The following is a 118,702-nucleotide window of genomic DNA, read 5'->3' on the forward strand; positions in this document are numbered from 1 at the left end:
CCACTTGAATGATATGTTACCAAGATCATTTTAATGAGCACAATAACCGTTGGAAGTGCTATTAGACTACTAAGAACATGTTTTTTTTTTTGTGCATGAATGTTTCAGCATAGATCTTTCAAACCCCCCCTTTAGTTTATGGGCACCTTAACCAAGTAAGCAGTGAAATATACAGTTTCACAAACAGTTTCGCACATTGTTTACAAAACTACAACTTGCAAACCACCCCCACATATAGCAACGGACGCCATTTTGCAATGAAAACGCACATTCAGCTGTGGCAGATCGTTTGGAATAATGATGCGCAAAATTATTACACCCACATTGAACCAACATCCATGACCGGGGTGGAATGATATACTCACCAATACTTCATCATCGTGAGAAAGTGCAGCGGGAAAAGTGTGCGGCAAGCAGAAAAAAAGTATGATACCACCGCAAATGATTTCAGCCAAGGGATCCAAAAATATCTGATCGAGATATAGCTTTGGTCGGGAGGGAAAAGACTCACCAAGACCGTGCTAGTGTGCGTTGGGAGTGTCGGAAAAATTAATAATCGCAAAATGCGTAAAAGAAAAATTCTTAGCATTCGGGAGGAGATATTGCGGTAACGATACACTATGGGTATTGCTAAATCCGTAGAAGTTCAGTGATAGCGATGGCGTTGGTATGCTTTCGGCATAATCTGTACTATTCAAACTTGGACCATGTTCTTTGCTCAGAACAAAGAGAGACGCCGAAGCCGCTTTAAGAGTTTTCCGACATCAAACGCACAGTGTACATGGAAGTAACCGAGTTCAATTGTTTGTCGACGTTTATCGAAAAGTAAATACGCTTCATTTCGGTAATTAAATCCAGTAAACTAGATGCGTCTTGTTATCATTGAACAATGCTTTGCTGGAATGAGGCAATTTCTTTGGATAACTGGTTGGAGAGCAAAGAACAGATTTTGGACTCATCTGCATTGTACGCGATCGTGTGGACCCCCCAAGGCGAATGCGTGTCAATGAGACGGTTCAATTAAACGATGCTTTGTTTTTCTTCGCTCCGATCCAATTGGCAAGATGAGCGAGTAGACACACGGCAGCTGCACCAAACGCTACTACCCTTCTGTGCAGCTATAAATATCGACCGTCTGTGTTCGTCAGCGATCGTGTCTGCAACTGCTGGCGGGAGATTTTTTGAGCTCAGTGTCAGCCTCACCAGTATCATTGGCCGGTGGGACGGTCAAACTTCGGTTCCCACCCTTACCCACCCGGCAGCTGTGGGGGCTTTGCGTTGTTGTTTTTCCCCGTGGTGAGCGGAAGATGTGCGAAGAAAGGGACGGAAAATTCAGTATTTCCGTCTAGCACGTTTTCGGCTCAGGACAGGCGGAAGTCGGCTCTAGACGATTGATGCTGCTGAATGTTGGTGTTTGGGAAGAGTTAGTTTGAAAACACTTCGGAACGAGTTAGAGCGGCACTAGCGCTGATCGATTGGCTACGGTCTCTGCGTTGAGCGTGCGTGTGCTTCACGCGGACGAAGTGGAATCATCATCCAAACATTCGATTTATCATTAACACCAACGGTGAGCACGCGGAGCACACCGGGAATTGGATTACCGGAGGATGGTTTATGCTTTTCGTAAGTGGAATTTAACACAGCATAAACAGTCGCCTAATGTTTCTTGCCCCAATTTATGATTGAAACATAATAAGCAGAATATGGAAATAATTTTAGCACATTATCCCAACACCTCCACATTCACAACTCATTGACGCAAAGCGAGCTGTTCCGAGCTCAATCAGCCAGCTCCCAAATGATGTTGAATATTAATCATCAGCGTTGGAAGGATGTGTGTTCCCTTTATTTCGGGTAGCTCATTGATGGTTGACATCATGCAAATCCTCACCAAAAAAAAACATCTAAACGGGTGTCTTTTCCGGGCACGGTACCGTCGTATGGCCGCACCTAGTTTTCACAAATCCTTCCATGGCAGCTCACGGGTGTTCATGTCCAAATGACATCATGTCCAAAATTTATAACAGCCACGTTTGTTGGAATGAAGCGAACGGAAATCCGAAGGGTTTTGTTATACTTTACTGGTTAGCAGCGTGGTAGTATAAATCAGAGCAGGACTTGTTGAATGAAAGCGTTGGTTGTTGACTAGTTTCAACAGCTTATGAGCGTGTGTCTGCGATAGTTGAATAGGTATATTGATTCGGAATTTGCAAAACCAAGCTTTTAATAAAATTTAACTATTATTTCAAATACAAATAATACAATATTAAAGATAAACTATTTATAATTCAATTTGATTGATTATAATGTTTAAGTTTATTGATGAATTCTAATTTCTGCAAATGAGCAAATTTTTCTATGATTCTATGATCTTAGGCTATCTCAACTATGTAAACATCCTTGAAAGTTACCTTCCTTGTTAGCATGATAAGGATATTTTGTTTCAATATTGACGCTACTACATGGCACACTAAAGGGCACTGTACCTCTATATCAAACTCCTTCACACGTAGTTCATGTGTGATGGCCAAACTACCCTTTCGTTCGTCTATTCTCACCGTGATAGTGGGTTTTTGTTTATTTCATTAATGATGATGTATTCATTGTTGTTTTTTCTACATTCTCTTGTTCCAGTTTACTTCCAACCACACCCAACAGGACCTGGACCGGGGCAAAAAACTAGGATCGATTTATTCCCGGGCACGGCACCCGGAAAGCCCAACACCCTCAGCACGGCACGTTGAACCAACAGTGCGGTAGGAATAAATCCACCACGTATCGGACAACAACACGACAAGTCATCGTCATCCTGTTTGGTCCTACGGCGCGAAATCAATGTGACGAAGCCCCCCAGTGCAACAGTGCACGAAACATTGAAACTAAAGGTTATTAAAGTGACAACGGAGAGTGTCCCAAAACGCACCTCCAGTGTGCGGAAGTTAGTGTTAAAATTAAAATTTAAATGTACTGCCTACGTGGAAAGCATCAGCATACGCATCAGCAAGAGCCACAGCAGCGGCGCCGGGACGTTTAAGAGATTAGTAATTTACAGTGCAAATACATCAAAACCAACCACGCAACAATGGCGAATAAAGAACAGCAATTTAACGCTTCAACCGGTTCGGTGAAGGCGATCCTCAATAGTGCAACCCCAGCAGAACAACATTTGCGTGATGAAGATAATGCAAGATCCTATAGAGATGTGGTGAAGAATGCATCCTTAAAGTGTGACGTACAGCACACGGAACATGTTGATAATCCGAAGGAAACAAACGTTAGACAAAAACGTAAGAAGGCGTCAGAAAAGCAAGGCGCTAATGTCATTGTGGATGGAAAACCATCGCTAGACCATCAATTATTAGGAAAAGAATCAACTGCATCCTCGCAACCGGCACCATCTTCGGAAGCCTTGGGCAATCTTGCCAAAGCGAACGGGAAACGGTTGAAGTTGGATCTTAAGACCCACCAGGAACATCAGACAAGTGATGCAACATCACCATTGGGGCTGTTGCACGAGGAGAAAGTGATCGTACGAAGCAAACCGCCGATTCCACCGAAACCGGACGTCCGGACGATACAGGCATCGTCCCAAGGGCAACAAAAGACCACCGTTTCGCCCGCGACGCCACCCACCAAGGGCAAGAAGCAGCAGGTGACCGAAGCCCACAATGCACACACCGTCCAGAAGCTGCTGGCCCAGAATGAACAGATGCGGCTAGAACTGAGCGAACTCCGAAGTAGCTTGACTGCGGAGCGGAATGCAGTCAGAGTGTTACGGTAGGTTGTTAAATGAACCGTTTCTTCTTTTGGTACCTTAATTTACTCGCTTTCTTCTTCTCCCACAGGGCCCAAAATGAGTCCGATCTGCGAAAGACGAAATCCGAATGTAAGAAACTGCAGGAAGCTCTGCAGCATCAGAAACGTCATACGACGGGCCAGTGTCCGGGCGTGTCCGTGGGAGGTGGAACGCCGGCCAAGCGGGCACACCGGGGCTCGTCGGAACACCAAGAACCCCACGTCGGTTGGGCTTCGGAGACACGCGGTCCGCACCATCAGCAGCAGTGCTGTTTGGAAGTTCTGAAGCTGAATCAGGAGATTTCTGCCCTGCGGGAAACGAACAAGTTCTTAGAGGAAAAATATCAAGTAAGTGTTGTCTACTCTTTTCCACGGAAGAAGAGTAGCAATGGAGGAAGAAAAAACGGTTGAACAGTTTAATTTTCGATCGTTTTAAAATTCCAATTGTGTACAAGCTATGAACGATGGAAAAGGTTGCATGCTTTGCTTGTGTGCAATATGGCTGCGTCTGCGAATGAGTTGGCTGCGTACTCGATACTAGAGATGGAAAATTTAATTCCTTTCATGGATTGAAATCCGCGGTAAAGAGTTAGGATAAAGATTGAACTGATCATGATTTAAATCGTGAGATAAAAGTCGCCATGAAAAGTTGAATCTCGAGTTAACTCACTCAATAGTTTACTCATGATTTAAATCGTGCGTTGAAGGTCGTTGTGAAGAGTTAAATCTTAATTGTTTTTAATTGATTTAATTCTCTACGAATGGTCTTCTTGGAGATTTGAATTAACTCACTCTTTAGAAAGATTTAAATCATTCATTCATTCTGAATCATTGTGCACGTCACTATTCCTTGCTTTAGTACTGCTTCTGTCGTTATAATGCCCCTTTTTTCCACTGTACACCATCAACAGCTCATTAGTTAACATTGTACGTACAAAGTACTTATCAGGGTCAGAATGAGGTAATCAATAAGTTTATGAGTGGATAGCGATCGACAGCTGTATGTCCTGCTTTCAATTACATGTTGATTAATTTGTTGCCAAAAAGAATGATACGTGTGGTGGTGGCGTATTCCACCAGCAACGTCAAAATTCCATTCTTACACAAATGTCATGGCTGTTCAATTTGTTTCCTGCACGTTGAATTGCTTGGCCCCGCGTCACGCTGACTGCGCTGCCAATGTCAACGTATTCGAATTGGTTAATATGAACATAAGCTCCCTGTACTGCACATCGATACGACGTCAGCTACCGATCAATTGCGTTTCTTTTTGGATGGCAAAAAGAGAGAATTAAACGTTCCATTGCCGTACGCCGTGCACTACACCCAGGAGGTACGAATACCAGGAGGTTGCGTGAATGTGGCGGGGCTAGATAGCAATCAATTCGAGCCGGTCAATATCTTCATCATCTGAGGATCGGTGTCAGTCCGACGGTATGCAAAATTTTTACGCTTAAAATTACGAAACATTTCTCAATGCGCCCCTGTAGCAGATGAAGAGGCCTGCCGGAGGGGTATGAACCTGAAAGTATTGGTAGCCTCGGGAAGTTCCCATCCAAAAAAGGAAATAAATTGATTTGATTGTCATTTCAAGTATTCAAACTCGGGTTTTGTGCCTGAGTGGGGAACATGCTCCAACCCCAAACCCCGCTGGTTCCATCACATTCCCTTTCATACGTCAACATTTAACCTTAAAAAGGCATCATCTTCTCGTGTGGGGCAAGAACACGCGACAACGCGGGTAATAGGCGATATCGCTGTTTTTGCCGTAGAAAGTTCGATCTCCCTTTCGTTGTGTGTACTGCCTGTAGCCGTGCCGGATTGAGCTTTATTTATCGTGTTGCATAAATAATGCCAATTTATGGAAGGTCTCTTCCCGGTTCGGAACATGGGCGACGGGAGGAGTTGGGGACTAGTGACACATTAATCACATGCACACCTCTTCCAAAGCATCGCAGTACTCCGCACGAAAGGGACATGCAAATCTGTTCGATTAATTGTGATTCGGCAGCGACCTTCGCCGGTAGTCGCGGATCGTCACTCGTGTGAGCCTTCACCCGTACTCGGACGAGGGTGTCCTGAATGGAGGGCACTGAATGGCTGAATGGACGGGTGGAGGTTTCGCGGGTCCGTCAGAATTACTTAATGATCTGCGAACAATTATTATGCGTGTGCGCCTAAAAGAATGCAAACAAACCATCCAAGGATGATGTACGGATGGTGGTGGGACTTGCAGTGTCGCTGAGTTGATGTGATGTCCTTCGTCGGTGCGATATACCATACCGAACTCGGGTGATCCTAGTACAGTACGGCACGTGTAGCGAAAAACCTCGTAAAGCTTCCCTGCTGTTTGCAGCGCTTACCATATACGCTTACCGTACGATATGATTATGTGGCAAACAATTTATTGCATACATTCCGATGCGAGCCGACGGGACTGAATGGATTGTTCTGTTGGTTTTTGACCGTCGCTTGATTATGCAGCCGGTAAACTGACACGCTGAAGGATTTGATGACATTTTAATTGAAATGAAATGATTTTGAAATCGCTTGTATCGCAGATGTGCAGGAGTGGATGAGTTTATGGTCGGTAGTCGATACGAATGTCACTTCGCATTAATTTGCGTTTTGTAACGCCTGAAGGATGGAAATTATCTTCTTGGATGGAGTGTTCTTGAGTATTAAGGAAAACATTGTGTGGTGATTTTTAACGTCCTTCCACATTTTGAGAAGTGTGGATAATGTTTGCGGGCTTAAAGAATAGTTATTAACAGTAGTATATATTAATGAGTATTAGTTTGTAGCAAAAACGATAGAAAAGTGGTTGAAAATGTCTTCCTATGTCGTATTGACCATGAGCTTTTTATTGTTGTTAATGTTTTCTTTCGTCTGAAATGTTAGATGATCAAAGAGCGATCTTTCGGTGATTACAACAGTCCGCTAAAGTAGTGTTTCTTGGGTAATACATCAAACCCAAGACGAAGTTATAAACACAAGAATAAGTACATAGGACAAAGAGTTCCTAATCTGTGGAATATTGAAGATTATATCATAATTAATTGTTTTTAATGTGCTTTTGCTCATGACCTGCCATTATTAGGCCTATTTATAAAAACCACTGGCCTATTCTAACATGGAGCAGTGTCCCGATACTAGAACGTAGTGCACGACCAGCACTGAGCTCAACATTCACGTTGTATACTAAAATTGTTGAACTAAATCCAATGTATTCATATTTAACTAATGTCACATTGTTTCAATGCTTAATTGTTGTATAACTATAAAGCACAAGTCAGAATTAGCTCTTCATGTTTACAAATAGAACTGCATTATTGATACTGCTCGGTCTAAAAATAATTCTTGAAGAACACTGTGCTAAACACTTCCTGGCAAAGATTTAACTTCGAAAGCTATTTTTCCATTCACCAACTGCGGTTGCAACTGGTGCGAGATGGAATAAATCACCATCATAATTAGTCAATCAGCGATCGAGCAGCTAGATCTCTGTGCAACCGGAATGCAATGGGATCAGTTTTCCCTTTCTACACGAGGCCTATAGCTCAGCGCTCCCGTGTGGTAGATGTAGTGGGGCCTTTGAGAGACTCCATCACCCTTACCCTTGTGAGCTTCACAACGCTTCTGACTGACTTATGGTTCGATTGTGTTCGGTGCTGCACTACGCAGAGTGAGAGCATTCTGGAGCATTCAAAGAATGCATACAGCAAGGCATTTGCGAAGGCATTCGCTTTCCGACCAGCTTAACATCACCAAGCGCCAGTTAGCGTCAGGGCGCGTTGGTCGATATGAGTAACACGACTTCTAGCGCACAGAATAATGGAAGGAAACCGTCCGTTCGGATCGCGTCAGGAAACCGTTTCGTTGTTGCTTCCGTGTTATGCAAATTCCAGACCAGACACACCGGCAAGATCGGCAAAGTTGAACGTTCGATTGTTCAACCATTTCGGAACCCGTTCGCTGCATTGTGCATTGTTTTCACTTTCGATCCGAATCGATCATCTTACCGCGCCGGGATGGTAAGTACCTGCGGGCGAAACACTGACAGTGGCACAAATATTCGAAACCTTGACAGCAATCGTCTGTTACGGTCTGTCTTAATTCCCATGTTTACTCATGTTCCGCGGTTCAACTACAACTGCATACTTACACGGCGGTTTTGTTCCTTCACGTTACTTCACAGATTTCCTCCGAGGCTGAACGGCAGAAAGCTTCCGATATTCGCGTACAGCGGGATTTGCACGAACTACGATTGACTCAACTTTCCAAGTCAGCTAGAAACGAAATCCAGCGTATGGTAAGTATGGTTCTGATCCGTCCGGATGCGGCCACGAAACGTTCCGGGTGGCATTTGCATACCTGCGAACGTCTTTTGTGGTCCGTCTCGTCCGCTTTGAAGATCCGCCCAAATAAGCTGTTTGTGGTTGAGCGGTTTCCAGGGGTTTAGATTAGATTGTCTTGACGCAATATTTATGATACGGACATTTTAAAAGCATCGTTTGTGCTTCATTGTCATCCATTGCGCACAACATAGTCACGTGCAGCCGCTGGGCAGCATCCTTGTGTATTCCATACTGGACATTGAAACGGTGGATAGTATCTAGTTTTCTAGACATCCCAGCTTGTGAATTTTAATAAATGGTATTATGGCCTTTTTTGCACCCGTAACATATTCTATCCAAGGCAGGCCCAGCCAGTTCCACGAATAAGCTTCTTCGGTTGGCATTGATCCGTTGAATTCCGGTACCACAGCGGGTGGTTTATACTAAACCCTTTTTTACACCCATTTCCCAGTCCTGCTCCGGGTCAAATGCGCACAAATAGCATGGGATGAGTCATGGTGGACGAATAAGAAAAAAAAGCGTTCATCAACACCACAAACCCCATAGATGCCGGTATCTTAAGCTAACGATCGTAAAACATTTGTTTCGTTCGGACGCGTTGCGTCCGATCGCTCTTTACGCTGCATTTTCGGTTTCTCGCAGCGTCGCCAAACGTTCGGACGAGATTCTTTCCCGGATCCGAACGTTATAGTTATGGCCGTACGGATTCCGTGCGGAATCCTCTTACTCGTAGTCCGGTTCGTCGTCATTTTCGTGCTTCCTCGCTTTGTTGTGTCGTTTCAGGTGGAGGGCTTTTGCCACCCAAAAATCGTGCCGTGTTGAATTTGTTTCACTCTGGCAGAGATAACCTTCAGATCCTGGGTAGCTTTCGTCAGGGGCAAAAAAAAAACATAATAAAGCGGCACACGGCGCATGAACGATCGGAAATGGCAGTGCGATCGCTTCGAGGCAACGTGAGAACCGGGTGCGACTTATCAGTCTGCAAGGCTTATCCGAATTGACGACCGGGTAATTACTTGGTGGGCAATTTACGATCGCACCGAAATTCCTCCGGTAACGCCCGAAGCTGCAAAACAATTTTAGTGGCTAGGATGCTGCATTGCAATCAAATTATGTTTTTTTTCCATTCATGCACTCGGCGTGGAAAGCCTCGCCGAAGTGAAGATGGTTAGACGATTATTGCAGGTTGTTCCTTTATTTGCCGTACCGTATCGGAAGGAAGGCGTATGGAAAGGTCGGCAGAAGAAAAGTATGGTTTCGTTAAGCATTTGAATGAATTTCAAACCCCCACAGCCCCGTCCTGTGGGTCTGGACGACGGGACGTTCGGGAGAGCAGCAAGAACGCTGTAAACGATCCTTCGGGGCGTTCCCATGGATTTTAGCAGAACTGTCAGACACTCTGCAGTTTCTTTACAGATTGCGGCCATTAAAATGCTACCTTCACCGGGTCAGTACTTTCGATTCCAACCGAAATGGATGATGATGAATCATGAGAAGTAAATTGCAGGTTGTGTTGGGCTTTGTCTTCGCTGTGAATATTAAAAATATAAGTCGATGTTTTCAGAATTCCAGTGCGATGATTTGTTTCTACCAACTAGACGTCTTCAATGCGCGTAGTATAACGCGTTTGGATAACAATTGAGAAATGAAGCCTCAAACGATTTGTTTGATTTTTGTTGCGGTTGCGTATAAGAGATCGTAATCACCATCAAACTGTATTCAATCCATTGGCCGTTGCTGTTCCAGTTTGCGAAAACTAATGAATCAAGCCGGGTTTATTACTTCATCGCCCGCGAGTTGTATGATATTGCAGCGCAAGACACAATTCTAAAGCTTGCCTTCTCGCAGACAATGGGATCAGTGGAGCGAAGGTCTAATTAATCTACCTTTCGTTTGGTAACTGGGAATTTGGTCAACCGTCTACAGACTAAAGGTAGATGTTTGGAAATTTGAAAAATGACGTACCGTTTTTTTTTTGCCCCGCCGTGCGAATCGCTGTAAAACTCGCTACTTCTGGGAAGAACAAATCGAGTGGCTGTCCGTTCGTAAAAACAGCGTTGACCCAAATCTTAAATTCTTACCGTTGTTTCATGTATTTTTGTTTCGCTGTTTCTTCCATCGCGACCCGCAATTCTAGCTGGAGGAGCTGAAATCGAAGGATCGCAGCATAGCGCAGCTCAAGAAGGAGCTCCAGGCTGCGCTAGCTGCCCAGGTAGGAGCCGGTGGTGGATGTCGCAAGGAGAGAAAAGCTGCTAAAAATTCCGCTCAGCAATCGCACGAGGTGAGTGACTTGTGGTGACCGTTTCTGGCCGTCCAAATGTTTGTTTCAATCGGTGATTTGTTATTTTGGACACACAAAAAAACAAAAAACAAAGATCACACACAATCTTATGGGTTCACATTATGGGCCGCACTGGCGACATGCAGATCACGAAAAGTTAGTTACAAAAAAAGGCGCTCGCGAATGTGTTCGTGCCGGTGCGCCGTTCAGCACCGGCGGATGCGCTGATAGGGCCTGATGTCGTTGTCACGATTTCATCCAAACGGTAAATCATTTCCATGTGCCGGCAGTTGACAGCGAGCCTTGGGATGCACTCGATCTGCCGCACGATCTGTTCCTCCTACATGCGATACGTGTAACTGTCGCTTGATGCGCAGTGCAGCAACTTGTCCCCACATTCTGGAACCGGGTGTACGCACAAGATCGCATTAGAAGACCGCCGGGTAACGGTGTGTCGCGGAATGGCCATACGGTGAAGCGATCGTAATTTTCATACAGGAAGTGATCTCACGCACGCGAAAGATGATGACTTTATATGAGTTTGAGATGAAGAATTTTCCCACTGTCACTCGCGACTGGTAATTCCCAAGAGGAACGTACAGGTACATCACAATTGTGGCTAGACATGGTAAGTTCCGGTTGTAGTTAAGGAGTAATCAAGCAATTCGAGAATGGACGGCATAAGAATTTGAAATCGCAAAACGGAGACAATTGCAGGCCAATTGGGAAAAACATAAAAAATATTTAGTAATGCTTACTCCACAGTTTAAGAGTAATGCGCCTAAAGTTAGGCAAGTTTTATTGCAACATGGTTTTTTTTAATCACAAACGAAGCTTAATACGATTTATTAATTTAATTGAGCGATACAAATGATTGCTGATGAAAGTTGATAATGTTTCATTGCTTACTTTTTTAGTGTTAATGTAAAACATCAGACGAAAAGCTTCCTGATACTGATCTGTACCCGATTACACCATGTTGCCCTGCCTGTCCAATTACAAACCATAATAACTCAACTTGGTGTGTGGGCTTTCAGCTTTCCTTTTAATGCTGACATTTACTTTACATCCTCTCATATGGTACGAATTAGCTCTAGCATGTGAAACACTGTTTTGTTCCCAGCCGCAAACAGCACCACCAGCAGTGCGATCGACGACGAACCGTTTTGTATCTTGTATCGGCGCATGTCGCCAATCATTTCGAAGTGAGATACCCTTCATTTACCGATTGGTCACACGTTTGGTCGCACTAATTGAGCCATGGTAGCCATGGTGGCGGTGGTTCGTTCGGATTCGTCTCCATCGCACGATGCAACTTCCTTCCGGTTGGGGTGCCTGGGCCCTTGTAGTAGGGCCACCCGTTTCGCCAGTGTCTTCCGTAATAATGCGCGTGCCTATCGAGTCGATAGCCGACCAGTCAATCGATGATGATTGTGTTTAATCTCCGGTGAAATATGGTACGGTAATGAAAAAGCGAGCCAGTTTCATTTTTCCAACCATTTTCGACTGGTGTCGGTAGTCTCCCACAGCCCGAAGCACACGACGGCGGTTGCGGCCAGGGTGTAGTAAAACACTTTCGATGAAGGTGCACTTTCGGGCGGTCGATTATTGGGATCTTTCGCAACACTTTCCTGCGGGCCTTACCGGAGACACTTAGATACGGGTGATGAGCGAACGGAAGTGCTCGTTGAGAGCGCCAAGTACCTGCGCGAATGCGATGAACTGCCTTCGTTTCCCCTTGTAGGGCTGGTGGCTTCCCCGGAGGGCAGTGAAACCACGGGAACGGTTGTTGTTTCGTTTCCCCGCTTCCCGGAGCGCTGATGATAATGTGTTGTGGTACACTTTTTTCTCTCCTTTCCTCCCTTTCTTTACTACCACTTTTTGGGGTGGAGGGCCTAACAATTTCACTTTCGTTTGGTTTACGGTTTCAATGACCGTTTGGTGGACACTTCCTGTGGCACTGCTTATGACATTGTGCAGTTAGTTGTGTACCGATGGGCCCTTTTTTGTTGTAAAAGTGCATAAGTATAAGCGCAAACAAAGTGGTATCCTAAACAGCACGATGTAGCACTTCGTGGACACCGTATTGAAGTATTGTGGAATTTAAAGGTTCATCTGCCGATAAGCATCTTCGAATCTGGTGAACACCGCTTTCACTAGTTAGCTCGATAGTGGGAGCAGTGTTAGAAATGACACAGGTCATGTTGAAATACACCCCGGTGGACCATAAAATCGACAAATACAAGCCATTCCGATGTTTCCAGTCCGAAAACCGGGGCGCTACCTTATCGTCCACTTCATTAGTTCCGGCGATGAGTTCGCTTGGGGTGAGTCTGCACACGCCTTTCCCTCTCGGCCCGGGCGACGACTGATGTGGTCTTTGACATTAATGCGAAATGGTTGTCATTTGCCTAGAGCTACCAGCTATTTGTTCCCGCAGTGAGGCGTGCTTGAGAATCGTACAAACAGAAGCGTAGATGAGAAGATGAACAATTATCCCTCGAACTGGTGAGCCTGATGGACACGTCGTCGCGCCAAATGGACGTGTTTTTTTTAGTAATGTGTCATCCCGAAAGATCACACCGCATGTTTGGAAGATGTTTTCATCGGAGCAGTAAAACAATACCAAAACAAAAAGGAACAGAACCAAGCGATCATGCTTTTGTCGCCGAAACCAAAAGAAAAAAAAAAACCTGGCCATCGGTGAGCGTCGGTGTGAAAGTAGTAAAATTTGAATAGCTCAAATGTGTGTTTGTTGGGTTTGTTTTCTTTTCTTTTTGTCGATTTGTCTGACTTTTACCTCATTTGTTGGTGTTGTTGTGCGAAACGGGTATGGTTTCGATCGATGTCGCCATCAATCTAGCGCATCAGTAATGGGTGACATCGGTAGTAATGAGCTATGCAAATGAATTAGAAATTTCCATTTATCGGACCGGGAAGGTTCGCTGGTCGAATGGTTCCGATGCTGGGATGATTCGTTCAAACTCCGACGCTGAAGAAATTGCTTTCTTTCGCTAGCAGATTAGTAAAAAAACGTAGTATGTTTGCTATAAAAAAGTATTTGAATGGAGTTTTGAAATATATTAAAGTAAGTCAATTTTTTAATGAAAATTTAGTAAAATCAGTGGCAGTGGTCTTTAGTAATGTATTTTAGACATAGCAAGACAATTGTTAAAATAGGACATACAAATACAATTTAAGCTCCTATAACATTTTAGTAATGACCAGTGTTGATAGTATTTTATAGCATCAATTAGAGAAGTATGCGATGGATTACTACTTCTCGTAATCGCGGGGAATGTAATACAGACAGCCCCCGATATATGCTATTATAGCGGTCCCATATAACCTGTGAAAAAAAACGCGTATCTCGAATTTCCACGTAAGTCGAATCCGAGAGTAAAATCGTTTATACTTCAAAATTCAAAGTTCAAGGATAGTTGACTTCCTTCTCTGCACTTAATTTATTTCGCAAAGCAGGCTACTTTTTCTTAGAATACATTGAACTAAAAATGTTTAAAATGTGTTTTAATGTTTTATATGATAAAGGAAGCTATATTAGACCAATTTTAAACTTTTTTGCTTAGATTTTGTGCTATAAACTAACTCAGCTGTCCAATTTCCAAAAACTGCGAATGAGGAACCGTGTCTGTACATGCACACCTGCAAAATTATACTTCTGCTATAATTTATGTTCAATGTGAACTTCAAATGATGTCAAATAAGCATAAAAAACAGGAGAAACGCTGCGCCGGTTGGGAACATGGAACGGATCTCAATTCATCACCGTCCAGCGTTCAACGACCCGAACGAAATCGAAATCGGAATTCGAAATGATATAATTTATCACTGCACTGAAACGATTGTCCTCTGTCCCGGTATCGTACGTGTGTTGCGAAAAAAAGCGCATATTGTCGCCGTTTGGTAGTCCGGGTTGTATTTCAACCATTTGCTGTATTCGCGGTTCGTGACCAGTAAACGATTACGATGGCGGACGCATTTCTCCTGCAGTCGAAGCAATCGGACGTGCCGGTTGCTTGGATACCGCCATACAGTTGCTCTTCTTCAGCCAGGTGCAAACCTGAGTGACAGTCGGGTGCATTCCCGAGTGATTATGACAAAAAAAAACGCTCTTTCTCCTGCACGTTTCGTCATCACCCTGTATCGGTAGTGCACGTCGGTCGGTATTGGCGAGTGACGGAGATGCATGGTAGCAGTGGAGTGATTGAGTAACGTTCTGGAAGCATGAACGCACGGCCGTCCCAAGGGTTACAGCCTCAAAGCGGGCCGTCAAACGAAGCTTCCCACCCAGACATCGAACCGACCGAATGCGTTAGCGTTCACACTGTCAGGCTGAGAAAGAGATCACATTCTTCAACGTTTGATTGAAAGACAAAAGATCATGTCATAAAAAAATAACATTATGTGTATCGTAGGGAGAAGAAAGACCGCAGGAAAAAAAGTAAAGCTTCCATCCTTTTGTTCCACCCGCTTTGCCGATGGTGGATTATGCCACAGTTTCCAGCACACAACCGCACACCGGGCTTAGCTGCAGACGTTCGTTGCACATATGGGAAGGAAGTGTTGTCGCGCGCGCCCCGTCTTACAGGGCGAACGATTTTTTTCTTCTCTCGAATAGCTGCTTTACGACAGCAAATACGGTAGGTAGGCGGGTTAATTTGCATCGATCTCGATGAAAACCGAATGCACCGTACGGCCACCCTTAGCATCATAATGCTCCCCTTTTTTGGACCGGTTCAAAGCGATCCGATCGGATCGTGGATTGTTGGTGAGCGATCCGTCAGTGATCGGTACACCGTGGTGGGGTGGCAGTAATCTTGCGGAAAATGTGTACGCTGGGAACGGTATAACTATCGAAGACGTACGTACGCGTGGCGTAATCATGGTGCTGGTGCGATCGTAATCGTGAACCAATAGAACCAGTGCGATGTGATTGTAAGGCAAAGCGTCACCGACGGGATGGCCGCGTAACCGTATCGTCGGGCTCTGGTGCATAGTGCATGAACCTGCCAGCTGTCAAAAGGGCGAACGTTGGTATGCGTGTACTTGAGCGTAAAGATGCGTTAGGTTTTCTCACACAATTCTTAAGCGAAAGCTTCTCAGGGTATTGAAGCACTAGGTGGTAGACTGGCATGCGGAGACTGGGACTTTCTTTTTACGATTTTTTGGGCATCGTCACATAACGTTACGTTGGGCTCTACATCTTCCCAGCATCACTGGTTTGTATGGTTTTGTAGGTCATTTCGTAAAATAACAGTGATGCGTTGTAAGACAATCGTTTTTCGATGGTTCTCATTACATGGATGGCAATTTAGCTATTTGCTTGATCTTAAGTGAGATTAAGCTCAATGTGAAATACTTCATAAGGGAGGTTGAATTATGTACTCAAGCGTCGTAGCTGCAACTAGCTTATAAAATATAATGACACTTTTAATATCTGAGGATTTTTGAGGAATACTGCGACTTCCAAATTCTCAGGAACTGTGACGGATATGTAGACCTCCATGTTTCAAGGATCATTAAGGATTTTGTGAGGATATTAAGACAAAATTTATGATAAGATGTGGTAGTACACTCAGCTCAAATGAACTTGTGAATTCATCTCAAACATAGCTTGTGGATCGAAACAAATCTTACTTCTTCAAATAGGTTCTTACTCGAAATGAAATACAGGATTATTGCATATTCGAAGATTATTGCATTGATTAAGCAAAAAAAAATGGAGTAACAGAAATCCAACACATAATATGCTTCCAGCTGCATCCCTAACCCTCATCATCATTAGGATAGACCACCTTGAATAAAATAACGCCTCCGACGGTAGGTGTACGGTGTGTGAGTTATGTACACGAACGTTTTGGTAGCAATGGTAATTAATTATATTCACATTAGCACCCCTCCCGCACTAGATAATATCTTTCCCAATTTCTGTACTATCAACGATTACATCAGCGCGCGTTAGGATGGCAGGAATTTGCGGGACAGCAGCCGTATAACATTTTTGCATCATTAACAACACGAACCAACGGACATTGGTTGGGGCCGGTTTTAATCGCGCTCAAACGATGCAACATATGATCGCGTATGCGAACCGAATCAATCTGGTGACTGTTTATGTTTTATTCCCCCGGTACACCGGTTTGCCTATAGACCAACGCGACTTTTGTGCCACGGTCTAGTCGTAAGAGTTTAATCATCTGTGCCTCGAAAAGGGAATGGTTAAGCGGTGCATAAACACACCTACTATTAATCGATTGCATACGCAGGCAATTATGTTGCTCATAACCGTTCGTATGGCGCTAAGTTTGACCGTACACGTCATGGTGTTTTGTTGGAGAAGTAAGGGAATAATCAAAATAATCTACTGCTATAAAACGCTTTGATCGAAAATAGTGCGACTAAATAACCAGAAAATCCAGCTTTTTCTGCAGAACAATTTTTATTATACGTCGTAATTAGATGGAGACAAATGCGTTGCATCGTGGATCGTTAGTGCAATATATAGTGCGTGGTAAATAGAATTCTTAGCAATCGTACACGCAACTTTGTGCAACTTGTACAACATATTCTACACGCTTGGTCACATTTTAATTGGAAAACATTTTTAATTGCATTCCGACAACATTTTATTTTCATGCACATCACAACCATTAAAAAGAGTTCTTAATATTAGCATCCGTGCAAACATTGGCAAAATGAAATGTTTCACCTGAAGTTTCTCACGCAAAAGAACGAAAGCATGCAGGAATGTTGGTGCTCCCTGTCGTACCCAACATTATTACTGCTGCTTTTATAATTGCAATCCCACTTTATATTCGCAAGCTGCAACGGATTACATCGATCGCATACTTATGAACCACTGGCGTCGGGTAAAAAGGTTCTTAACGCTTCCAAAACGGCACAACTTACAGCATAGTTACCCCCTTTTGTTGGCCGTTGCACGCCCAATTTCACTCGAATTTTTGATGTTGCACGAGGAATTCGCTAGAAAAAGTTAAACGGTTTTACAATGTGCCAGGGTCAGTTTCTTAAGCTGCCCAGCTTTCCGTAATTAATTGTTGATGAACTATTCGTTTTTTTTTAAGTTTTCATTGCACTGGGTGGTGAATATTCAATGTGCGAGAAATAGAAAGAGAGAGAGAGAGAAACGAAATGCGTGAAAACGCTCTGCAACATACCATAAACTGAGCATCGCGTTTCTCTCATGCCGTTCCCACTAGCGAAACGATCGTATCACCGCCGTTGCATGGTGCTTGCGTGACTCTCCTGGCGAGCGAGTCTGATGCAGCGAGATGAAAAGGGTTAGTTCGAATCGGTTCGCGATCGCGTGTGGACGTAGGAGCTCTCGAGCATTTGTCAACGGCACTGGTATTGAATCGCTTCCAAGTGCAGCAAGGTGCACCGAGACAGTGTGCATGTGGAGTAGTATTGTTTCGTAAAATAAAATGTGCAAAACAGGTGTAAATTGAGTCGTTCAAGGTAGTGAAAACGTTGGGAAGTACAAGGAAAAACTTCCCCAAAAAAACAAGGGAGAAAATTTGGAGAAAGAGCCAGAAGTTGGATTAAAAAGTGTTGGTTGAAATTGGCGGAGCAAATAAATCGGCAGGTCGAAATTGATCGTGCATCGTAGGAGGAAATAATGCTGAAGTCGATATTAATAATGCATGGATAGTTGGTGAAGCTTGACAAACCGGCAGTGTGTGTATCGTGCGCGTGTAGTGCAGAAGTATTTCGTGACCAGTGAAATGTTGGCTAGTTGCGGCTTTATGATAAGTTAAAAAATAGCCACAAAACGCTTCCTCGCGATGGTACAGCTTTCGTTCCCTGTCGAGTGTGTGCTGGTTGGTCGCAAAAGCTCGTAAAGTTAAACGTTACGTGTAAGTGTGGAAGGGTAACGAATGTTCCCGCTTGCATCCAGGTGCATTCTGCGGTGCAAGGTGCCATTAGTTGATTGATCGTGTTTTTTATGTGTGTACTGCTGGCCATAAACTCCCCATTCCGAAGGGTTGCGGCAGTCTCCGTTATACCCTTCGTTTTGCTAGAGGGTAAGGGTTAACACGTCTTTTCTCTGCCCTGCACACTCAGCATCACAGCAAACCACAGGCTCGCCGGGTGTAATAGCGGCATGCAAAACAACTCCCATTCTTTGGCAATTGGATAAAACAAAACAAAACGGCAAAAAAAACATCAGAAAGAAAAGCAGAAAGAGAAGCTGCAAAAAACATCATACTGTGTGAATAAAATTAAAACAAAACAACCGAAAGGGCGCAAAAACAGGCCCCTGGAGTCGTGCCTCGCCCATTAGGAGGTGTACGCGTCTAATTAATTGGATTAATGATCGGTTCGTGGAAGCGGTGGGAAGGTGCATCAGGCCGTGCGTGAAGTGAAGTTGAGCCCCCGTGACAACATGAACGCCGGCCCGGTCCCGTTGTGCAGGGAAAACGCCGAAACGCTATCATCAGCCGGGCTGCAGTAAGCGAAGAAAAACAAAATCCCCCCGTGCGGAAAGGCAGACAGGGCAACAGCGAAAACCGCCACATTTCCCGCCGTGTAGAAAGGTAATCGTTCACATCATAACTGTGTGTTTGTGTATATGTGAAAGGGTGGCAAAAAAGGAGGAAGCAAACAAACACCCACGTAGCTTTAATGCCAAAGTGTATAATGTTTCATCGATCTTAGAGCGAGCAACGGTGACGGTGCAACACACAATTGGTTCTTTTCTGAGGATGTTTTGGGAAAATATCGAGCGAAGTTCACTTGTGGAATGATATTTTAAATAAGGAGCCACCCATTACAGCTCACTCTGCGTCAGAGCTGGGACGAGCGAAAAGAAAAGGCTTCCAGCAAGCGAAACAGTGTAGGAAATGGGCAAAGGAAACGAAGCAAATGACGGGAAATGGCAAATGAACAGCCAGCAAGGAATCGTTTTACAGTCCGCCAGAGGAGTAAAGTGGTTGCAACGCGTTTGGAGAAAGATGCATTTCTCTCGCCTCAAAACGCATCGCTGCACATGCATCCAATAGTGCACGGCCGCACACGATACACGCCGGCTTACATGGGGCGAATTGAAAACACAGCACTGTAGGCGCATAATGTTGCCAACATAGCTCAGTCGGCAGGGCCCCTCCCCCCCGCACGCGATCGATGACCATGGCGACTGGTCAGGCGGACTGTGGTAGTCGATTGAATTGCTTTTGCTTTCGAAGCTTCCAATTGCACGGCCACTTTCAAAGTCACAGCCGTGATGTGTTTTTCGGTGTCTTCTTTCCGCTGCCGAGACCACTTTTGGGGGTTTGCTTGTTTAGCTTTCGGAAGACATACCCACCGCGCTGAAGGAGAAGTACATTTCCGACAAGGTTTTGTCGAAGTAATGTTTTTGTTTGTGAGTGTGTACGAACGAATGATGCGCATGTATCGAACGGTTTCAAATGTGCAATGGAAAATGCATAATTGAAAAATGTAACTGTCGTTCGTTTGTGTTTGAGAAGGCAATTGTTTGTTTTCGATTCGTCTTGTTTTAAGAGGGGAGATATGCTCTGAAATTTTAAAAACGTTGATTTTTTGGACTTTTGAAAATGGAAAAACAATCTCTTATATTGATGTAGTAGTTTTGTGTCAGTACCCCCACTAGTTCTTCGTTTAAAAAAACATCGGAATTAACAAATTTAAGAAAATACACAAAATTTCGGTTGTTGAATGAAACACTGCTTGAAGAAACTTTTCAATATTTCAATATTTAACGAATTCGCTTACGTTTAAAGTTGGAAAAATGATTTTAGCCTGGAAATCGCCACTACTTTGCCTACAAAACAAGAGTTTAAAGCTAAAAACCAATGACAAAGTACTAAAAAATGGTGTGAAGAATAGCTGATGAAAATTTCAAGCTAATCGGTTCACAAATCTCCCAAAAATTGTGGGTTATTTCGAGTATTACTCGTATTAACATTAACGCATGGCCATGCGTTAACTTCTTCGACGGTGATTTAATTGTTTGTGGGTATATTCTTTGGTAATTTCTATCAGATATTCCAGAAACCTTTTACAATGCAGCCGGAATATGTAATACTTGCGGTGTCGAACATGTTAAGTGCACATCTTCCTTTAATAAATAAATTCTATTTTATATTTCTCATTATCATTTTCTTCCCAATATGATATAATCAATTGCTAATTATTCAGAGTTTATTCAAATAATCAATAAATCCATAAATCAATCCACTACATAATTAATAAGCTCGGTAGTAACGTAATCAATGAAATAAAATACTGCTAAATCAGCATTATGTTTCAATTAAACTATCGCAATATGTTTCAAACCATAAGAAACCATTGGATATTGAAACAATCGCAACGGAACCTCAAGTTGTATCCTCAAAACCAGTACCAAATCCACTGATTGCTTACCTGGAGCTGGCAAGTTATGTGCTGTCTTTATGGCTGGAGACTGCTATCGATCAGCATGTGCAATTCGGTGCAATGTTTCCTCTTCTCGTTTCGCGCAAGTTTTTGTTTGTCATGAAAGTGTTTTATATGTTACGTGTTAGGCCGAGGGTGCGGTCAGTGTTGAGTAAGAAATTGATGGCGATATCCTCCGTTGGTCAGTATAATGGGTTGCCGTACCCATCGCATCCTAACTACGTTCCGCGTACATCCCACTTCCGCCCTGATAGGCCTCACCAGTCGCACATGTCCGTGTAATGCTCGGTGTGACCACTAATGGCCACACGGTAGCACACGAGCGGGGTGAGCCATCCGTACCGAGCCCCACCAGCTCCGTTCCACGTACACGGTGCTGGGGGACTGGTTTTCCACCTTACAGCGCGCCGTTCCACAGCACCCGCGGGGGGGAGTTGAATTCTTTCGAGCGTGTCAAAAATATGTATTCGCAAATCGCATCGATCGGCCCGATGCGAAACCTGCCGCCTGCCGGGGAGAAAGTTTCTCTTTCCCATTTGGCAAAAGCAATACCCCGTGCCCCGTCCAACTCCCCTCGCTGCACGCTGCAGCGTGTTGTTAATACACCGCGACAAGGATGAGGAAGAAAGGCAACCGGGCAAAACAAAAAACCACTGGGCCAGTCTTCCACTCCTTGTCTCCGGGGTCCCACGCTCACCTACACCAGCTTTACCGATCGCCCTCGAAAGTCAACCTTCCCCTTTGCACACTGCTCCTCTTTCGGGTGGTGTCGATCGAGCCGTATTTCTTCCTCTTATGGACATAGACATTAGTAGCAGCAACTAGCATGCGAAACACGGACACTAGCGTTCGGTTTCGCAAGCAAAGCAAAACAAATAACAAGTGAAACAAAAAAAGGCAATACCAACACACACACACACACACCTAGTCAAAAATGGTGAGTGCACATGGCTGGGGTCCGTCACATGTGCAAAACAAAGCGCAAAATAAAAACGTGCAAACACGAATGAACTTCACTTTTCAGCAAAACCCCCCAAAGGATCTCATACATTTTAATTGCCTTTTCTGCCATGTACGGCGCATTTTGGCTTGTTTTGTTTGTCCGGGACGCGTTGAGTTGGGCGAGATGCTGGACAGGTACTGACCGGCCAATAACAAAAGCATGTAAAACCCCTTTTGATGGGAGAAAATTGCTTTGTTCGGTTCGGTATCACTGAAGGGGTGTCGTTCAAAAGATTTGAGCGTTAAGGCAGACGACGAACCTTGTCCAAGGGGGAGGTCGTTTTATTGGCTGATGTTTACAGGCCCTGTCTTTACTTCACCCGTTTTGCCAGTCAAGCGAAGAGGTAATAATAATTCACTTTCTTCGTGTTTGTATTCCCCGCAGTTGGGAGAATATCCGTAAAAAAGTGAAAATCCATAAACCATCTAGGCATGTCGGAAATCAATTGCCTCGAGTGCTTCTAGAACTATTATTAGATCCACAGGGTCAAGGGATTAAAGGTAAGCGTAAGCTGCCTTCCGTGATCTTCCGCGCATCGCCCGGTCCGATCCGATAGGCCCCCGAAGCGGTGGGGGAAACCATAAATCATTAACCCTGAAATTTCACCGTGGTCCGTGGTCTCGAATCTGAACAGGTTAACATCGATGGTGATGATGATGGTGCTTGCTGCTGCTTGCTGATGTTGACGTACGCTTCTCGCTCTCACCCTCAAGCGCTCGTACCCCGCAGAAAGAGTAAATGCTTTTTCTCGATCTTTTCGTTGTTGAAATGCGTTTTTTGTCCTACTCGTTTGGTGTAATGCTGCCCGGGTGATCGTTACCACTCGCAGCATACTCGAGAGTGGTGGTGGTAGTGTGTAGCGCATGCAGAATTGCACCAGGCAAACCAGAACCGGTTTTCCACCGCAAGCACCGGTGACCTGCCGCCTTTTCGTTGGCCAGTTTTGGTCGTACCGAATCGAAAGCGAAAATCTTTCCCAAAAGCATACAGTTCGCCCGCTTGGCAATCGAAACCGGTGGAGGGTAGGTTTTGGTGATCGTTCAACGTTCACATCAATCACGGACTCGGACACGCGGGCCCCCGAAAGAGCGTACCGTGCGGACTACTTGCGCCAGGCTGCAGCGTTCCTTTTTGCGTGGTGTGCGAGTGCAAGTGCACTTGAATCGTGTGTGCACGTGAAGCATGTGGTGTTGTTGTGCTGTCGAGCGGGCTCTGCAATGCGCTGTTTACATTGCAGGTTACCGAAAGGGAGGGAATGATGTTTGTGTGGTTGGCAATTCCAACGCCGGCACTCCGCACTTTTGTCGACCAATTTTACCGAGTGGCGAAGTGAGCCGTGATGTTTAAACGGTTGTGTTGCTACAAAAGGGGTATCATTCGAAGTCGATGGGGTGCGTTGTTGAATGCGCACTCCGTTAGCCTTAGCCTGTTTAACCCTAGCTGGTATTGCGCACCACTGCTGCTGAGATGTGATCGGAAATGCAACGGATAACTGTTTGTGCTGTGGAGCTTATGTTGGGGGCTTTTTTATATAGAAATTTTCCATCCTTAATACTCTTTAGTTTTTACAAAAATCGATAATTATGATATAATTTTGCTATAATAATACGTTATTCGGATATCTCAATTGTGCCTCAATTATTCTCGCAGTTCGAAATGATCGGGAAGACAACGTCCAATACGAGCTGGGTCATTGTAACATTGAATCATTCTTTTCTTTCCCGCCCCCAAAACAAGCGGAAACGTACAATTCTCAGCTATTGACCGTTTTCCGATTGGTTCTATTCTGTTTGCTATTCTACAAAAAAAAAACCCTCCTTCGCAAACGGGGGCTGATCTATCTCGTAGGAAATGATCAAATCAAACGAAATGACTTTGAATCAGCGAGCCCCAAAATCATCAGGTTCCGCGCAAGGCTTGTCTCGGATGAATTTACAGAAAATTTAGCATGCCCACCGGTCGGTCAGCTTTGACTTTTTACCGCAAGAGAGCGAAAAAAAAGCACCAACATCGGAAGAACGTCGGCCCCGTTAAGGTAAAAATTGAAATTTCCTTGGACCGACGCGGTGGCGTACCCAATCATTAGATCAGGCTCGTTCGATTCCAATCTTTCCTGGTTGGGTTGTTTTTTTTGGTGCTGGTTACGGAGCACACTAGAGAGCAATTACTGTGAAAGGGAGGGTTGACGTTGGTTCTAGAGACTAGAGGTTCATTAAATTTGCTGATGAATTTCGTGGAATGTGTGTTGGGCGGATCGAAACTGGACCCGTGCGCACCAGAATGGGTCAGGGTATAATTGTATTTGAAGGCATTTTACATTGTAGGGTTTGATTTGGTGTGTTGTTTTTTTTTTGTTTTCTTTCAAAGTTGTTTTATTAAAAAGGTGGCCATTGCTAGTGCGCCCTTCGCAACATTCAATGATCGTGTTTGTTTTAATTTTATTTCCGTTTTGACTATTTTCTTACTTTTAAGCAAAAGTTCTTGCTATAAAAATTTTAAGAAAGATTTTTTTCTATAAATTGTACCTCATTGAAATGTAGGGTTCTCTGTTGCCATTTACTAATACTTCTTTCTAATTTATTTTCGTTTTAGGTAAGTGATGTCGAAAGTTCTCATCTCGAAAGCAACAACAGTGAGTAGCATAAATCATCTAGTCAGATGTTACTTTGATGTCAAATTGATTTTATAATCGATTGAATAACGTATCGCCAATAAAAATCCAATCGTACATTGTGCCCATTCTCACCAATACCCGGTAGCAATTCGGGCCGCATCGGCAGCGTTTGGGAGCCACACGTTGTCTTAATTAAAATTATGTCTTCATTGCTTAGTTCGCCACTATTTTTTTCGTCTCATCCACAAATTAAACTGCCACTAATGAAGTCGCAAACCATTTTAAGAAGCATCTGTGGAAGGCGTGCTTCACAGTGGGTTTGTGGTTGAGCATCAAGCATGTGGCAGCTTTATTAGCTGTTGGGCGATATGCAACAGGTGGGAAATGATCTCCTGATGGTATTATGGACGTTTACGTTTTATGTCCGGTTGTATCAATCGCTGTTATGGTGTGTCGGTTTGGGAAATTTCTCTTAAAGTAGGATGTTTTAAATATCCCCCCCTTCGGTTATCATCGTAAAATATTTACCGTAACTTTATTTTAGTCAAAGAAAGCCATTGGCTCATATTACGTTGAACGTTATGTTTCTCGTCGAATGACATCACTTGTCACACGAGCACCGCACATATACGAACAGATGAATCATACCGTAATACTTTGCACATTCCATTCGCGCCTCCCAATGGACCGTCATTCCGCCCGACCATTGTTTGTTCCGTTTCGTGGGGGAATAATTGATGACAGCTTGTTTCGTTCGCGAATAGCCACCGGGACGAGGATCTTTCTTCAGATGGGGATTGCTTATCCTACGTTTTGACTGTACCCTAGGCGTATTGTCGAAGTCTTTTCTCAGTGCTTTTGTTGATACGAAATTAATGTCAAAACGTTTGCCGTTTGTCGTGCTGCTTCAAGATTCGCCTGTGTTTGATGGAGTGGGCTATTTCAATGCAATAATAACGAAAAAAGAAACAACCCCATTCATACGGTTTCAGTCGTAGCAAACGATTGAGCTGGGCTTAAACACCTTTTTCCACTCCGTTGACGCATTACAGCTAGATTAGGCGTGAAATCTAGCACCGTGACTGGTAGATTATGTTCTAATGTCGCGACAATTAGTTTTCCAACGACATCCGTTCAGCACGACGGAAAGCAATTTGTTTAGATTTTCTTAGACGACGACTCGAGAAGAAAGGGCAAGCAATCCAAACAAAAATAAGGAATGATGCCAGAAACGAAATACCGTTTGGAGCCCCTTTTTATTCTGATTGAAAATCTTCGCTCGAAAGCTGCGCTATCACGTGCAAAGCTGATTTGTTTACTTTAACTTTTCACCACAGTCAAACAATCGGTTAGGTAATGAGTTACCGTACCGAACGCCGTTTGGCAGTTATTTCCCGTTTGGCCACCCCATTCACAAGGTGCCGCTAAAACAACAAAGCAACGATCTGCTAAATGTCAATCTGCCCCTATCTGTGCCGTGAGTCCGTTTTGCCACTTTGCCACGATCACGATGTCTTGCGGCAATCGCAATAAAATCGAAGCTTTTGGCACTTAGTCACATGCGCGCGTTAGATTGGTTACGATGGGAAGATTTTCCCGGTGCTTCTTAGACAACGCAGCAGGGAAAGGTTGGCAGTATTAGATTTTTGGTTTTGCTCTCACTTGTGCTTTTTTCCAGCTTCCATTGGGGTTTTGTTACCGATTAAGTTTGAGTGTGAAAAACAAACCGAAATCAATTACCGAGCGATGCTTTCTTTATCCAATCCGAAGCCAAAAAAAGAAAACAAACCCTTTACTACATGAGGAAGTACAAAACACTTCTGTCTTAGTTGGATTTTTTGTGGGCTCTCGCGAGTGGAGATAAAATGCTTAACGCACGGGGGAATTAATTAGTTCCGACTGCTGGTTGTTGATGTTTGGATTCGATTGATGAAGTGTATCGTACAGTTGCAAGTGTTTGCTTTCAAACAAAAAAAACCCCGCTGTTGAGTGTGTTAGGAGGATGTGTGTAGGTAATGTTCGACAGTGTTCGAAAGTGTTATGACAAGCGTCACAAAGTAAACCCTTTTTTTGCTGCTTTTTGTTTGTAACCTTTTTTTTTTATTTTGAAGTATTACTTTGCAGTTCTTAATGGACGGTAATGTACGAACGCTTAACTTTCTCTTGCTTTAAAGCGTTTCATTTTCTGGAAGGGAATGTTAGTGCAATGTGTACGATTCTTAAAGCAATTCGATTCGTTTTGTTCCCATCGTTCACGCCCCACACTTCTTCATTCTCATGATTAGGCGAATACACACACACATCCTGCCATTCTCGTAATTCGATCCGTTCAATTGTATCCGTACGCAGGAGGATTGATCGGATACCTCATACAGAAAACCGGTTGCAATCGAGCTGTGTCGGTTCGGCACTGTGAGATTCTACGCTCTGCCATGGTCTCATATTCAATTCCAACTCAATCAAAGCCCGACCAGACATGATATCCTTTCGGGTGTTTGAGTAAGATCCCACGGGAAGTCGTTCACAGGAAGTGCGGCAGAATATATGCATACTGATGATGCACTGTTGCAGCTGCACCGCAAAGAGTTAGGCGAAGGCAGAAACACTCGAGACTTTGGGCAGGTTGGGTCGTCCGGATATTAAGAACCGTTCTTGTTGTAAAGGTAAAGATGCCCCGATGGGTGTTAGATCGTCTTCCACTGTCTCTTTTTTGTTTGCCGTTAATGAACATGGGACACACTTGCTGAAGAGCCACAGTATCAGGTTCGCTCTCAGACACCGTTGCGATGCCGATAATTAGCGCACGTGGTTCGAGCGAATTCGAGCTGTTTTTATTCATCCCGTACTGCAGCAGCAGAAAAACGCGCAGCACCATTTCTCCATGACGATGTCATAATTGATGACATCCTTCCGATCCAACATAGTCATTAGTGGCCGGACGTAACGCTCGTGTAGCGGTGCGGAAGAATTTAGCTCTCCCATTCGCGCGAGCTGTTAAACGATCGTACGGATCGTGGAAGGGGATGCAATGAAGACAGCTGCAAATGGATTTGATCCTCGTAGGATCTGACGTGTTTTGTTTTCATGCGGATGTTCTCCTTATGCGCTTGATTACCGGTTTCTCCCGTTTTTTTTTTGCATCGATTCTGATGCAAAAACTGTAAAAAATTTCCTGCCATCCGTAATTGTGACGTTCTGCGCAATAGGGCAGCTGCAAGACATTTTGTGTCCCTCGAGCGTTTGGTTAAAAAAAAATGGTAGGTTGCGTTGTTGTGGCACGAGTCAACTGTATATTGGAGGAAGAAACAGTCCGAGAAGACCTGTAGAAATATGGTTTTATCAAATGGGAAATCTGATGGTCGAGGATGTAAAATAATTAAATAATTTAAGCGGTGTATTACACCATGTTAACGTAGCATACAACGAGTAGAACAAGAAAAAATTAATAACTTTAAAGTCCTTTGGTTCACCTGGTTCATTGTAGTCACGGGTTCTTGCTGTGTATCTTAGAATTCTTTTCGAATTGCGTTTGATAGATCCCCAAATTGCATGTTCAATATCATCTTTTAATGTTATATCTTTACTATTTGTACTTGGTCTAAATATTTGTGGTTTAAGCTTCTTCGATGTTGCTAAACAATGTCTTAAATACATTAATATTAAACCGTTGTTATTACGGATCATTGAACTGCAAGCCTATTGATAATACGTTTGTTCAAACTTTCGATTCACCTACCATTTTCATTTTCATTCTTTTCACTTCCATTAATAAGAAACATTCACTAGTTGTCAGTTTTCCTGTTTTCTCTGTGTGTTGTACAAAAAAAAAAGCACCGATTCCTCATCACAGACAGTATATTTCAAATTTCACCCCCGTCTCTTGCTTAGCTTGGTATGCTCCATTGTGTCGTGCAGATGAAAACGAGGAGATGTGCCAGACGGTGTATGCTCGTGCGCCCTTTCGGTAGTGAAGTACCGAGCGTTGCGTTGTGCACCGGTGGCCAAGTAGGTGACAATATGCGAAAGTGACACCGTGCTTGGTCGTAGCGGGAAAAGCTAACCTCAACGAGCGCAGCTACCGTGTTCGTGACCGTGGCAAACCACCGGAAGATGGTTCACATTCCCCTCGAAGCCGTGAAGGGTCGTGTGCCACTCGAAACGAAACGATGCACTTGAACATTGCCGGTTTTTCTCATTTCCCTGTTACCTTACCATGGTTGCGGGCCGGAGTTGCGCTGGGATGCTGTTTATTTATGCATTCCATTAGATGTTTATGGGTGTGTTTTTTTTTCGTTGGTTATTTTTCTTGCGCGCAGTTTTGTATTACTTTGCGTCTAAAAAGGTCTTCCCCGTTTCAAGCGGCTTTTGGACGGGGTTGGGATGTGTAAGGGAAATGAAACTTTCTTCTTCCCTTTGCGCATGCTTTTTCGAGAGAGAATGTCGTTTGCCAGGTGAATTCGGCACATGAGTTTAAGCATGGTGTCGTCTGTGTTTTGTGTGGAAAGATGTTGGTGAACTTGAATCGGGCTTGTGGTGGTGTTTGGGTTTTCATTTGTTACTTACACACGGGAATGTTTGGAGTTAAGATGCACGGTCAGCTGTGCATACACACAGCAGCTACCTCCAACCAGGAGGAAGCAATAGTGGATAAGATATTAGAAAACCTTCCAGATGTTGGACTATTGGCCGCCGTTTTGGAGAGTTGAAGTGATCATAGTTTGACTGTTTTAGTAGGCAAACAGGAATAGAAATGAGATTTTCTTGAAACCGAAATCGCAAATACGAAAAGAGGCGGGTATTTGCTATCAGAAAGTGAATTCAATTTTGTGTATTCTTATTCCGATTGATCAAATTGAGAAATTATTGCCTATTTACTATACGATCGCGACGCTTCCCCTTTCCCCATCCGATATCATTAGCTGTGATGCACTAAAGTTTCAGAAGTACAATGTAGCGTCATCTTTTTGGAAACGTTAAAAAAGTAGTCTCATTTTATCGTATAACGAACAGGCATGTGCTTCCGATGCCATTAACGAGTGCACACACGTGCCATTTTCCATTCCATTAACCGAGCTGGAGGAAGTCAACAAAGCCTCAAGGTGTTAGACGTTGGCTGGTGGATGCGGCAAAGAAAGTGGTACGACAGGCATCAAACAGTGTACCTTGAGGAAGTCATCCTCACCAGTAATCGGGCCACATGTTTGAGTGTTTAACCTTAGCAAAAAAAAGAACACCAAGCTCTCCAAGACTTTTGAAGATCACGCATCGGTTTTGGAGATGAGGCGGTAGATGTGACGAGGAGTTAATGATTAATCATGAGCATGAAAGGGAAGAGAGAAAGGTGCGCGGGTCACATTTTCGGGCACAAACCTTTCGGTGGGTCGAGCGCGATTGATTGGAAAGTGTTCGGACCGAGGCCGGTACACCCGGCGGCTGATTGATCGGTGAAATGTGATCACGATTCTCACATCCCTGGACGCATACGAACCAAAACCCCACGATTGAGCTCGAGATTGGATCTGATCGATCCGAAGATCCACAGCCTTATTCAGAGCTGGACGGATGCGTTAGTGTGTCTCCGTGCCGGCTACCTTAGCTGCACCCTGGAAGAGATCTCATTGATCGACAGACACACGGTGTGGAGGAAGATTAACCAAGGTGTGTCGTCGTTGTGCAAAGTGCCTCCAGCACTTTCGGACAAACTCGAAGGCGTTAAACTGAAAAGAGCGAGAGAGAGAAAACGGAATGATGTGAACTGGGACACCCCGACTGGGAAACGATGCCGCTAGATGGTGTTGGAAAGCAACGCATAAGAAGATGGCGTTTGTTTTTTTTTCCCTTAAGTTCTGTCTGTTACCGGCATGAATGAAGCACTACGGACGGTGTGCCATTTTGTTGTGACCATAAACTTGAGCTCTAAAAAAAAAACAAACCACGAAAAATGGCAAGTGCAACATCGAAACGCGAAACGTTCGACAGGATAATAGTCGAACCACCGACGTCGTCTCCCTCTTCACCCTTTGCCTAGTGAAGATGTTGAGTCATGAGAACCACCTGGATCTGGATGGCATTTTTTGTGTTTCGGTCTGGGAAACACATTTCAGCACATGGGAAAGGTCCACAGCGGGCATAAAGGGGACCGGCACCGGAAATACCGTCCCGCACATCGGGCGTGCTAAGTGTGGCTGCGCCAAGTAAAGTGTTCAAGTCCATAATTCATGCACTGCTCCTTTTGACCTTCTTGTACGGGAAGAACCGTACCGAACCGTTCGCATAGACCGGCCAAACATCGACTGAATGGATGGTGCCTAGACGCGATCTACAGCGCCGTCTGACATCTTGGCTGAGTGGTACGCCGCATCGTTTGTGACACCGATAGTGAATCATGTGCGCCACCGCCATACAAGCGTAAGAGTGAGAGTGCTCATTTGCGAACAAATGGTCCAGCGTGGCAGCGAGTTGGTGGAGATAGTTTTCGCCGTGTCGCCCTTTACGTTTCCAACTCCAAGGGTCACCGTCAATTAGTGCGGTCCCTAGCGGCAGCTTCAGGCCTGGAGTTTATTTATGTGCGGTGTAGCATTTTGCCGGGTTATGGGAAGAATTGCACCGTGAAAAATATGTTGCGGCATTGCATCAGTGGTTAAAGATGAAGGAAGAAAGATTTGTCCGTAGTACACTGGTGTGCTATCGGACGATCCCTAGGAAACCCTTGACATTGAGTGGAAGGCACCGTTTGGCTAGCGAGACCTTTGATGGATCATAAATCTAAAGGCTCTTAACGTGATGGGTGTGTTGCAAATTATGCTGAACATTATTTCAAGAGCACACCTTTGTTTTTTAATGAGATGAACCCTCGGGCTTACTGCTAACGGGCGGTTAGCAAGTTAACTGAATAGTCTAATTATTAACAAGTTGATTTCCTTCCCTAAACCAGCTGCTGATATGCTCCATATTGGAATCGTTTCAAAACATGTTATCCAAGCGCCAGGTCGTTTAGATAACAGTTGTTAAAACAAACATATTGTTCCAATCGTTTTCTCATCAAACATCGATCATCGGTGTGTTGCGTTAGGTTTTATGGGTAATGATTGGTATTAGTTACAACACGAATAGGAATTGGATTGTCTCCACGACAGAAGCCAACAACGAAAAGAAGGAACACCGCAAACAGTGCTGTGTTGTGTCAATTTGTTATGAAAAAGATACATACAATCAGTAATAAAAACACACACACACAGGATGGACAGCCGAAAAACACGGCAACGGTTTAAGGGTTGCAGAGCGCCATACTGAAACACGCTATTGTTTTGTTGGACGATTTATGAGTGCACCAATAAAATGGTTGTACATTCCGTGTCATCATTGCAGCCTATTCATCTTCCCTTCCGCGCGAGGTTTGAAGATGTTTATCCAGCCATCGTGCACGCCGCTATGCAGAAGTCGCCTGCACGATAAACACGGCCAGTTAGATAAATGTAAACTGTCGCATCACTCACGGTTCGCGATCTGGGGCACGCTTCATTACACCTTTTATCGTGCCCGCGCAGCCAACTCGCCAACTGATGCTGTAGCGCGGAAAAGATCACTCGTTAAGATTTGATGATCAAACGATCGAGCGATAAAATGACACACGTCAGAAGCATGTGTGTGGATTGTTTTTGTATCGTTGCATTGGCGGCTGCGAAATGGTGGCATATCCGTGTGCACCGTAAATGTCATCCGTGCGGTAGTTTCACAATTTTCTTTCCCTACCGTTTTGCGGTATCGGTGTGAGCGTATTTCAGCAGGATTTCCTGGCCCAGCCCTGGGTGTTGATGACCTCCGGCGCTCGGTGTGGATGGTTCAGCAGCATGAATGGGCGAACCATTTGTGGAGCGGGCGTAATGAGACTTCGTGCGGCTGGAGGGAGAGGGCTCTGTTTATGGGAAGACGAAATGGAGAAGTTGTTAATACCGATTTGGTTGGGAGAAAACTGGACACTCACAGCGCATTTCCAAAACGGGTGAAGGTGTAGATTATGAGGCGGTAGATGGCGACCACTATCCACACTGGGAGGCGCATTTGTTTCATTGATAAGTGCGTGTGACTAGAAACGTGTTTTCATGAATGAGAAACATTAGATATGTTGGAAAATGTTTCTCTAAAACAATTTTAAAATTAAAGGGATTTCAATTAGTTTTCAGTCCGTAGTAGGCGTAGTTCATTGTGGTCATGTGGTTGAAGTTATAGGTGTAAAGTGAGTTGTCATTTACAGAGTTTTTGAATTCAGGTTGAGATCTCTTGAGTGAAACTGTCAACGAAGGGCGTTACAGGTCGAAGACTACTGATCTTTTCAAGTGCACACTGGACGATGAAGATGTGGATGATATGTGACACCAAGGAGTGTCTATTTCAAGGAGTCTTTTAAGGAGTGTGTATTTTTAAGTCGCAGATTTGTGCAAATAAGCCAAAAACCGTCGGTGAACACCAAGATGTCTCAGACCCCCTAGGACGTTCAAATGGATTTGGGCGCTAGAGTCCTAAACTTAGAACTTCTTGGTTACAATTCGGAGACTTTCAATATCCCGCTCACAGGTTGCTTATTGATCTTAAAATTTAGGGGTCACCTCATGGAAAACCCTTTACTAGCTAATAGGATATGTCTTTAAGACAATCGTCTAGGTATTATACAAAATTGTATTCGAAACATACAATTTGAGCCACATTCTGTAAAATTTTAATTTCACATGGCCCCCTGTAATTGTTTAGTGTTTTCGCAGTACAGTATTTGCTTTCCTTCCTTTGCGCTGATCTCGGCCAAATCCCCGGCTCAATGTTTGTGCACATCTCACGAATTTGAACCCAAAAACCGAAAGCACATAAGCGCTGGAACACGAACCAACCAAGACGGTTTCGCGCCAATGCAGATAGCGGACGGTGCTGTTGCACAGGAAATTGGACCGAGGGCCGGAGACCGTCCATGGCCGCCGGCAGTGGCCACTCTCTGGTTTTGTTATTTATAACTTTAACCTAGTTCGAACACTTGCACATCCCCAAAACACAAACTCACGAGACCAACGCCACGAGCGCTGAATGCCATGGTCCGGAATTTGTCGTGCAGCTTCATACGTACATTGAATTCCTTCTTCCGGAGAAGAGCCGAGACCTGACCGAACGGTCTGTTGGAGAACGGTTTGAAAACAAAAAACCAAAAGTGCCCACGGGACTGAAATGGGGAACCGAACTGAAAAGCTGCACTTTCATCGTTTCTGATTGTGTCCTCCTTCAAGCTCTGCACCTGGGCGGGTGGAATTTCCTGGAGCGATTATGCCGCCACATCGTGAGCACGTTTGATCGTTACGGCCTTAGGGTGGTAGAGGGTGGAGATCTGGAAGACGGCGGCATGGAAGGTAGAACGCTATGATTGATGCCCAGGCCACCGGCCGTAGCGGAAGGAACAAAACCCGGGAGCAAACTACACCACAAATCACAAGAAGTGTGTGTGAAGTGTGTGTATGTGTGAGTGAAAAAAGCACTGACTTTTTGACTGCACGTGTGACCCGATTTTCCAAACGTTAACACCAGGAAAAGCTGCGCGATCGCTCCACAAATCAATTATATGTAATTTCGAGAGGAATATTGCAGCTTCAGCATTAAGGTGTGGGTCACCGATTGAGCCATTGGCACGCTTGGAAGGTACGGGAAGTGAGGTTAGTTTTTGCCTCCCCCGCTTCTCCACCCCTCCACGTTTCGTTCTCCTCTTGGCGAAGCGCTGTGCAAAGCATTCCCTAATGAGACACAATTAATTGACAACTATCATTAGCCGCGTATGCGCATGATCGTAAAACAACGTCCTTACTTTTCGCCAACACGCGAGCGTACAATTTTCGATTGGTCCCAAATCACGGCAATCGATTACAGAAGAGAAAGACCTTTTTTCTGCTGCTCGTGTTCACTCCTTTCGGTTATCTCAGGCTGAACCGATGCGGTGTTCCTATCGGTTTTGGTTCGAACAGGGCAAAACAATGGCGAAAAAATAGGCGACCAACACACGTACACCCCGTGGATAAAATTGTTATGCTCATTGGTTACGATCAGTTATGCGCAGTTATGTTGTCGTTTTGGGGGGGGGGGGTTCTTTTTTTGCCACGCATTGAATCCCCCCTCCCGCCGTGTGACGACGATTTGGCAAAATCGACAATTTCTCTTTTCCGGCTCTCTTGCACGATAATCGATTCGATCGTTTTGATTGATGAAGTTGTAAGGTGTTTGGGTGCTGATGTGTGTATGTTTTTTTTTGTCGATAGTTGTTATTTCGTTATTTGTCGTGCGTAATTGTGTGTGGTTTGTTTTTTTTTTTGCAAGTGTTGAGTTAAATCCCACCAAATCCGGTACGAGGAGGACACAAACGTAACGAAATCGGACTGTGATTGTGGCCATTCTCTACGGGTCCCTTCCGATTCGCTCGGACGCTAAGGTGGTGCTCATTTAATAAAGCTATCGTGAAGCCAGTTATGCAATCGAATTACGGTGTGTTTTGTGGATTTTTTGTTTATGGAAGAAAAGGGATTAAAGATAATCCTTATCTTACGCTGGTCCTCCTTCTTTCCGGTGTCGTTGTCGGGAAGTTTTGTTTCGCTGAACGGTTGAAATGTTATGCAACGTAAATATGATATGTAATGTATATGCACAGCGCCATGAAGATAACCTTTTATGGCTGCTGCTATTTTTTTTCATACCATTTCATTTCTGCTCATTGATCGGTTATGATTTGGGCGGATACAATTCGATGCGGGACGTGTCATGGATGGTTTGCTTCAAGCGTGTACGTTTTATTCATTCCCGAAGATCATTGCACTGTCGCTGGGGTGCGTTAGATATGGTAATGGTAGCGGCGTGTACCGCATCATTGGCAATGCTATTTTTGATGCGACAAAGTCTGCCGCAAAGTCAGTGATCCGTGGCAATGGCGTCAAGGTCGGAACGGATGGGATTCCTGCCCTGGGTGGGGTTTATGTTCTTGAGTGGATTCTTTTACATTTTGCGAATCCGAATGAGTAGTTTGTCTTTATAGTGGAGTTGGTGCTTGGAAAGATGATCTTCTATTTTGGGTGCTAATAGTAGAACGAGTCCTTGGATTTGAAGTTCTTTAGATTTTGAATTAAATATGCCAATAAAACGCCTTTTGGTGATTTTCAATAGTGTTTTGTTTTTTAGTTCAAAAATCAAATTCAGAACCAAACATTCTGCGATCGCTCGACAATGTGTATGATAGTAGTCGCATCCAAGAATAAGATAATCCCGACCGCGTTACTCACTTTATGACTTGCCGTTTTGCCACTCTTCCTTGAGGTGCAGCGAACCGTAAACATACAAAATAGTTACATCCAAGAATGGCAACTTTGCTGATTTGATGTGTGTTTTTTTTCACCCCCGTTCGCTAGTTTCATTTTCATTCGCGTGCTCTTTGTTTTCGTCGGAGCGTGTCCCGGTTCCAAAACATCTTGAGCGCCATCCCGAGGTGTCCAGTGGTGGTGGCGGCAGTTCCAACCGTTCCATATCCTACACCACACGTTCCGCGATCAATGCGAGCATACGAGATACGCTAGGGACGCTAGGGGGAACTTGGAACCGCCCAACGCCAGCATTTGCTCATCGAATGCGGAACCTTGCATGTCCCGATACGGAATGCATTAAAGGCGCACATTTGCACTACGCAAAAAATGAAAGAGGAATGGATTAGCGCTCGTCCCAACTGGTCACTGTCCTCGGATCGCACGCAAAACATTGCACCGGTCGCTGATAGCGGCGGCGGTGTGGTCTGTTTGTGTGTACAATTAAAACGCAAAACAATAAGCAAATGAGCGGACGAGGTGAGAAGCGAGCGATAGAGTATGAAACAGAAATTTTGAACATAAAAAAACCAACCCTCCCAACATACCAAACAGTCCCCCTCCCCGGGTCTAATGGGATGATTTCGTGGAATGAATGGAAACCCTGACCACCATTTCGGGAAACGGTCGGGACACATTGTTGTCGCGTGGCGAATCACTCACCAAATAGGTCGTCATGTTGACCGCAATCACAATACAGCACTGGTGCAATGTTAAGGTTTTACAATTGAAAAACAATTTTTTTTGTTACAAAAACACACGCCCTAACACCGCCTCCAGTGATAGTGCGCCGACCGAACGGGGTTGTTTTAGTTTGACTTCTTCGCCTCCCACCAAACAATGGCGTGCGCAACATAGTACGTCCGAGGTCGTTCGAAGCAGTGGTCGGCCGTTACGGGGGTGTGTGGAATCATATTTTGGCGTGGTGCTCTCGACTGTATGGCTCTAGAGGTGACCGCGTTTGGGCCCCCAGTGAGTCCGATCTACTTGTTTGTGCGTGGTGAAGGATAAGATTGGCCGCCGGTGACAGTTCGGTGAATCGTTTGTCCTCGGTGAAGGGTTTTCTTCGGGCTGCTTGGATGGATTGCAGTAGGCGAAAGCTTCCAATAAAGGGGTGCGTGAGTCGTTCGTACAATGTATATCCCGGGTGTGTGTGGTGGTCATGAGTTGGTGTCTAAATATGAAGCACAATGCGATCGAGCACGGACGTAAACATGGATGCAACACGTACCAAATGCAGGCCTGAATTCTCACGTGAGTGAAACTGGAAAGTTTGAAAATCATAATTACAAAATTACAAACGATTTTGGGTGCGATTTCGTAGCGATCAATACCCGATCCGCGAGTGAGGTGTAGGCTGGTTAAATGGCCAAACATTCGCGTACTGCACATTGCGCTGTATCGTGTACGCCGTGTTGGATCGTTGGTACGTATGTACTACAGCAAGATACAACCACGATCGCGGCTACCGTGTTACAATCGGATGGCGCACCGCTCGAAACCATAACGGCATAACTAGATGTAATTGTAATTGGTTTATTAATAACATTCCGACCGGTGCATTCAAGTCCAAGGGCCGCTGGATAATGGTAAAGCACATCCAGGGGCGGTACATCCCAGTGCGATGTTCCACCACATTCAACTCGTATGCCCCGTTAAGCGCTGATGATTTATGATTAGATCGGGCCGGGGAAAGAGCAACATAAATGGGTGGAAATTTTTCGGGCCTGCCGCTTTTGCATGATTTGGTCAAATTAGATTGTTGATGAATGGGTGGATAATGTGATTCGATTTTTGATCCGATGACCGTAAGTTAGTTCTTCCGCTATCTTGCAGGTTGTGGATATTGACGTAGAACTGTAAAAAGAATCATACCGTAATCTGCTAGTACAGTTGTGATGCTAATGTTACGAAGGAATTAACTTGCTTTTAATTGAGAAAAATTTAAAAGAAATTATCCTGCTAGTAAAATTGACCGAGTGAAAATATGAACCGATATGTTCTGCAGTGTGTAACATAATTATACGTCTACTTGTTTTTTTTTGTTTGTTGTATGGTTGATATTTGTGATTCTCATTTTATTTCATTTAAGTTGGTAATGTTTTTAATTTTTTTTATTGCTATGTTCATTACCAAACTTTATTCATTATTTCTTTTTACATTATACACTTTTATAATTTCTGTTTTCTATGTTGTTATCTTTTAACACTATTTTGCTAGTTCTCGATAGAGAGTGAGTTCTGTTTTGATAACATGTTTATTATGTTATGTTTAGTTTCTGTCCTATTATATTTTATTACTAACTTTTTGTTGTAAAAACAACGAGTTCGTCAGCTTTATTTTTTTATGATTCGTATTAGTCGTTCCGCATGTTGCATTTCAATACAATTTTTAAACAAAGTGTCATAGTTTTAGAACAGCATTATATTTGATGCCCTTGAAGGACGAAATTTTGATTAGCTCTGGCTATGCTTTACAATTATGGAAATTACAAAAGTTTCTTATATTTGCTTCAGATTCAGAAGTAGCTTCATCTGCCTTTGCATTTTTTTTTGATTGCATTACGTTTTCCTTTTCACACTTTAAGCTCTGAAACCTCTTTTTTCCAATTTTTCTAACGTGAACAAAGATGTTGATTAACATTTGTTTGTGTTTCGATTTCTTTCTTTCCAGGTGAGAGCAATCCCAGGCGTTTGAAATCGGTTCAGCGTATTTGGTCCTCTTCTCAAATGACGTTGCGTAACCACCACAGCGTTCTCTTTTTTCGTGTGCGCGGTACAATATAAATGATAGCTAGCGGGAGAAAACGATATGAAATTTCAAACCAATTAAGATCGGACCGGGAAGGTGTCGAAAGACGTCTGAAATGTTTCAGACCGCGTGTCAAAACTAAGGGATAATCCAACACCCACTGACACAGTCACTGCAGTGAAAGTGTGATCCCTGATGGTAGGAGCCCACTGTTCCTGGGGCTATCCTAAACATTCGGTTGATTTTAGCTTTTCTACCCTGTTGTGGGAGTAGCTTTATTGCAACCGTTTTACCGATTCGCCTGTGCGGCGAGCTCATAAACACAAGCCATTCAAAAGATCTCTTTTTCCGGTCGGATGGTGTATGTGCTAGGGGTTTGTTATGTTTGTGGGTTAGTACAGTAATGGATCTCTGCACGAACTACAAAATCCAAAACACATTTCATTACTTGTTTCCCGCAGCCGATTGGCACACGACACGCCGATGATGAGATGAAACTAATGAGCAGCAGTGGCAAAAAAAATGTGCCACTTTACTTAAAGATGCGCAGCTAACCCGATTATCTAACCACAATGATTAGCGCACAGCGAGTAAGAGCGCAAATCATTGAAAGAACGTGACCTTATTAATAGCCCATTGTTGTGTGGTACGATGAACGCACAAAATGCAGGTGGTGTACATTAAGATGAGCCAAAAAATCGATTGCCAACGCTCGGTGGTCACGGGTGATCTTGTAGCAGGAAATCAGTAATGCCGACTATTGCCGGTGCAATCGATGAAACCTTACAAGGGAAACGATTCTGGGCAAACGATGGCCCGAACGGTCCAAATCGCAAGGCTATGAGAATTGTGTCGATGATCGGATGCCTGGTACCCCCAAATGATGGTGCAGAAAATTAAGACAAATCCATACCGTTCAGCACGAAGCAGGCAGGATGTTAGAAGCGTTTAAAGCGCGTGTCATTGTGTAGTTTTTCGAGTGGAGCTTTGATTGAATGCAGGTGTTGCATGGGAAGCTTACCGCCGATCGTTGACGTATCGCCGGAGCATTGGGGAACAATTTGTCCGCTAATGAATGACATAACGCTGTTAATTTATAACTTCTTGATGCGATGCTCAAAGTGGTTTCTTGGGAACCGTTTCTGCACCAAGCCATGAAGACAGCCTATGGGCCAGCTGTATATGACAAAAGGGAGCATTTATTAAATTTGCCCTAGTTGATTAGCATTAGGCCACTATTAATTAAGTTAAGTTTATCTGTCCAGGCAATCGTAGCATTGAAGATTTGCTTTTGATAGCAATACAAAACGATAAAATGATGATTGTTAACCTCAAAAGGAGATTTCATTAAATGTTGAGAATTGAACACATTTGAAATCATTTGTGTTTACCTATGTGCTGTGCTCTTTTCATATTACATAATTGTTTAATTTTGTCATTGTTGGTACATTGTTAACCTTTCCGTCGGAAGTGTTTGTGCACACAAGACAATTTTATTTGCGAGCAATATACTTTCTATGTCATGTCTACTGCTCAGGACACACTTAAAAGTCACAGCATTGACGGTGACCTGTACACGAGTAATTGGGAGGCAACAGTGGATGTTCGCCGATTCGTGCTTGTTTCTTCCTGTGAGCTTTAGATTTTCTCACCCAGACCCACAGTTCCGAGCCAAGCGAGCGAAGGAGCAACCCGAAATTGAGTGCCTCGTTTCGTGGTCAACTGTTTTGCATAATGAGGGTGAAAGTGAAAGGATTTAATTGGCCGGCGTGACGATGGTGGTGGTGGAGCAGTACGTGACAAACATTATGGCTTCCGACCCCGGATGGTACGAAATAGTACCAAGGCTCTATCTCGAGATCATCCATAGTGAGTGCTGAAATAAGCGAACATACACTTCGTTTACGCACGTTCAACAAACGGTGGTCCTTTTATTCATTCCTAGTTACAATTATGAGCAATTTGAAATTGGCTAGTTATGTACGATGGTTCTACTACGTTTGTTTGGGCCGAAATAGCACCAATCTTAGTAGTGTTTGTAACCGTGATGGTGCGACGAGGCTGGCAGTACGACCGGCACGTGGGACACGGTGTGGACTGGCGGTGGCACAGCAACGTAATGCACCTCCTGCACCGTCTTGGCCGCACCCTTCGAGTGGTGGTGATGATGCAGCAAGCTGAGACCACCCTTGAAAAGCACCTTCTTGACGACATGCTTGGTCACTAGCAGTGGGGAGGCCGTGCAGAGCGAGAAGAGAGCCAGAGCCATAACAATCACGAAGGAGATCTGAAAAAGGTAAAGGTTAGAACAAGAATTATTTGTTTGGTACAATTGGATTTGAAAGCTCATCGACAGTACCTTCATTTTGATGCGGTTTTGGGAGGGTGCTTTCGTTGCTAGTGCGAAGTAAAGTTGGGATGCGATGTGTACCACCGATGGAACGCTGAGCGATTGATACTTTTGCACTGCCCTGTGACCTATTTTATATTGTTCTCGTAGTCTTCAGATAGCGGTACATCGGCGGGGATATTGAACTGGATTTTGACAGCCAAACACGCCCGGAGACATCTTTTTCGCAGGTATGGTCAAGAAGCAGGTGCAAAAATGGCCCGCCGGGTATGGTTGGATGACAGAACCGGTTGCAATGTTATGTGATTTGCAATGATTTGGATTTTCTGGACCTTGCAGTACGTTTAGTTGCGTTGGTACTTGAATTCCTTTGGAAATGATATAAATAAGTTGTTAATAGTTTAGATGTTATGCGAAAATTGATGATGAAATATGTTATTGAACTTGATTATCAATTGAAGAGCTAGTAAGTAAGTGGTGGTAATGGAATAAAATACCATTCCAACGATAAACGAAACACTATATAGATAATTTAAGTAATACGGAAGGTTCTCTGATCTTTTACGAATCATTTAAAACACAAATGACCTCATTTTGTATTGAAATGGCTTAAATATTCAACTGTTTCAAACAGATTACAACATTATGATGAATTTGTTAAGATTCAGTTAAAACTACTGAATCCATAACTTATATCAGCTTAGGAGAAATATAATTTTAAACACCTTTCTACACAATTATAAGTCGAAAAATGAATTACTTTACAACTTCACTACCCATCAACCTAATGATGAGGTCAAAGAGCGTTCAACCCTCGTTCGCTTCTAACACGAACCATCCACGGAGGTCGTCGGAAACGACTCACTAAAACAATCAACTTTCTTCACCTACAAACCTATAATTTCGACCAAACAAACTCTACGCAACGCACCGAGCGGCATTTCCGGAGCCGAGCAGAAAATCAAATAACATTTTCCCAGTTTTTCCCCCCGCGAACGGTGGGACATTTAACCCAAACCGCGCCGCACCATCTCATGATCTTGACAATGGCCGTAAATGGTGGCCGCAAATGTTTTACTCATAATTTGCAACAAATTCTGTGCCGGTGTACACCAACCAAACCCAGGTAGCCCGTTCGCAGCCTAACCGGTGCGAATGATATCCCATTAGCGCGCAGTTATTATTCAAATGGAGGTCGGTTGTGCAGTTCATCGTGGCTAAATGAATCGGTACGCTGCAATAACGCAAACAAACGGGCCTCGGCATTTGTTGGTTGTGGGACGTTTAGCGCTTCAGCTGATCTTGCTGGCTGCTGGTGGAGAGATTTGGTACGGGCGTTAAGCGACGAACGGCCGAAACAGCTCACCTTTTCTAGCGGAGCATTAGATTGTTTGGGGCGAAAGGAAAGCGTCAAAGCAAGAATTACCTACAATTAGGCGAAGCAACACAGGGCAACAATTTATTGCGCTTTTGTTTACGCATCCGTTCTGCTACGAGATGAACCGTAAAATGGAGTCGATCAGATTGGGAGCAAATTCGTGTCTTGTGACGTTCCGTTGGGAGTTTTCTTTATGTCCAGGTAACTCGTCGTGGTGAATGGGATTCTGAACACCGAGCAGAAGTTGTTAGCGAGTGAGGTTGGTGAATGAAGCTGTACCGCGAGTCAACGGTTAGTCGTTTACACTACCAGGAAATGGTTTCCTCGTGTGAGATGGTGTCAACAGATAAGCGTTCATAAATTATGCAAAAACACGTGGGCGACATCAGACGAACCACCGCAGTGGAAAAGGGAACCCCTTTCAATCTTAGCCCGCCAAACATCCCGTTCTCACGAGTATCTCATTAGCTCTAATTGCGGTGCGCCCTAAGTTCAAAGTGCCTTCGCCACACGGTTTTTAGGCTTTGCAGGCTCGAGCGCACGGAATGGCCTAATGTTTCCGCCCGTTCCTAAGCCACGCAGTATCCTAATGTGTGTGGTGTTATGTGATTTGCCTACGAATCTTTCACCAGCGTCGTATGCACTCACTCACGTTTCGCGTGCAAAATAAGCGATCGCGCATGTAAAATGGTGGCCCGGTGGCTCGATCACGGATCGCTTGGCAAAATGAAGTTGTCATTTGGCAGCTTAGCGATTGGTGGTGGTTGTAAATTTTGGGGAGACGAAGGAGGGTGCTACCGACGGTGGACCGATGAAGATGGCAAATTATCCCGGCGGGTGGCTATCGCGAACGTGAGTGCAGACCCACCGAAGGTGGGTTTTGGGTGGGCAGAACCGGAAAAACGGGACGCCAGATGGGTTTTCGGAGTTATGAAATCGGTACGGTCGTAAAGGTATGTATTTTTGTCTGGAGGGCACGTATTACGCCAAGATATGGGTGATGTTTTGACTGGATTGAAGATTTTTGCACACTTGTTACGTTTGTTTGGTGGTCAAAACATTATGCAATGGAAGCGGTTTACATTTTTTTTTTCTCTATGTTTGATTAGTGCTCGCGAAAATTTGATGAACATTGTGCTAAAATTTGTGTTTATTCCAAACATTTACATCATAAGCGACATAATTCAAGCACGGACGGACATCTCCACGGCATCTAATCAACCCGATTTCAAATCGGCCGAATGTCCGAATGAAACGAATATGGTCCATGAGCGTGCACCCTGATGCTGATTGTAATGGGGACTGGAACAAAATGGAACAAGTCTCTGCCCATTCGGTCACGGTTATATAGGTGCCTGGATTTGCCAAAAAAAAAATGTACTGGAAACAAAATTGCATAGTAAAATGTATGTATGAAACATCAACCTTGGTGGCGAATTCATTGGCATACTTTCAAATGACCCCAAAAGAAAATTAAGAAAAAAAATGTAACAACCCCTGCCGCGTGTGGTTTGCAGTGGTGCAAAAATGTACGTTAGGCACTGTTTTGGTCTGTTGAGGTTGTTTGATGCATTTCACTCCCCTCTCGCTATGGGGCAGTCACGTAGAGCAGGTTAATGTTTTTGATGTGCCGAATACGCAAAAGGAGATGAAAGAGCAAAAAAAAAACACCATCCACCCCATCGAGGTCCGGAAAAGGTCATTAGGATTATTAATTATGATGGATTATGGGGATGGGCTGGAGCAGGATGATTTAGCCGGTCAGGCGTCATATCGCACCGGGTGGAGGGATAAAAGGAGGGAAATCCGTCCCGGAACGTTACACGTTCCAGCAGAGCGTGTATGCATTGCACATTATCAGTGTCAGAAAACGGGAGTTTTTCTTTTCTCTGGGTGGGTGTCGGAGAAATTTTCTCACGAAACCACTGGCGTACGCTTCGGGTAGGTGTAATAAAAGCAGCACCCACCCATTGCTGGTACACAGCCAATTAGCTAAGGAAATGGGGAAGTGTTTGGTGTGGTTGTTGTTGCATAATCGATAATTTGGTGGAATTGATGTAATATTGCCTGCTAACAGGTGTTAGAATAATGAATCGCAATCAATTATGTCTCATTTTATTGAGAGTTCTTAACATGTCTTAAATATCAGTAGATGTGGTTATATTACCTGAATTTAAAATTCATTAAGTGCATTTCTTGAAATGAATGCATCGTTAGACACTTTAATGAATGCTTAAAAAATACACTGAAAAATCACAAAGCGATTAAAGCTAATATTAAAATATATATTCTGACACACTCTTTTCCTGGTTTAGTAATCAGTTTCCTGAATAAAAACCAAACTAAAAATGCCAAAGAGAAACTTCATCCAAATAAACAAATACCTGCTTTTGATTAAAAACTTTGCCACTTGCAATACTTCATTCTTATTTCATTGCAAATAAATAAATCAGATTACGCCGCAGGGAGTAAAGGTGATGGCGCGAGCTAATGTATTGTAAAACGAGATATGATTAAAACATTAGATAGTGTAAACATGAGTCCGCTTTTCGAACATGCCCGTTTGCTTTCAACCGTTTGACCTGCTTCACAGCGGGTGAGTTTTTTTTTCTACCCCAAACTATCTCGCACCGGTGCGTTCTATCCGCCGTTGCATTAATAAGATTTACGACAAAATTAACTCGCTCAAGGTTACGGCCCCCCTTTGCCGATCTGGTGGCCGGATCGAAAAATGCCGTTCCGTTCCGACGTTCAAAATTCTGACAGCCATCAATTTAGCATCGGACGGCTTGTTTCGTCCAATATCAAAAACCGTTCCATGTACAGTTAGTAGTGCGTTGTTTTCTTGTTTTGCACCACCTGATGAAAAGCGCCTATTCCTGCATAAGAAAAACAAAAAAAAAAAACGATGAAAGCTTACCCATTCATTCATGGAGAAGAAGTCGCAAAAAATGGCTTTAAACATCAACAACACTCAACAACAATAACACCACACCGAAAACAAAACAATCATCGTTACACAATCAACTTAATCACCCTGGTGGGTTTAGCGCTGGCCCTGTACGGTGCGGTAGTGTTTCGGGGTTGTAAAACTTCGTTAGCGTATCGATCCATCAGTGGTGTTGGTGGTGTACCGGTAAGGATATGATTTGCCGATGGGAGGTTCAGTTGTACCGTGCGGTTTCATTGAACCAGCCATGCCAAGAACAGGAACACCGCTGTGCCGGGGCGAAGAAACTGATGGACAACTCCCATAAAGAAACAGCAAGTAGGTCACACACATGCCGCCCCAAACTCTGCACATTCCGGTGTCCCGGACATGGTCATTGCGTACGTAAGATTGTTATTCGTCAGGTACCTCGCTACACTCGCGCAGTTGTTATTACCAAGCGTGTGCGTTTTTTTTGGGCATCTTCAACCGTCCAAAGGTCCAAACCTTTCATTCGGCGTTTTATGCTGAAAATCCTGCCAAACATCACCGCAGATCGACGTTTGCTAATGCACGATAATTTATGGTTTATGACAAGCACTCATGATCGCCCCGGTGGTTGATTCTGTACGGGCATAAGACGATCACTTGGCGTGATCGTGTATCGTGATTGTTTTTTTCCATCATCTTCTGCAATTCACCTTTGCGGTACTTTAACGTAAATCATTATGTTACAAGTCTGCGCATGGAAAAGCAAACCCGTCCAATCGGAATGCTCAATGAAGTCTAACGCTCACCGTTGATTGCTGGGCAATGTTTAGGGCGTAGCTTAAAACATATGGGCCCCCCCATTTAAAAGGTAGAGAAGTAAACCTCCAGCGAAAGGAAGTTCTAACAGCCGTTTCTTCCCTTGCGGTCATGACTAGTAGCCCATTGCAAGCTGAAGTGTGTTATGCCGGTAAGGTCAATGGTCCACAAAACAATCCGGTAAGGAAATGCAAGAATTATGAAAACGTGCGTGTGCGTTACTAAAACCCCTGTTAATTAACCTTAATTGCGCTAACATTTGCGCCCGCTCTACACCAACGTCGGTGTGATCATCGGTGAGCGAACCGTTTGCCCGGTTCGTTTACGCCCTGTCATTCCTCGATCGCTCATCGCCGACATCCATACGCCGGCATTTGCCGACGCGGTGTAATGGTTTGTTCTTCAAAGAAATAAACTAGTAGTAAAACGAGAAAAATAAAAACCACTGGGAAACAACCACGAGTGACCTGAGCGGTGGTAACGGTGAGAACTTCGGCTCATCAGGGAGCTTTCGGCACCTGCTCAATCACCGGTAATAGCGCAATAGGTTTCGTCTGGATGGCAGGAGCTGCAAGCAGCTTTCGCTGGTGTGATGACGCGTTGTGCAGTTAGTTTGTTTTTTTTTTGCAACGAAATTAGGTGAGCAGCCGTGATGACGGTAAAAAAAACGAAGAATAGCAGTATTAAATGCTGCTGCTATTATAAGGTAGCCAATGGTGTGTATTAACATTAGAAACAATGTTGTAGGATTTTATGTGTCCAGATACACACAAAAAAGGTTGCATTACCGCCTGTGCTATCGCACCGAAAAGAGGTTAATTTCATTATGGGTTATTATGTTGAAAACAAAACAGCTCCAAAGAAACTTATTTTGCGAAATTATTGAAAAGCTAGCGAGGCAAGATTGCAACTGAACGATAACAAAACTGAAACAACGGAGCGCAACTGTTGTGCAGAAGATGAAATGAATGAGACCGCAAAACGGAACGGTTCCAATCTCGAGCGATAAACATGAAAACGAAAGTGTCAAAATGATTGGTTAGGTTTCGGCTTTCTTCATCATCGAAATTGAAGCTTGTCCCCGACGGGTTCCCCGTCCCATTCGGCGTTCAACTCTCTAGCCCAACCATCCGCTCATCGCAAGATCATCGAAAGCGAAATCGAACGCAAACGATACGATCGTACAAAGAGCGTCGCTTCACCTGCCTTATCATGCTGGATGCTTTCGTACGGCACCCGGTCAGTGATGGAACGGAGCAAATGGAGCCTTATCATCGCGGCACACGAAGGAATGGCGAATATGCTTTTGCGTGTGTGCGTATTTGTTTGGTTAATGTTCCATAATTTCACTTTTCTTTTCGTTTCTCATTATGGAATTTGGCAATTAATGTTCCTGAAAACCGTGCGCCGGTGCTGACGTTGCGCATGGGTGCGCAAGCAAAACGGTCGGATGTACATCGTGAAGGTGAAGATTAAACAGTACATAAACCAAGATAAACGTACTGTGGGTATATGCTGTACGAAAATAGTTTCTTATCGTTTATTGCTGTAATAAAAACAAATAGCAAGTTCGTTTAAAATAGTTATTGAAATGTGAACTTTAACAGTACTTCAGAAAAAATATTTTCTTTCCTTACGACACTTCTCGTAGCTTGTCCTGTTCCTTGAAGTGTCATAGCTACAAACTCATCCATTCGTAGCATCATCTGCAGTAGTCACTTTTGACCGCGAAGAAGCATAAACCTTGCGGTGAAGCCGCAATCGACGACGTGCATGATGATCCTTCTAAACCATCACGATGGAACCGGTTGATGACGATGGTGACCATACGCGCAGGCGCAATCACTGCAACCGAATCGGTTAAGCTACAAATTTATGGCTTTGATCAAAAGCCACAAGTGCCGCCGCTCGTCAGTGTCGATCGAGGGAATTCCACGTTAACCACCCGGCCAGCAGCACGAGCTCTAAAGCCACCCTTCGGCCCTTTTGTGGGTGACATGGCCGCCCTCGATTATGGGCCCCCGACCCTGACCATCGTGTGCCTTGATATGAACGGGCCTGATTTTCTCCACCGTGCGACAATTCCCATAAATAATCGATATTTTTCTTGTATTTAAACCTTTAACAGTGCATTAGCGGTCACGCGGTCTATTCGCTGGTGCGAGATGAAAGCCCGTCCAAATGGAAATGAGACAATGAATCATCCATTTCTTTGACGGAGCATCCCAGCGAACAGGGGCCCAACCCTTGGTTGGCACTCTTTCCGTCGACTCTCCGGTGCTCATCCTGTGTTAAGAGGTGTCTCCATTCGCTGTCCGGGCCGATCCTTTTCCGATGGAATCGCCGTGGAACGGAAGAAAACATTGCAGCCGGACGGAAACCACATGCGTCTAGGAAAACAAATTGTTCCGACCTATTTACATATCCGATTGGGCCGTTCGCGGCGAGCGAATGGTTTCGAGGATACTCCACCGCGGGTGAAAGCCCACTGACCTATTGACGAAAGAGACCGGGCAGTGCTGTGACCAGGCAACCGTGGCAGTTATTAGCTTAGACATTAGGCTGCGCGAGCGCGAGAGTTGATTGACTTGTTTCCCGTGTGGACCACGGGGACGGGACCCACTATCGGGAGGTTGGTCCACGCTATAGCGCACGTAATTACACCGCAACGCGCTGGACGCTCGCAAAAGGCGCGGAGTTAAGTAAGGCAGACAAGTGGCCGATCAATGGATACTTTCCATACTCCGCAAAAATTTGACATCATTCCGTGCGGTGAGCGTTTTCTTTGACAGCTGTGCATTGATCACGATCAAGCCCGGTCCGGGGCCGGTTCCCTTCATGTGGCGTCACACTAATGGGCGTGCGTTGTACGATCGATAGAAGACCGAAAGTGGTGATCTTTCACTGCAGTGATTTCTTGGAACGTTATTACCTTTGATGGTTGGTCATGATTTCTTTTGTACGGTGCAAAAAAGTTGGCCTTTGATTAATATTTTGCTGACCTTTAAAGGTGTTTTGATGTAATGTGATCGATTGCGTTGAAAGTTAACCTTCCCAGTGGATGGTTAGTACAAAAACTTGCAACCAAAACACAGCTAGGAGTGGCTGCAGCACTTTTTAAGCTGCAATTTTCCTATTTTTAGATCATAGGTGGTTGTTGAGGTCGTTAGATAATAGAAAAGGGGGAATAAATACACTGGTCTACAATTAAAACACTTTCCATGTTTTTGCTCGTCTCACCTGCCAATAGAGCTTGTACATATTGTATTCAAATTAGCAAACGTTCCACCTCGGAAAGGAGGTGGAATAAATGTTCTAGCCTCAGTGATTCATTAATAGTACGCGGTCAACTGCTTCCACCTAAGTGGAGTTCGATTTAGGAGTGCCCTCCGTTGAGTACAACAACAAAAAAAAAAAGACGCGAGAAGCAACCGGCTGTACTTCAAATGAAAACCATTGCGTTACTCACACAGTATAATTGTCAGTTCGCAATACTCACATATCTTTACGGGTAGATGTGAACGACATTGGTGTTGCATCACAATAACAAACCCGTTTAACATATAAAGCTTCCTACGGGTTAATTGTGAACTAAGATTTGATTTGCCGGTTTATTGAGTGACGCAAAGGGACCATCTCACCCTTCCGGAGATTTGTTTGCATTATGAAAAGGGCGTTCTGGATACGTCGGAAGTCACCCTGACACGATCTTCCGTCGTGCGCAAAGCGTCGCCTTTGTTATTTGCGTTGGGTTCCAATCTCCATCCGATGCTCTGCGCTTCCCTGAAAGTAAAGGGAAACTCGTTGGGCTCGGACATCCCGAGAAAAAGTTGACTTTAAGCTGGGAATCCTAACGGAAGAATCGGACTGGCGGTGAGACTTTACCACGATCGCAAGATTCACCAGACGACGAGCGCCACAACAACTTAATTGTAAGACATTTTAATTGTTTATAGTCATGTTAATGGGTACGATTAGAATCGCGCTCATGGTAATGTCTCGGTGGGCATTTCAGATCCATTCCCAAGGGGCACCGCGCTGTGTGGGACCGCACTGGGAGTGGAGGGAACCTTTTACGAGATGGTAATAGATGGATGGTACGCCTTAGAAGAAACCGTCCCGCATTATGTGCATAAGGTGTGAGTTCCTTCCGACGAGTGTTGGCTGGTGGCGAGTGTAGTGAGGTGTATTCTCGCCATTACCGTGACCGTAAACGAAAGAGTGACATGAAATTGAACGATCATTTTTCTCTTAAGTTGTTCAGGTTACAAGTTTGTTGCATTTGTGCTGTGACCAGTTACCATTTAAAGGCCACTAGAGCGTAATTTGCCGTGTCTTAAAACGAAAAAAGCAGCATGCTTCAGCACATGTCTAAATCCCTTCATCTTGGAACCAATTTCGGCACAAGCGCAAACATCAGATTTTTGGAAATCGATCAGTTCCGCGACAATTGATGGCTGCACTGCAAACATTGAACTTGAAACAGAGCTCGTGCGGTGGTAAAGAAATCGCGTAGCGTTTGTTTGGTTCCGTGGTCAAAGACAATTTGTGCGATTTTCTCACGCTTTGCCTGAAGGCAAAAACAATTCTCACTCTTCATTAGCCTATGCGCACAGCGAGGCAAGCAACAGCAGTGACTGATGCATTTGATGCTGGACAAGCGAGTAACCTCGTTACATTGCCTCGCTTTACAACGGCGAACCGGTAAGGGGGACAATGGTTGAGCGAACGGGACAAACGTTAGGTTTATTCGTCAGCATCAGCTCGACTGCGTCTTAGAAGCTGACGAGATGTAGAGCAATAAAACAATCCCGTTAATACTTACGTCTGTAGAAAGCTCAGTGACGCACTCAGGCGAACGAAGCTGCGCACAAGTTTCAGTGTCAAACTTCAGCGTTCGAGACGTTCAGTTGTCTGTCTGCTTCATCACACGCAGAAAGATCACATTGCTTGATCACTGGAGGCATTTCCACCTGCTGTTTGCCAGCATCGATTTCGTCACCGTTTATCGAGCCGGTACGAGGAATGTGATAGTGATCGCACAATTATGTAACGAATTTGGCATCTTCGGCGCATCTGCTACGGGTAATCGATTTATCATTGCGTTTGAATACCACGGCGCAAGCGGACGCAGGGTGTCCCGCGGTTGATTCAGCTCGATTGTTCCGAATTTGGAACGGAACCTGCCTGGAGGATAGGGTCTAGCCATGGCGGTAAATTCCACACAATTCTCACGGTGATCGATTCGCGTGCTATGATTATACGTCATAGGCTTCGTAGTGGAGCAACGAAACATGATCGCCGGCGGAAAATGACAAGCTTCCAGGCTTGGCAGGAAGATGGCTGTATGAATGGATGGATGGATGAGTGGCTGGATATTATCATCTTCGGTTCGTCACACACACATGCACATGATACGGTCGTTTGATTTAATGAAACATCCTCCGTATGAGCGGAGAGTTCGAAGGAAGACACGGTTGGTGTAGTGTGTCAACAGCAACCTACCAAATACAGCCAATGGGGTCAGTGTGGCGCTGGTTCGTTCTAACCAATCTCAGCATCCCTCGGTGTGTGCGTGCTCCAATAGCATATTTTTCACACCGGTACCTTTGGCGCACGTTTTTATGGCTTAGTTTTTATTGCCATCGAAAGTGTTCCGCGTCTAATGGTGCCGTCTGCTTTAGAACACCATTTATGGCGGTAGGTGGAAAGTAGGTCTATTGGTGGATCTAATTGAGATACTGAAGATGTAACAATTGTTGATTGCGGTAACAGCACACTGCCACCATTGGAACAAACACCGATCATTACAACAGTACCTTACCATATTCTTCAATGACTTCTAACCTATCGAATGTGAACACGCAGGTGAAACAGTTCATCGAACTTTTAACATCCGAAAGTTTGCGGTTGCGCTTCTGGAGCACAACCATGGGGGATTTCCAGTGTACCAGGCGCACCAAGCATGAATCTCATTTTGGGTGGCCAACAAGTCCTCGTCGACCTCTGGACTGTGATACCGTGTGCCATGTATGGACAAGATCACTTGTTTGGCAAGTTTCCGACCTGGTGAAAGCAAAAGGAGATGAATTGCGAGAAGCAGCCACGGTACGGACAGAAAGACTTAAAGCCTTCCAGCATAATGGGGTTCGGAAGGATTGATATGTTTTTATTTTGGCAGGCTTTCACTTTCTCCCAAAATAATACAAAAAGAGAACACGGCGCAAGCAGCAAGGTGGTACCACGGTGAAGGACTGACGCTCGCAACAACGTACACTTTACGATCCGAAATAAAATCGAAACCTGAAAACGAAAAGGAACGCAAACAGGTTGTGTAGGCTAGAACACGTTACCCTTTGTGCCGTAGAGTAGTCCTGCGAATGAACGGTGTTTTTTTTTCGTCTGAGCGGTACTTGGGCTCGCTCGGGGTATGTGGCACGGGTTTGATCGACTTTTCGTGGCTAAGCTTAGGGTACACTACGATATGCTTAAGGATAGTGTGCAAAAGATAAAATTCGTACATATCGTGACGTGATCGATATGCACGGGTAGATCGGGACAGCATGTGTCCGAGTTGACATTTGAAACCATATCTGGAACTGGCGCTGTAGCAAAGTACGAACACCCGTGCCTAGTGGATAATGTGTATAGTATCGTTTACAGCAGATGGTGTCGCTTGGGTGCTAGCAGTAGATGCCAAACAAAAGACTGAAACGCGAGGAAAGTATCTACAAAGCAACTTTTAATGTTACTTTGTAGGATTAGTTACTCAGTTTAGTTTCAATTGAGGTATTTTTATTGATAAGTGAAAATAAAAATAAATAAATGCAACAGCTTGAAGTACAAACAGGATTGCCCTCAACTCTAGCTAAATTTTTGTACAACTTTTGTTTAGTTTTTGGGTCACTCGCTCACCAGCCAACCTCTGGCTATCTCAGCAACATTGTTGAACACGTGCCACCTGGGCGCTTGTACCCATATTGGCCTGGTTATTGGGGGTTATTGCTTTTGGTAAATGCTGAAAATCGGACCTTTTAAGGTCAATATCGTACGGTTGGCAAGATCGTTATCGCGTTGGAAAGAATAACGGTTATTGCTCTGGGTGGTGACTGGTTGAAAAAGTTCATTCAGCGATTAACGAAACCTGCGTACCGAATGGAGGTGAGGTTCGTCACCTTGAGATCGTAGCCCCGGTTCATACCTTACTCGAGCATTGAAATCTTTCTGTTATCCACAAGCTCGAATTCAATAGGCACAGTTTGTTGCGCTGGAAAAGATTTATGGCTGAGATTTGGCGAGAAAAAGTAACATACAATTTAATCAACAAGCTCGCAAAACCCAATTCAAACGTTAACTGTCAATTCAAACGAGGTTTGACGATGTTTTAGTACAGGCATACACCAGCCGCGTTGTTTGGTCAAACGGCGTTGCCATGGAAATCACATACACCGAACGACGAATAAAAACAACTCTTTTCTCACAGTAGCATGCGCAGTACAGGCGTAGTAGCGTATGACATTTTAACCACCGAAAATATCCGTTCAGTTTACTCTGGCTCTCTCGAACGACATTCCGGTAGTGAGACGACACCGAATCCAATCCGTTGCTTTCCGTTTGTACTCTAACCTCCATACGGCAGAAATACGGCGCAGTTTCTTTTGCACCGTTCGGTGCACTGTTTGAGAAAATGTGCGCTGGCAATAAAGCAGTGCGCTGAAAGTATCCTTCAGGCGTTACCAACCGAACAAGCTCGGCGACGACTACCGCTAGTGAAGTCCTCCACCGAGCGCGAACCGTTCTTGAAGCGCGCAAAGATGATGTTCCAACGATGGATCCGTGGCCTATATTTCGACAAGGTAGGTGTGAAAGCATAGCCTGTACACATGGGCAGCTTCACGAGCTTCACCGAGTGAACGCGATCGATCGAGGGGTGAATGTCACGGTGAAAATGGCCGGAAACGCTTGGTTTGACCCTCATTCAGGGCCGGACTGTCGGGGGTTGACCGGTCGCGGTGAATCGGCCACAACCAATCATTTCCTTCAGGCGGGGTTGCGCTTTGCATATGCGACCTCGGGAGTGAAGCATATTGTTTCAATGCCGATAAATCCCGCTCGTCATCATTATCATCCTTTTTGCAATCGGTTGCACTGTGTAGCAACACATAGTGTCGGTAGCACTCGGGGAATCGAGGGTGTGCCCGATCGTGGACGCGATTTGCTGGCTGTGGGTGAGGCAAAGCATAAAAAACAAAGCGGCCGGTTCAAAGCGATGCTAGACCGCGGTCATCAATCAATCGGAGTTATCGATTGCAAATTGCTGGAAGTTTGAGTAGGGAAAGAGGGCGAAAGATATGCAAGCAGAAGACGGGCAGGAAAAACTAGAAGGCCATGGACCGCCGGACGTCAACAAACATTGTTGCCAATGGTTACCATTTACTTCGTTTGATGGATGCATCCCGGTGAAGGAAGTGGGTGTTACTCCATCCAGCGGGTAGCATTTAATGACCCATTCCGATGCGTTCGGCGATTGTAGACATGTGCCCATATGCGTGACTTGTATACGGGGTCTAAAAATAAAGGATCGATCTGGAGCTAGGGTTTGGAAGGGTTGATGAATTTATGAACGGTTCCGGTATAGTTTTGTTGATGTTGTAAATCAATATGAAAGTTTAAGCGAACTTATCGCTGAGCGACGAAGAAAAGAGAGTAGGAAATATTATAAATGAATCCCTGTGGTCAGTGATGAGCAGTCATACTAGAAGACTAGTGCCTAACCCTGGCAGATAATGTAATTTATCGCTCGCTTGCATAATTGATGGGAAAACTTCTATTTCCCGATGGAAATGGTCGATGTCTTGAAAGAGCTTTGTGTTGATGTTGTTGCAATTGCGAACAGTGTTTAACTTGAGAATAATTTATCAGGTCACTGACCATTGACGTGAAGACCTCTTATGCCTCTTATGTTTGAATTATTGATAGTTCTTTCAGAATTATTGATCTCCAAAAATGTTTAACAGCACCTTCATTTGATGAGGCAAGTGGGATATAAAAGCACATCTCAACTCCCTGCAGCAGAAATACTCTCTAGTGAATCAACGCCTAGACACTTGATCGATGTACCTAATGCCAATCAATTATGCATTTTCTTCGGTTCCGGTCGCAGATTATTCATAAGGCACGTTTCAGCTCACATCAACACCGCGTCCGCGTTACAATGAATATGTAATTTCACTTCACCAACTGTACCGCTACAGGGCTGCTGATCGGTGACGATCACCGTCACTTGGTGAAAGCCTACGGTCGGTTGATGCTAAGTCCGTTGCATCGGAGGCATCTTTGTCGATGGTGTGCCGGTGAGCTATGGGACTTGTCGGACCTGCTTGAACGGTGTTGATGAAACACGATGATCAACAGGGAACGGGATCGGAATCTTGACTTGTTTGTGGTTGACATTGCCACAGGGAGGTTGCAATGTTTTCGTTGCAGCACTTTACGCTTCCCAGTATCCTTGAAACATACCGCACAGCATGAACTTGTCTTTGTCGGAGCGTGGGGCCGCAATCACAGCCCAGTACCCAGTCCTAATCGAACTGTCATTCGCAACGGTTTTCCGTTTCGTCTAATGGTGTTCCTTTGTTTCTGCTTCTTTTCGCAGGTGAGCTCGCGAGCGTAAATCGTTTTATATCCGTATGTATCTCCAGGCAGGTCAATGATGGCAAGTCAATAAATAAATCACGTACACATTGACCTGCAGGTCCGAGTATTTAGCATCCAAAAAAGGAAAGTTTTGTGTGCGAAAGTGTTTTTTTTTTTTCACCGGGAAATTCAATGTCTGTACGGTGGTCCGTGTGACAATGTGTGCCTGTGTGTACAGAGGTAGAGACGTGTTGCTAAGCTTTGAACCCTTGCAAGGATTAGCAACAGATCGGTTGAAATGTATCCATACAAGCTCGTATGGCATGCTATTAAGAACCCAGCAAATGCGGTATGAAGAGTGAAAGTATTGAATCGATACGCTTTGTTTTGTTTCGACTGGTGTAATTATAAACCGCGTGGAATGTGCAGCAAATAGCAATTATTTTATATGCAACGGCTGATGAAATGGTGCGTGGTAGCTGGTGAAAAAATAGCTTAATGCACCTCGGTGCGTTAGGCTTTGGGTGTTGTTAATTACATTCTTAATAATGCTCCCATTCCTCGTACGCACCATAATTGATGATTTGCGCGTAGACTTTTAGATGTGCAGACGGGCAGAACTTGTTGGGTATGTTCCAGATTGGTATCGAATGATGGGCAAGCAATATTTTAAAGTATTATTTGGGCATCTTTTAATGATTCAATATATTTGTTTGAATTGTTTAAAAATGGGTTATTGGAAGTTTTAAAATATTGGAGAAATATCCTTTAGAACACAGTTTGCCCAATTAAAAGCGCCCAAAATTTAAGTTATCGAAAAAAAAAAATTGGTTATATTTGCAGTAATATTAGAACAAAAATGAACATCAAAACTGAATTGTAAAATCAATCTAATTTTAAAATAACCTGCTTAACAATCGTCGATTCGAGTATCGTTAGCAAATCGTAAGAAATTGGAAGAATGCACCCAATCCATTTCCAAACTTCATTTGCCAACATTTTACGCACGTACTTTTGCAATCTGCGCGCCCAACATACATTGCGGCCCAATAGAATTCATGCGCACAATCCACACCTACCCCTCCAATATCCAACCTCTGGCTGAAGCGTGTTGGCCGCGAAAGCCACAATTTAATTTCTTTCTAATTAGATTACGCTACCGCAATTGGCTGATCATCGCAAATTCGTTGTACGTCGGCGCCATGTCTATTCACCTCCTCGCTCCCAAAGAAAGGCACACCAAGATTGGGTTTAAACCGGCTTTTTCTCTCTTTCTGACGTACTGTTTTTGGTTAAGCTATAGCTTTTGGCTCGCGTTCAACCACCCGAAACCAGGTTAACAACGCATGCTCGAGCAGGTGTCGCTTGGTACGCTCGGGCTACGCACCAGCTACTTAATTCGATTAGTAAATCGAGCTATCTGGCGATCGATCGCGGTCGGGATCTTGATGGCCCAGAACCGGAGTTCCAAACCGGAGTACGGTGACCAGATCGATCAGGCGACAGGGTGGTTAAATAATGCTCGCTTCTCCGAGCGCTGAGAGAATATCGGAGAAACTCCACGAAAAAGGGTTTTTTTGTCCATGTCGAAGAGGAGCTGATGCGCACGATTAGTGTGGATATGTGAGATGGATAATGATGAGCTTGCGGCGCGTGTGGAGCTTGTTGCACAATTAACCCAGCTGCTTGAGGGTTCAGCTTCACACCACCCGGCACACATTACGCATGTTCGCAGAAGCACTGATGCTGCGCAGATGGGCGAAGGAAAATATCGGCAAAATGCCTTTTCCAAGTACACATTTGCCTTCTAGCGCCTTGTTGGAGGTACTTCTTCACACTGGGTAATTGAATAATGTTTGGCGGAGATTTAATTGCCCCGGGTGAGCCATGTCAAGCGGAGTTCGTTGCTATTTTCAGGTTAAATTAGTTAATTGTCCCGTTTTAAGGTTATTCGATCGATTATTTGGCCTCATATTGCAACAATGCAAAATAAGCTTCCTCGGCAATGCGATCACGCCATCGTTATTAATGGTTCATAATTTTGACCAGTTTGAACAAAAAAATCGAATAAAGATACACACACGGTTTAATAAAAACCTCGAAGGCTCAATTCACACGGTGTCCCTTAGCGCCGGTAGCAGCCGTGCCTAATATGGGAGTTCCCCTTTCACCGATTGCATCATTTGCCAGAAACTTCAACAGACAGGCCAGCAAGGTGGAAACATAGTTCCCCAGAAAAACATGAAAAATGCATCCAAACACATTTCTATCGCCGATCGTCACGTTATGGTTTATGGTTCGGCCCGCGGTGCCGAATCCACCTGCAGAGAAGGCCTAACGTCGCACTGCGTCTGGGCCACGATCACCAATCGTGGTCTGGTTTGGGGCGGGAACTAATTAATTTTCATCCACATGCCGCCGATTCGTTGCCGTATGCCTATTTCGTGGGTATTGTCATCACAAATTACGACAGTAAAGACAGACGCCGGATTTTTCCCCACGTGCGTCACGTGTGTGCGCCGGTCTGTCTGCATGTATATTCATTCAACTCGTTTTAAGGTTGTTGCGGACCAATGCGCGGAGCCTTAGGAAACACCCTAAGGGAGTGGATCCATTTTCAACCTGTGCTAAACTGATCGATCAGCCCGCTTCATTATGATAGTCCAAGGTAAGCGATCGGGCGATGTTTGGGGGGTTTTCGGGTGGTTCGTAACGTTTCACCGGTACCGGGCGTACGATTTGAAACTATTTTGTATAAATTATGTCCAACCAGCTTCAGTTAAGTAAGCGCGTGTGATTGGTGGTGTTGCACCAAGCTCGGCCCTGCCTTATGTTGCAACTGGTTTTCACTGCTGCAGCAACCAGCCTTGCTTCCTTCCGGTTAGGGAGCGCTGACAAATTTGACAATGGTCGCCCATTTCTCAACCCAACTCCGATCCGATCCGATCCGGCTCTAATTTAAGCAAGTGCTTGGCCACGTTTCCCACCGTCCGCGCCGGCATTATCGCTGGTAAATTTAATTAAAAAATATGTATTCAATCTGATGGAGGAGGATCGTAAAGTTATGCCCACCTCGCGCACTGGTAACGATGTCCAGCCACTTTCCATTCCGGGGCCCTGTTTGCTAGGGAAAATTACCCGGACTGCACCGGACTATCGCGAGGGACGCGATAGTAATCAACAAATTTTTACATTTATTGCTATTTAATTGCAATCGAAAGCGGTGGCGATAGACTAACGGCGTTGCTAATGCAGCTGCCCACCGGTTAGGCGGGAACTACACGGCTGTGTGTACTACCAAGAGCCGGTGGGCCCGTGTTTGGTTTCGTTGGCCGAGATGAAAGTACCCGATTACGTTACACGCGGTGGCAATGAGTGATGGTGATGAGTTGCTTTTTGGCTTTAGTAAATTCATTTGCGCATTTGCGTCGTTGGGATTTGCACACCTTTACATTTTTTTTGTTTCTTACGGCGTAAAGCATCCATTCCATTCCACGCAGGCTTGATTTGCGTTGGTTAATTAGCCGATAAAGTCAAACGGTCGATTTGAACGACGACGGCTGCCGTGCAGGGATGGCTTTGGCGTTTGCAGCAAGCTAACTCGATTTGGCTAATTGACCAATTGATGGATGAAAAGCGCTACGAGGGACCCATTCGAGCGACCCGACGAGAGTATGGAGATTTTCGTTTGCAAACATCGCCAGCTGCATTCAGCAAGGAACGAATTCGAATTGTTTGACGCCATTTGGAATGAGCTAAATGGCGTTTTGATTCTCATTGACCTGAATCGGCGAACCAATCGCGATGAATTTGACACGAATGAATGTTCAACTGAGGCTACACACTGTTCAATAAGTGCCTCATTAACGGCCAGAACATTGTGCGAAGTGTGTCTTTTATTTGTGGATTGGTGAAGAAATGACTATTTGTTGGGAGTTTGTGCAAGAAATATTATTAACCTTTAACTGGTTGATGTTGAACGTCAAGCGAAGTTGTAAATTGTTAGAACTTCTTAAAGGTTTTGAAACGATTCATCGTTCGACAACATTTAGTAAAATAATTTTCTTCATTTCAATGCTTTACTTACTATATCTGGTTAACAGGTTCGTAGAGTGTAGAACAAGTAAGGAAAACAAACTCCCATCCCCCCATGGGAGCAATTTTAAAATATCACTGGGAGATCCTATCTCCTTGCTTTGTATCACGAATTTCACAAATTGTTCTGGCGATTCGAAGCGAATCTTCAATGTGGTCCGCTCTTTAATATTATTGTTTTGAATTCCCAATCTTCGTCTGGCGACAAACGACACACGATTGGTTCTCCAATCTGGTATTGATTTGAGTAGCTTCTGATGAGCTTCTTCAATGTTCCGACTTCAGCACCGAGTGCAAATAAAAGAGTTCCTGAAACTCATTATGGGAGATTTTCCTTGTTGAAAAGGGCATTTATTTAGCTTATAGATTTATTCGTTAGGTGAAAATCTTGTTAAAGGAATACTATTGATGAGTTGATTTACTGTATTATTTTAACTTACTAAGAAATGCCTTTGTTACATAACAGGAAGCTCATAAATGAAACCCAAAGCAATATGGTCTTTTAACACACATATGCTCCACCATTCAACATTTCTGTTACTACCCCCTAGTCTCCTCTTTTCCCTATGTTCCGCAAAAGGCATGTGGAAAAGTGCGACTTTCTGCACCCAAATTCAACGCCACCTTATGTCACCCCGCAGCGGGTTTCAGTTTCAATGCGTATGTGTGTTAGAAAGTCATCCGTTTCGGAACAAGTGGCGCGAAGTGAAAAAAATAAAAGGTTCAACCGCCCGGCCAGACACGCACAGTGGGTGGCGTGGCTTAATTTTACGCTGCGCTGTCCCACAAATGAGTGTCTCCCGAAATTGGCCAGCAAAACAATGGCATGCCACCGAACGGGTGAACGAACCGGGTAATTTTGGCACACGCAGGAACGGCCCGTTTCGTTCAAGGTGAAAAGACACATTTCTCCAGGTTTGATAAAAGAATGGCTTGATGATGAGCTGGTTGACAGATTAATTGGGTGTAGAATTTCTGCGTGGTAAAACCAGTGTCTCTATTCAATCTGTCAACGGTGTGAAAGGTGAGGTGTGTATACGGTAGCTGTTACCACAGCACAAATGTGTTTGGTCGTAAACATGATGACGAAAGTTCGATGATGTAAAAACAAAGCCTGGCGTTTCCGTTCGACCGTTTGATCATCGTCGATCGTGAAGGTAATATTTCCTCCAAGCTCGTTTCGTCTCTCTCACACACGGCATCGCTATGCATGGGTGAAGAATCGTGCTCTACGTACATTTGTCAATAAAAATATAGGTGTCAATGTTTGAGGTTTGATAAGCCAAACTCTTTGCATAATCGAACACATAACCAAAAGCTCATAGAAAGTGAAGCCAAACCAGGTGTGTCTGAGCTTAACCGGGCGCAGTCTTGTAGATGCGCCGTTCCAAACCATTGCTTCATATACAAAAACACAGCAAACATTATCAAAAACCCTTCCCACCGTGAAAAAAAGACCAATCACAGCTTGTTTGCTCCGAAATCACCGAAAAAAAGTGTGACAAAGCGTGTATTTTCCGGCCGTGGAAAGACGCGTGCGTGTACGGTTCGGAAGTAGCACCTTGTTCGAGTGTCCGAAACCGGCAATTTATGGTAATCATGCTTCAACGATTACTGGCGCTTAAAAGTTTTTACCGTTTACCACCGACCGTGTACGACTGTTAATCGAAGACGTAGACGAAAAGAAAACGACTACGAATTGGCTGGACAACGAAATTATAACAATTTAGCACTGATCATTCGATAATGGATTGTAGCGCACGAAGCAATAAAGATCGAAATACGAAACAACATCCAAAAGCTGCAATGGAATTCCAGTGACTTTTTGTGGGGACAGTTCGTGCCGGTTGGAGAAAGCGATAAAATCGATCCTATCCGTTATCGCGCGAATCGAATTGCGGGCTGGGAGGGTTTTAAAGCGTGATCAGTGTCTTAATCTATCAAGTGTTAGATAATGTGTCTGCTCACTGTTATCACAAAGAGGCAAGTAAACTGTTGCATAAAGCATTTACTAAATTATAGCATTGCAGAGCGCACCAGAATGGCACAACTGTATGGTTATGGGCTTTTAACCGCATCGCCAAAGCCAAAACGCCAAAAGCTCGCAGTGAGAAGCGTTTGAGACACGAATCCCATTCAGGGTGGCCATATTAATTATGTACTGCGGACGTTCTTAAATCACCAACACCGGTCTCGGCCGTAAAATATGTTCGCCCATTTACCGAACTGTTCGGTTTTATTGCTTTTTCCCGCCCCGGTGGTTCCTCTTGGTATCGCTCCGCTCCATCCGCTTAAAGCAGCAAATCTGCGCAAAAACCGTGATCGCGTCCCATTTATCGAAACGTGATCGATCTTTCCCCGCGATCTGCTGCTGTTCGGTCGTTTCGTTGCAATTTTGCAGTTCCGTTCAGGGTGTGCGGGGGGGCTGGAATGGGCAGCGCGCACACCGCCCCGTGCAGTACGCTTAGATTGGTGGTATTTGTACGACCGACCACCAAACAGGCACGCTGAGCAGCGTTAGCGTTGTAAATGTGCTGATCCGAATTCCCTTCCAGCTCGTCCATTTCCGCTTTCAATTTTGCGTGTCGTTTGGGCACGCAAAGGCAACTTCAAAATACAAACGTCGTCCATCGCGCTCGTCGTCTAGCCCAGGTTCGCTCTGGACACATCGTGGACGCCGTCATTCGGCTTTGGAGGTAGTTGGTCGTGTCTCGTCATGGTTGGGACGGTTGAGCAGATTTTTTTTGGACACGATCGCTAGACGATCGACCGCAATTTCCTGCTGTGCGTGCGAGGCGCTGGTGGATCGAATTTGATCCACCGCAGCTAAAGCTGATCACCGATCATCCGGCCGGTAGAATATAGCCGGGCCCGGTACGGACTACTTCCCCGGGTCTGCTCCGGTGCTCCAGAAGATGGTGCTTTTCGGGGACGGTAAAAGCAATGCTGTTGCGCAACGGAGACATTCTCCGCAGCCCGCAGCATCACCTGCATTCTTTCTCCGCAACGCGGTTGCGTTGGTTGCGTCAATGTCCAGGCGGATGATCGGCAGGGATTCAGGTTTGCGTGTCAATTGGGGGTATGTGACCTGTGCCTTATAAATCTGGCCTTTCGGAGTGGTGTAATTGTCCGGTGCAAGATCTTCATAAAGTTCGATGGGATGGCGAAGCGAAAGAGCGATCGGGTGGGGAAAAAGAAAATTTACCAGCCAGGTGAAAGTAAAGACGTTTATGAGCATAAGAGCGGTAAAGGTAAAGTGCTCAGCTTTGGAACGTACAACGAATGATTGTTTTGTCTACTGATGGTACTTCGATGACTACCGACACTTGGTGATGGTATGTTGTTGTTTGGAAATTCAACAGTTGTATGAAACTTATTGGAAAATAGGAAATAGTCGTTACTCAGTTATGTGAAACATTTTGAGAATGTACCGGAGTACCTCAGATATTCGCTTCAACAAAAGATTCTTCAATTTTTAACATCATTATAGAAGCTTCAGATATTTATTACAAAACTATATGTCATCATCTTGTTGGCGGTTGAATCCCTAATGTAGAAGGAGTACTTCAACAGCATCAACCGATACATGTAAGACTTTGACTGACTGTGATTTATTTGACAGCTGCCAATGAATAGCAACGGACATGATTCCCTCTCACTTTTTCATGTTTAAAAAATCTATGTTTTTGTTGCATTAGTCCACTACGACAAAGTCCATTCTCGTTCTGTATAATGAGATGAACACTATCGATCGAAACCGTACACAAGTGATCGATGCAATTATCGTGAAAACGAACCTCTTTATAATTACAGTACTTACTCGGATCTGCTGTGATGTTATTTAAGTGATGCTTGACGCTTAGATGAATGTCAGCACGTATGGGGGAAAAATGTTTCAAAGTGAGAAGGGCTGTTGTGCAAGATCCATCACTGAATGAATGGATACAGCGTTGACGGCAATCCTTCAACAACAACTGCTAGAAATAGCTTTTTTAAGGGCAGATTCAATACTGTATTCTATACAATAATGAAGTACGTCAAATTGAATTATAAGCAAAGTTCGTAAAGCTATAATTGCATTCTAAAACATTGCAAATGGTTTTAAATTTAAGCACGAGCACTCGATCTGTAATTATTTCTGCAACAACTCATCTCTCCATATTCTTCACGCTAAATCATAATCCACGTTCGCAATTTGTTTCGCTTTCCCCATCACCCGGTGCCTCTAATGGCGAACAATTACGGAATATCATCCTCACATCCATCCGAGGTCTATGCAGCACGGATTTATTTCACCTGCATGTAGCGTACGTACCGTTCGATCAGTGTAATACTATCGATTTGAATTGAAAGTACACCGGCCTCGGTCGGTTTTCACTTTCATTCGAGCACACGGCACTCGGTGAGTCGAGTGCGGGTTCGTCGCTTGCCGTTTCATGCAGCTCTTCGTACGGAAGAAAGTGATTTATGGGTACTATGCTGAAGCTTTTGCAAAATCTTACCCAGTGCGCGCGCGTGTACGATAACACAACGCCGTCGGACGTCGTTTGCCGCACTAATCACGTTATTATCGTCCGCTTGGGATGTTTTGCTAAAAATGGCCCAAAATGGGAATGATCGAACGTGGCGAAAGGAGGAAAAATTGCAATTATATTGTCTTTTTTTCTTCGGAGGAGGAGAAAGAACCTGGGAAATGGGAAAGAGGGTGACAGCGACTCCAGCAACGGTTTTATCTCATCGTGCAGTTTAAGGATTGGTTGCGTAAGCTTTTTAGTGCGATATCGTCGGGTAGCATCTCACCGAACGCTTCGTCGATATCGATCGTTTGATCAAGAGACAGTCCTGCACAATCCTCCATCCGTTGCCTGATTTGGTGGCAAATTGACCGGGTCGTTGGGTTAATGGGATGGAAAGTCTGACTGAACCACCAGCGAGACTACTCCATCTTCTGCTGGTACGAAATCTTTTGAGATTTGCGAGGCCTGATGTTATGAGAATCGTTGTTATGAGATCAAACTATTGATAGGCATGAGTGACCGGCAAAGTATTGCATATGGCAACCACTTGGCACTCCTCCTGGTTGGAACGAAAGTACCAACTTTGAGTGTTTTATGCTATCAAACAAAAATGGTTCAACATTACGCTGGCGGCATCAGTCCCGAAGCCTGATTGCACACGTTTTGTCCTGCTCTTGTTGAATAATCGAAGTTCGGGTAAATTTTGTTTTCGTTACCAACCCGTTCCCTTTCGTGCTGCCGCGCCAGATCGACAAAGCGAAGGCGCTTCTCATGTGGGAAATAAATCATGTTTCCGTTTTACCGTAAGTGATGTCCGTTGCGCTCGTCACCCGCCATCGCTACCCTTAATTTATGCAAAAGAAATTGCAAACTGCCCACACAACTTTCACTAGCCGGGACCCTCCAGGAGCCGTGCGACGGGACCTGCTCAACGTACGATCCCATTTTCCTTTCAACGGCCGGTCCCGGATCGAAAACAAGCGGCGCTCCCCTTTCAGCGTTCGCGGCGCTTGACACGACTTCCCCATCGGCATGGGACAACCCCTGATGCAAACCCCGGGGAGATGGTTCTGCTTATGGTCATGCAATATTTTATCGCTTGCTCCCGCGGCTCAATATAGATCACCCGCGTGTCGTTTCCGCACCAGAAGGGCGACCGCACGGCGATTGCGTGGAAATGGAGATTAAGGTGACCATTCATCTCCGGGCCATTGCATGTGCATTGCAACGCAATCGACATCATTACGGTGCGTTACATAAAGGCGCTTAGACGAGCGCGCTGGGTGACGCGAGGGCAAGACGTTTGGTGGGTGTTGAGATGGACACCCTCACAGCCTACGCAGCATAAATGAAGCTCTTCAATGGTATAAAGCATTTCACTATGCTTGCCTGCCTGTGGATGAGGATGAGAGATGAGGATGAAGAAAACAGCGACCAAAGACGATTACCTTCCGAGCTCCTTCAAGTGCGTGCGAGCGCTGCACGGGGTTGGCTCGGGGAAAGAATTGTTCCGAAAAAGAAAAACCGGTTCATCGGTGCTGCATTGTGTAAGGTGACCGCCGAAGAAAGTGCCCGATCGCACTTCTCACAGCGGCAGGTATCGTTCCTGGGGTTGTACTTGAATAGGAACGACCCGGGCTGCAGCATAAACGCGTAATCGTGATCATTTTTTGCCGGCAATAAGGTAGAAGACGTAAGGCACGGCTACGGCAACACCGAGCAGTCCGAGATCTCGACGACCACTCCCGGTGCGATTAAAAGTTCAATGTCTTTCGTTTTACTTTTGAGCTCTGGCTAGTCCGTGGCAGTCCAGGCAACGGCTGTTTTCTTCAGTCACAATACAAGAGAGCTGGCAAAAGATGAAAAGAATACAACTCGTTTAAGAAGATACGTGGTTTCGTGCTAGATCATCTTAAATGTGAAGATTCGGAGAAGAATATCCGGTGCCTAACAGTAATGGTTTACTTATTCTGTCTTGCTTGTGTTCCTATCTTCCAGATGCGAAAATTGCGTGAGACAGAACCATGTAGCGGAACTATCAGCAAAAGCAACAGCAATAACAGCATCCAATCCGTCACCGACGATTACGAACAGCTGGAAACGAAAGAATCTCTGGAGCTGACTATTGTCACCGCGACAACCACGACGACCGCAGTCCCGGCAGCGGAAGAAGCGTCGACCCACGACTGCAGCTGCCGTACGACACGGAACATAAGTGAAACACAGGAAAATAACATAGACGTAGCGATAGAAACAACGACGTGCGGCAATGATGAGGCTGAACGGCCAACGCTGGTAAGTCGTATTACATTCTGACGTACTTCCATGCATGACGCATTTGCCAATGAATTAATATTTTCAATTCTTCACCCAACAGCCGCACGAATTATGTAAACGAACCAAGGAAGCTCACAGCAACGACAGCAGTAGTGTCTGCAGCGTAGTACTAGAATCTAAGGTCAGTTCGCCTTATTTTGCACCGAGCGCAACGGACACCGAATCCGCACCACAAACGATCGTTTCCATCGAGTGCCAACAAGCGTCCCTTAGCTCTGATCCGGATTCGGCCCTGTCCTCGATGAGTCCGCAACCGAACAGCTTTACCGGTGATGCGCCGCAGGACGATCCTTGGAATGTGCAGCATTCGCCGATCGTCCGGGAGGAGGGCAAATTGACCAGAATTAAGGCGGAGCTGGATGAGATGCAGCAACGGTACGAAACCCTCAACCGGGACTACACGCTTGCCAAGGAACAGATCGACCAGCTGGAGCAGGAGCTGGTTAAGGTACGTTGGGAAGCACTTTCTGGAGAAGTTTGCCGAAAATTGTAACTAATTTAAAATAATTTCTTAACTTCTTGCAGGCAACACAAGCTTCCCGCGAACAAAGCAAACTCAATGAACGTATCGCATACCTCGTTAAGGTAGGTGCAGAAATTTATGTTTCTTTACGTGCTGGATTTGTTTAACGATTGACTAAGGCTATCAAAAAGCAGTTAAATTGTTTAGCTAGAGGTGCCTAATGAAATGTTACAGAGATTATTTCGAGTAGTGTGTCTTGGATAGAATGTGCTCGAATAATATTTTTTTGTGATGAGATGTTATATATCTTTCATGAAGATTAAGGACTACAAACATACATTTTAATGTAACTTTATAATAAATCGTTTAATAACATATCTTTCCAGCGCGAGGAAGACCTGCTAAAGGAAAGTCACGAGCTGCGCGAGCAAAACGAGCTGCTCGAATTTCGTATAATCGAGCTCGAGGAGAGCCATGACAAGGTAAGCTCACATGTAGATGGCGCGCGTGTAGCGCGATCCCAGCTTTGGGCCATTATTACTCGAAAGACCAGTTGTGCTTTGAATCTAATCGGCACTTTTACTTTTGGAGAATTGAGTTTTAAATGCAGCTAGACGAGCTTGCATGCGTGTTGACGTGGTTGACTTCAGCAAATCGTGTTAAGGTCCACATCTGCGAATAAAACAGCTCAATCTGGCGCTGCCGGGTACCGGTTTGCATCAATCATCCACCAGTCCCACGACCTCGTTGCAGATTTTGGGACCCGCTGCTCCCAGTCACCTGCGAGATAATTTGCGAAATATTGCCCAGAGCATTGCAATCGGCGTCGATCCCCGCTCGAACCTTGAACAAATAATTGGATTAGGAATTGGACTATAATTCATTGGCTTACGGTGTCATTTGTGGGGCAGCTTTGGGCGATACTTTGGCCTCTGAATACTTGGAGGGGAGTTGTACAGTAACCGAAAATCAACCATGAAATGATCGATGGTGTTTTATGACGGTGCATGAATTGGATATGCAGAGTTCTATCTTGCACTAATTCTGATCGATGCATTCTTGATTTGTTGATTGGAATCTGCAACGTGAAGGAACTCTGTTGACTATATTTCCTCGTTTTGAATCTATAAATTCTGAAGGAATTTTCGTCCTACTGATGAATATTTATTAACGGTGTACTTTGACAGGTTATTACATATTTTTGGTTTAACGATATTTTAGGTCATGCTGTCAGTTCAGTGATTCAATCTTCAATTTATCGATCGCGCTCATAGAACCCCCCAACCACGATGGTGGTTAACCTTGGGTTAAATTAATTCAACTTTAAGCTATTTATACCGCGATTGCTGAATATTCTTCCCTCAATATTATGCTACTTTATTCGTCCACATATGTAGGTCGATAATTGATTCCTGTCAGCTGTTTCTTGTAAAATATTGCCCATTGTAGATGAATCTCTGCTTCGTCAAATTTGCCACCGTCCCACCTGTTGGCAGTGTTGTTTGTGTCCAAATAATGTCCGTTACGCTAATTAAAGATTTTTGCTTGTGATATGGCGATAGACACTGTTTGTGTCTCGGTTCCTTGTTGGGCTTCCTGTCTCAGCATGGCAGATTAGAATCTCCCGCAGTTCGGACAACATTCCTTCGGATCAATTTCATTGGCACGATTAGCTTTCCCTCCACTTTAGCGATCACGACTGTGCACGATGTGCCCACGACCAAACACTCAATCACGCACGCACCACGGTCGCATCGCATCTTCCCGCTCTGAAAACCCCCATGCCCATGGGTGCTCTGCTCATTTCAGACACCAACATCCTATCATCACTTTCGTTCGTATAAAATCACCACAACAACGCCTCCACAAGCGCGCCATACCATAAAAAGTATGTCGAGTGGTTTGATTGTGGATTCGATCGCATCCTCACGAGAATCGTACCGTACCGATTGGTATGTTGCGTTAGCCAGTCGGCTAAGCGTCAACAGTCGACGATCGGCTGTCATATCGACGGAAAACCATCGGCTCAAAGGCGACCGCAAGACGACCAGTCTGTCAGTGACTAATCGAGCGCAAACATGGCCCGATCGGGCGAACCCCCTGGACAGCCGCTCGAAGGGACTCCCTAATGATTTGTTGGTTTGTGGGCTGTGCCGTTTTTTCTCACGGTGTTTTACACCCCGGCCCGTGTACTGCACGGATGGTGGTCGATGGTCAGCAACATTTTATGCTCGTGCGCAAGCTAGCGTGGTCGAGGTGGAGCATGAATCAACCGAACGGCGGACGGAGGGTTAAGAGAGGGAGGATTGTTTTTCTTTCAACCCTTCTGGAAAGCTTCGATACCGATCGTTGCATGAATGAAGTGACCATAGTGCAGACCCCGAGATAGCTTTGGAGCATAATGGACGTCCAAAGTAGATCCGTTTCCCGCCAAGGATAGATACACATACCCATACAGGTGTGGTGTATTGTCCCGTGTTTGGCCAGCCCCCCCAACCACGACCCCTGACTCCCCCAAATCGTGCACAATGTTCGCGATGTTGTGGAACAGACTGCGATACTTCTAGGCTTGGATTAGTCATAATTTAAACACACTGCGCGCTGCAAGTGGGGTGGGCTCCAGCCGCTTATTGACATAGAGGTTTGTCTTTTTTGTGTGCGCGTGTGTGTGTGTGAGTGTGTACCGCAGCATGTTTCATACATTTCGCATAAGCCTGACGGCCATTCGCTGCTTTTGATCTTTGACAGGACAGCATGGGACGCGATCAGTTGGTCCAGCACCGGTTCAAATCAACCGTTTCGTTTGGAGTTCATTTGTTCGACTATCCACTCCACAGTTAACGTTTGGTCGTACGTTCTTTCGGTTTCGGTTGGGAGATTTATGGAGACCGGCTGGAGCAACGAAAACCTCCATCCGTCGTTGGTGGTGCCGTGAGCGATTGCTAATTAGTCACTTAGTTGCCCCCGTAGGGCAAAGGAGTGGTAGAAAAAGCATCAATAAAATGTGTAATATTGAAAAGTTATAGTTTTTTGCAAAGATCAAAACGATTTAAAATGTAGTTTTGAAATGTGAACCATTTTGTACCAATTTTATTGCTGCATCTCTACAGTTTGAACAGTTCCGTTTCACCTTTAACCTTAAACCAGCCTGTCAAAACTGAAGGTACCTTAGTTGGACTGATGTGATGCTGTTCGGCATACATAAAATCCTCCCACGACTAACGAAAACCATACAATCACGGAGTTATTTCGCCTCTTCGTGTCCGGATTAGCACACGTAATAAATACCGGCCATGAATGGTTCTTGTTGCTTCCGTAAGCTAAGAAAATTTAATGCCACCCTTAATCTTATCGACCTTCCCGCGGACGGTTGTGGCCGGGCGTGTAACCGTATGGTGAAGATGCGAAACCCTTTGATCATCCGCATTCAGGTTCTCGCACGAAGAAAGCCCTTTTTCGGAGTTTTCGGTGATAAAAGACGATTTTCCAGCTTCGTTTTACATCACTATTTATGAGAGAAATTCACATCAATTGGGGTTTTCCTTGATAAAATTTTCCGCCGCTTATATGTAATGAATGGAAAATGAAGCTCAAGAGCTCATTTTCGGGAGCTCCGAAAAGAAGTTTCCAGTGTTAATCAAATGTTAGGTTCACTATCCGTACTATCACTATCAAATAGTAATACTCTTTTTATTTTTCTGTCTAGAAACAAGCATCATAAGGCTTTTAATAAAGTAGCAGCGAACGTGTGGACGATTTGGCTTAATACAATTAGAGGATAAAATATTTCAAGCGCTTCTTAAGTTAGAAATAAATGTCAATGGTTTTCTGTCTTTCCTGTGTAGAAGCATAAATTTCTTAACAATTCAAACTGTCCTTAAATAATTTAACAAAATTGGCTGGAATTTTTGTTGAAATGTTATTAATTTAGTTGGAGCATGAAGATCCAAAGCCCTACATTTTGTATTTTCAGCTAATTAACAAACTACCAATCCAGTTTGTGCGTCTTAATAAGCTATGAACAAATAGAATGCAACATTCTAAAAGTGCGTATTTATTCAGTGCGTACGCTGGAAGCTATGAGGGCTTGCGCTAAGATACTCCCCCAATCGTCTTAAACAGCTCAAGCGCCAGGCGCTAGCGTCAGAAGTCGGCTCGCCTCGTTTACAAACTTTCCGCTTCCGTGCTGCCGCACCCAGTTCCGCTCCTCGTCAGCTGCTGCTGTGCAGCATTCTCCCCCCATTTTTTTTAATGTATAGCTCAAAAAATACGGCACACGAGTGTACGAGCCTTCGTCCGCATGTTCACGCGTCGCTCGTTCGTTCGCGCGCTCACAGTTGCAAACTTGTTTGCGCGGGCGTCGGTCGCTTTCGATTGATCTTGAGCGTGCGGCAACTTGCCCGAGGTTCGTCGCTGGAACATGGTAGTGGCGCATTCAAATCTTTCGTTCGGACTCATCCGATTGGCGTCGGCTGCGAGGGGCAAGGTTTTTCCCAGTGCAAGTGAAAAGAAATGAAAAGTGCGCCCAAACCATTCTGTGGCGGCCACCGGCCCGAGCCAACCACCCCTGAGGTGCGATCGATCAGCGTGAAAGTCAGCCACTTTTAATTGCCTCTGACAATGATTGATACTTCTGCTCGGTTCGACGGACGATCGGTTCGGTGATCGCATCCAGTGCAGTACTGAACGTGGAAAGAAGTGATCTAGATCGAGTCGATTAGCGAGATGCAAGTTAGAAATTGTTCTGAGAAAGACTCCAATACGTGTACTGCTCGACTTATTTAATACGGATTACCGTGGGAACAGTGGCAACAGGGTGTCTGTTTAAAGGGAAGGAAAACAAAATCCTTCCATCCTTCAGTGGTTCACTACGTGCGATCGATTGAAATTGAAAAGCGGATCAAATGAGCTCAGCGTTTCAAATCGTAAAGTATAAAGTTTGTGTTTATGGTAATGAATGGATCAGTTTAAGGCGGCGGCATTGGCGTGTGACACATTTGGCGGAGGTTTTGTAGCAGTTGAGCATCTTACAACCTTGCTAAAGCGAAGATAACGTCGCCAGGGTGATTAGTGGCTTTGTTGTTTTTGGAAACTCCACACAGTGAACATGTTCGTTCCATGGTCATAGACGTCTACTGCTGATCGTAATGAAGTTATGTATGTGATCTGTGTGCCGCCGATCAAGCGAGAGTGAAATCTACACGAAGTCTTGCATTTTAAGCGGATCAATCGAATGTGTTGTGTTAGACAAAAGTGATAATATGCTACTGCCAAAGTTAGGCCTTTACAATCGCTTCGGTGACTGCTGCTTGGAATTGTTTAAAACAGCGACCGTGATCGTTAGGATGTCACTGAGCGGTCGCTACTAGTGTCGCTAATTGTTTCATTAAATAAACAATCCCCAAGAGCTACCACACGTTTGATATGGCGATTGTTCGACAGCATGAGGTTTGTATATGATTGAACAGAATTTTCACTGAATTGTTGCTTACTTTTCTGTCATGCAATGGGAGAAACAGTTTGACCTATTGCGAACCAGTGGCGAAAAAATAGAGAAAAGTTTATGATTTTTTTCTTCTACAACGACATTGAAGTATCCCCCAGCATTATAGGCCCATTTTCTCTGTTGTTTCTCCAAACTTATAACTTCCCGGAACCTTGTGTCAAGTCCACCTACCAAAGCGTACACTTTTCTGTCGCAACCTTCCACGGCAACCTCGGCCACAGGCTGGGCCACACCGTACGCCGCTCATGTGAATTACAATAATTTACCACTCTAATATCTCAATCACATTGGCGTGGCGGCATCGCACATAAATCATGGCATTTTTCCTTCTTAAGTGTGCCCATTTGCTCGAACCACCCGTGTACGTTGCTCCAAAACAAACAAAGAGTATTATGGTTGGAAAGCACAATATGAATTATAGAAGCGGCAAAAACGACGGTACACCTTTCGGCCTTCATTCTAGCCAGCGGGTGAAATGAGGCAAATTATGAGCAAACCTTTAATGACCGTTCGTCAGAGAACAGCGAGAACCGAAGCAATATGGCAGGCAGTAGAATCATAGGCTTCTGTTGTGCAGCCACACATTTGATTTCGTTTCTCCTCTTTCAGCGTAGTTTTCGATGGTAGTATGCTAGGCACTTGAACAAATTATGTAGTACAGTCTCCCAAGTTTAGTATTTTCCTTAATTCATTTTGAGTAATAAATTAAAGGCAAATACGTTTCGAGACTGCCCAAGCTATTTTTTTATTCGTCAAGAAACCCGTCTAATTTGACTGTTACCCACTGAAGCTTAATTCAACAATTTAGCGCGGGGTATTACTTCTATACGGCGTGTTAACGGACGGGATCACGACCAGATGACGATGCAGTGAGTAAGATAACAAAACAGTTCACCGTTTTGCTCCGTTTTTTTTTTTGCCAACTCCCAAGACGCTATGGGAAACTATGGTTTGCAGTGGAATGTAAGCCTGTGTCGACGCTATGCCCGTTCTGACCAACAACTCACACGCTGGGCACCTTCGGCATGAGTCAACAAAAGATCGTTAAAATAGCTTCCTTTAACTGTGTGTTTTGTGCTGGAGATTAATGCGAAGCCTCGATAGAATCATAAATTAAAACATAAGTTTAAGACAACGTACATGTTGCTGTTGGGTCTTTTAATTTTGGGCCGGATGATATCACTAAAGGGGTTTGAATAATTTCTAGGCGCTGTTATGCGCTGTGGAATTCAACACACTATTTGAGGCTACTGTTTTTTTCTTGCTCTATCCATGTGCCTTTTACACCGGTAGGTCGGTGACATGAGCGTCAACCTGCAGCAATGATGGTGCGTGTGTTTTCGTGCGTGATGTGAGCAATCGATGGTCCCGCGCACCTCGTTGCGTGTCCGAAGAAGACACGCTCGCTCGGAAAACTAACACCGCGCACCGATAATTAAAGATTTGTTGAACACTTTTAACTACTGGGAACGATGCTCCTGCGGTTTGTTTGGTGGCCCAGCTGATGAGCGCCGTTTTAGTGCGTGTGTTGGAAATCCATGACCGTGACAAGCGGAGTCGTTGTTGTCGGCAGCAACAGCAGAAAATGCAGTTGAACGAACTTGCCTGCAAGTGGGGGCGCGCAAAAGGGTTACTGTTACGGTAAAACTTACCAGCGTACGCTACTGTTCTGGCTGTGGGGGAGAATTTTCATCGCGGGACAATTAGTATGCGATCGCCGGTTGTGCTCTTCGTTATTTTTGACTTTCCCAAACTGAACGCTCCCAGGCCCTTGTTGATTGCCTTAGATAAGGGGAATTAGTTTTCCGAAGTAATTGCACCAAACAGTGAGCAGTGAGTGCTAGGGCGCAAATGGTAGTTGGGAAGCATTTAAAGAAGACAAAACTGTTACCCTTTTTTCCCAGGAATGCATTGGTGTTCAAAATTCTTGTAATGGAAGACTTAAGACAAACTAACGGTTGGAAAAGACCGGTGACCCGAAGGGAAACAGACGCAGATGGCGTGTTGGTCGACGTTACAGTTGATTAGACACAACTTCTTTCCGGATACGTTGCGTACGGTTCGTTCAGTTACACAGATGGGTGTAATAGTTCACATATAGTTCATTATTTTCCCTTTGTCTTCAATGAAAGATCGCTACAGAGCGTTTCACATGATATGATCGTGTGATATGTACTGCTTCGTTTGGCAATATTTATTTTAAAATTATGTTTCACTCCTTTCCAGTGGTCGCTTCGAAACAACTCAAGTCCCACGGTGGGCGGTGGAACAACAAAGGATGGCTGGACGGACACCGAAAAGGAACACGACGAACTGATAATGCTCTCGGAGCGATCCGATTCCGGCGTAACCTCACCCAATAGTCATCACCATTTGGAGGATCAGCAGAGCGGTGTGCCGTCGCCGTGCGATTTATCTCTCTTGGATCAAATACCCACAGACGATGTGCGCAAGCGCCTCATCGCGATGACCAAGCGGTCGTGTTACGACGAAGAGGATAAGCTGTGTTTCCTGCAGATCCTCTCACTACTAAACAACCTCGAGGCACTGTCACAGGATCATGAGATCGCCGGCGATGACATGAGTCTTGAATCGCCCGTCCAAAAGTACAACTACAGCTTGCCGGACAGCAGCACACCACCGAAGGCGCTGCTGCAGTCAGCAGCGGCCGCGGTAATGTGTAGTTCAACTCCGTATAAGGCCGGCACCGGAAGAATAGTCGCTACCGTGCAACCGTTCCACAGCTCCGACCAGCATGTGGCCACCCCAACATCTCAACCAAAAGCGCCATCAATTGCATCGATCGCCGAAACGTTCGGTGGTATGAAGAAATCGACGCGGTGGAATAACGCGACCAGCTTGCAAGAGAGCGGCGTGTTCGTCGACGAACCGTGTACTCACGTTGCCACTCAGACGGAAACGGAAGACTTCCCTGCGTTGGAAAAGACAAACGCCGAACTGTGCGCCGAGATTGAAAAGCTGAATCGGTTCCGGGAGAAGATCGAAGAGTGCAAAGGGGTAGCGGCCGCTGTCTGTAAGACACCCAGCCAGGGCTCGATGGTGGCGTTAAATCTACCGGCCGCGAGTGGAGACGAAGCATGTGATAGACGCCGGCTGCAGTTCTACGTCGAGCGAGCAGAGATGCTTGAGAACAAGCTGAAGGTGTATGAAAGCAGCGGCGATCAACAGCAACGGCATCTGTCCGAGCGATTGCAACGCGAGGTACAGCTGGAAACCTGGGTGAAACAACTCTCGGAAAAGCTCGGCCGGGTGGAGCTGGAAAATGAGCGACTCGAGGAGGAACGCTGCGAGCTCGAGGAGATTGAGAATGACACCCGCTTGCGGTTGCAGCGACTGGAGGAAGATCTGGAAGTGATGGGCCAGCGAAATGAAGAGCTCGAAATGTCCAGAAGCTCTTACCAGTCCAAGTTCCAGGACGCGAAGGAAAACATCACCAACCAGGAGGAATTGATTCACAAATACGAGGAGAAGATCTTCCTGCTCGAAGAGAACGAAAACGAGCTGCGAGAGAAGATCGAGTTGATCTACATGTTCATACCGATGATGCTGCTCTACAACAGCTGGCAGCTTCAAGAGCAGTTCAAACAGTACCATGCAACTTTGATGGCACACCATCCACTCCAGCAGCAGAAACAGCAACGATCCATGTTGTCTTTTGCCGAACCCCATGCCATTCAGTGCATTCCTACGGAGCACATCGACTACTACGATAGCAGCTGTTCGCAAGCGGAAGACATGCAGGGTCGGTTGAGCGAGCTAATGAGTCGCGAAAAGGAACTGACGCAGAAGATCGCGGAGCTGAACCGTGCGTACAATGAGACGCTGGAAAATGCGGACAACCTGTGGGCACAGATGGAGCGCGAGTACAAGGAAAAGATCAGTCGCTGCGAGCAGGAGGAAGCGACACTCAAGTCTAAGATAGCACAGCTTGAGGAGCGTTTGAGCAAGGACAGTGAGTATGCGAGCGAACGAATTGCCCATCTAGAAGAGGCCGAAAACAGCCTGAAGAGTCGCGTAAGTCGGCTGGGCAAGGAGAATAAGGAACTGTCCGCTAAGCATGGTGCTTTGCTGGAGGAGTACGGCACGCTGAAGGATGACTATGCAAAGCTACAGAACTACCTGCGCGGTCCGGCGGCCGAAGCGTTGGAGCGAGAAAAGAAGCGAGTGCTGGCGCTGGAAGATGAGCTGGCGCACACCGAACAGATGCTTCGTGATGGTGAAGAATCACACCGCACGGAGGTGGGTGCACTGCGGGGTCGTTTACTAACCTCGACCAAGGAGCTGAACCACATCGAGGTGACGAACAGTGAGTTGCGCGAAGAGGTAGAAACGCTCGAAGCGCGCATTCGTGAGCTGATGTCCCAGCGTGGAAGTGATGAGGAACGCATCAAGCAGCTCACGGAAGAGCTGGAAGCGAAGCAGTCGCAGATTGTTGCGCTACAGCACGCGCGGAAAACTGGCGGTCCCGGCGCCGGCAGTAACCGGACGTCAGTTGGACGCAGTTTAGCACAGGAGCTCGAACGTCCGCTCAAGGGCACTTACACACGCCACGGGTACGAGGTACATCCACTGGGTCGGAAATTCACCGACAGTGATAGCAGTGGAGGAGAGGTAAGAATGATCGCTACGCCGCTTTGATAACAAAGCAATGCTATATTGGTTTGGTAAAGCGTTTGTGAGTTTAATGTGTGAATGTGCTGAGTTTGCCGCACTGCATGCTTAACGCTAACCCTTCGCTTTTTCACTGGTACGTTATAGGACCGAAGCAAATTCCCTCACACGAGACCGTCGGCATTTGAAACCAAAGAAGTGAAGAGCCTTGCCGAGACGATCATTCTGAATGCCGAAAGCAGGGGAGTGAAGACGCCAAAGAAATCCTTCGTTGAGGAGGTAGGTATTGGTGAACCGAAGTCGAATTCTAACAATCAGAAGAAGAAGATGAAGAAATCGAAGAAGAAGAAGCCATATGGGATGTTGAAGGAGTAGTAGTCGCATCATGCAACCTGGTGTAATCTGATGGTCCATGTGTAGTAGTTTATCGCATCAATATCAAAATCAATTAAAGGCAATGGACGAATGTATAAACATCGCCTCTTAACCTACATTATTTTCCATAACCAGTACTGGATGCATTATTTTTGGGAATAAGGTTAACAACACTCTAGTAGATAACCATCAGTTTAAGTTAGAGGCCTGTCTGAACGTTGAATTTACCGATGTCGGTCCACTCTTTTAGGCTCGCAGCCGATTCGCTCGTTGGGTGTGAGATGCTGAATCCCTGGATACGAGTGGATACGATGTCCACGAACTCCTGCCAAATTTTGCTGGAATAAGTACAATACCCATACCCAAGCGTGAGCGGGTCATCTCCGCGATGCTTCCCCAAAACGATCTCGAACAAGGACTGTTTCTTTCCCCGATACAACCCCTCGCAACACCGTCACCATCCCAGCACACTGACACACGCCCTTTGAACACACAGCAACCGACTCGACTGTTCGGGTCAGAAGGCTCTTCGTCAACAACCCCCCATTGGCACACATGGCTGTGGAGTTGGGTGTTCCCTTCACACCTCTAAACCCCGTCTTGCACAGCATCCTAAGCATCCTAAGGTCCTTGTTGCGTATCCTTCCCGCTTTGTCCCGGACCTGCCAATAGGCCAGAAAGCTTCCAACGTGGTGAGTGTTGTTATTGGATATGTCGATACCCGCTGCATACTTAAAGTGGGTAATGTTTTCTTCCTTCCTCATTTCCTGTCTACTGTCCTCGAATTCTGACTCTGACTACCTCTGGTTACTCTCTCACCATCTTCACTCCGTGCTCTGTATCTCTAACGAGACATTCCAAGGATTCGACATTTCTGTTCGAATCATCTGTTTGTTGCTATTTATTCTCCATCAGCTGACTAAACTTACTGATCACGTTTACTTACTCTGCTCTTCGTGATGTTTCCGTTTCTAACCGGCTCGCTGAGTTCTGCTACTTACTACTGTTTATTGTTGGCTGGAGTTTGGAGTTATGATTAAATACACTATTAAATATACGCTTCCATGTCTTATGCCATTGCTTTCAGATGAACTGATGCTTCCAACTGACCAGAAAAGCATTCCCGCTACAAAAGTGGGATTTCCGGACTGGACACTATTGCCAGCATCTTCTGCACTGAACAATCGGTCGCCTTCTCCAGCATTCGAAAGGGCGTTCCATCACCTCGGTTCTGACTTCAAGCCTCTCTCCAACACTTTCGGGTCGGCCATTTTTTAACCACCTCCTAGTGCAAAGGTGGTCTCGAACATGGTGTCACCTAAGGATAGCAGCGTCGGGAAGGCCATGAAATGAAGAGAAGAAAAATCTAGTCGTTGTTTTTGTTGAATGTGTTTATTTTTGAGGTACTATAAAAATAGTGTTAAAGTTATACTACGCTGATGCACAGGAGCAGGTTGCAGCCCCGTAAAACAGTGGGCGCAAAGATAGATGTCACGTTAGACTGTGGTGCGTTACAGGCACTACTGCTGTTGTGTAAGTTCTGGCGTTTGTCCATGGCAGTGGATCGAAGAAAGCATGCGCACACCATCCCACTTCCATTTGCTTCAGACCCAGGGCTCTGTAATATAGACTGAGCAGCATCATGATGGTATAGAACATTTAGTTTTTTTTTTGGTTTGCAATAATTCAATCAGTTTGAGCGTTCGCGTTTGTTGCGTTTATTGGTTAAATCATTATTTCTCATCCTAGCGAATAGTTACGTTAAGCTTTCTTTGCCTTTCATACTAGCCAAGCATGAAGGTTTTATGTTTACAGTTAGTGAATACCCGCTTCTGTTCTGTATAATTTGTCCCAATTTGTTCTCAGTTGCGTAAATGTTGTATTGGTAGCCCTGACAGTAATGTGGGTACGAGTTTGCCTTTATGTGTTTTTTTTTATTACGTCTTGTTTATGTACAGTATGCTTGCATTAGTTTGAGTTTGTAATATATTTTTATGATATGAAATAGTTTGAATGACCACTAACGTCCCTCCTACGTAGAGGACGAATCAATGGCTAGTATTCTCTGTGCTATTCTGTATGACTATAGCGATTGAAACAAATAAAGCATTATTTAAAACGAACAGCCATGCAAGCAAACAATGATCCTCCCGTCCCGTTCGGAATCAGATTACGGTGCTTTTTTGGATCGATTCTGTGCCTTCAACATCGACGGAATCACCAAAAAACGGAACTACTAGCTTCGAGGTTGATAAACAATCCGTTCCAGGGTAATCTGCGTTCTATCGGGGCGTAGTGCAAACTTGTGAGCTTCCAGGGTATTATTTAAACGGTGTTACTACAGACTCATTATGCATGTCCCACGTTAATCAATTGTTCAGGTTTTGTAAAAAGTGAACATGTAAAAAAGCAAATGAAAAGGAATGTAAGAATGATGAAAATGGGCGAGAGAGGAAAGAGAGAGAAGCGGAAACAAAGAAAACAATAAACAAATAAATACCGTAGATATGGTAGAAAACAATATATTTCAAAAAAATGTTTTGTTGTTCACTATTTTCTATTCATTCGAAACGTGTTTCCGCGGGTTTTCGAGAATGAGTAAAAATTGGCCGTTGTTGTACTGGATAATCGCCCACTGTTCATGGCGTTTCGCTGATTGCATACTTTTAGGATGAATTTCATCAAAAGTAGGTTTTAGGAATATCGCAGTAACCACGTCAAAATCGTACGGGAAGGCAATTGTTTTGATTTGGCGTTGAATGTTTAAAAGGTTTATTGTCGTCGTTTAGTTTTTATTCCAAATTACTGTTCTCAAAATACAAACATGGAAGATAACCGTCGCAATGAAGAACAGAAGAAGCGTAAAAGGCATCCGAATCAAGCATCGCAAGACGAAGAACCAATGTTGGAACAAACGCGTCGCATTATCAATAATCTACCCATTACACCGACCATGTACGATGGCACCTTTCCTGCGTACGAAGATTTCAACGATACTCTCGTGCCGGATTCATCCGTGTCCGAGCTAAGTTTCTCTTCCGATTCCCCAGACAGTGATTCCACCGTCCATTATCAGAGTGCCGGTCCGATTATTGAGCTTCCGTCTACTCCCTTGAAGGACCATGACGACCATTCTCGGGAGTATGTTGAATTTGAAACCATCACACCGAGTACTATAGGTGCGGCCCTAGGCTCCGGTACGGTGCTGATGCAACGATCGCTGGAAAATCGGCTCGCGAAACAGCTCGAAGAAATGCACGCTCTGATGGACAACGATGAGGAGATAGTCGTACTGAAGCAACCAAGCATCCGATCGATGGCATCACACCCGGCCTTTAACAGGGAAATGATGCGTGGCTTTATGGAGCACTCGGAAACGATGTTCAACCTGGTGCACGATAAACACGACAACAGTGTACAGTTTGTCATTGGCATTGAGGAAGAGGAACCAAACGACACGGAAGCACCCGGATGTTCGCACAGAAAGTTTCGTCACTCTACAGCGTCCATCGTAAAGGACAATAATCCAGAGAGCGAATTTGTAGGATGTTTCACTAAGGACAATGACGTGGTGCTGTACAAGCGAACGATGCAGGAATCGCTAACAAACGAACGTGACGATCGGAAAAGCATCGATGCCCTTATCGCACACCACGCCGAATGTCTGGTGGAAGCGGATAAAATCACCAGTCCGACAGTTCATGTACGGCAAGGAAATGATAATAATCTGCTTGCTTTGCTGACGTTTTCCGACCAATCGTCGGCCATACTGAAAACATCCGGTACAGTGGCGGAAGGGATTCGTTCGGAAAAGAAACTCAACGAAGTGTTACTTAGCACCTACCGGCAGCTACTCGCTGAGCCGGATGAAATGATTTCGATGCAAACACAAGCCGCTTCCGTTTCTGCAGGTCCAAAGCAACATGATTCTGAAGGACCGCACCACAAACACCAGGTACGTTCCGGTGTAATGAGTAATCTAACGAACGCTACGTCCAGCTTTGGTCTTTCGAATGAGTCTCCCGTTGGGATGGTGGTACAGGGATCCAGTAAGAATTGGATCAAATGTCCCAAGACGCAACATGCGGCGGAAATCGTTCTCAATCTGCGTTTGCTACTTGAAGAATATATCCTGCGAAACATTTCTGCAACGGGAACGGTTCTAAAGTTTGTCTCGCACGTTCTATCGGATGTGTTGCGATGCGACCGGCAGGAAATAGGAGACGACTTCCGGAATCTTGAGTTGGTTGATAAAATCAAACGTGTATTCGACGAGCTACTGATGCCACAGGACCTCGAAGATCCGTTGAGGATGGTGAACCGATTGCGTCATACAATTGAGCAAATTCAAAACTATCCGATCCAAGCTCCAACACTCACGAATGGCGAAGATGCGTGGAACCGTGTGCTTGAAATGTTGGAAAAGTTATCTTGCGAGTTGGACCACGACATAGACCAGCCGGAACAGTTCATCGAAGCGTTACAATATGGCATAAGAAGCGTTACCAGTTCGTCAATCATTTGTAACGATCAGCCAGCGACAAAAGTTGTCTCGATTGATCCTTCTTCTGTTCAAGTCGACTCAATGTTTCCCAGTAGTTCTAGCATTCTAGAGATTGATCGATACGAAGCACCCTCGGTATCCTTCTGCAAACCATACGCTTGTTTTATAGAGCGAATAGTGATGTGTCTTTGGACGGCTCTCGTGTGGATATTGAATCAAATGAACAGTTTTTGGGACTTTCTCAACAGTCCTCCACCGGCGCTTCTATCTGACCCTTCAGTTACCTTTCATCCGCTCGTTTCTGAGGATGGAAAGCTCATTCAACTGCGTCAGGTCAATCGTGATCAGCTCAATCAAGCAACAAACGTGTTACGAATGGCGTTGGAAAAATCTTCACCCCGTACTTCGGAAACGGAAGAAACCAATCGCTCGGTGAACGATCGTTCAATTGAGATGTTCGCCCAACTGCTTCATCATGCTGGTAACATTGAGCTTAAGCAATCCGACTCACAGCACAACATCCACCTGCAGCTACACGCGAGCATCTCAGGGGTGTTGGAAAAGCGAGAGGCGGACGAGTATTTGACGATGGCGGGAAACATTCGTGACCATGAGGCTAACGTGGCTGTATTTTTCGAAGCCCGTATCATCGATATGGAATCGCTGGCAGAGGTTGAATCGGTGATGGAATGCGTAACCAGAATCGAGCGACTATCGGACGATGTGGACAACAATGAAGTGTTGTCGGAGGAAACGGTTGTTCATCCCTTTCCAGCCAGGCTGCACGATGATGAGCAGGTTGTAAGTGAGCTCATACAGGAGATGGTATCGAATGGTATCTATGAAGAAACTTCGCAGTTGGTCAGCTCCGCAGGGCCAGAACAGTTGCTTCGGGAGATCATGCTTTGTTTGCAGGACCTTTTGGAACCGGTGACAACAGCTGTAAACACCATATACGAACAGTTCGCAAGTGGCAGTGCTGAGAAATCGTTTGCTACTCAGGCGGACGGATCGAATGAACGTTATACAGTAGAGATGGAAGAGGCCACATTATATCCTGTGAACGACGAACAATTTCAAAGTAGGAGTAATTCAAATATGGATGTTTTAATTTCTAATGTCAAAAACGAGGATGAAATAGTCGAAACGAACACTACGGCGTTACAACAATCAACAAGAGATTCACAGTTTGCAGAACCACTTCAAGAGTTACTGGCGCTTTTCCACGTCACAAACGATCGGCTTGAAGTGATGGATTCCGATATTGCGACTATTAGAAATCAGGTACAGCAGTTGGTTACTCTACAGCAGCAACAGCATGGTCCTTCTGATGGAACTAAAGCAGTCCGTCCCGAAGAGCGTCGATCACGTCGGATAGCTTCGTTAAAACCTGTAACGACGCAAACTCCATACGAAACTCAACTGACTCAATGCCCGATGCAACGTAAACCGACACTATTTGAGCAGAGTGGTTCATACTGTCCAACGGAAATATACTCCTGCAATGCCGTCGCACCGGATGTGCTTGTCGTTCACTGGAGAGTGTTGGACGAGCATGTACTACACTGCATAACAGGATTCGAGGTATGGTATGTGATATTTCGCTTTATGCAGTGAACTGTTTTGGAACTTTTTTTTCCACAGATTTACATCGACGATAGTCTGCGTTCTATTTGCTATTCCAACAAGCGAAGAACGGCTTTGATTGGCAATATTGATCTACAGAACCATCATCATATTGCGCTGCACATAACAATTCAACCCGATTCGGGTGGAGCATGCAAGACGGCAGCTCAATGGGCTCCAGCATTCTTCCTCTATCACACATGACGCGTTCAGTTCCGATACGGTTTGGCCATGAGAATCAAGAAACATTTGAAAAGGCAACAGACAAAATCAGAAACAAAATTTTCGTAATAATCGAATTGAATTGGTTTTCTACTGTATTCAAGTAGCTCAATAAAATGTCTCAGTATATTCCAAGAGTTGTTGCTCCTAAAATGTGCCATTATATCTGCTAACCAACTACACTACCTCTTCAAATATCTTAATGGCTTCAATATCCTTCATTGTCTGTTCTATTGTAGTTGAAACTCTTATCGAACATTTTTAAAATAGCAATTGCTTGTCAGGACCGTCCAAATTATTCTGCTTCTCTATCTGCAACTAGACATAACCGATTATAGCTTCACCGTCTTAAAGAGGACGAAATAGTTCAATCGCCAAGTATAAAGCCTCTAAGCATGTTGCCTTGAACAAACAAAGCTTTTATAAATGCATTGTTTTTCATTCTGGATTGCATCCAATGCTGTTCTAGCCTTCATCGTCAGAGGTCAGAGACCGAGCTATGTGCTTACCGGTACCTAGAAATTTTGGTAAGTACTTTACACGTTCTAAAATAGACCAGTTAGGACTTTTTGATTTACACAGTATCTTGATATAGATTTAGAAATAAATGAACGCACCATATCACTTTTACACTTTATTTTAACATACGTTATGCCGTACATGAAATCGACATATTAGACATGCATTCTTTATAAAAAAAAAGGATTGTGTATTTACAGCGATCGCGCACCTGATGATTCCACGCCCAGGAACCACACTTTTTGAATGAAAGCAAGGAAACATGCCCTGACGGAGGTGCAGATGGATGATGACGTTTGATAGAGGTGTGATGAATGGACGATGTACTCAAATGCATTGGGTAAGCGAAAGGTCGCTCACTTTCATCGACGAATTTTTACGCACGGTTCGCAACTACCCGGCCGTAAGAAACCGGGATGGCACTCGGGACATCGTGCATTTTCCCCGTACCACGTGCGCGCCGTAACACCAGCCGAACTCCCGCGTGATGCTGCATCACTGGGGATTTTTACCTGAAACGAATCGACAGCTTCCACGTTCGCGTACTGGCCATCTTTAGCTGCACCGTCCAGCGGGAAGGTAAAGTCCGGGATGGCAAACTGTTGTCGGAGCTGATTGTAGTTGTGCTGGGGTAGCTGAAGTACCAGCTTGCTTTCAACCTCTACCCGATTTTCACCCAGATTGCCCGTTTCGGAGGAAATGGAGCGTGCCGTCTGGTTGTGTTCACGGCCCTGTCCTCCATCATGTCCCTGGTGTTCCTGCGAGGCTGGGTTTAGCTGTGCGATCAACCGATCATCCGATACTGCATCGTCCACCTTGCGAGTGCTTACCGGTGGCAAGAGTGTATCGAGGCTACCTTGCGGTCCTGCAGCAGGTGCACCTGGAGGTTCGAGACCGGGTGGATCCAAACCAAACGACGGAACGGACCACTTCCACTGATAGTATATCGGAGGACCTTGAGTGGTCGCATCGTCATAGAATACGTACTCTTTGTGCGGTGGCACTAGATCGTTGGCAGGTTTCGGTACGCTGAACGGGCGTGGAATTTTATCTTGACTTACGGCGGTTGGTCGGGCGGCCGGAAGTGGATCAGCAATGGCCAGCTTATCGATGGCTGTCTTTATTGGACCAGCTGAGGGTTCGTTCGTGATGGGTTGACGCGTATAGATCGATTCGCTGGTATAGCGTGTTTTAATCTGGTCGAAGTTAGCCAAGTTCTCGTAGGGTGGAAGCAGCTCCCGAGACGGTTCGGATACTCCTGCTGGAACTACTTGAGGACGCTGGTTGGCGAAGCGATTCTCAAACAGCCCGGCAGTTGCTGCAGGCGGGCTAAAGAGGATCGATTTCGGTGGCAAAATGGATTGGCGCGGATCGGACAGATCTGGGGACACATTAGCGCCGGACGAGAGTGGTTGAAACTGTACTGGTTGTGGTCGGGGAAGCTGTTGGGTGGTAAGGATTGGTTGTTTCGCCGTACGAGCGGATGCTGTTGTTGTGAGAGGTTTTGCCGGTGTCGGAGAGTTTACTGAGCTGCGCTGCGTGATTGGAACGCGGGGTCGCACGGTGGTTGTAGTGGTCGCGGTCGTCGTCGTGGACACACTTGCAAACGAAGATCCTCGCGCTACCGTTGTTGGGATCGTATTGAGATTGGAATCAGCTGTTGGGACCGGCTGTTGGATGGAAGAGCGTTGTTGATATTCTGTTGGCGTAAATGGAGGTTCGTAACGCCGAGAAGGCGTCTTTACCGTCACCGCAGGGCGTTCGCTAGTCGTAATGGCGATCGTTCTACGACTCTCGTTCTTATCCTCGTCCCGTTTGGTCTTGATTCCGGCTTCGTTCCGGGAACTATTGCTACGCTGTGTGTCATTCGATGGCTTGGTATCTTCTTCGGCAAATCGGGTACTCCAGTGAATTGGTAATCCATGGTTGCTAGCACTTTCCTGGAAGATCTCTGCGTTCGAGCTGGTCGTAGTACGCTTTTCACTCTGCCCCTTTCCCACAACGGTGGAACTTGACGAGCGGGAACGACCTTGCGTATCGAAAATTGCATTCTGTCGTGCAGGTGCGCTCGACTGCAAAGATAATGGAGAGCTTTTAGTCACATTGGCTATTTATACCATCTATGTAAAACTACCTTGAAAAAGTTCTTCAGCGATGGTGCACCAAAATCTAGTGCGTCAGGACGATCGAGAAGATCGGGTCGCGGAGTTCGAATCTCGTTCTCTTCCTCCGGCACAAACGGTTTATCCCGTTGACCTGTAATGAAGATTTTACATTCATTTCTGATTCAACTTTAAAACGTACTCTTCTCCTTCTTACCAATCAATAGATTAGCGGCATAGTTGCTTTCCGCCTTGGAGCAGTTCACCATGTACCAGTGATCACAGATGAGCATCCGCTGCTGGAACAATGTCGTGTTCGGGCAGGCGTAACTAAACTGTCGTCCGAGCCCATCGCACATGTGGTAGATCTGGCAGCCGGTTTCGACATCCGCATAATATCCCGCCGCCCGTCCGGTGCAGGAAAAGCTTGTCCTGGCACCGAACTTGAACGACCCATCGTTCAGTGGTCGAGACTGGAAGCAGAACAACCAGAAAGGTAATGTTATTAAACGATGCGGTTTGAAGGTTTATAAGCGTGAGAGAACGCGGTGTTTGATGCAATTTTCCAACCGATATGCTTTGATCGTGTCACGGTCATGACACGGGAACGATTCGACTCCATTTTAAACCTCCTCCTAATCAATAGCAGCCACTGCTGTCGGGTGTAAAAAGTAATTAAATATTTTCTCTACACTAAACACGAACATTGGTGCGATGTGTTGATTGAGTTTTGGGGCTCTGTGCTGTGATTGAAGCGCTTAGTTTTGCCTTGTCCGAATTTTGTTTTTTTTCTATAGAGACACCGGTAATGTGCCACAGACTATTGGTTAATGAAATTTTCATCTCATCACTGTGTCAAACGAACGGTTCGCTGAAAGATTATTGGGAAGCAGTGTTGCAATCAGTAATTATTGTCAACACCATTTTGACTCGCGAAACAATGACGATCGCTGCAGAAACTGTGACCGATCGAGGACAAAGCTAACGATCACATTTGCCACCCGAAATGTGTTGACAATAAAGTGTGCAGTTGATGATGATGGTGATGCTGGCGAAAAAAGAAATGGAAATTGAGTTTCGAAACGTATTTTATCGTCATGATCTTTATGACTGAAACAATTCGAATGAGAAGCGACTCTTTTTGAAAACTTGTAATAAGCTAATCGAATGACCTAGATGCATCATATACACACACACACTGAAGAAGCTTCAGTGATCTATTGTACGCGATGTGTCTCACTTAATCTCGACACTCGTAGTAGACGGCTTCCTTTTGTAACGAATGCGCCACTTCTGAGGACGCCGGTCTGTTTGCCGAAAGCAAACAAACATAATTACATGGGTAGTACAAATAATCAGCCGGCGTTTCGTGAATTTGAAATCGAGTGCAAGACGAATGTTTTGCTGTTGGCATTCAATGCGGTGTGACCCTGTTGAAGCGGCACCACTTCAGTAGCGGCATGTTGCATAAAATATGCTGGCTTTTTTGTACATAAACTTACTGTGACTTCTGGATGTAGTGGAAAGAAAGACATTGGAACCCATCATTACGATCACTTGATCGGAGTCGAGTAAAGCCGTCAGCCTGGGGCCCGAAACTCGCTTGGAAGTAAGTCAAGTGACGCTGAAGAAGATGCTGTACGGTGTGAATTGTTATCCTGTACAAAACATCATACTCATCGATCCGACGGTTGAAAAACCACACAAATGGAATGTTTTCGGTACGGCACCAGTTTCCTTGTGGTGTGTTGTTTGGCCATAGAATTGATTCATTAAAATCGATCGATTTTCGTTCGCTCCCACGTTGCGGGTCGTGTAGACTGCATGGTCAAGGACGTCGTTGTCCATTTGTTACTCAATTACAGTCAGATGTTATTTGGTTGATTGGAGAGAGGATACTGCTTCCGTGTTCGCGACGAGGGTAATCAATTCATAAGGTGTAATAGGAAAATTACGCTCGCCTCACCTTCCTATGTTCTATGCTTTCACGAAGTTCAAACTGTTCGTTTATTGGAGCTTGGAGGTGTTCAGATGAGAAACAAATTAAAGAACTTTCTTGAATGCCATTACTTACTATAAGTGTTAATTTATAGCAAAAGAACGAACCAAATCGATGAAGTAAAAACTAACCTGAGTAGATAGTAGACACGTACAAGCAAACTGGGTAGAGAACCTTTCGTCTTTACGTTTCAATTATTTGGTATGTGAGGAATGGGAGATGAGAAGATGCTGTTTGGTAAAAACAAATGCGCACCTATATAACCTCTGCGTGAGGAAAGATGAGTACTCGAGTGCGCGATACAAGGGTGTTGGTGATACACTCATAGCTTCATTTTTTACCCAACCCGGCTTGAACCACCGGTATCGAAGTGTCGTCGTCAGCCCTGCCCTTGACATTAATCGATCGGTGTTGGATTGAAGTTTAACAGAGCAGAGTACTCACCCGTGCGCCGTGTGTAGCAAAACAACTGTCAATGGATGTATGAAAAACAAAGATCGTAGTCTCCGTACGGAGCGCAGCAGCTGTTTGAAATGTTATGTGTTTCGCGTACCATTGAAGCGCGTCGTTCAGAAGAGGCCTCTTTGCAAGACTTTCAAATGGTTCCCAAAGGTGACAAATGTCTCCGGGTAAACATGACAGGAAAATAAGTTAATAATTTTCGTGATGAATAATGATGACAAAGTTTTTGGCTGACGTAAGCGTTGGATGTGTCAATGATCGGCTCGTTTAGAATGGCTTTATTTAGTGACTCGCGTGACTACATATGTTACGGTAGTTGAAAAGAGGATATTTTTTTTAACACGTTCAAGCTATGCAAATGTAATTCTTCGATGTATTTATTCGTGGAAGAGGCGTTCGGAGCATCGGATTATCGGATTGGTTTTGGAAATCCTTTGTAATGTTGTAATAACTTATATAGACGGCGGGTCCTAGAATGAATTCTCAAACTAGCAGGCTTATTAGTCTTGTTAGAATAAACATAACCACTAATTCTCTGTTAGGATTAAGATGGATAGAAAACTATCAAGACAATCAAGCCTTATTTACTACAAGTACAGCAGCTTGAATCTCTGAGCAAACATCATTTCACTGAAGCGAGAATTGCATTGCACTGGACATGCATTACTCAGGAATGGCGGAGACTTCAAGCAATAGACACAACTTAAAAACTCTTCTGTATTTCTTATAACTTATACTTAGAATATTTATGTCTAAAGTATTCTTAACTATAGAACTTTGTCTAAAGTATTCGAAACCCCATAATCTGAGAACGTAAAGAAAATACAAAACATAATGCATCCGCTAGTAGGAATAACAATGTCGATGGTGATGTGTGTGGATTAGAGATCAAGACCGCTGAAGACTTTTGTTTTGGATCGATTATTACGGAGAGCATTCGGTAGCTTTGAACAATTTCCAACGAAAAGTCGCTTTTCCATTGACAACTGATGGAACCGTTACAAGTGGCGTTACCTAAGCGCGGGAAATCAATTTCATTTCCTCAGTATTACAACGACTGTTCACCAAAAACCACAAGAGGAATCTTCTTTGTGGTACAATGATTCCAACACCATTTCCATTTCACACTGCCAACACAAAACCAACAAAACAAACAAAAAAAAAACATCATCCACAACAGGGAATTCCTTTCCGTGTTGGTTTGAGAATTGGTTCGTTACAATTTTACAGCCAATTTCCTGCCCGGTTCTCATCTCATTTTCTGTCGGGTGAAAGAGTCTCCCTGTTGGCTTCACACTTTACGCACAACTTTACCACCTGCAACCTGGTACCCAGTGGCATTTGGGGAAGGTAATTTTTTGGTTCAAAAGTTGGTAACTAGCAATCAAGTGGATCCATTTCGATCTCGCGGAATTATGCGGACAAATGGCGAATTACCCAACTGGCGATCATTGCGAGCACAGGTTGTTTTCGGTTTGGGAGGTTTCTTTTGTGAAGCTGGCGCATGTTACTGGTGATCAGATCATCTTTATTATCGTGCTGCACAGTAAAACTTGTTTAAAAACTGAACATTAAAATAACTAGGGCACAAGGAGCCCACTATTCTTTCAATTGTCCTTAAAAAAGACGTAAACATATAATCATAAATATGTAAGTTTCCTTAATTGGGTTTCCTTTCTTCACAGTAAAGTACGCACAACGCTGCGTAGGTGGCATTAATGGTAGACTGCGCGCCAACGGAGACCGAAGGAGATAACAAGTGTGTCCGCTGTTTGGTGGTGTTGCTTATTTGTCAATCCGATTTCCACCCGGTGAGCCACGGCGAAATGTCGAGACAGTGCTGAGTGTTTTCAATGTTAACGAGTGGCGAGCGTTGGTACGTCAGCACGCACTTGCCCCACCGACATGCAAATGAAGCGATTGAAAAACGTTGCATCAATGTTGCAAAAATCCGTTTCGGTACGCCTCCCGAAAATGTCTACACGGCCAGTCCGTGCGATTGCTCTGAGGATGATCGGCAAAACGTCTTTTCGCACCGATTTCAACTGCAAGAGTTTCATTCTACTGCATGCATCTTCTGCAATTATGTGCACTGTTTTCCTTCCTTTCGTAGGTTTTCTCGGCTGGTAATGGTGTCAGTAAAGTGAACAAAATGAAACACAAAATCAACCAGAAGCACTAGGGCACAAATTAAAACACAAAACGGTGTCGGAAAAAATGTGTGGAAAATGTGCTTCGTTTGGTGTCGCTATCTCTGTTCTACTCGCAGCTGGAACTATGTATGAGAATTCTGACCCGAGGCATTTGCAAACAATGGCCCGTGGCTGTAGTTGAAGATGCTGCCCTTTTTCGTTTGTTTTGTACAGAAGCCTTGGATTTATTTCTCCTACAAACGAAATGATGCACCACGCGGGCTAAGATTGGAAGTTAAATTTTGTTTTGGCTTTAGCTCGTCTGGTAGAAGAACTGGAGTATAACAGCCCGGCAAAGAAACAAACAATCATTTAACAGACACACATCATACAGGTGTCTGTTCCTCGGTTTTTCCTCTGTCTGCAAGTTTCAGTCATCTCAATTCTACGGGATGAGCTGACCGAAATTGGGTTAGCAGTCTGGTCCGATGGGGATGGTGTCGTCACCCTGCCAGCGGTAGCCAACGATAGAGGCATTATATCACCTGGGAAATGGAATGGGAGAATTGATTGCCACAAATCGGGTATTTGTTGCTGGCTCGGGTTGAACTAGACGGTCACCTTGGTAGGGTGTTGGTGCACTGCATTTTCACACCCTCGGGAAAATTGATGCTACTAGCGAACGCGTGTCGCCATCGATCAGACGAATGCAAGTAAGGGTAATAGTAATGGAGTATAGTGCAGCTCTCTTTGTAGTAATGAAGTTAGTTATACATTCCTCAACTATAAATCACTCTCAAAGCAGCCATCATTATTATAGAATCACGTAGTCCACGAAAGTGTAAAAGAAAAGGCAAGGTCTTGTAAATCACTATACAAGAGATGATGAGAGCGAACGAGAGCAATTAAGTGGAAGAACATGTTGGATTAATTCGAACAATCTGCTTTGTTGACATTGACGACCGTAAAACACAAAGATGCATTATCTCAGCAGCTTCGCCGATGCTTTGATTTTCTCTCCTTGAAAGGTGGAAGTTTCCATCTTGTGGCAATCACCGTTCTACGCTTCAAATTTCAATCATAGCTCCTTATCTGAGGTCATCCAGTCACCAGGTTAATGACGTTAATTATCTAATCAACCATTCATCCTTGATTTCCATTTCCAGCTCCTGCAGCCGCCCGTATCGAGTGATAAAAGGGCGACTGATGCCAACTGGTCAGTTTTGCGTGCCCAAAAATAATGCGTTTCCCACACTTTACCGAACGGCGCAATCTTGCCATCAACCCCGTGACCCAATTTACATGCCCATCAGGACAGAATGAAGTGAAACGAATCCATCTCATCATACACGCGGTGCGGTCGAGTGGGCCCTGTCATGCATAATTGTGATGGTTGGACAGTGACAGGTAGAAATACATTTAAATACTGTACTTGAAATGTGCACATTTCGGACAGTGTTGACGAATTGGTGGGCCAATGTTGCTTTTTTTCTTGAACTTTAATCAGCAGCACCATCAATTGTGAAACGTTTCACTCGTTGTGGAGTGCGAACATGTTTTCGTAACGAATAACTCCATGCGCAAATTTTGATGTTATCTGTGCTCGAAAATTATCTCCTCTGATAGATGATGATTTTGCTGCGGTTAAATATTGAGGCGGAAAAGTCGAAAAGTCGGCACGGAACAGACCCTCCGTCGTTGAAAGAACACCAGCACGAAATGTGCTGCGAGAATAATGCCGCTAGTTTTCCACATTTCCGTAGCGCTTACCGACTTGCTGCCGGTTAATTACAGACTCTGACCTTTGGATGGATTAGATCTAATGCAAAGTAAAGCACCCGCATGTCGGAAAACGCAACCGCAACAAGGGCTTCGAAACGAAATCAAACCCCGAACCTATTTCCCACCATTTTCCATTGTGTGTCGGTCGGCTTTGTGACCTGGCTGGGTGATGATATGGTTGGCGTGTGGCTGTGGAGGGAGGAAAAGTCAAGACACGCTACAAAACTTTGTCTCGCTACGCCTGAGAACCGATCCGCATCCGCATCCCTATTTCCCGCCTTGCAATGAGGCTAGGAGCGCGAAAAATCGAGCGTGCTGCCCAATCTTGGAGGTCAGCGAGAGCGAGAACAGCCGAACGGTGCAAACGGCGTTTCGGCACGACGGAAATTGGACGATTTCGTAATCACTTCCTTACTGAAATTGTATGCTAATTGAGAGCCAGCGTTAAATCAACTACTGCCGCCGCCGTTAGGTTTCCCTCGGTAGAATCTCCGGCTTAGTTTCGGGAAGGATAATTTGAGCCGGAGACCGTGATCACTTCCTTGAGATGGGAGACAACCGCATGGAAGGTAAAAGGGCGCATGTAATTGAGTCGAAAGTTATTTATGACCGCAGGTCTTGTCGATTCTTCCCTCCCGGGCACCGGTCACGTTTGTACGGTCGTGCGCCCGGCACCAGCAGCCGCACAAAAGAGATCTAGATTAAAAGACCGATTGTTCCGAGTCGAGCGCACGTCTTCGGCCCGTTCCGGCAAACAGGCCGGTGGCAAATTGGACAAAGTCAAAGCCACCGCCGGCCGGGAGACCCGGGTGGGAAGTAATGACTTTATAAATCTTTGCTGCGTCCCAACTAACGGTGGGTGCATAAATTATGCTGCAAGGAACACGCTCTCATCCGGCCCGGCGCCCGGACAAACGTGTTGACATTGACGATCCAAATGGGGTGGCTTAAGAATTGGATGCAGGAGATGTACGAGGTGCCTCGTTTTGCACTCATAAATCGATGGATGGAATCGATCGTGGATCGACGGCGATCTTCGATGCTCCGAAGCAAATCGGCACCGTGTCGCGATCGTCGCTAGATCGAGATTCTCATCGTGCGATTAATTAGCACCGGTCACGAGACAGTGTATGTGTGTGTGTGTGTTCTGGTTGACTCACATTTTGAGATCGCTCAATTGGTCACGTTTGGTAACGATTGTTCAATATATGGAGCAAGGGCATACGGTGTACGTACAACAGTGCACAATAGCCGGTTATGAGCTGGTCTCTGCATGGTTGCATTCCAGCCGGCCTAATCCGATTGTCAAGGATGTAAGCTTCAGCCAAACCACCAAGAACGGGGTGAAGAGTACACAGGCAAACGGGCTATGTTTGGAAGCGCACAAAAAATGTGTGCAAAACATAATAGGACCCAATATTTATTCATTTTTCAACAATTGTCGAAGCCGCGCAAAGTGGATCGATTTTGGTGGATTGCACCTTGCCAAATTAGTTTTACGACAGATGTCGGATCAGTTGCGATCCGATCAGATCTTTTGGGCCGCACGCATCTTTTGAAAGGTGTTTTGTTTGGCGGGGGGAAAACGGTTTGAAGCTGGTGTTTGTGTCCGGTGCGTCCAAAGCCAAGGGCAAACGTTTAACGTGGCGAAGTGTTAGCAGATGCAATAGACACAAAATGGGATAATGAACTGGAGTGGCCGATCGGATGATTGATGATGAGGTTTAGTAGAGAACTCTGGGTTTGTAAGCAACGTTAGCCAATTGCCTTGGCAACATTTGAATGCGAAATGATTTCAATAATATGATTAAAGCTAGAGCATAATTATGTATTATAATGCCCCATACTTTACGTAGTTTTGACAGTTTAATTTATCCTGTCTGTCAATCGGACGCATTTTTTTGTTGTTGTGTTTCAAGCAATGCTATGTTTTGTTTTTTTTGTAAATTGTTTAATTTTTAATTAATTTAAGTTTGTTGAAATGTAGTTAAAAGCGATTGATGCAGTTTAATTTGTGTTACTCAATTTATAATTTGATTTTAATACCTCCAAAGTGACTGACAGACAGGCAATAGAAGTATTGCGCAGACCTAGACAAAAAAGTCATTGAATTGCTTTGAAGTAGGAGATAAATTTTTATACGGGGGTGTAGATCCATATTCAATTCGAATCTTAGAATTTTCCTACTCCTTGACATTCTCATTGAAGTTGCTCAGGAAATGACAAGAATAGGATTTGATACAGTAGGATATTGTTTGATAGAAATTGCTCTATAATTCCTGATAATTTTTCTCTTTAAAAACTAGCCAATTGCAATTAATTGTTTGTTTCGTCCGTCATCTCACTGGTCGAACAGTATCTTTAATAAGGAAATTGTTTCCAATTACATTTCACGATGCAAATGCAACATTTGTCAATATTCAACCAACGTTTCATTTCCATTCTCCTTCACATTCACAATCGGCAATACAGAAATGCAGCAAATGATGCAAAGACCCCCAAATAGTGGGCGAAAGGATCAGACCATTCGCATTTCGGTGGTCATTAGTCTTCCAACAGTGTGATAATGATGATGATGGCGATGAGCCAGTGGCTCTTTGGACGATTCACCATTGATTGCCCGTTCATGCAATTTGTTATTCATACTTGTGTTTCGAATAGTTGACATATAACAACAATAACAACACTCAAACATCAAAGTTGTTGATGGGACACGGACATGCGCGTGCAGCAATGAGAACAGGTGAACTTTTACCAAACCGTCACCGCATGATAACTCCGACCAACAGTGATGACGCGTTTGCACCGCAAAGGTCGTCTCGTATCACGAGCAACGATTGGCAGTGGACCGACATCCGACTCTTCTGCCCTCCAAAACGGGCTGATTGTTGGTGGTTAAATGTTTTCCTTTCCTTTGCCCGCCACTGTTCAGGCTGTGCAGGATGCGCCCCACGGTTGCGCATAATGGTAGTCAGATCAGGGGGCTTGAGCGAGAGTGTGAACTTGGCAGATGTGAGTAGGCTTCGTTGCAATCCCATTTTTGGCCGCGCGCAACGCATCCCCACGGCGTCGCATACCGTTACCGATGGATTGGGAAAATAATTGGCAAAACATGAAGGTTTTCGTTCGTGCCAAGGTTTAGAATGGCTGAGTGCTGTAAAAGGAAGTTGGCCGCATGTAGCTGATTAGCGAGATTTTGCAATGATGCGAATGGATCTTGGACGCGTTGTTTGATGAGTTAATTTAGCGATTAAATCCGGAGGAATAGAAAATAGAGGAGCCGCTCGTGATAGTTCATTAGTGGGATGAATGTAGGACGAGTGACATGTGTCAGTAGAGTTTGTTTTTTACCGGGTGTCTATTTTATAACTCTTGTTGCGTAATGTAATAAATTCATTTTCAAATTTTAGCACCTCTAAAAGGTCTTTTCGTCACTTTTTTTATCAATGTACAATGCATACGACTATGGCACTTTTATTTTCATGCATCAAAATGGACAAAAAAAAGTTAATTTTAGTCAAAACATGTGGTGTGAGTTATCTTTCGATGAAGCGTTTTATGATACGCTATTCGCAGCATTAAGTTAACATCCTTTTTCGCGATAACGTTTGATGTTTCATTTTCCCCAACCTCATACAGGAAATGTCAAACAAAGCGTTTCATTTCACGGAACCCCAACCCTCCGCTCGTAAGCTGCGAGCGTATGTAAATTTGTGTAATCTTCAACGCATCTGATGCAAATACCCTGGGAAGCGAAGCATCGCTTGGCAAGCGCACACGTTTGCTCGAGGGATTGGCTGCTGGGTCGGACGTGTGCATGTATGCTCACGCTTGCATCGCCGAACTTTGGTTGCATTGATCATCCATCAACTAACATACACACGTAAATGGTTAGTAACAGGCATAGTAATAAAAGATCAACCATAGCCTTGGGCCAGCGAAAACGATCTCGTGCCTAGGTTTGATCTGCATAAAAGGAAATTGTTGAAATTGGAAACCAATTCGCTCGGTACGCTCGCATGAAACCCTCCACACGCTAGTCACGGTGCAGTGAATGCACGGTAAAGCATTCTTAAGCAATGATTTAGCTGTGTACGCAAAGAAAACATCAGCCGGCCGAACAATGTAAACCAAAGGGTGGAAATCCGGCGACGCCAGACCGCTCAGGCGGATGCACTAAGTGGTAACATCCGGTGTACGGTCCTCCGTACTGCGCGATGAAATGACCCCATGAGATTTTGTGGCTAAATAAGTGATCTGTAAAATGATCGTCAAAAGAAATACGCAAGTACTTCGCTCCTGAAGCGTCAAGAAGCTTCTTTGTTGGCTTCTATTGTACGAAGGTTTATGACAGAACATGAATGCGTACGGACATTTAATTGCTCCTGGTAATGCACGCTGCAGAGGTTCAAAGGTCTCGGAATGTGTCCACTCGCACCAGAGTTCGCCTATTGTCCGGCAACAGCCATAGGTCAAGGAAAGTATGCCAAAGACAGATCGAGTACACTATTTATGTGTTGCGAAGATTCTCTCCCTCCAACTCCAATCGGCTTCTTAAGTACCTATCGGTCGCATTTATTATACATTTTGCGTCTAAAAGGTGCAATTTTGTGTCTGCTCAATTACCGGATGCGAATGGGGACGTATCGTAAATGATGATCGGATCAATATTGCGTAATGTATCTTGAAGAGGTTTTTTTTATCGAAATTGGTCTAAAAGAACATTTGCAGTTTTTGAGTGCTACAATGGTTTTATACTCTGCAACGATGAAAGATTACTTCATCTGCTAACTGAATTCTGTATTTTTTGATCAACTCAAGTCAACATCAACCTACAAACCAAGGAAGCTCACAAAGGAAGGAGATTAGTTGCTTCTTGTTGATAAATGTAGGCAAAGCTATTTACTTTAGCGTAGAATAAAACATCAATCAAAATACCCTTCTTAATCAATAAATCTTTATAAAAATGTAGATGCCACATCCAACTGACACGAGTGACACTCGAGTGGGATGCGACAAATGGTGTCGTTGGCTCCAATTAAACGTTCTCACCAAACTCAAACACTGCAATCAAACGTTCTGGAATATCCGGTTCCTTCTGCACACGGTGGGAGGATTCGTCCGATCCCCAAAAACGGTCACCAACATTCCAACACGCTTGTCTCCTGTGTCGCCAGAATGCTGTATAGGACAGCATGGGCGCAAAAGACTGCGCCCGAAACGAGATTAATAAGGCTTAGTCATTCGCTGAACCCATTTAACCTCTCACGGAAAACCGCCCAAAGTGGGCATGATGGTCACCGACAACCGGAGACTCCCGGTGTGACGCATATCACGTGGGTATTATAGCAAAACCGGGTGCGTACGTAGAATGGAAAGCAATGGTGCTAGCTCGTGATTAAACTTCAAACGACACCAACACCCGGGTAAGTGACGAACCCGTCGGTCGGTGTGGTGATGCCTGTAAAAGATACAGAAGGAAGATCTAGCAGTGTTGTGAATTAATCACTCATTTTTTTTTCTTCAGGAGGATGGTTCACCGACGGATCAAACAAGGAAGCCGACCATTCGGAGATTTAATCGTATTTACCCGCTCCGAGATGGTGGACCACTTTAAATCGTTCGCCCGGGTTCGAATTACGCGCATCTAAATTCGCGGAACGGCAGTTGAACCAATTTCCGTGCCGGTGTCAACCGAAATTCGTGCCGCGTAAAGAAATCATAATTAAAACATCCCGCTTTTCGCCATCGCTATCGTTCATCGCTTAGCCTGGGGCTACGCTTAACCTTTGGGCATGGGAAATGATCGAATTTTGCACACAGCTTCCGCGATGATGCACACATCCTCGTTGTTTGCCGAACACCGGGTCTAATTCAATATCGTGCCCAAACAACCAATCCGTATGTCGATATGGTTCGATTGGTGTAGACTCACTTGAACACCGCAAACAATCGATCGGGACTGGAACGCAAGGTCACACAAAAATTAGTTGCCACACGCGTGCCGGAACGCGCCTTTAGAATGAAGTTGAAATAGAAACGCGCTTGGGTTATGGTAATTCTCATGCCATCTCGTGGCGGGTGGGATGATGGGGCATGTGCAATCCGATACCTAACGCAATCCGCACAACCGGCGAGCAGACAGGCACGACGCCGCGGTTCGCAAACACGTGACCGGTGTGGTAAAGTTGGGGATGTTTGTCTTTGCCAAGCGCTGTGGAATGATTATTAATAAGTGTAGAACAAAGGATGGCATCATGCGGAAACTGGCAAAAAAAACTCGAATATGTGTACACTTTCGGGAAATATCTTACACCTTTGGGAGTGCTCGGAATGGCTACTGCAAGGGAGCGGTGGACAAAATGTTTCTTCACACAAAAGTTTATTTATTATCAGCGCAATCGATGCAAAATACGGGTTTTCAGTGTTATACCATCGTGAGCCATTAATCAAACGACTAAAACGGCTTAAAGTGTGCATCAAATCACTGCCTACGGATGAAGGAGATCCACTGCGGATATAACTTTGCGAGCTTTTGCGTCGTTTGCCGAGACCAGTAAATCGATCGGCGGCCGTACACAAATCATTCCAAGTAGCTTGCCCTCTCCAAAACAATACGCCAATAATCACCAGGACAAAACGCAGTCAATCAGCTTGCACTTTTCATGATTAACCTCGCGGTGGTCGAACGATCTGCAAAAATTTAGACGCTTTTGCACGAAACGGAGCAAAACCCCCTCATTAGCGAGATAAACACCCACCGCGAGCAACATCTGCCACGGTAAAGTCAAAGGCCACCCGTATGTGAGCGCGTGTATGTGTGTAACGGAGCGGATTAATTGACTTACAGGAAATCAAGCATAACATGTTCGGCAGGATCGGCGAATAAATTACACGCAACCACAGCGCTAGAGCCTGCCTGATTGCGAGGGTGCTCAGTACAACGGATGATCTACGATCACCATCCTGTAAATGTCTGTGGCAGGATCGAACTGACAGCGAACGTCACGTGACCCCTGCGGAATGCGGATTCAATCGCAGACGCTAGACTACGGCTCGATTAATAATAATGATGCGACGGCGATCATGTTTGTTGACGGTGAGGATGCTGGTGGTGATGATATTAATCTGTGTCGCGCAGGAAGGTCAGAATTCGATCAATCAACCAAGACGGAAGTTTGTCGGATGTTTCTTTTTTTTTTGGTTGTGAGGTCGTATAGTGCGGCAGAGTAATCTTTTTTGGGCTCGGTAGCATATTATTGGAACGCATAATTTGTATCACTCGCGGACTTGGTTCACACCCATCTTCACGCTGGTTCTCGCATCATCAATAAACATTCTCACACGACCGCGAAAAGGAAATGCTCGTCGTGGGCTTTGAATGTCAAATAATCTCTGGAGTTGTAAAAAAAAACTGACATCACACCTTAAATTTTTATTGCTCTCCGGACGACCCCGCAACCTCGAAATTGCTCCACTTCAAAGGACGAGAGACCGTGAACTTATTCTGCACGCTGAAAGTTTGGTAATATGCCCAATGGGAAAAGGTTAGCTTTCTATGGTGTCACGGTACGAACTTGTACGGCGAAATAGATGCTCACCTTAAGCGATTGCTTTCAATTGCAACATCCGATCGGATCGCATTTTCCGCATTATCCGTACTTAGCCGAAGAAGATGAACTGGTTGCGAATCGCGGATCTCAACAGAGTTGCAAAGCACGGGCTTTACATGTCAAGCTTTGCCGGTGCAGGTGCGAGACACAATTTCTAGGCGGTGCTACAGGGGGAGCAAAAAATTTAAATATCATTTACCCCAAACCGATGGATGGGAGAGACAGGGGGCAGACACACACAACACTCACCCCGGGGGGGCTAGCTGCTTGTTGCTGCAGCGCCAACGAAGAAGCGACGGTCGTACTCGAATTGAAAATGTCAAAAACCTACACGAACCATGCTCCAACGAGGTGCACGCGCTGCACTCTCGATCGGTTCGAATCCACCCGAAGACGGGTGGTATGTTTTGCTTCTCGAGTGACGTGAAACGTGTTGCGTTTCAAACAACGCACCAGAGATAGTTTGACTGCTCAACGCGGAAAGCTTATTAATTAGCCAGATAGAAGGAATTAGTTAATCATGATAATAATCTTGTGCAGGTTTACTACGTTGATCTTTATCCGTCCAGCGTTTAAAGATCAACGATAACAATAATAAACCACGACAGTTGAACTATAAAGTGGTTTCACTTCTCGGCTGTTGCGCAACAATATTACTTTCCCCTGTTTGCTGCTGTATTAAATGTGGATTGTAATATTTTTCTCATTACTAACGCAAGTTGACGTTCGACCATTCCCTTTGCTTTGGTTTGCAGCTGTTTGCTCTTCCTGTCCTCCGGGCGTTCTCTGCAGTCGAGTTCTCACCTTACAATCGAACCGGTCGTAAAGCGAAGATGTTACCCAAGCAGAGTAATTCACTACCAGAGGAGAGCTCCACCTTCGCCGAGACCGGGCGCATTGCAAGCGCCATAAAATCCGCTAAGCAAACCAAATCACAAAACAGCTCGTCAACATTAAGCGCGAAAATAAAAAGATCAACACAATTTCAAGCAAGAATGTTTCGATTGCAAAAATGTAACAAATTTGGTTACACAACATCCCGCTGGAGCAAATAGGAAGGACCCGGGCCGCTTCTTCGGACCGGTGTTCAAAATTCTTAGCATATCTCGGCAGATCTTCTCGCGCGAGGTAAACGGCTCAATGGACGGGGTTAGGGAGCTCGCGCTCGAGATCGTGCTCCCGATCACCTTCGCGCGATCGAACGAAATGGAAAAGCAAAGCAACACAATCCGAAGGGTTCGTCGCTTGTTCGTCGACATTTGCGCTTGCTGGCGCAAACATTACCACTGCTCCGGGGCACTCCAGGGCTCGTGAATGTGAGTTAGATTTTTCCGAAACGAAAGCACATCATGTTAGCGTCATCGTCATCAGCGGATGCAAAACAATACGGCGGGTCGCTTGTATTGGGGTGTGTTTGTCCCATCCCGCAGCTCACCACCCGTCACACCTCCCTGAGCGCTTGAAGGGGATTTGTGCTGGAATGTTTCAACCCTGAACACCCATCGACTAAAAACACTCACCGAAAATAAGTAAAAAAAGGGGTTTGCTGCATGCCAAACGATGTGCATTAAAAGGCAGCTCCACTCGAGAACCGGTGTAGTGTACATACTCGGGGAAATCAATGGTCCGCAGAAGCGACGTACCTTTTTAAAGAGCAAAAAAGTCGTCTTTCTTACAAGGAAAATCCAATAAAAAGCTGCTTGGAGTTGTTTACGCAGTTGCCGGTAAGCAGATCGAGTGCAATTAAAACCCACCCATCTGAGTGGGCTACCGATGGCGATCGAAACAACCCTTGGCCAAGAGTTTCGGTAAAAATTTGCAACAAATTTTCAGGGCCATTTTGCTCACGTAACGCGTCAGCGCAACACGCCTGACACGTTCGGGGTGTTATCGTTGCGTTTCGGGGTTGGCACTGGTGCTTGCCTGACTCTTCCGCTTCATTGATGAGTTGTTTCAAGCCAAGTATCACTCTTGAAGATACAATTGCCGGAATTAAGCATCTTGTCATTGGGGGGTGCGCTACGTTACCCTTGGATGTTGCGAAGCATTAGAACTCAACCCACCACACAAGTGACAAGCGGTTCATTAATTTAACGCATTCGGATGCCATTCCTAGGCGACCTTTAGCCAACCTCATCTGCCCCAGTGATGAGTTTCATCCGTTCGCGGGCATTCGTATCATTTCAGCGCCAGCGCGTCTTCTTCTCGAACCTGAGGTGATTGTTCCGATTTTCACCACGCTGCTGTTGCGCGTACGACTTCACGATCAATGTGGCCCGGCTGATGACATAATTCCACTAAAACAGTCAATTGAATGTCTATCTTCATGTTTCGCATTCGTTGGACGTGATTGTTTTCGCGTTTTGTTTTCGCCATCGAATTTGGCACATGCGCAACCGCGCACACTACGGGAACGATCGTGCTGCTGGACGACTATTTAATGATCCTTCAGTGAGCTTTTAATGAGAAAATGATGAGTTTATAAGCATCGTACGATCGATAGAGTACAGCACCAAAGTGGTGGTGAAAAACAAAACAAAGCAAATCAGCATTCCAAGAGGAAGCTCCTGCAGCAAACCTTGCAAGACTTTGCGAAGAGCCGATGTAGGAGCTGCACAACTGAATTCCAGCGAGGGTTTATTGTCTTGTCGAACGTGACGACATGTGGCAGACGGTGGTAGGTGTGCATTTTGGGGAGCAAAGTTCACGGGGTATCCCGGATTTCCCGGGTGTCGTGTCGTTTGGTGCACGAATTTCACCCCACGGTGCGATTGTCTCACGGGGATAAGCTAGACGAAGATGCGGCAAAACCCCTTTAGCTTCCCCGTTGGATCCCGCTTTGCCGAAGGGGAATCTCCGTTTCGCAAAACGCTAACGGTGGCACAGTGCAACGCAATTAAGACAACGATCGATCGCAGGGAATTTGCGATCATGATATTTAACGGCTGCATCACGACGATGATGTTCGGTGCCATGACAGTTTTGCAGACGACTCGGGAAGATAAGGATAATTTGGATTGCTGTTCGTCTGTCGTCTGTTGGCGCCCTTTCTGTGACCCACAGCCCAACGCTAGGTGGTGAGGAATTCGTGGAAAGGCGATAAAAATAAGCATCACTAATTTTATAACAAAGCTTAACGTGACAGATCTCTAATTTTTATGACTATTTTAATAAAGTGCATAAAAGCGCTATCACGAAGAGCAATAGAGTTTATCGGAATGTAATCTAATGAATTTGTAATCCAACAATGGAAGATGGAAAAAATATGTTTTCTTGAGGTTAATTTTTTGTCAGAGACATCTGTCACATCTCAAAAATGCGTTGCTCAACCCCAAGTCAAGGTTCGTTTTCGATTTCGTATCTTTCCCCATTTCATTTTTACACCTTTCGATGGCTTCTGGTAATCAAATCCCGCGGCCGAAGGAATTGGTTACGATCGTGACAAATGACTTATGTCCAACCGGCGGAGCCTTACGAGGTACAGCGCAAAAGCCAAAAGGGAAAAGGTTACCGAAAATCAAGCTCATGCACGTGCTTAATTCCTGCTGACATTAGCAATCTTTCGGGTGGGGAAAGTTTCGCCGCCATCTGACCGGCCGGTATGTTTGCAAACCTCCGAAAGAAATGTTTCTCTCGATCAGCAGGGTGACAAGATCAACGCCTAATACTTTAATGCCGTCCAAAACTGGGCTATTTCTACAATTTATTTTATTAACGCACGCACGAATGCAGCAAACGAAATGAACGCATAGATCACGCAAAACGCCTCCATATAGTGTGTGATTATGCTGCCTTATGATGGGTTGATGGTTGAGTGACTTTTGACATTCTCTTTCTTCCCACAAACATGTCTTCGCAGCTTCGCAAGTCGAACATCGCCGGCCGATCGGTGGTGTTTTCTTTCTCCACGCTGCTGTGCCAGCTGTGCCAGACCGGGTGGCGTTTAGTGCATTCGAATGTACGTTGAATCTGCCGGACCGAACGTCATCTTCCCCAAAAACGGAGCTTCCTAGACATTGGTGAACCTCCTTTGACCGTGCACGTAATTCGCTGGACGCAGTCGCGATATTTGCGAATGGTTCGATGGTGAGCGGTTAGGATCGAGCGATCCCGAAACGAACTAAGGGGGAAAAAATCAACACACTCTCACACGAGGCACCTCCAAACAACATGATTATTAATATATGTAAAATTACGTTTCAAGCGCAACGTAACAGCTGGAACGTGGTCTATCAGTTTTTGTTTCTACGTGAGATTAGTGATGTTGGAGTTTTTTTTTTTTGGGTGGTTCGATCTTCAAGCAAAACTGGAACCGTAGCAAGCGCAAAGCATTGAAGATGATCCTCACGCGGACAAACTCCAGGAAGCGAATGGGTTGCGAATTTCGTGTGATGAAGAAATCAAACGCACGCTAAAGTATGTTTCGTTTTTGGGTTGTTTTTTCGTTGAGCTTCCATCAAGTAATATCTAGATTTTTTACTCCATGTTACGCAGTCCAGTCGATACCAGTTGATAAAAACATGTAGGCAGAAGTATAGTGATGCTGTTATAAGCAGACTAGCCGATCACTTTACGCCTAGTCATCGCTTCATTATGAATGGACCTAATTAGGCGCTGTAGGAGCTATGGATGTGTTTGAGGCTAAAAGTCGCTTCGATCCTGCAATTTATGCGCCGATAGTTCCAAACGTAAATGAAATTGAAAGTGCACACTAAAGATGGCAGCTGGCAGTTTACTTTCGGAAAAGTAGTGTCGCTTGTTAAAAGATTTAAATGCATTTTAAATGTCCAGGTAACGAAAAGTGCATCAATGAAGGTCGTCAAAAAGACCAATCAACATTACGATGAGATGAAAAGCAACTCTAAGCTGATAAAAACTTTATTGCCTTTATACATTTCTACCAACAAAAAAAAACCACAATCAATCGTTTGATGATGTAGATTATTTTATACACTTTTTTCGTCCCAGCATTTCTGTCGATCAGCAATGAAATTACTTTTTGTGTATTCATTTTTAGCTCATCTTAAATCCTGAGAGCTTTTGTTTCCATCACTGGTGATGGATTTCAGCTAACCGGACCGTTTACATCATCGAACGATGGCAAACCTTGGTACAGATGTGTGGATGCTGACCATCTTGAATGCATCTTGAAGCTAAAGTTGCTTCAATTGCTCTTCTTTTTTTCTTTTCCTCAGTTCCATTTTGTTTCGACAAATGGCTCTGCGTTGCTGCTACTGTTGCTCGATTTTATTCCTACCATTCAGCCACCTTTAGTGCACAGCGGTTTTTTTTTCGCTATTTCGTTTTGCTTAAAACAAAACGCTATTCCCTTCCGCGATCAACACCTTCATGCCTGACCAGATCATCCAGGCCCCTTCTCACACGCTTTATCTTTCGCTGATAGTAAAAAAAGGGCCAAGAGAAGCAAACGAAAAAAAAGTTACCGTTTCGCGCCATTATTTCACGAGCACGGGTCAGCCACTCAGGAAGGGGTTGACCGATTGCACATAGCTCCGTGCCAATGAAAAAAAGTGCATTGTTTTCCCAGTGCAAATGCCCGTGTAATGGCACGAGCGCAAAGGGAACGGTGGCGATCGTTTCCATCCGATTGCGCGGGTTGGCGTTGTTGTTGTTTTTTTTCTGTTTTGCTTTGTTTTTGAGATTGTGGTTTTCTTCTGGCGGTGCATGTACCCTACCCAATCTCGTGAACCTGTGAATTAGACAAATCACACACTTTACACACGGTTCGCTTGGGAATGGCAGTTTGGGGCGACCGTAACCGAACCGCGTTTGGCATGAACGTCATGGGTGGTTCGGGTGACAGCGCGGACAGCAGCCGTGGCAGATTGTTACAGTTCCGTGGTTGACGAAAAGCAGAAAAACATCGACGTAGCGATATGACGAAATGGAATGATTAATAATGGGCCTGTTGGAAAACTCAATTACTTAGCGTATTAACTCTTAATTTGCAGTTTTTGTTGGCCGGGGGTTTGTTTCTACTTTATATACCATTGAAACATAAGAGTCGGAACTAGGCTGATCGATAGCTGACCAAGTATTTGATTATAACCCAAAGGTTCATTACAAGTTGATCTAATTTATGTTTTATTTTCTAGATTTCCCAACACTAACACTTACATTTGTTCGAAAAAACTTCAAAACCATCCTTTCCTTGCGTCACATCCATCAATTGAAGTCGTGTTAGTGCTAACGAAGCTTCAAATTCACACTACTTCCCATGGTTGGCTCCATCAACTCGATTACGTTTTCCGGCCATTTTCAGTGCTACCTCGAATTCTCGTCTCTTTTCTTGGGAGAAAATAGACACAAATCGTACGCCGCAGTTTTGTGACGGTTTTGTGTGCTAATGTGTGCAGGCTGGATTAATTATTTCCTGGTTGGTGTTAAACCACATTCGGTGCATTCTTGAACCTGTGCTACCAGCAACTGTTACTGTAAATCAATGCGATTAGCGTGGAGTAGCGCTCTCCACTAATTAAACGCTCATTTCCATTCAATTCTCACGGCGCAAAACGATCGGTGTGATAGTGATGAACGTCAGCGGGATGAATACTCGGAACACTATTCGACTAGGAACAGGTCTGTCTGGTAGATGTTTCATTAAAATGCATCGATTATTCAACCACTTTTCCACCGTCCATATTGCTCAGGTTAAGCTCAAGGGTTGAAATGATCACTCCTATCATTCACTCACAAAATCAACAGGACACTCCCGCTCGGTTTTGTTGGGATCAATGAAAATTATTCGGGTACCTCCTCTTTTTCGCTTACCTTCGCAGAAAAAACAGCCTCCATAAGAAAGCAGCTGGTGGAGCGAGCTGAATGATAAGCAAATTTGCCTATTGAAGATACCTGATGATCAGCCCGCCCGTCAAGCGAAGGCAATAATAATGACTTTATTCAAAGCGTCCGATCGATCTGGCTGCTTGCATACACGAAGGGATCATGTCAAAATCAGTCAATTTGCACAAATCGTGTAACGTGTCTATCGCGCTATCGCAAAGCAAGATCGCGAACTGCGGCTTTTCGCGAGCCGAGACACGGCACGCCATCCACGCTGGTACATTGTAATGTGACGCTCTTTACGCACGATTCGCACTTGGGAACGGTGAAGTCTCCGTACAAGGGAAATAAACACTCACTCGCTGCCAGTTCCACCAGCAGCGAACCGTTCGACCAGTGTGTTGTTTGATTAATCTTCAGAAACGATCTTGTTGCCTATTTGTAGCCACCCTACCAGCTCGTTAGAGGGCTTTCTTTAATTTAAAAATGGACAATTTAGGAAAATATTGTTACACCAAACACATCCATACACACCATAGTGCCACTCCGTCCCGAACACTGGTCCTCTTCCTCCATTTCCCGCTGGCTTAATGGCACCCACCCCAGCTACTGGATGAGATCGTGAGATCGTAATTTACCAAACTGCTCCATCCTGGCCTTTAACGAGTTGCTTCCTTCTTCGCGGCACCTTCACCATTCGAAACCACTACCTGCGGTGTTGTGGTGTGTGTTGTGCCAAAAAAAAAAAAAACCACGCGGTTGCATAAAAATAAATGCGCCCGTGATGCGCCGATAGCATCCACTTCGATCTTGATCGCCTACCTTTATCGATGAGACCCTTGCCTATGGTTGCCGTGGGTTTGGGGAGGGATTCCGTTTGCTGCCTTCGTTTTTCCCTGTTGGCACGATCAAACGAGCCGGATGGGTCCGTCTGGAAGCTGGTGCTATTAAATGCCACTTTAGGCCAGCGTGTGCCACCAACGAAGCACCGCTGGCGATGTCTTTCAACCAACGGTGGGTTGGCAAATTCAATTGGAAGTTTGGTTTGATTGGGTTGATTGAAAGCGTGCTCAAAATTGTTTCCTCAATTCCAATGGTTTATCCCGCCCGCTGTTTAGTTTGGGAGCTTGTTTTTTTGTTAGATCACTTTGGGGGTATTATTTTTGGAGATCAGTCGAACACATTTAAAACATTAAATTGTAGAAGACCTGCTAATCCTTTTATGTTACGATGTTAAGAAATACGTGAAAAATGTTATGTTTTTAATAACTTAACTGCATTAAATTCTTAAACTATCTAGTCTTATTATGAATTCCTTTTATTTTTCCAACTTTAAGCACCTAACGAACGAAGAAGTAGACGATGTGTCTAAGAATGACAATGTGCAGTTTGCCGACAAATGTGTGGTCTGTGTCAATAAACTCTTCTTGCGATGATTGCAACGAGGTGCATTCTTTACTTAAACAAATACTTCACATCGTAAGAAACTTCCACACTGCACTGAGAACATCCTGTTTGTTCTCAGCTCGTCGACTTGATAAATACGTTTACATGTCTAGACGAAAAGTTCTCGAGGGATTGCTGACCTTTTGTAGAATATATGATGTCTGCCTTATGTTTATGTCTTATTCCTAGCTTCCATGCCTTACTGAAAGGTTAATAACCTAATTAGTGTCAAACAAACAATACCACTTTCAAAGAAGTGTAATTCACATGTTGTGGAACACCAGCATTCACCTGAAGCTAATGATTTGCAGCGATAAATTTGACCAAATTCCCACTCCACGGTTTGCCCCACGAATTGATTACCAAAAATATTGCATCCACCCCGATGCAACCATTTCTCGCTGGTCACGCACTCACTTTCGTTTGCCGCTCATAATTTTCACATCGACTTACCCCGCCAAAGAAAACGACTAACTAGACCTTAGCGCACTGTCTGGAGGCGTTACTGTGTCACGTTTCGGGCAGAAAGCCCACGACAACACGCAATAACGCGTCCAATTCCACACGGCGCGCAATTCACACGCCGTCTTATGTAAAATTATTCAACTGTCATTGTCGCTGTATTGGTTCGAAAACAAAATAACAACCAAAAAATCCCTTTACTGCATTTTCTTCGTCTTGTCTTTCCGAGACAGTTTCGTAGTTTCTGCGTGCAAATGAGCTCATTTAGTTCCAAACCGACGTGTAGTAATCTGTTTGAAGCATTAATTTTTCCTCCCTGTTTTCGCCCACGAGATGTTCTGCAGTGGTGAATGCCCATTTGTCCAGTTGTTATTGTTCCGTGGAAAATTGTTCTATTGCTGTGACGTTATAAAGGCTATGGCAGGCATGTGAGTCATATGTGCAGTCCCGGACATGGTCATTCCAGCGATACTGGCGCCGTAACCCACGAGCTGCTGGAGGCGTCCGTCCATAGCCAACCCACGTATGTGTCGGGATCGATTCCGTAAATGGATGCAACACCGACCGGCGTGCCGTACCGTGTTTGCACACGAGAGCCAAAGCCCTTGGCGCTCTAACAACCATCCGTGCAGTCCGATCTTCTGACCTTGCGTTGGATGACACTAAGCGCTCGCGCTCTCCCGCTGTCACCTTTTGAACACACGCAAACAAACTCATGGTGGTGGCGAGAAACGCGGGAAAAAGTTGTCACTTTACGATGCTAGTTCAAATTTATCTCAAACATTAACGCAAACAAGTTCCCGTACTTTAAAGCGACGATAAAATGGCAGTTTAAACGTGTGGCTCGTTATGAAGCGGAGCCATGTGGCTGTGATGTGGAGCTCAACCACCTCATAAGTCACCCCGTAAATTCTTTGGGCTGGCTTCATGCCTTGTGTCCAAGTGGATGAAAGTCGTTCGAACGTTACCCTATGAATCATGACCTCCGATATGGCCTTGGTGTGGCGTAGAGAAATTGTGAGCCTCCGACAACTGGTAATGATTCAACGAACAGAGCATAATGATCATACCTAGACGATCGCGATAGTGTCCAGTTAAGGGGAAATCACCCCATAAACCACACGATTCTACAAAACCCCGAAAGAAAATCCCATCATCATGACGATAATGTCTCACCGCGGGTCACATTCCATTCGTTTGACGCAAAAACTGTGCAACAACCGACGCACGGATGAGAACTACGGACGCAAAGTCGTCGATTGTAGCACCTCACTCTTTATGCCAGACACACTCATACATCGAGGGGGTGCACAGTCTTTGCATTTTTTTTGGTCAACAATCGATTGGTTGATCAGATCCGCACGTTGACATTGGTGGGCAAACGAACCAACCGGTTTCATCCCGACCGGCAACACATGAAACTGCATTCGAAGATAGATCTGTTACACCCGCCCTGAGGGCACCGTGGCGGGATCACCACCACGGAGAAAAGAAAGGTCTTGAAAGGTCTCGATGCGGTGTCATCGGTTTGGTCATCGGCTCTCCACCTGGGACAGCGCACACCAAAGCAACGTGAGGCAACGGATTCGGGACACGAACATTATGTTGCACTCTTCGCCGCATGTTGGCCAGGGGGGGGGGACCGTCACTGCTGCAATTCATTCACAAGATCAGGTCAGGGACTCGATTGTGCCGGCTCGTACCAAAGCGCAGAAGATAAAGGTGAAAAACTTGATTTTCAAGATATGTGTCCAGGCTTTCTTTATGGTGCGCGTTCAGACCGAATCTATGCGCGTGAGTGTGTGTGTTAGTGCGTGGTGATGCGTGCTCCGGAATCGGTCCAATATCATCCCAATCGGTACAAGGTGCAAAAGGTTAGAAAACACTAGAGATGATAACCATTAGAGACGGCCTGACTGCTGGCCCGGTTGTTCATACCATCAAAACGCATCACGGTGTGGTGCAATGAAGGGCGTTAACGGTACGAACATAAGCATCATCAAATTTACAAACATTTTCGTAAGATTTGGTGGCTTTGGCGTTGAATATTCATGATGCAGTTAGTTCAAGTCGATCGTTTTCGGTTGATTGGCTCGCTCTGCTGCGTAGCTGCCCATACGCAAGCGCGTTTAAGCAAGATAACGTTTCCTCACCAGATAACGTTTATGATGGTTGCGAAAATGATGAACACCGGATGATTGACGTGTCGAACGAAATCATTTATATAAAACAGAGATCTTTTTACGTGGCTTTTCATTTGCATAGGAGTTAGTCTGTTTTCCATTGTTAAATCATTCCTGTTTCAGTCGAGATTGGTAGTAAAACAGACAAATGATGACTTTTCACACCTTTTCGGCCTTGATCAGCTAATCATAAATGCAGTTGCAACAGTTTTGCAACCGCAAGGTGACACCACGTGCCACACTAGCAACCTTCAAACGGATAAACCGCAAATGCGAGGGCTATAGATTCTACGAAGCAAGCGAACAGAGAGTGCGCACCGTACGTCTCCCGAAAACGGAACCGACCGTCCCATCGATCAATCAAACGATCGGCCACATTATGCAATCACAGTCACTACTCCACTCCGCAAGCATAATTTATGCTGTACGCCTACCGCCAAATGGCGATTGATTTCCGATCTGACATTCAAGATTTCAACGCCGATACCGATCAACAATTGCGGCAAAAATGCGTCTTGCGTTCTTGCCGACGACTTTCGCCCTCCCGATGTGTGCGGTTGACGGGTGGCGGATCACACAATGCCAAATAGCAGTTATGTGCGCGACACGGCCACCAAGGCCACACACCAACCATCGCATCGGTGGAAGGGCATCGAAACGGAGCATAAATTATTCTATCGCTGACATTTCCGTCCAACAAACTCCTCCAGCAGCACCACTGCGTGACTACGGTGTCTCCGGTTCCGGAGCTAGGCTCGATTTGCTATCGCTAAATCATCATTTCGGATAGAAATGATTGAGAAAGCAGTCTAAAAACGATTGCTCCCTCCATGGAAATGTCACCCCATCGAATAAGATTGGTTGGCCTATATGGAATGTCCGACAGTTAACTTACCTGTGACGAGTCATCCTGCGCCAACGTTAGTCCCAGGAACGTCAGCAGTGCGAAGGACGCGCACGTACGCAATCTCCGTTGCGTTCCCATCGTGTCTCCAAGGATTTGTCTGCTGCTGGTGAGCAACTTCTAGCTTCGAGCAGACGTATTTTGCCGTATTGTTCACTGCACTACGCGATCACAGATGATCACACACATACACAACCACTCATTCACCACAGTCGGTTCCGACCGTACCACAGCTATTCAGGTCAACTGTTGCAAAAATGATTCAGAATATTGCACTCAAGTCATCACTTTCGACACGGAATGTTGTCACGTTGTCGAGCGCTGGCCGATGTTGGACGAAGCCGATGCCGGATGCTGCACGGAGCGGCGAGTTCCTGTTTCGGATATAAAAAAGGAATTTAGAACCCATCTGCACACAACCTCCTCCTCCCCAAAAAAGGATCTTCTCCCATTTAAGCTCGATTACACCACGCTGACATTTAGCTTTGTCGTCGTGCCAAAGCTATCGAGCACGCATCGCGATCGTGATTGTGCGTGAGAGCTTCGCGATCAGTTTGCTATCTGTGGCTTCAACGGTGCACAGCATTCAGCAGCATCTTCTTTATTTTCAGCTTTAAAGGTAGCTACTCTCTCGCTATTATTTGCGACTACGCGAAGGTCACGCCGCCAGAGACGTACTGCAAAGTGGCAAGATCAACCGGATCATCATCGGGCACCGGGGGAAAAAAAATCCTCCGCTCAATTTCATCGCTCGCAAATCATAGTATTTAGTGGGAGAAAAAAAACAAGGGTAACGAAGGAAGGGTGCGACGATTAACAGTGGCTAAGTGCCGCCGTTACTTCCAACCGTGTTTACGCAATCACAACCGGCCGAAGGATAATGATAGTGCCTGCTTTGATCGGAACAGAATTGTGATCGTTCGGGTGGATTTTGTTGGAAGTTGTTTCGATCGAACTGCTTCGGAGTTGGTTGCTTCTCCGTGGTGAAAGCGAGAAGAACCTGTTCTAATGGGATTATCACATCGTTTGCTACGTCCTGACGCCTTTAAATCACTCAATCACCCTTGGCCACGCGGATTACGGTGTGACAGACACGGTAAAGAGTGGAAGTGCAAGTTTCCCAAATCGGATCAGACGGTTTCGTTCTTTTCGTGTACTCCGCAACATAACAACCTTGTGTGTGGTGTCTTAAACCAAACAACACTCCATAACGCAATGCAAACGAATATTATTGTACATCCAATCCAACATCCTATTTCGGTGGGCAATTCCTCCATTACACAACTGTATCAGGCCTGACATCTCACATCCATTCGGGGCACGGAAATTATACCCAAGGGCAGCACATTGTCGAGCAGTGGACGGAAAGGCGATCGCTTCCACACGCATGTCGAAACCTCCACGGGTTTAAACTATCTTTAAACGCCTATTTGCGTACCGATAAATGGCTGCTGCCTGCAGCACGACGGTGCGCAGAGCAAAGAGGCAGAAAGAAAACAAAACGCAACGATTTGGAAATGGAAATGTACTTCGCGTCGGCTAAACAATCCTCCCGTCACGAAACGGTTCATCATTCGGCCGTTTCTATGGCCACCGAAGGACATCTTCGTGTGGGCAAGGGCATGACGAAAGCACTAGCAACACCCGAAACCAGATACATCTCGCATCTCGCTGCTGGCTGCTCAATCTCCCCCAAAACAATTGTGGCCGCTAGATCGATGTGTACTGTAGACCGGCGCATACACCACGCAGCACGCATTGCGCGATAATTAATCTTCAGTTAACCGCCCTACTCGATCCACGGGGGGGTCGACCGGGGTTAGTCTCGGCTGCAACCGAAACCGCTCCATTCGCAAGCAGCAACACCGCAACTAGCCCTTCTGCCGCGATGAAATCAGATATCGCTGAACGGTGGAATTAGTGGATGGCCCTAGGCGAACTTTGCGTCGTTTCTCGCGAGTTCCATGGTGGCAGATGCCACCTTGCGATAGCAGTCCAACCCCACCGACCCGGCGGACCTTCACACGGAAGTGGTACGTACTAGAATGGAAGGTACCGAAAATCCATCCACCATCTCGCACCGAACGGCGCATCACGTTGACATTTGCCAGCGATCGGAAGGTCGGAAGCTGTGCATCGTTCTGATTGGAGATCTTGCCGATCTTAATGATTTCCTTCTACTTATGATCCCACGCAACCGGCCGTCACTATCATTGCGCACTATCATTAGCTTTTAATTGATTTCAATTCTGCTTAACGAGCTACCGGTGTGGCGACCATTCTAGAAGGATTAAGTGGCGGTCTGCCGACCACCAAGGATTGCACCACTCGGTAACGAGTCTCGAAGTTTGTTTGATCTTTGTCTACCTTCGCACGCACCCCGGTCATGGTTTGAAGTTCACGCATCGTAACGCAGAAGTTACGAACAACCCCAGCGAATGAACACCGGATGACCGAACTGGCCGGTAATGCAAACAAGTAACGCACTAATGACGCTCTCGCTCCATCATTACTTCACGAGTAATTCTTGTCGCCTTCGCCGTACGCCTGCATGCAAATCTTTTTCCACAATAAAGGATTTCCTCCGAGCTAATGTACCTCATCGCATACTGCGAGTTGATAGAAAAAAGGGATCGTCTCAAGTTTGCTTTCACTGGCGCGATTCAAGTGCAGCGAACATGACATCTTCATGCTATACGGCTGCTCTTTACATGCCTCATTTACATGCTGCATCTGCGGGATGCATTAATCGAGTAATGAGATTGTAAGATAAAGAGGATGTGCCGTGCCGTGTGGCAACCGGTTGGCAATCGGGTGGTATTGATCAAGGTTACCGAAGGTGCTGTTGTAATGTAAGTTCAATTAACAGAATTATTTCTTTGTGAGCATTGAGACCCTCTGTGGAGGGTTCAGCTTTCTACTACTTGAGGTAGCCATTTTTTTTTGCACTCTAATGCAACAGTCAATTTCTGCACAAAATTTGCCATTCGTGTTTCATATGACATACGCGTTAAAAGCTAATAATTAGCGCATAGTGTAGCACGAAATAAAAAAGCGTTTGGACTCTAAATATGTTACCCTATCCCTTCGGCTTCGTTCATTGAACGATCGAACGATTTGCCGATGCTTCGATATTTGTGTAAAAGCCACCTGTCACACTCAATAAAGCTGTAGAAGGAATAGATGTCAACGAGCAACTTCATGCTGATGATTACTTCGTTGCTTTATGACTTTAGAGGACGCATCAAGCGCATCGCAGCTATAGGTCTCCTAGGTCTTCTAGCAGAATCCGTGAAGAGTGATGAATCCATTAACCATTAACCTATGGCTTGTTACAATTTTGTACCCATTTTAAGGAAACGAAAGAGAAGCAATCCTTCTCGCGAAGGAACACCTGCTTCTGTACGTCTGAAGGTTGCATATTTGTCACAGCTTTTTACACGTAACAAGAGTAGACGAGTGGATCATCGACCACAAGTGATCTTTAAAGCATGGCGTTTACAGCGTGTGACGTTTTCTTGGGAGTTGCGTCTCGTTACACTTTTTTGCACCCTGCAATATGAAAGTATATTTTCTCGCTGTCAATATTTTTACATGCAGACCATCGGAATTGGAAACCATTACTTCGCTCGTCTACAATGTCCGATCGAGTTCCCAGAGGGCACGGTTGCGTAATGGGCGACCCAAATTGCGTAATTGGGCATGCAGTTTTATCTGCATTGCGGCTTGTGTTTATTTTAACCATGTTTATTTTTAATCCATACACACCCTCCATTGTCGGCAAGCTTTCCGATGCGCTAAAGGCGGTAACCGATGGGTGAAACAAGGTCACTCAATAAAATCAAATCAAACACTACTGCACAACAGTAGTTACTTTTACTTCACTGGCGGTGTGAGGTAATGTACTTGTTTGGTTTGATCTTGAGCTATAAACACCCCTCACGTAGAATGATAAAGTACCTCACGTTCATTACGCGTAAGAACTTCATCGATCATGGGATCATCATTATCTCACCACGGGAACTTTGGAACTAAAAGCATCGGAAATGAGTTTGTTTTTTTGTTCAATTCTCCCTATCGGAAGGAATGCCATAGTTGTCATGCAAAATGGGCGTATTTGCTGAAGCCGTAAGCCAAAAAGTGTTCCAATCCGTGAATCATCGATCGGGCCACACCTGAAGCCCGTTTGACCTTGGGGAATGGATGGAAATTTATTGATAAATAATATAGCAAAACATCTTTTACATTAATCACGTGGCACACGAACCCTGCGACCCGCTGAGTGGTGTGTCGTAGGCGTTGGCGGGTTGGTAGGAATGGCGGACCAAATCGGCAAAAAACACCAGCCAGCTGGATCTCCTCGTCGCCCAAGGAGGTGCCATAAATTGCTGTTAAATTATGATGATTTAACCGATGCCGATAACTTGCAATATGTCAAACGCCAAAACAACTCCGTACCGCTTCACGGAGGCGTTGGGAGGCGGGTGATCGCAACCTGTCTGATCGTATGTTTAGACGAACGCACAGTATCTTCTGTGCATGGAAGGTTAACTTCTGATTGCGATCACTGCAAATGTGACACTTCTCCATAATGAACTTCTTCACTGACAAAGAATACCTTCCGAAGGTATTGAATTTGGTTCAAAAACCGGATAGCTCATAATACATTTTTACATCTTCCACAAACACATTTATCAGCAACAGTTCAACGGTACTCCATAAACACCAAATGTCCAACCGATTGCCTATTGCCCAATTTACAAACAGTTGGACCTTCATGTTGGATTCTGTCTGCCCCGTTAGGTACCCGCCTCGAACAACGCCACCACCCAATGGGGTGGTGTAACGATATGCTGGTTGACAGATCGTTGCCGCAACTACCCAACAAGCGTCTTGCACGTTTTCAATCGAACAAAGCGGCAGTACACGAAGCGATGGTAGCGATCCATCTGCACCTACAATGCATTAGCCGCGCACTTTAGTAGCTTCGTCAAATCGACACCCAATCCCCCCACACATACACCAGCTCGCTCTTTTCACACGCCTTAATCTAGCACGTAGACATCTCTCGCTTTTTTTCGTTTTGCTTGCTGGCTGCCGTAGAAGTCAAACCATGCACTGGCACCGGTGCACTATTTTCTCTTAAATATCACGCTCGTAATCCATCTTCAGTTCCAAACGGTGCCCGGGTCTCGGTCACTAATCGATTCGTTCATTCCTGTTACTTTTTCCACCGCGCTTAAAACCACACCACACACTTGGCGCTTAGGTAGTATCATGCAACGTGTTCCCACGCCGCACAGAACGATGCACTTACACGAACGATGCGACTTGTCCGGTAGGGATGTGCGCACGGAACAGACAATGTACCGGTGCTGTCTAGTGCGACTGCTTTGGGGCGAGATTTGAATCGTACTGATGAAGCTGTCGTTCACCGCCGGGTTTACCTGGTCGAACTTCGTCACTAGGCTTCGGTACGGGTCGCACTATTTGGAGGTGGAACGGTCGTTCGCTGACGATCGTGGGATGAGTGAAGCGAATGCTTTTGCTAGGCGCTCACATCATGCACATGTTCTTGGAAGAATGCTCGCGTGAAGTGACTATTTTTTAAGCTTAGCAAAATAAAGTCGATGGAACGATCTGCCCCTCATAAAAATAAAAATATTGAAAAATTTTTGGGAGGATAAAATTCTAAATTGGGACGTTTCTACAAAGCCCTAGCAAAAATAAGCTGTTAGTTCATTTTATTTTTAGTAGAAGAATTCTAAAAACCCACATTGTAGAAAGTACATTCAGGCTTCCGGTTTCATGAAATTCCGTTCATAACAGCAAACAAACCGCTTTACAACCCCTAAATCGTGTACTACGAAGCACTCACAGCTGTGAGTTCCGTCGAGCTTTTCATCCCCATTCCGAAAGCTTTCAAGTTTCCCCTTCCGTTTGGTGCCGTACCAAGCCGCTCGCGGATAGCGGTGAGTGGCCGGATCAAAACGCATGCCGTACCCTTCAGCGGCATCTCTCACGGTGCCCGGGGTTCGGTTGTTTGTTTTGATTTTCTCGCTTGATTTGCTCCGCGTGACTGGCTAAGGAAATGCGCCGCCGTTCAACATTCCGCGACCATGTGCGACCACGTTAGGTGGGTGCCCCGGCCGGTAGCTGCACCGGTCGTGTAAAGTCATTCGCGCTGCCAAGGCTTCTAATAAACCGTCTGACATTAAGGTAATGAGAGATGGTGCACGGGCGTTCTTGATGCCCGCAGGGTGTCGGGATGGGAGAAACATAATTAACACCCGTACATCCGAGGCC

At 45.1% G+C, this 118,702-nt stretch overlaps 3 protein-coding genes across 3 annotated transcripts; 2 read left to right on the forward strand and 1 right to left on the reverse strand.

Annotated features, from left to right (window-relative positions):
- Nucleotides 1–3,082: 3,082 nt before the first annotated feature.
- LOC128719406 (protein lava lamp) lies at nt 3,083–77,916 on the forward strand. The gene is made up of 11 exons (XM_053813031.1): nt 3,083–3,777; nt 3,846–4,143; nt 7,994–8,107; nt 10,291–10,434; nt 66,322–66,618; nt 66,701–67,108; nt 67,186–67,245; nt 67,510–67,605; nt 74,856–77,261; nt 77,409–77,540; nt 77,887–77,916. The coding sequence occupies exons 1-11, from the start codon at nt 3,083–3,085 to the stop codon at nt 77,914–77,916; spliced, it is 4,680 nt and encodes a 1,559-aa protein (XP_053669006.1).
- Nucleotides 77,917–80,460: 2,544 nt separating this feature from the next.
- LOC128708986 (uncharacterized) lies at nt 80,461–83,970 on the forward strand. Its single transcript, XM_053803969.1, has 2 exons — nt 80,461–83,724; nt 83,785–83,970. Exons 1-2 carry the CDS (start codon nt 80,461–80,463, stop codon nt 83,968–83,970), a joined length of 3,450 nt encoding a protein of 1,149 aa, XP_053659944.1.
- Nucleotides 83,971–84,869: 899 nt separating this feature from the next.
- On the reverse strand, nt 84,870–112,477 carry LOC128707224 (zonadhesin). Its single transcript, XM_053802174.1, has 4 exons — nt 112,388–112,477; nt 86,827–87,082; nt 86,642–86,763; nt 84,870–86,579 (listed from the first exon to the last, which is right to left on the reverse strand). Exons 1-4 carry the CDS (start codon nt 112,475–112,477, stop codon nt 84,870–84,872), a joined length of 2,178 nt encoding a protein of 725 aa, XP_053658149.1.
- Between the last annotated feature and the right edge of the window lie 6,225 nt (nt 112,478–118,702).

This window comes from Anopheles marshallii, chromosome 2 (assembly GCF_943734725.1).
Source record: "Anopheles marshallii chromosome 2, idAnoMarsDA_429_01, whole genome shotgun sequence".
Classification (NCBI taxonomy): Eukaryota; Metazoa; Arthropoda; class Insecta; order Diptera; family Culicidae; genus Anopheles; species Anopheles marshallii.

Coding starts and splice junctions, on each gene's coding strand:
- LOC128719406 (XM_053813031.1), top strand. CDS start 3,083: ATGGCGAATAAAGAACAGCAATTTAACGCTTCAACCGGTTCGGTGAAG. Junction 67,109..67,185: donor TGGAGCAGGAGCTGGTTAAG/GTACGTTGGGAA, acceptor AACTTCTTGCAG/GCAACACAAGCTTCCCGCGA. Junction 77,541..77,886: donor AGAAATCCTTCGTTGAGGAG/GTAGGTATTGGT, acceptor CCACTCTTTTAG/GCTCGCAGCCGATTCGCTCG.
- LOC128708986 (XM_053803969.1), top strand. CDS start 80,461: ATGGAAGATAACCGTCGCAATGAAGAACAGAAGAAGCGTAAAAGGCAT. Junction 83,725..83,784: donor ACTGCATAACAGGATTCGAG/GTATGGTATGTG, acceptor TTTTTTCCACAG/ATTTACATCGACGATAGTCT.
- LOC128707224 (XM_053802174.1), bottom strand. CDS start 112,477: ATGGGAACGCAACGGAGATTGCGTACGTGCGCGTCCTTCGCACTGCTG. Junction 86,764..86,826: donor TGCCGCTAATCTATTGATTG/GTAAGAAGGAGA, acceptor TCTTCATTACAG/GTCAACGGGATAAACCGTTT. Junction 86,580..86,641: donor CGCTGAAGAACTTTTTCAAG/GTAGTTTTACAT, acceptor TTATCTTTGCAG/TCGAGCGCACCTGCACGACA.